Here is a 144,179-nt window from a genome sequence, read left to right as displayed (position 1 = left end):
AGGAGGGCATGGCAACCCACTCCAGTATTCTTGCCTGGAGAATCCCCGTGGACAGAGGAGCCTGGCGGGCTACGGTCAATGTGGTCCCAAAGAGCTGGACACGACCAAGCAGCTAAGCACAGCAGCCCAGCACAAGGCAATTTCTAGCAGAGGTATTTCTGAATCATAAACACGGTTACTGATTTTGATAACATTAATCCCCTCTCTGGAGAGGCTAAACTAACCTGCTCCTCTAGCAGCTGAGTGTGAATGAAGTGAAGTGAAATGAAGTGAAAGTCGCTCAGGCGTGTCTCTTTGCTACCCCATGGACTACACAGTCCACAGAATTCTCCAGGCCAGAATACTGGAGTGGGTAGCCTTTCCCTTCTCCAGAGGATCCCCCCGACCCACGGATCGAAGCCAGGTCTCCCGCATTGCAGGCGGATTCTTTACCAGCTGAGCCACAAGGGTAGCCCCTAAGAGATGCCCATTTCCCTGAAACTGCCGTAACACCAGATGTTAGCATTTTAAAACTATTTTTAATGTGATAGTGAGAAATGGTATCCATGATTTAGTGTCTTTTCCTTGTTTCTAGTGAGTATGAACATGTCTCATAGGCTTCCTGATCATTTTTATGGTTGTAAAAATGTTTCTTTTCCCCTTTCCATCTGTGCTTTCTGGAAGAAGGCGGGACCTGGCGAGGATCTATTCCGCCGCAATTTTAAAAATAAGCAGCAGATGGCGCTGCTGCACCGGCGGATCCTAAAGCCTCGCGGGCTGCGCTGGAGAAAAAGCATTTAAGCAAGAAGGAAATTGAGTGTTTCTCTAGAAAGGAAAAAACAAGAGTCTGAAAAACCGTCGGAAGGGGGTTAAAATAATGCTGAAAAGAAACAGCTTTTCTGGGAAAGCGCTGAGGCTTCGCTGCCTCTTCACCGCTACTTTCCACCTCCCGTGTTGTTTGAAGGGTACCCACTCGGGGTTCAGGACCTCACTTCTCGGTTTCTGCTCCTTCGTCCTCTTCCCCCAGCTCACACACCCAACAGGGCAGGAGGCCTGCTCGCTGCCTCCCCTCCACCTCCTCGGACCAATCAGCAGGAGGCAGTGACACCGCAACTCCGAACAAAACGGGCGGGTGAAAATAAGCAGTGGCGCGCAGGAGCCTCCGGCAACAGGACGGGTCCAGGCGCTGCGCTCCGCGGTCCGACAGCAGTTTGGCCGGCTGGTTTCTGAGGGAGGGCGAGGGGCCTTTCCCCAATATCGGGGGGTGGGGCTGGGAGGGGGAGTGGGCACCCACAAAGCCCTGCCCGGTGGCTTTCCAGGACGGAGGCCTTGGGTGCCACGCCCCTCCCCAGATCCCACCTTGGACCTCTTGAGGACCCAGATGGTACTTGGGGCTTCCCATCCATCTGCCGGCGGAACTGGGGGAGAGAGAAGGGCCACATAACTTGACTTCTTTTCGTCATTAGCTACCTGGACTCCCTCTCGAGACTGTTGGTCAACTGTGAGTTGAACCAGTAAGTAAATGGGAGGGAGAAAGAGGGGGAAAGTGAGAGAACAGAGAGAAGAGAAATCTGCTTTGCTTGTTAGAGGGTGCATTTGCACATCAGGCACCGTCTACTAAAGCTGAATGTGGACAACTCTGTGAGGACCCACAATCCGCTCTTAAGAATATACCCTATAGATAGACAGACACCACCATCAACAAAAGACATGAATTAGAATTTCAGAGCAGGACTACCCCCCCACCCCAGAATATTCCCCATCTAGAAACAACCCACATCTTCATCAGCAGTCAAGCAGATAAGCAAATGGTGGTACCTTCATATGCTGGGATATTATAGAGCCATGAAAACATTAGACACGTACACAATAACATGGATGGATCTCATAAATAGGACTGAGTGGCTGAAGTTAGACACAAAGGAATATAGCCTGTGTGATTCCACTGAATGATGCTCAAGAAGAGGAGGAACTAAATGATAGAGGTGAAGGCACCATGCTGAGATGGCAAAACTACCAAAAGGGAGAAAAAGCAGAGAGGGTTGAGATAGTGGCTATTATTTCTGGGGCACAAAGGGGCGGCTGATAGGAGGCGGCAGTGAGCATCTCTGTGGTATGGGTCGTGTTCTGTTCTTAGTCCTGGGTGATGGTTGCAGGGTATTTGTGCTGTAATAATTTGTTAAGTTATACGATTGCATTTATGCACTTTCTGTTTATGGTGTATTTCATGGTAAAAACATTTTTATAGAAGAATGAATAAATGCAACAATCATGAGTTCAGTATTTATCGTGCACCAGGCAACGCAGCACTCAGGCCTGGGGTTTGAGCCCGAGGCTTCTGCCCCTAGCCTGTGCTGCCTTCCAGCGCTAAACCATTGGGGATGGGCTGGGGTTCGGGGTTCACGTGATCACATGAACTTCAGCCCTCAGACTAGTGAGTGATGCAGGCCGAGAAACTTCGTACTTACGCAGCTAGTGTGGTGCTCGGACTCCAGTCCACACTTTCCTTAAACCCCAGGAACGAATTGTGAAGGTAGACCCTCAGAAATAACACTCTGCTAGTGGGGCAGGGAGATCCTCACAGGTGCTTCATTTAAATCAAGTGGTGAATTGCAGGTATGACCACAGTTCTTTATCCCTCCCGATCACCATGTCATTTGCCCTGTGATCCTACTTCCTCTCTCTACAAAGGCAGGGTCAGTTTCCCTACTCCTTAAGTCCTTGCTTTGGCCAGTATGATGTGGCAGAGGGGACAGTGCACTTGTTCCAAGCTTTCACCTCAAGAGACCTTGTGTGTTTCGCTTGTACTCTTGAGTTTCTGCCGTTGACTTGAGAAGAACATGCCCAAGGTCTCCTATGGGAGGATGAGAGACCCATGGGGCAGGACCAAGGGCAGCTGAGACCCAGTGATAGCCAGCTGACTCCCAGATGCGAGGGCAGACTCAGTCCGGATCAGCCACCTCTCAACCATGTGATTTGTGAACCCAAAGTAATAAATTGTTTTAAGCCCCTGAATTTTGGGGCTGTTTGTTATGCATAAGTAGTTAACTGATACATTGTCTGTAGACAACTGTGGGGTCTGGGAACTTGTTGGAAGAGTTTCCAGAAAGGAGATGCCCAGGCTGGGGGGTGATCAATGCCAGTCTGCCCAACACCCCTGCCTTTGCTGGATTCCCTCTGAGGCCTGGAGGAGCCTCCATGTCAATATTACCAATGAGGCTACTAATGCTATCTACAAAGAATGTAAAGAAAGGAAAGTGAAGTCGCTTAGTCATGTCCGACTCTGCGACCCCATAGACTGTAGCCTACCAGGGTCCTCCATCCATGGGATTTTCCAGGCAAGAGTACTGGAGTGGGTTGCCATTTCCTTCTCCAGGGGATCTTCCCAACCCAGGGATCAAACCCGGGTCTCCTGCATTGCAGACAGACGCTTTACCAAATGTATCTGTTAGCTATTTCTACATAACAAATAGCCCCAAAGCTCAATGGCTTAAAACAAGAATATATTATTTGAGTTCACAAATACGTGGTTGTGTGTAGAAGGAACTCATGCCAGGCTCTTGGTTCAACACCTTACACACCTTTCTCACTTAACCCTTGCACCAGCCCTATGAGGTAGGCACTATTACCATGACCATTTGACACATGAGACAGCAGACAAGAGGTTGGAGAAGCAACTCAATCCCATGGCTTGTAAGAGCTAGAACCAGGATCTGACCTCGGAGCCTGTGCCATCCAGCCTGCCCAGCCCAGCCAGTTCCCCCAGGAGCATCTTCCCCAACTTAGGACGTCAAGCCTCTGGACTCTCCAACGAAGGTCACCCCTTCCTCTGCTTGCCTTCTTCTCTCCCTCAGCGCCACCAAGTCCCCAGCATGAAGATCATGCTAAGCAGAAATCCTATCCTACAGAAGATGGTTCCTGTGGCTAAACAAGAGGCTGGTTTACAGGAAACAATCAGCAGAAAGGATGCTTTGCAACAGCTTCTAAACAGGATGAAGTGTGTTGGAACAGAGTTTGTCATTCTGATGGGGAATCTTGGAATATTTGGGTTAGAGGACTAATCCAGTCCAAGTCTCAGACATTTTTTAAGCCACGGAGTCTTCTTCAAGTGAAACTTGATATAGAAACTGAGTATGTAAGGAATACCAAAGCCAAGCTTTTCAGGCTGTGAGGTCAGGGAGGTCTACCTTGGGCTCATAGAGGGTACCCTTGGGGCTCCATGGAGCACTATTTGAGAACCACTGTGGTGGCCCCGTTGGGTCATTTAGGTGATGGGAAATAGTCTCAGGGTCACAGAGCACTAGAGTAGAAGAACCAAGACTTGAACTCAGATCTCCTGCCTCCCATCCCTAGGTGTTCTCTTCTGTGCCAAGTATTCAAGAATTAAAACACCCATTCCCAAAGGAAGGCATACACCTGAATTTTTTTTTTTTTTTAGCATCCATTTTTCAAAATGGTGCACTTGGCTTCTCACCGTGGTCATTGGACAGAATCGCTCAGTCAGCAAATTTCAGGAAGCCATTCTTTTTTTTTTTTTTTTTTTTCATTGCTTTGTCATATTTAGCTTGGGGTCCACTGGGACCCTGGACCCTTTTTCTCATGATCAGTTCTCTTGCTTATTACTCTCCCCTCACCTCACTGCACAGCTCTATGTAGCCAGTTCCCTAAGGAGCAGCTTTTCCCCAGTATCTTCACAACCTCCTCTACCTTCTGGGATGATGGTCAGATTGCAGGTGTCTGCAGACGTGAGAGGATGCTCCAGAGCATTCCTCGGGTCCTGGAGGAGCTAGGAAGGCCAGGGAAGAAGCTGGGCGTCACACATTAGGTGTCTCTGGGTTTCGTCTGCCTGGCTCCTTCTGGAAACAGCACGTGGGTGTTCTCCATTGGGAGCCACCCCTCTGTGATTCCCATCCGTGTAGTTTCTGGGAGCACTGGCTGCCCATGGGCCATCTCGTCCCTTCCCTGGGCCTCCATTTCTCTGCTGGTAAGTCGTCGTCACTTCCTAGGGATTCTGTGAGAATGACCACAAGCTGGGTACTCAAAACAACAGAAATTGATTGTCTCACAGTTCTGGAGGCCAGAAACCTGAGATCAAGGCATCAGAGGGCCGTGCTTCCTCTGCAGTTCTGGTGAAGAACCTGCACCGTGCATCTCTCCAGGCTTCTGGCAGCTTCTGGCAATCCTTGCCATTCCTGGTTTGTAGACACATCACTCTGATCTCCACCTCCATCTTCACATGGTCCCCTCCGTATGTATCTGCATCCAAATTCCCCTCTTCCCATAAGGACCCAGGGCCTTGGATTAGGGATTGTCCCAATCCAGTGTGGCCTCCTCTTACCTGGATCGCACCCACAAAGACCCTGTCTCCAAATGAGATCACATTTGCAGGAACCAGGGGTCGAGAGATCCAACCTCTCCCCTCCTTTACACACCTGGCCAGTTGGACCCCAAGCACCTTTCCTTGTCTCATTCCTGCCCTCCCCGCTCCACCGCATGGGTCCCTTGATCCTCTGAACCACCAGGGCTTTCCTGTACCCGGCCTTTGGTCCTGCTGGTCCATCAGTTTGGAGCGCTCTTTCTGCCACTCCAGACCCTCCCTGGTGACTCGCTGCTGTTCAACCTCCTCTTCCTTATCTCTTTAAGAGCTCACATCCCCAGGAAAAATCATCCTGGGGTCTGCTTGGGTCCTGTCCCTCTCCCTCTCCAAGTGTTAGTTGCTTTGGGGCACAGCTCACCAGGCACCTGCCCTTGGTACCTAGAAGAGTGTCTGGCAGGACGGGCATCATGGCCATGTGACCTCTGCAGCCACTCGGGGCCCTGTCTATAAGGACCATACACTTGATTTAATGTTCTACTGTCACTGACCTGAAAATCTTAATACTTTCTAAAAATATTTATTTCTGTATTTGGCTGCGTCAGGTCTTCATTGTGGCGTGGAGGATCTTCGTTACATCATGGGGGATCTTTCGCTGCAGGGCACGGACTCTCTAGTTGTGGCACTCAGGCTCTGAGCACTCAGGGCACTGAGGCTTCAGTAGTTACAGCACATGGGCTTAGTTGCTCTGCGGCATGTGGGATCTGAGTTCCCCAGCTGGGGACCAAACCTACGTCCCCTGCATTGCAAGGCAGATCCTTAACCACCGGACCACCAAGGAAGTCCCATCTTAATACTTTTTGGAAAGAGGACCCATATTTTCATTTTGCACTGGCCTCATAAATTATACAGCTCGTTCTGGTGCCTGGCAAACCGAAGACACTTAATCATTATCAAATGCCGCCACAGTGTCCCTTGGGGGAGGCAGACTCTGTACTCTGCCCCTGCCTGCAAATCTCCTTCTGGGATGCTGGGCCAGGATGCCACCCAAGCCTCAGCAGAGATGCAGAAAGAGGAAGATGACCAGGCCAGTGAGGTAGGAAGTTTAGAAGGAGGTGAATCCTCTACCTCCGTCCCAGGGCCTCTGAAAACACCCAGAAACATCAGCAGGAGGGCCCTGGGGCCAGAATGGACTGCAGAGCCAACTAGGGGGATGGGGAGACAGGCTGCAGGAAACTTCCTGCTGTCCCCCAACTCAGGAACCAGCACGATGAACTCACTCACTCTGTCACACCTGGACGGCCAGGTGCACCCCTGGAGACTAGCATTGGGAGGGGCCTCTGCTCATCCAGCCAGTCTCTCCCAGAGTGGAGGTATAGCCATGCCTTAAACCACCTGAACCCCAGAATCAGACATCAATCTCCTTTCTCTTCCTTCAACTGTGGCCAGGAGCAAGCCTCCCTGACACCTCCCCACTCTTGTCAAACTCTGCTTTTAGCAAAGAGGGGGGCACTCTCCTCTTGCTCTTTCCAGTGGACAAGAGCTCAAATTTAATGACCTTGTTTTTCACTGTATTTATTTTTATGGTTATTTTTCTTATTATGGACCAGATGTGCACTGTGTCATCAGCTGTGTCTGACTCTTTGCGACCCCATGGACTGTAGCCCATCAGGCTCCTCTGTCCATGGGATTTTCCAGGCAAGAATATTGGAGTGGGTTGCCATTTCCTCCTCCAGGGGATCTTCCCAACCCAGGGATCTAACCTGCATTTCCTGTGTCTCCTGCATTGCAGGCAGATTCTTTACTGCTTGAGCCATAAGGGAAACCCTTTTATGTAACATGTCAAAACCTAATTCCACCTATTTATTTATATGTTAGAAAATGGGAATCCTATCCAAGTTTTATTACAAACCAAACTGGATTAAACAGAATGACACCCTGCACATAGTAAATGTTAGGTATTTCTCTTCCCTTTACAAAAGATTTTGTCTCCCTATTTTAAATTCTTCCCCCTTCATGTTGGTGACATAAATGTTCCTTATTAAATTAAATGCATTTACGTTAGGAAAAGGGAATTTCATGAATTGTGGCCAGGTGATGGTGGATATGGCAGAAATTGCAGGAGTTCCTGAGAAAAAGAAGGGAATCCTGAATGCTGGTCCGGACCCTGATGCAGAATGGACACGGAGGCTCAGACGGGGGACAGGACATGTCTAGAGTCCCATGCAGGGCTAGTGGTAAGGCCAGTTCTCTGGACTCCCTGCCCCAGTGCTCTTCTCCTGCTGACCAGTCAGCCTCAACAGTCTGTGATTCATGATGCCTCAAAACTGGGCTGCCACTGTCTTCCAGAAATTTCCCTCTACCAAGTCCCGTGGGGACCCCCACCCCCACAAGCTCAGAGCTCCTGGCCCATTTAATAACCCAAGCTGCGGGCGAATCCTCCTTTACAATCCCCAGACAAGCAAAACTGGAAATCATGTTTTTGCTTTGAAAACTGCCACCGACTGCCTCTCCCACCTTCTGCTCAGCAAATCTTCACAGGCCGTGTTTTAAATACTTTTTTCTCCTCTCGCTGTGATCAAAGGACTTGGTTGTTCCCCTGATAGGTGACAAAAGATGTCAGGGAGACTAATGAGAGAATCTGGTGGCCTCCCTCTTCCTTTCTCCCTGGGGAAGAAGGCTCGCAGGGTGTTGTGGGCTGGGTGGACTTTAGGATTTGGGAATAAGCACAGAGAGAAGGGTAGAGGCTACAGGCAGGGATGGAGGAAGGGACTTCTGGCAGGCTGATAATTTGGTTCTAGTGGTTGACATCAGTTGGGTGGATACTCCCAGCATGCATTTCTCCTGGGCAGAGCATCTCAGTTTTGCTTTAGGATAACCACCCTTCTTCCACCCTCATCTGTTTCAGGACGTGTTGGCTCCAGCCTGAGCTATAGGCTGTGTGTCTGACTAAGACCTTGTATTCTCCAGGCCCTGGTGATTGTGTTGGGCATGTCAGCCCATCAGAACCATGGAGAAGCAACCTTTTGGAGTTCCAATTGGATTGACTATTGACAGAGAAGACAGCTCTTCCAGCTGGTGAGATAAGGATGCAAGCCTATAGCTGCCAGGAAGTTTGCACAAAAGGGACTAATGAAATGGAGCCCCCAAATGGAGAAAGAAATGGACAGACACTGAGTCTTGATCATCTTAAATGCCAATCGAACCACATCTGGATACAAAAGCAGTAAACTCCCTTTTGCTTAATCTGTTGAGGTTTTATTTCATCATGACAAAGATGAACATTTCATGATCGTCTTTTATTATCTGAACATGTCTTCAGGCACCTCACTCCCTACAGCGACCTCACCCTATGCCCAAGGATATAAATACAATTTCTTCCATTCTCCACATTTTGGGGCACAATTTCAGCCCCTTCTAGTCTCAACACACATCAACACTGGACTGCTCTCTGTTAGAGGACACAAGCCCGATTGTGGAAACTGAGGCTCACTCATATAGGGTACGACATGGAGAGTGCCAGGGTCACATCTCTGGGAGGGTCTCTGCCCAGGTATCTTCCCACCCAAGAGACAGCGCAGAAGAATAGATCAAACATTCTCCCTAGTCCAGGGACTCCTGCAACTCACACTCCTGGAACATGACCATCCCGTTTTCCAGGTTCAAGACTGAAGCACCTGGGACCAGTAACCCCTGACACTCCTGCTCTCATCTGTTCATCCTGACATGCATTTAGCACTTAACCCTCCACTTTGCAGCTAGGGGAGAGGGAGAATGAGAGCTGAAAACGTTGCCTGTGCTCCTGGATTCAGCCACGCCTGAAGACCCTAGACCTACCTGTTGGATCATTCAAAGACCCATAAGTCCTTTTTTTAGGCTAAGATAGGTTACATTGGCATTCTGTCACTTGCAACCAAAAGAGTCCTGATTATATAGCTGCTTTCAAGTCTTCAAGGGTCTATGTGTCATGGGACAAAGAACAGCTCTATCCAGCCAGCCCCAGAGGTCAGGAAGTAGACCTGTCACAGGAAGCTCACATTTCATGGGCCTCCCTAGTTATCTAAGTGGGAAAGAGCCCCTGGAAGCAGTGGGAGGGAAGGCTGACAGTGTGGGGACGTGATGACTTGGAGTCACAGGTGACCACAAGTACCAGGACAAGGTGCCCCTGAGATAGGGGCTTGTCTTCGAAGAACTGGGGCCGTAGATGCCCCAGACCAATGGTTCTCAAAGTGTGGTCTCTGGATCAGCAGCATCAGCATCACTTGGGACCTTGATAGAAGTACACATTCTCAGGCTCTGCCTCAGACCTACTAAATCAGAAACTGGGTTTGACACCAGCAATCTGTGTTTTAATAAGACTTCCAGGGGGTTCTCATGCTGAACAAAGCTTATGCACTACTGATTTAGACATTTAAATAAATTCAATGTGCTTAGTGGAGAAAGCAAATTATTTATTATTGAGAAGAGATAGGGGAGCCCAGAGCCCAGCTATGGAGATTTCCTGTTCACAAGGAACTCGGGGACCCTCAGTAGATGTACAGGCCAGTACAGTAGCCCTATGCCTCTCCCACAAGCTCAAGCCAAGAAAGGTGGCGAGGCAAGGGATGCCACTGCCTAAGAGCCCCTCCAAGCCCATTTGCCTCAGCCTCTTCTTGAGGACCCTCCTGTACTGAGGAAACTCCAGGAAGCAACTGCCAGGCCCACATACGGAGAGGAAAGCATAGCACTGAGGGTATAAGCACAGGGTTAGGGTTGACCAGATGACCTATAGCTGGGGTTGACCAGATGACCTATAGCCTGATCAGTAGCAGAAGCAGATACTAGCCAGATTCCTGACTGCAGCCTTCTTCTGTCCCCAGATCCATTTCAGTAATTCCACCTCATAATAGTCAGGACAAGGCTGCATTGTCCTAGCAGTAACACACTATCCTGACCTCTCAGTGGCTTTGTACATCACATAATACCTTCTTGCTCTCAAAAAGTCCAGAGCAAGTGTATGACTCTTAAGGATAGCTTTCTTCCTGCAACATCATCTTAGCAAACCAGACTGCTTTCCTCTTGCAGTTCTGCCCTTTCAATACCAGGCTTTAGAGGCAGGGAGAACAGGGAGGGATGGGCACAAGTTCTTAAATCCTTCCACCTGGGTCACTTCCACTTGCAGTCCACCAGCCAGAACTGGCCTGTGGCCCTAGGTAGCTGCAAGGGGGCTGGGACACATGGGGAAACCTGTCAGACACCCCTGGCTGTGGTCTACTCTGCCACCTTCCTGGGATCACTCGTTCCTTCACCAAACACCTATGAGGGATGACTTGGAGCCTTCCCCATGGGAAGTATGGGATCCACTACCCTGAAGGGGATAGACTTGGTCCCAGCCTTAAGGAGTTTATGGGAGTGGGATGGGAAAATCAAGCAGACCCTTATCAGTTTCTCAGGCCGCCATTTCTGTGTCTTCCTTGGTTACAGCATCACCATCCTTCCTGACATACCAACTAAGATTAGTCAGCTTTCATTCCTTGGCTGAGCCTCAGTTTTTTCATCTGTGTAATGGGGATAATGAGGGCAACAGACGTCATCCTATTAAAATGAGATAAGCCAGTCACTTGGGCTCAGATGGTAAAGAATCCACCTACAATGAGGGAGACCTGGGTTCGATCCCTGGGTTGGGAAGATCCCCTGGAGGAGGGCATGGCAACCCACTCCAATATTCTTGCCTGGAGAATACCCATGGACAGAGGAGCCTGGCGGGCTACAGTCCATGGGACTGCAGAGTTGGACGTGACTGAGCGACTAAGCACAGCACAGCACAAGTCAGTCACAGACTGAGGAAGCCTCACAGCCCTGGGCAGTGGAGCCGGGATTCATCAGTCTGATTCCTTGGTTCGAGTCTCTTCAGTGGCTCTGGTCTTTTTAGATCTCCCTGGGTGAGTGGCCTCTGCAGAGTTCCCTGCAACCTTTCAAACTCTACAGTGGGAAGATCTGACAGCCTGGCCTCCTGGCTAAAACCAATGTTTGCTGTGCCTGGCCTTGAGCCAACTTGGTCCCTTGAAGACAATTTAGGGACCTGACCTCTAAGGCATCCCTGGAGCCCACTGCTGGCTCAGGTCATTCCAGAAGGGTCTCCCACCCCACCCTACCCCCGAGGCCATGGACAGAGTCAGCTCTGAGCCCCGAGCCCCCCACCTCTCTTTCTCCAGACTTAGATGTGGTTGAAAAGCTTACCACGGGACCAGCAAGGCCACCACCACCACCATTAGAAACCTGATCCCGAGTTGCTGATTAAAACCAGGAGGGGGTTTTAATCAGCTGGGGCCATATGCTGTTTAACTGAAGATGAAAGGACAAATGATAAGCATCATCTCGGAAAGGATGTCGTTAAAGGAAGAGCAGAACAGCAAGTGGCATCTTTTATCATTACAGCAGCCCCTCGCAAAGCTCTCGTTAGGGGCTTTGAGGACCATCTGGGCCAGTCTTCATTATGCAGCACTGACGGTGTCATTGTGTTTGACGCCGGCTCCCGCGCCCATGCCACGCTAAACTTCTAAATATACAATTAATGCCTATTAATTATAGTTTTCAAACCAGCATAATGATCCTTCATTAACTTAATCGCCTCTTCTATTTTATCAGGAAATTGTATCCTCTCTTTTCATAATCCCCACATCTGAAGCCACCCGTTGGTGGTGGCATGTGCTGCTCGGCTGGCTGTTTATGGGACAGCCTTCCTGCCAGGGCTCCTGGCCATCTCGACCCTGCCCACCCCAGCCTCGCCCCCAGCCTATACATGGGGTGCTACCGCAGGCCTCCAGAGAATTCCTACAGGTTGTCTGAGCAGGTGTGGGGTCCAGAGGATGGAGGTGAGGCTGGGGCAGCTGCCATCCCGGGAACCTGGTCAACCTGGACCCCGGGTTGGATCAAACTGGATTTAAACCAGCATGGAGGTGCAGGGTGAGGTGGAGGCTCAAGAGGGAAGGGATATATATATATGTATATATATACACATTCTTATGGCTGACTTGCATTGTTGTGTGGCAGAAACCAACACAACAGTGTAAAGCAATTATCCTCTAGTTAAAAATTTAAAAAAATATACGAAATGTGAAAAATAAATAAATAAATCATTCTGTAGGGGGCAATATGGAGAGGAAACTGGGGTCATTACCTTCTGACTGTATAGTTCTCATCTTTACTGCTGGAGCCCACCCTCCCAGCCACAGTAGCCAGCCACTTACAGTATTATTAACCCATTGCATGGATGGGAAAATTAAGGCTCACAGAAGAGAAATGATTTCCTCAAACTTGCAGAGCAAGTCGGCCACCAGCCCAGAACTCAGACACAGGTTGTCTCATCCTGTTTGTTCATGTAGCACCAGCACTACTGGACTGAACGTTTCCCGTTCCCTCCGCCCACAGTGTGGGGGCTGCTCTCCTGCCCCTTTGCCTCTGGGCTTGGCCACGTGACCTGCTTTGACCAATAGGATGGGAGCAGATGTGATGCCCGCCACAGCCCCTGCGTCTTGGATGGTCAGGAGATGCTCAGGGAAAGAAGGGAGGCAGGGGGGTGGGGAGGGGGAGGAAAGGGAGAAATGTTACAGAGCATGAGCTTTGCAGCCTGATTGGGCCAAACGCCTTAGAGAATTGTATAACCTACCAGCTTTACCTTCCCCATCTGTAAAATGGGTGGAATAGGAAATGGACCTCACAAAGTGAAGATTAAATGGGCAGTGCTTTGTCTAAAGGTCACTTTGCCGCCAGTGGGATTGGGGCAGCATGGCATCTCAGAGAGCCTAGAGGAAGCGGCTGCGTCCTCACCACCCCCACATGGTTTATGAGCCTGTCCCCATCTCAGTTCAGTTCAGTTCCGTTCAGTCGCTCAGTCGTGTCCAACTCTTTGGGACCCCATGGACTGCAGCACACCAGGCCTCCCTGTCCATCACCAACTTCTGGAGTTTACACATACTCGTGTCCATTGAGTCAATGATGCCATCCAACCATCTCATCCTCTGTCATCCCCTTGTCCTCCCACCTTCAATCTTTTGTTAAAGCCCTATTACAGTTATCTATAAATTAAAAGGGTTTCTACAATGCCCTCTGCTCCAACTTCATTTTCATAGCCTTAAGATCTATTGTTTTATCTCATCTGTGCCTTAAAGTAGTTTACAGACCAACAGCTGTGATACGAGGAGGGGGAGTGCAGTGTGGAAGGCTCAGGAGGGACACATGTCCCAGCCTAGGGGTTCAGGGGCTTGCTAGAGGAGCCAGGTCTCAAAGGAGGAGTGGGGCAGATTCACACAGACCCAAGGCCACCTGTAACTTCAGCTGCGACCGCCAGGGACAGCCCAGCAAACAGATTCACACTGCCCTGGCAGGAGTGCATCCGTGCAAAGTCCTGGGACCTTCTGCAGTCGCCCAGGAACCTGCATGCAAGACACAGCTTGGTAGTAAGGAGGCCTCACCCAAGACATGGGCTGGGACCAGAGAACACGTGCCCCAGCCTTTCGTCCTCCCAGAGGTCCACCGCCTCCAGGGGCAACCTTGGGGACACATCCTAAAGTCATCTTGTCATCTTCTATCTCACTCTGCTGCTCCCCTGATCCTCTTCCCGGCATCACTCTACCCAGATGTGATCTGTTCTTATGTCCTTGTCTCAGGCTCTGCCTTGGGAACCCAGGCTAAGACCAATGGCAAGAATCGGCTTTGCAGAGAGGAGCAGCAGCATCTTCTAGGGGAAGCAGAGGTCTCTCTTGTTCAAGGACCACCAGAAGTTCAGTGCAGCAGGATGGAGCAAAGCAGGAAGCAGGCAGGAATAGCTCACAGACGGCCTGGTCTGCTGGCCTTGTCCTGAGGGCAGCAGGTTGGGTTTGCAGTAGGGAAGTGTCACAGTCAGATTGGTGCTTGAAAAAGCACTTTCTGTCTGCACTGTGAGGACTGACAGAGGGAGCAAGACTGGAAGAGGAGGTGATCAGGCTGGGGACAGCTGACAGGCTTCTGGTGGGCCCAGTACCCAGTGTCATGGCAGCTGGGATGGAGGAGTTGGGGAGAATCTCTGGAGGATGCAGAACCAAAAGTTTTAAGTGACTGGACTAGGGGAGAGGGAGAGGAAGTATGGGAGGACACCCAGACTTCTGGCTTGGGTTACCTGGTGGATTATCTTGCCATTTACTGAGCTTAGAACAAGTTTTGAGGTGGGATGACATGCCTCCTTTGGGGGCATGTAGTTGAAACTCCTTAGCAACAGCCTTGAGGTGGTCATCAAGGCCATGAAAGTGGGTGAGGTCCCAGAAAGTGAGTCCATGGAGAAGACAGGGAAGCCAAAACTGAGACTGAAGCAATGCCACTATTTTAAAAACTTTTTATTTTGAAATACTTACAGATTCTGTAAAGATAGTACAGAGAGGTTCCATGTACCCAGTTTCAATGCTGCGATTTTAAAAGGAGGATTAGGCAAAGCTGACTGCTTAAAGGCAGCTCAGAGAGGCTGGAGAAAATCCAACAGGGCTTGATGTCAGGAAAGCAATTTCACTTAGGATTTAATTGGGCTACAAGGGAGAGTGGTTTAAACAAGTGAGAAGATGATTTCTTCCTCACCTAATAGTCTAAATGTTGGTGTCCAGTTCTGAAATAGAAGCCCTATTTCTCTAAACCCTCAGGGACACAGGCTTCTGCCAGTCACTGCGCCATCTCTGAGGTGTTGCTCTTGTCCTCATGGTCCAAAATGGTGACTAGAACACCAGCCATCACATCTGCTTTCCAGGTAGCAGAATGGAAGAAGGGATGGAGAATAAAAGGGAGAATAGGAATAAGTAAGCAACCTCTTAAGGTGGATTTCCAGGAACTGTCACATAGCACATAATACTCACTACAGTTCAGTCACAAAACTTAGTTGCAAAATAGTCTGAGAACTGTAGTCTTTATTTTTGAACTCAAAAACCAGAGATCCTGTTACCAAGAAGAAAAGGTGAATCGATACAGGGGAGTAACTAGCAGCCTATGCACAGAATCCAATGGTGGTCTGAAAGGAAGGATATAGTCACCATCATGAAATATAGCCAAGAAGTCAAGAGATGTAGCTACTGAAATTCCCATTGGATTTTGGGACCAAAAAAGTGGCAACTTAATGGGGATAATGATCATTGTCGATCCCAAAGCCCTTCCTCCTAGTACTTTACTTTTCCAAAGTTGGCATTTGTCAGGTGGATGGGGCAGAAGGACAGAAGTGATGGAGCTGAGAATGGTAGAAATCCAGATCACCTACTACAGTAGAAAAAGCAGGAAGTGAAGATGAGAGAGTGAAAGGGACCTAATGCATTGGGGAGAACCGCAAGGGACTGTCAGGAAGACAGGAGTGAGGACAGAGGAAGGTAACAGTCCTCGTGGCTTCCAGGGTGGGGCGCTTCTGGGGCCAAAGTAGGATCAGGAGTGGGTGGCTGAAGCCAAGAGGAAAAGGAGGTTGTTTCTGGGAGGCGGTTGGTTTACAAAATTTAGAGATCAGATCCATATGAGTGCTGAAGTCCCCTAAGATGCTGGCTGGACGTCAGGTAAAGGTGGATGCCCAGCTTCCTGGAGAAGACCCGGGCCAACCTCCCCTCCAACTCTTTAAAATTATCATGGTCATCACGACACTGCCCAAACAGTTGTTCTTGAAGAGTTGTTCATGGATTCCTAGGAAAATGTTCAAACCTGTCACCTTTTCCTCTGAGGTTCTTCATGATCACCTGGCATAGATTAAGATGCTGTCAGCAACAGAAACCCCAAGGAACGGACGATGCCAGTGTGTGGCCCTGAGTACCCTGGATGAAGCATTTCTGTGCCTGCACTTCCCAACTCCTAGCGCTTGTGACACGTTATAGAAAGCTCTGCCTGGCCACTGGAGCTTGTCCTGCCTGTGGTGGGAGCAGCCCTCGACTAGTGACTGAAGGAATGGGTGATAAATGCCCAGGCTTCCTGGCTTTGTGGGTGAGTAACTCTGAAGGGCATTCATCTTGGTTCCCAGCAGAATCAAGCTCTAGTTATCTCCCCTTCCCTGTCTCCCTCCTCACACCCCTCCAGCACTTTCCAGATTGCCTCAAAATAAACAGCTTGCCCTCAAATCGTCATCTCAAGATCTTCTCCTGAGAAAAGCCAAACAACCAGAGTACAGATGATAAGTAGCCACTGGGTACCCCACAAGTGGTAGTTCAGTGACTTCCTCCTCTAGGGCCCGGGTTCTCCCCCATGTCTGCTCTGTGATCCTCAAGCTGGTGGCAAGATGGCTACCACCCAGACATCTTACAGCCCCTCAACAGATTTCCCTTCAAGTCTTATTGGCCAGAATAGGGTCATGTGACTTATCCTGAACCAATCACTGGCAAAGGGGATAATGGCTTTACCAAGACTGGCTGAGACCAATACAGTTAATAGAGAAGACCTCCTACTTCTGTGAACTTCTTGAAAAGATGGAGGAGGGGGAAGAGGAAGAGGAGGAATGGGGATGGGGTAGTAGAGGGAGAAGAAAAGAAGATGAAGCAAGAAAAGAAGAAGAGCCCAAAGGTATAATGCTTAAAGAACAACGTTACAAGCTCAAAATTTTTTTGGTTATGTTGTCCATATTAAAACCAAAGCGTATTTAAAAAAATAATAAAATAAAAAAAAGACTGGCTTAGACTAATCACCAAGAGACAGAAAGGATATTGGGGTCAACTATAAGGACCAAAGCACATCCCCTTCTTCCCTTCCAGTCTGAATCTTCCACCATATATGTGAAATACTGAAACGAGGGAGCTGGTTGGCTCTGAATGCCACTCATTCACTGATTGCGTTCACTCAACAAGCATTTATTGTTTTGCCCTTGCCTTCAAAGAGCCCACAGGCTAGCTGCTGGGGGTGGAGGCGAGGGAGACAAGAAAGGCGCCGAGGGCTGAGTGTGGTGGGGGCTGAGCAGCAGAAGCATCATTCAGGGATATCCTGATGCAGCTGTTTTGCCATCTAGAATCTCACTCCGCCTGCCCCCAGAAGGGTTAGGTTTAGGGCCCTACTGAGCCACTCTCTTCCAGGAAGCCTTCCCTGATTTTCAGGCCTCCAGTCTCTACTATGTCCTGAGCACCCCTTGGACTTTGGATGGATCAGGCAGGCCCTGGGCTGACACTGCCTTGGATGGCTCCGAAGTGCCCTTGTGTCTACTTGTCTTATCTTCCCCCTTAAGAATGAGGGCTCCTAGAGGGAGGGGTCGTGTCCCCATGTCTGACCCAGAGCCTAGGCCAACTGGCCTGATCCCATCTCAGCCCCCGTACCTGGCTTGTGGCCTCCTCCCCCTCTCCCTATCTCTCCCATCAATTTCTTAGTTCATAAAAATCAATTTTTGTCCCGTTTTTGCCATATACATAAAAGACTGTGGCATCAATTAGCCTTCGTTCTCTCTCTCTCTGTCTCTTTTTTTCTCTTCCTCGTCTTTTTTGGAAACCTCTTTGTAGGGAAAATCTCATATTTCAGCAATTTGCATTATCCACACACCCAGCTTTGAAGTTCTAAGTTATGGTAAGAAAAGGACCCACTTATCTGCCCATAAAAAATGTTCAAAGCTTATAAATTCCCTGAAACAGATGTACATTATCATTGGATTTGCCTTTCTTTTTGCTAGAGCATGCCTAATAGAGTTTCGGCCGCCCCCTGGTCCCCTTCCCCCGCCCCTGTTAGCATCTAGTCTCCACAGAAGCCCGCTCCCCACTGGGCCAGACTGACTTCAAAGGTCCCAGGCTGTCTGTTAGCAGCAAAGCACAAAGTGGGAACATAGGGGCCTTTTAAATCCCCCACGTTTAAGTCAATATCATGCCTCCCTTCTTTCCCCTCTCCTGGGAGAGGGACATAAGTCAGCCATTCCTTTTCTGCCTTCATGAGCGCCAATTCAGCAATTACCAGAAAGAGGAAAGTGAGACCTCTGTCTCTCTCTGTCTTTGCCCTCTTGTTCTTTCCAACTTTACTTCTGTTCCTTCTCACATTTAAGATGTTGTTCCGCATCAGGGAAGGTGTTGCTGAGCCCGGGTGTAGACAAAGAAATGGATCCCTAGCACTTTCATGAGTGATAATGTCATAAGCCACTTGCATCCAACAGGCCCTTGTCTCCTCTGACAAGCGCTTCCTCTCTAGGCTACTGTTTCTGGTTCCTTCTCCATCAAGTGGACAGATGGTCACATTCTGCAGTCCCCTCCTGTTTGCTGTCTGTGCTCAGCTTCTCACACAGCTCCAATGGCCTGCCCTCTCCCTCACCTCAGGCCCTTTGCTCGAGCTATTTCATCTAGCTTTCACCTGGCTCATTCCTCCTCCTCCTTGAGGTCCCCACCTAATGTGGCTTCCTGCAGAGGTCTTCCTCTCCAAGCCCCATTCGCAATCAGATCCCCTCTGTTATTCCCTCACCTGCCTCCCCAGAAGTTATCACAGTTAATAACAATGTGATTGTTTGGTGTGACAGCTTTCTCCTTACCAGACTGAAAGCTCTCTGAAGGGAGGCAGGGAGGCCTGATTTATTTCCTGCTGAGCGTGGTTCCTGACATATAGCGGTTGACCAGTGAATATTTGAGAGTATTAAATGGATCAAGGAAACTGGAGATGAACTTGAGACAGGTGTGGTCCAGGGAAAAGCTAGCTGGGCCTGAAAAGGACCTCTCTGAGCAGTGAGAACCAGGTTTGGGTCACCCTTTGCTGGGACCAGTTTCGATTTTGGGAGCTCCCTGTCACCAGGGGGTGGTCTGACCCCAGAGACTGACTTGCAGTAACTAAACTGCACAGCGAGACCCAGCGAGGTCCTCAAATGATAGATTCTTTCTCCACCATGAAAGAAGGAGAGAGGGAGGAGGAAGGGGAAAGAGGTCACGTGGACCACATTAGAATATTCTGGTATTCTGGCTAGGAATTTCTGAACAAATCACAATCAGATGCTGCTTTTTGAGAACAGAGCCAGAGGAAATGGAACTGGGTGACCTCTGTTAAGATGGCCAAGCACCTGCCCTATCAGAAGAGGATCTGGCCAGGGGACTGACCCACTCAGAGTCACCCAGGACTCCTGCCCCTGGTCTGTGCTGGGAGCCCATAGGCCAAGCTGCCAGTGGTGCTGCCTCTCTGCTCCCCAGCACCCAGAACATCCCCTGCACATCCCTGGGTTTCAGTCTGTCCAGAGGCTGCTACCCCTTCCTGGAGGCAGAATCAGCATGTCAAGGAGCCTGAGCAGGACCCTGTGAATGAGTGTCCCCCGCCTGGTTGTCTTTATGAATCCAAACTACAGAGATGTGTTGAGTGCCAAGAGCAGGCCTGCGAGGTCTGGCCTGGGGCCGGGTGGGCAGGCCAGGAACGTGCTATGGTTCAGGCGCTCGGCGGATATTTAACAAGCACCTATCTTTGCTGGGCCTTTGGGATTACAAAATAATCTTTGGTGAACAAGATAGTGCTTTAGTGGAAACAGATGTTAACCAAATAATCAGAGGCACAAACAAGCTTCTACAGTCGATCCTGATTATTCACAGATTCTTCCTGAATTCGCCTGCTCACTAAAATTTATTCAGAACCTCAAAATCAATACCCACGGCGCTTTCATGGTCATCCGTGCTCTTGCGCAGAGCAGTGAAAAATCTGAAAAATGAGCCATTAGATGTGCACGTTGTCAGCTGACATCAAACAAGGCAACACTCGGCCTTTCCGTTTCAGCTCTCATATTATAAACATGTTCTTTCCATGGCCTGCTCAGCACTGCACTTTCTGCATTTTCGTGCTTTGTGTTAGCGATGGCTGAAGGGCTGACTAGTGGTCCAATGAGCAAGAAGGTTGCGATGTGCCTTATGGAGAAAACATGTGTGCTACGGACTTTCCAGGTAGGCCAGTGGTTAAGACTTCACCTTCCAGTACAGGAGGTGCGGGTTCCATCTCTAGTCGGGGAGCTAAGATCTCACATGCCTTGCAGCCAAAAAACCAAAATGTAAACAATAGAAGCAGTGGTGTCACAAATTCAATCAAGGCTTTAAAAAAATCCACATCAAAAAAATCTTGAAAATACATGCGCTAGACAAGCTTCATTCAGGCACAGGTTATGGTGGCTCTGGGCCCTGAGTTCAGTGGTAACAAATCAACATGGTAGAATAAACCTGGTGTCTTTAAACAGAAACACATACAAAACAGAGTTGATGGAAATGTGATCAGAGGCTCGCAGGAACCTAACCCGATATTTCTCCAAGATCAGTGGTTCAGTATTGGCTAAATCAGTGTTTGCAATGACTTTACTGAGAGTAAAATGGCGCAAATAACGAGGCTCAGATGCAATTACAAACGTGATCAGTGCTATGAATGAAGGGATGGAAGGGCACCCAGAGAGCATGGGTACCACCCTGCTGCAGCGGAGAGCTCGGGCTAGGCCAGCAGCCCCACCTCCCAGACCTTCCCTTCACTCACATTTCCCTGGAATTGGCTGGGCTGAGGGCAGAGGAATGGGAGGACTGGTCTTTGCTAATTTTTGTTCATGCCCACAGGCTCCTGGCAAGGGAGGGTTGAATAACAAACAGCTTGTTCCCATGGACAGGTGTCACACTATGTTTAATCCTGCCACACACTAACTGTGACCCTGCCAAGTCACTTGGCTGAAATGTAACTTGGTCTCCTCCTTGGCTTCCACACAAGGCTATTCTAAGGACGTCAGCAAACGCAGGTTGAACATACAATGAGCGCTCCATAATTGACTGATATGGCCATTTAGCCTCCTTGTAATCCTAGGGTGCAGAGCCTGGTCCCAGGGGGCTAGACCAGATTCCGGGAGGGACAAGGAGAGACCCAGATGCAGGGCAGCCAAGGACTGTTCTTGGGGCTCCCTCACTCCTCACCAGGGGCAAGAAATTGCTGGGTATGACTTTCAGGCTGCCAGTCCCAACCACTGCCCCATCTTTTTGGGAGGGCAGAGCTGCTACCCCCAGGCCCAGTTTATCAGAGCCATATGGGCAATCCCATGCACATTTGGGATTGCTGGCCCACAGTGGGCTGGGCTTGCCCAAGTTCATACTGCAGGTTGGATCTGGAGGGAATGGAGTGAATTCACTGAAGGTAGAAGGGAAAATTAACTAGGCAGGTGGGAGGTGGCACGCTGCCACCACTGACCAGGGGCTCTGCAGCTGGGGTGGGAGTGGGGCTGTCAGCAGTCAGGACTGCACCTCCTTCCCCACAAGCCCTATGGGGTCAGATTCCCAGAACAGTAGCTGCCATTTCCCAAGGGCCTGCTCTGTGCCCAACTGTGAGCTGAATGCTTCAGGCCCATCAGATCGTTTAATCTGATACTCACCACAGCCCAGTGAGCTGGGTACTCTGATTAGCCCCGTGTTGCAGAGAACGAAGGGCTTCCCTAGTGGTTCAGTCAGTAAAGAATCTGCCTGCAATGCTGGAGACCTGGGTTCAATCTCCGGGTCAGGAAGATCCCCTGGAGGAGGGAATGGCTATTCACTCCAGTATTCTTTCCTGGAAAATCCCATCAACAGAAGAGCCTGGTGGGCTATACAACCCATGGGTTTGCAGAGTTGGGCATGACTAAGCGACAAACACTCTCCCTTTCACAGAGAAGGAAACTGAGGCACAGAGAGGCTGCGCCCTTGTCCAAGGTGGCACAGCTGGGAAGTAGCAGGACCAGGACTCAATTCCGGTCTGCCTGACTCCAATATTCATACCCTCCACCCTGGGCTGTCCTGCCCATCTGAGCTGAGACCCCAAGCCTGCGTTCTGTGGTCTGGCTACTAAACCCAGTCACCTCCTCAACTCCACCCAGCAAGCCAAAGTAGGCCTGGTAGAGGTACGATAGGGCACCTGTATGCTTGGGAACCAAGCCCCGGTCTGCAGCATGGCAAAGCAGCACAGTAGATGGTCACATGGAGCCTCCCCCTCCCCAAGGCTGGCTTTGACCACCTGCACAAGTGCCTCTCCAGGGAGCCAGGGCCTCAAAGCACAGCAGGAAGACTGGGAAGGGCCAACAGGCATCTCCCTAAAGAGCCAAGGGAGGAAGGGGAACACGGGATCCCCACACCTGGGGTTACTGTGGATACACCCTAGTCGGAGCACATGCCTTGACTCCCACCAAATCTGGTTCTTTGGTGCCTGAAGTTTTATGAGGGGGAGAGTGGTAGGTTATTGAAGGCCTGAATGGCAAAGCAGATAGGAAAGGAGCTCAACTCACACCTACGGGAGAGTTATTAAATTCTCCATTTGTGTCCTCTGGCATGGTCATGGCCACATGCTCCAACATCATGAGGCTTTCTGGAGGTTCTGGGTGGGGCAGGTGTGTGGGGCGCTCTTTCTGTCTCCCTTACACCTCAGGGCACACACTCCTTAAGGCTGAGCCACCGGAGTTCCACCCTGCTTGTGCCAAGGCCCTGGGCTCCTCACACTAGTCTGTGGGCCCAGCTGCCACGTCTTGTCCTGAGGTGGGTGCTTGTTAAAAGCACCAATCCTCGCACCCAGCCCCAGGCCCACAGAATCACAGTCTCGGGGGGTGGGCCTGAGTCTCTGCATTAACACGCTCCCTGGGAGATTCTTATGGCCCCTGAAGTTAGGTACGGCTCTCAAAGGAGGTCATCTGGATTCTTAGCCTATCTGTCCAAGAACTCGGAACACCTTGGTACCCAGGCCAAGGAATCTACACCATCAGAGGTGGGGCCCAGGCACCGGAATTTCAAAATCTCCCCAGGTGATTCTGAAGGACTCATAGGATGAGAATTTCTTGTTGTGAGCATTCCATCCCTGCCTGTTCCCAGCCCCCTCCCCCACAGGCTGGTCTAGGCCAAAGTCAAGTCTGGAGGGTCTCCGTCGAGGTAGAGACCCTCTTGTCTCCACCAGGCACGTGAACTGGACGCACCACAATGCTCCTACTTTATGGAGAGAAAATGGAAGGGAGAGGAAAGCTCTGGGGCAGTCAGGGGGGAGATGGGGAGTCTAGGCAGGCCTCTACCATTTCCTCCACCTCTGAGGTCTCCTTCTGCTACAAGGAGATGGACCTCACACCCATTCCCTCTTCTCACACTAAAGCAAGGTGGGGGTGCACAAAGCCCTTGGCAGGGACATACATTAATCAGAATCATTCAAGGGCATGAGCCCCACAGGACGGGGGTCAGGTTCAAAGGTCTGCTGCTTTGCAAGAAGGTGACAGGGCCAAGAATAAGATCAGAACCCCAAACAAGGGACATGACGGTAAGAAGTGATAAAGCTTCAGTGGTTGGAGAAGGGTGCCCTTATACAGCATTCGAGAGTCAATACGCAGCTTTTGAAATAATGTAATGCAATAATGGAATACTTGCTTGTGTGTGTTAGTCGCTCAGTCGTGTCCGACTCTTTGTGACCCCAAGGACTGTAGCCTGCCAGGATCCTCTGTCCATGGAATTCTCCAGGCAAGAATACTGGAGTGGGTTGCCATTCCCTTCTCCAGGAGATCTTCCTGACCCAGAGATCAAACCTGGGTCTCCTGCACTGCAAGCAGATTCTTTACTGTCTGAGCCTACTGGGAAGCTAATACACAGCTCTTAGGAGTCAATAAAGCGTTTGTCTGAACCACCTGTATTGGTTCTGCAAAACACAGCCATGTACACGTGGGGAGAAGGGGTGATACTGGGGCTTGTCCCATGCCTGGGGGAGCAAAGGCAGGAGCTGGGAGGGTGGGTACTGGGGCTGGACTGGACAAGGGCAAGGGGCAATGCTGCCTTGGGGTCCTTGGGGCCTGCAGTCCCTAGTATGTGCTGGTGAATTCCTGTCTTCCGAGAGGAGGGGAGGGCGTGGGGGTGGGGTGCCACAGCCCGCTGGCACGGAGCACAGCTCAGGGGTCCCCTTTCATTCCCAAGAGCGCTGACAGGCCTCACAGAAGCCGGTTATTAGTGCAGGCAGCCTTCCCCTCCTCCTGCGACCTCCAAGGTTGCCTTCCCTCTGGCCCTGTAATGATTTGACATCTGAACGCTGAGGAAAAGGTGGGATGGGAGTGGGGGTGGGGGAGAGTCAAAGCAACTGCTCCTGGCTGTTTCCTTTGCCAGAAACTGTAATTGGCACTGCTGAGTGTGAAGTGCACGGGCCCCTCCACCCCCCGCCCACCCCCTCCCCGACCCCTCGTGCTTCCTGGGTAACTAGAGCCTCAGCTTAGTTGGCTGCCTAAGCCAGACATCCCTGGTGTCAGGGACAGATCAGCAGAACCAGGCATCCTAGCGACCGAGCACCTGGAGTTTTGCGCATATGGGTCTGTAGACCCCAGGGAAGGTCTGGCCCTCAAAGCTCAGGATCTGGGGAGCTAGAGCAGTTCCTCTGCAGTGGGTGTCAGATTTGCCTGCAGGACAAAACTCACCCCTACTAGCCTGCAGGAAAATGCTCACAACCCCACCAAGAAGCATGGTTGACCACGCGTTCATCCTTCCATTCCTTCCTTCTCTTCTCGCCTTCCCTCTGTTTCCTCCCTTTCTCTTCTTCCTTTAGCTGCCAATGACTGGGTACCACTTCTTTTAGAGCTCATTCACAATCGATCAACATCGAATCGCAGGCTCTTGAACTCAGCAGATCAGCATTGGCACTCCAGGTGCCAGGGCTCCAACTGGTGGGCACCAGACAAGCCGGGCAAGCCTCGGTGGGGATGACAGTGCCTCAGAGCAAGAGAGGGCTTGAGCAGCTGTCGGAGAGGACCGGGCAGAGCTCTGTGACACAGGGAGCTCTCCAAATACATTAGGTCAGAGAGGAAAAGGGCCTAAGTATGAATACTATGCTACTCCTTGGGTAAAAATAAAAGGGTGTGGTGGGAAGAGGATTAAGTGGTAACTGCAGTGTTTTCTTTCTTGAAAATAGATCTGAAATAAATATTGCAAAATGTCAGCATTTGTAAAATCTGGGTAGTGAGCCTCACGGTTACTGTTACACAGTTTTCTGTTTCAAAGTTTGTTAGAAGTATTTTTTAAAATAGTAAGATGGGAGGGTAGGGGAGAGATGAATAAGCAGGGCATGGAGCATGTTAAGGGTAGTGAAAATACTCCGTACAATATTATAGTGATGGAAACACATCATTACGTGTGTGCGTGCGTGCCAAGTCGCTTCAGTAGTGTCCGACTCTGCGACCCTTTGGACTGTAGCCCATCAGGCTCCTCTGTCCATGGGATTCTCTAGGCAGGAAACTGGAATGGTTGCCACGGACTCTTCCAGGGGATCTTCCCGACCCGGGGATCGAACATGCATCTCTTAGTCTCTGGCATTGGCAGGCAAGTTCTTTACCACTAGCGCCACCTGGGAAGCTCACAAATCATTATACATGTGTTCAAACCCAGTGAATGCACAACACCAAGAGTGAGCCCCAACATAAAGTGTGGATTATGATGCGTCAAGATATGTTCATCTGTGGCAAAAAAAAGAAAAAAAAAAAAGTACCATCTGTTGAGTGATGTTGACAATAGGGAAGGCGATACACGAAGCAGAGAAAGTGTATATAGGAAGTCTCAGAACCTGCCTCTCAATTCTGTTGTAAATCTAAAACGGCTCTGAAAAAACAGTCTTAAAAAAATAACAGAATTTAAATGGGGAGATATCGCATTTGAGTGTATTTATTTTTATAAAAACTGTCAGTGACACTTTCATAGTGTTCTTGTGGGCCAGGAGCTGTTTAAAATCGATGAATTCTCACAACAAATCTGTGGGGTAGGTCTCTTATGATTCCCCTTCATAAATGGGAAGCTGAGGCTTGAGAAACACACATAACTACAGAGGGAGGGAGTCAGGATTTGAACCCAGGCAGCTAGGAACCAACATCTGTGCTCACACCACCACGGCACACTCAAAAGGCACCAGGAAGCTGGGATCAGGGAAGTCAGAGGGCTGTGTGCTTCTTCGTGTGCACTGTTGTGTACTGTTTGAATATTCTACATGTGCACGTTACAGCTCTTTTTTGTTTTTTAAGTTAGGTAAATTCCAGGTACCAAGAAATAATAGAACCCTGACAGGTGTGGGGCTGGGGGAGACGGCACGGACCTCCTCTCAGAGGCTGAGGAAACACTCTAAAGCCACCAGACCACAGAGAGGCTCCCTGCTGGACCCAGTGCCTGGCTCATTCCCATGGCTGCAGCAGTTCTGGGCCTGGGGCGTGATCCGCTGTCTGCTCAGTATCCCTCTTCTTCCTTCTTCTGGCACAGACCCCACCCCCTCTCCACAGGTTAGACATATGACTCTGGGGGGCCACAGTGATTGGTCCAGGGATGGGTACTGGCTCCAAACCCAGCCAATCAGAGTCCTTCCCTGGGCTTGTCCTAGTGGAAAATCCTTTTGCATTGTGGGTGCCAACAGCACCCGCACCATGGCAAAGCATGTCAGTGGAAGTATACCTCCAGAAACGGAGCAAGAAGAACCAGGGAGTCGCAGCTGCATTCATAGCCTGTCATCTCAAAGCCAGCTCCCTCCCTGCCTTCCCTGGTTTGGTTACATTCCTATCAGTTTCAGTTGGTTCCTGCCTGAGAGCAGCCCACAGCCCCAAACACGAGAAGCCCAGATCCACTGGTTAAGGGGTCCTGAGAAAGACTAGAATCCCACCTCTGCCACTTGCTGTGTGTTCTCAAGAGAGTTACTCAACCTCTCTGAGCCTGTTGTACTCCCTGAGCTTCTCCTGGCCGCCTCAAAACTCACTGGTTGTCACAAGGATTAACTATACTAATCCAGTTCCAGGTATGCCAGTAAGTAATAAAATTAATATGGTGACAACAACTCTGCACACTATCTTCAAAAATTACTCCTTAGCAACCCCAGTAAACCAACATCAGAGGCTCTGGAAAAGGGGGTCCCTGCTGGGAGACCAAGTAGCAGAAAGGCAGGCAGCTGGAGCCACTTTTTCTTCCTGTGTGCTCCCAGATTCACCCTCCACTCTCCTCTTTCCTGAAAGAATGCCCGTGTGACCCCCATCAGTAACTCCCTTGCTCTCTGGTTCCTGGTGGCTTCAGCCGAGGAGGCCTCAGCAGGACACAGGAGGACAAGAGAGAAAGGTCCAGAAGTCGTTTCCCTGGAGGGTCCCCACAGGCTGGCTGCATCCTTCCAGAAAAGGCCATGGCTCCTTCGGGTGCCCCCACCCCTCTGTCTGCCGACGATGACCCCCCCATCCCCACACCCTCCACTCCAGGGGTAGGAGTGGCACCCAGAGTGCCAGCATATGCCCTTTTACTCTTTTAAGAGGCTTGCCCACACTATGTAGATATTCCCTTTGTTAAGCTCACGTACTCATGCTCAGTCGCTTCATTCGTGTCTGACTCTTTGCGACCCTATAGACTATAGCCTGCCAGGCTCCTCTGTCCATGGGATTCTCCAGACAAGAATACTGGAGTGGGTTGCCATGCCCTCCTTCAGATTAAGCTCACTCCATTATCCAATTAGGATGTGTGTGTCACCGGTTTTCACAGGGTCCCTGACTAGTTGACAGGGGTCCTTTTCCTGGCCTCCCCAGGTCTCAGTCAAAATTCTTTTCTACAGAGGACACTGCTCCAGGGTCCCAACTCTGGCCACTGTTCCCATTTCCCTCCACACTTCCATAATCCCACAGTCCTCTCCAAAACCTATCAGATCCTCAACCTTGAGAAAGGACCCCCTGATGAGAGGCAAGGGGCATTTAATGAACAGCAGCCCCACAGGGAGGCAGACACAGGGTCACTTCTGGACTTTGGATGTGTCTTGAGAAGCAAAGCACCAATTTCTGCACACCAGAAAAGGTACCTGAGAGTGTATATTTATAGAAAGATACATAGAAATGGACAGATGGCATCTATCTACAGATACAGGAAGCTCTGTTAGAGAATCGCGTAGGTATGTATATATTTGCCAATGGCAGGACATGAGGTTTCCACATTCACAACCGACAACACACAATTGCCTGATCTTGGAAAACCACACTTGTTTATGTGGTTAGTTCCCTCTCCAGAGGTTTCCAAAGTGAGAAGGCTGGTTTCAGGGGCAGTCTTTAAATATGTGTGTGTATCTTTCTAAAGAAGAGAGGAGGAGGAGGAGAGAAAAAGGAGAAATGTATTTTCACGTTGCGCAAGGCAGGAACGATGGGGCTGGTTTGGGGCAGGGGGCATGATCCCACTGGAAAGGTGTGAAAGGTTAACTCCAGAAAGGACAGCTAAGGTTTCTAGGTTGGGACATCAAAACACAACAGCCGGGAAGGTCGCGCAGTCCGCTGAAATCCCTTGTAGCACATTACAATCAGTTAAGGGCAAAATAAAATCCGAATCATACTAAGAGGTAGCAGCTGTTTATCTTCTCGGAGATTTCGAGGGTCTCTGGAAGCCCGGCCAGGTGAGGGTGTTCTTCTGGAGTCGGGCAGGGCTCTGGCCGAGGGCTCCGGGGGTGGGGCTGGGCGTGGGGGGTTGGGGAAGGGAAGGGTGTGGGATGGCCCAGCGTGGACAATGGCAGCTCCCGAACCCCAGGGAGCCTCTGCCACTGCAGGCCACTTCCAAACCCACAGTCACTTCTTGGGTAAGTTATGCAGTCCCCACAACATATAAATAAAAGTTTAGTTCTGTGTTTCCATATATCTTCTACATGGAGGCTAGCTGAATATTAGTGGAGTAACAATAATTATTAATAAACAATAGTTGTCATAATAACAATAATTAATAGAATAATAATGCCTTGGGGGGCTGGGGGGGGTCCTTCATATGGTGCGGCAGGGCAGGGGACGGGGCTCTACGTCTCTATGTCTGGTAGAAGTGATGGTAATGGTGGTGGTGTTCGTGGTGGTGGTGATGTTCGTGTCTCTGGACTGCCTGGCCGGCCTGGCTCTCGTACACCACCACGGCGGGCAGCTCCCTCAGGTGGTCCCGCCCCACGACGGTGCCACCCACGGCCAGCGGCGCCTGCAGGCCCCGGCACCCTTGCTGGCTCTCCTTGGCGCGGTGCTTGTGCTTCCGGTGCCCGAGGGGCGCCAGGGTGGGGAGGAGGGCAGGGCTGGCGGCCAGGTGGGCCGAGGGGGCCACCGCAGGGACCGCGGGTCCCCCGGGGGGCTTGCTTCGCGCCCCTCTGGCCACGTGGCCCACACCCACGCTCTTGCCCTGGGCCTTGGGGGACCTCACAAAGTGCTTGCTCCCGTCCTGGGTGCCGCCCCGGAGCCGCTGCTGGACCTCCGAGGCCTTGGCGAAGGGGGCGTCAAGAAAGTGGAAGGAGCCGGGGTCCGCGCCCTGGGGCTTGCGGTGTGGGACGTGGATGGCTTCCGGCTCGTGGGAGCGAGATCGAGTAGGGTTGGAGGCGCGAGGGGGCAGTTCTGACTTCTGGGCCACTGACGGGGAGCCTAGGAGTCAACGCAACAGACGTTTAGTGAACACCTACTGTGTGCTGGTGTCGCAGGATGCCCCAGAAATCACCCGCACCCCCAGTTCTCCCATACGGAGAGAGGCAGCTGTTCCTTATCAGAGCTCCCACTCCCCACCCACTGCTGGCTCCTCCCTGTCTTGGAGGAGAGTTTTCTCGAATGGAACTTTGCCATCTGCTAAGTGGGGAAAAAACTGTTTCTTTGTTAGGTCTTTAAAAATAATTAATTCTCCTTCTGAGAGTTTGAAAAGAGAGGAGACAGAGACACTGTTAACTGTCTAAGGCCACCGGGGCACGAAGAAAATCTATGAGCATGTTCCTTTACTTACAGAGGTAACCCAGAGAGGAATTAAACACAGGAGGAGGGGGAGAAGGGCGCCGAGGGGAGTGAAATTAAGTGGGCTGCGTCTTCATTTATCATAGCAAGAGCCAAGATGTCAAGGGCTCATAAAGACAGAGTGGTGTTTTGCTTAACCAAGCCCGGGGTCCTCACTGGAAGAGAGGGGAACTGGGTCGGGGCGGGTTAGAGTGCAGCGCTGAACTGCTGTTTTCACTGAATTAGAAACCCTTGGATAATATTTGATTTTGTTCAACTTCGTACATGTATTACTTTAATCTCTCAAAAGTTTTCAAGATCGTCTCCTCGAAGAAGACTCAAATCACTCTAGTAAAAGCTACGCCTCCCCCCAGCCCAGGGGGCCAGTGAACACCTTCGCCCCGCACCTGCCCGCCCGGCCACGCCCTCCCCTGGCCACCCACTCAAGTGAAGGCGCTCCCTTACCAGGCCCAAACTGGGACGTGTAGTTTTCTATCCCGGCGAGATCTAAGTAGTGGTTTCTCCTCTCAATGTTCTCATCCACGCAATGGTGGTAGCAGCCGGACTGCTCCAGATGGCTGTCACCCTGGAACCTTTCGGGGAAGGCAAGTGAGAGGGTGGGCCCTGGCCTCACAGTGGGAGAGGTCCCACAAAGCTCCTGGGAAGTCACGAGACAAGCATTTCTGGACCCTCTGTTAATTTTGGTCTGGGTCTTGGGAGCGGGGTAGGGAGAGACCACTTTAGTACTCTGGCCCTCCTTTTCCTCCCCTGCCTAGCCTCCCTGGGCCAAAGCAAAGGAGAGAGTAACTGATCAAAAAGATGGTCCAGAGCCAGGCTTCAAACTGTGTGTCCCCAATGTCCGCCTGGCTCCCCAGGGGTTGGGGAGAACAGAGGCCCCCAAGCCACTGGAGTTGAGGTCAGCAAACTCCATCACCTGCTCCAAATCCAGCATGGGCCTTCCCAGTGTGTGTGTGTGTGTGTGTAAGGGGTGTGTGTGTGTGTGTGTGTGTGTGTGTGTGTGTATGTGTGTGTGTGTGTGTGGTGGGCGTGACGTTTTCCCCACTGCAGGATTCTGGGCTCCCTGCCCTCCCCTTCAAGGGTCTCTGTGATCTGCCCATGCTAGCTTGCCTCCTCCCTGCTCCCCTTAGGACAGCCTCCCACATCTGTAGCCAGCTTGGGCACCCCTGATTCCTAGCCCTCTCCTCACACCATGCTGTGTCCCTGCTTGGACCCCACCTTCTCTCTTCCCCCTGTGCTACTATTTCTCAAATCCCAGTCATTTCCTTTCCACATACACAGTAGATATTGATACATCTTCATGCCTCCCACGTTACTGTTACATTATATTACTGTTTACCTCAACACTTTTCTTTACTCAGTCTCTTTTCATCCCTCCCTCCCTTTACTTCCTTCCTTGCAGTTAAAGAAAAACAACAGGTGAAAGCTAATTGCAGTCTTAGAATCCTTTATCCACATTTCTGAAATCCAAAACGCCCCAAAACAAAGATTTTCCATAACTCGTTTGGCAGCCAAGCTTGCTCTAAACAGATGTGAAGGTAGCTATAGTCTTTATCTCACTTAGCGTGAATATATATACATGTCCCTGCAAAAATATTTCTGTGCTAAATCCTGGGTTGCTGCTCAGACCTCAAACAGAAATACGGTGGGAGCACCTTTCTAAAACTCAACAAACGCCAAATTCCAAAACAAATCTGGCCCAAGGCATTTTGGATGAAGCAACGCAGACCTACATTTAGGTATTTTGGAAAACTGAGCTTGATTTGTGAACCTGTCCTCTTAAGTCACACCCCCCCACCCCCACCCCGACTTCCTGCCCCAGGAGGATGCAGACTGCAGCCTCCTGCTTCAAATCCCTTAGAAGCTGGTACACAGCTGGTGCTCAACCCATGCTTGGGACCGCCTTACCTGAGGAGGGCCCGCTGCTTCTTCTCCCAGCTTCGCAGCTCCTCAGCGGGCTTGGTCTCGGCTCTGGGTCTGGCACTCTGCAGGTCTGAGTCCCATCCGAAAAACAGATGGGTGAGCAGCTCGCTCCTGTGCCCACCCACCTCCCAGCCCTTCTCAGGCTGCCTAGCACACAGTTCTTAAAAACTGGCCCACAGAAGCTTCACGACAGCTCTGTGGGGAGGGTTCTCCGAGCCAGGACTAAATAGAGGGGTCTTGCTGCTACGTGCCTGGCTTAACTCCTTCCCCCGACTCACCTCCTCCCAGACCCCTTAGCCACCTTCGAGGCTCGGCGCACTCGACCACCCTCCCCACGCCCAGGCCCACCTCCAGCACTTTGCTCACCCAGGGCCTTCCATCTCTAGAACTCCTTCCGTATCCAAACCCTGGTCCTTCAAGGACCTGCTCAAACTCCACTTGTCCACAGAGCAGCTCACAGGAAAAGCCCTAGGCTCCCCACCCCCCACCCCCCGCACTCCCCCGATGTGGGCTCTGAGCCTCCCTGAGAGCTGGGAGTGGACCAACCCCATGGCTAGCATGGCCTGCCAGCCCTCACCGGGGTGATTGAGGACGATGCTCTTCTTGCTCTGGCTCCCATCGGGGGCCACTGTGAGCTTGACCCGCAGCGTCTTGCTCGACGTTGGGGAGTGGTTGACGGAGGAATCGACCACCTCGTAGATGGTATGCAGCAGGCTGGTGATGTCCTGGATGGGGAGGGAAGCAGAAAACCACGTGCATTTAAAACAGAGTATTCAGAGGGGCGGTGGAGCCTGAAAGGTGGAAACCTCCCCAGTTCCCCCAAAGCCCAGCCTCAGGCAAAATCTAGGATGTCAGAGGCTCACCAGGACCAGAAGCAAGAGTGAGGGAGAGGGCGGGTGAATGACCTGAATGCACAGGAAGGACGGTGGGCAGCGGGGCTCAGTGGCACCTGGGCCCACGGAGGCACTGAATGGAAGTTGCTTCAGAAAGCTCATGCCTCGAGGGTGCAGAGTTGCCCCAGGGATTCTACATCCTCTGGACTTCCAGGATGTCCTGCCAGCGCTAAGCCATCTCCCAGGCAACAGAGAAAGCTCTTCTGCTGGGCACTATTTAACAGGTAAACTGAGAGGAGGGGCTCAGATACTGTGGCCGTGAGCATCAGCAGCATCTGCTTCTGATCTGATGAGCACTTTCTCAATGAAAAATAGAAAAGTGGATGCGTCCCTAAAGATAAACTCTTTTGTGAGAACTTGACCAAAACTCCTCTTCTCTCTAGACCTCAGTTACCCCCTCAATCAGAACAGGGCTCTCCAATCCTTAGGGTTGGGGGATGGAGGGGGGACCAGGTGCCCCCAGTAGGTCCCACCCACCACATCTGCCTAAGGTCCTTGGTCTGAGGGGAGGCTTCATGCTTTAAATGATGTTGGAAACCTCTAGAAAAGGTATTTGCCCTCTATAGGGTAGGCTCACAGACTCTTCTGCCCAGAGACTCTTCATGAATACAGGTGGACTCAGCCCCCTGTTGCCCCCTCACCCATAAGCCTTTAGGCAGAGGTGACACCAAGCACTGCCGTGGCTCTGCAGTAGGTGGACAGATGACCAGAGGTGGTGGGGCCAACTGGGTACATCCCCACCCACGGGAGGTGGCAGCCACCCAACTCAGCTACTTGTGACAATGCTGGCTGACGGTCATTCCAGAGAAGCCAGAAATCCAGAATCTCCTGTTACATTTTCAGAATCTTCGATACCGGCAACTAATTTTTTTTTTTTCCAACTCGATTTCCTCTGCCCCTAGCCCCTGGCAACCCCCATTTTATTTCTGTCTCTATGAATCTGACTACTCTAGATGCCTCATATAAGTGGACTCATGGAGTACTTGTCTTTTTGTGATTGGCTTCTCTCACTTAGCATAATGTCTTTGAGGTTCACCCATGTTGGGTCAGAATTTCCCTCCTTTTTAAGGCTGAATAATATTCTATTGTATGGATATGTCACATTTTGCCTACCCATTCATTATTCATTCATCAATGGACCAGAGAAGGCAATGGCACCCCGCTCTAGTACTCTTGCCTGGAGAATCCCATGGATAGAGGAGCCTGGTAGGCTGCAGTCCATGCGGTCGCTAAGAGTCGGACACGACTAAGCGACTTGACTTTCACTTTTCACTTTCATGCATTGGAGAAGGAAATGGCAACCCACTCCAGTGTTCTTGCCTGGAGAATCCCAGGGACGGGGGAGCCTGGTGGGCTGCCGTCTATGGGGTCACACAGAGTCGGGCACGACTGAAGCGACTTAGCAGCAGCATCAATGGACACTGGAGTTTGTGCCCACCTTTTGGCTATTGTGAATAATGCTGCCATGAACATGGATATGTACAATTATCTCTTAGAGGATCTGCTTTCATGTCTTTGGGGTATATACCCAAAAGTGGAATTTCTGGGTTATATGGTAATTCTATGTTTAATTCTTTTGAGAAAACTCCATACTATTTTCCATAGTGCTGAACCAATTTACAATCCCACCAGCAGTGCACAGGGATTCCCTTTTCTCCACATTCTCACCAACACTTGTTTTTTTTTTTGTCCTTTTGATAACAGCCATTCTGACTGTGAGGTAATATCTCATTGTGGTTTTGACTTGTATTTCCCTCATGATTAGTGATGTTGAATATCCTTTCATGCACTTATCAGCTATTTGTATATCTTGTTTGGAGAAATGTCTAGTTAGTCTCTGCCCTTTTTAATCAAGCTGCTTGTTGTTGCGTTGTAGGAGGTCTTTATATATCCTGGATATTAATTCCTTCTCAGACACTTGATTCGCGGATATTTCCCCTATTCTGTAGGTTGCCTTTCATTCTGCTGATTGTGTCCTTTGATGCACAGAAGCATTTAATTTTGATGTAGTCCAATTCATCTATTTTTGCTTTTGTTACCTGTGCTGGGCTGGAACACCTGGGGGCTACATTGGGGTTGCTGGGGGCTGCCAGTTTGAGACCTGGGCTCCAGCCTCTCACTTGCTGGCTGACTGGGCATCCCAGCAATTCTAGCAAGGCCCACAGAGGACCCCCTCTTTCTTCTCTTTCCCTTAAGCTGCTCTGCACCACCACAATTGCCCACCCTCTCTCATCACCTTAGGAAGCCCATGAAGGTGGCATCATTATCTCTATTTTACAGATGAGGAAAGTGAGGTCCATCAACATAATTGCCTAAAGCATCACACACCAGGCCTGGGGCCCTGGAATGCCATCCCCGAGGGTCCCAGATGATTCAAGGTGCAGGAACAAGGGTGCTTTGGTAGTCCCAGCTGGAAAACCAGCCCTGTTCATTACACAGAGTCCAGCACAGAGGAGTAGATGCCTGTGACTATTTATTGTACAAATGAACACCTGAAGGATGAACAGGTACTTTCTTCTGAGTTGGGAAGCTGGCCCAGATGCCAGCTGTAGACTGGTTGCAGTGAGGTGGGAGTCTGAATGTCCCAGTGCAGGAACGAGCATGCTGACGGCCAGAGAGTGTGGAGGGAAGGGGTATTTATAGCCAGATTTGAGGAGTGGCTTTAGAGCTAAAAATAAATCGGGGGAAACACCAGGCTGGGTCCTCCCCGGACTGGGAGCCAACCTCCTCGCTGCTTGGCAGGAGACAGACACCAGTGAAGGCTCTCCCTGCAACTGGGCTGGGGCACCCTCCTTGGAAATCTTCACATCCTTGCTATGCCTCATGTTAGCAGGGGGTGAAGAATAGCAGAATGAAGAATGAGAAAGCAGTGTCTGCCTGCAAGGTTTCGTAAGGCCTCCGAGGTGGGGGGCAAACCCTTTTATGGTCAACTCCTGAGACTCCCTCAGTCTCTTCTGAACCAGAAAGGAAGAGGGTGGCTACCAGGGGCCACTGCACGTGTTAGGAGAGGTGAAAGGCCACCACACCCCTGAGAAGCCCAGTCTGGCCTTCCCTTGAATTGCCACCTCCATGCATTTCTGTTACCCAGGCTTCAAGCCTGGGATGCATTCTCCTGTGAAGATAATGAGTCCATTCCCAAACAACCTGGGAGTGGGGTGGGTGGGGTAGGGCGCGGAGGGAGGAACAGGAGCTTCTCAATCTGAAAACACAATGACCCCGCACAAACAGCGTGATAGCTGGAGGGGACTTGGTGTGTGTGTGGGGGGGGTAGTCTCACCTAAATCATCTCCCATGTCCCCAGGGTCCCAAACCAGGAAGAGTCTCTGCTGCTTCCAAATACTCAGGTCTCCCTGGGAGCTTTGCCTGCTCAGAATCCATTCCCTTCCCCAAATAACAGACCCTTGATTTTATTTTGTGATCCAAATCCATTCCATTTTTCATTCCATGTGACTCGTGTGTCAACTTTCCCTTGACTCCAGAATGAGCACATGTACTCAGAATCAGCCATTAAACGCATCACAAGCTTATGGCCAAAATGATTCTGCACCAGTCATGTCACTCAATCAAAGCCGGTCACATTCAGCTGTGGAGCTCCACGTGACATTCTGAATTTGGGAGAGCTGCAGACAGGCTGGGGTATAGATTGAAACTATCAGTCATTATCTTGCCAACGGGAGAGACTGTTGATAATGAAGGAACACAGAGGAAAGAACCATGAAGAACAGCTAGTCCTGAAGACACTGAGCCTCTGGATCCAGCCATGCCTGAAGTCAGTGCCCGTGGACTGAATTTTCAGTTACATGAGCCAAAATGGTCCTCTCTCTCTCTCTCCCTTTTTTTTTTTTTTTTTAAACTTACAGTAGTTTGTACTGGGATTCTGTCACTGACACCCAAAGAATCCTGAATGATTGAAATTCACTCACAGCTTTTCCTCCAATCTGTTCTAACATCCCCTAAACCATAGCCTGAGGAAGAGGTGGCCTTTTTTTACCCGGGTCTCTCCTCTGGCAGCTTCTCCTGCACTATTTACAGAGAAGAAAATACTGAGCCCTGAACCGGGACAGGGAGATAAGATAGCAAAGTTTCAATTCTCCCTGGGAGCACCCTGAGGCCCTCTGGTGCTGGGCGAGAGACGGGCGTGGAGCCAGCCATGCTCCTCTCGGGTCTCTGCGGATCTGTTACAGGCCACACACCTGGGCCTCCTGGGGAGGGAGTGGATGTCAGAGAGAAACTGGGCTGAAAAGGCAACAAGGAGGCAGAAAGGAGGATCTCAAGGCCCAGGCAAACAGAGGCAACAATCATCAGTAGTAACTCAGACGAGATCACGCGCCAGCCTAAATAAGCCCTCCCCTGGCTTCCCTTAACACCTGAATAGAAGTCAGGTTGCCAGCTGCGGCCTCCGAGGCCCCACACGACATGTCGTGCTGGCTTCTGGCTGCAGCCCTGTCTTTCCAGATAAGCAGCCATTGCACCAGTCTCCTCTGGGTCCTTAAACACCCTGGTGCTCTCATTCTCCCCAGCCTGGGGCTCTCCCCGAGTTTGGCACCTGCAGGGCTCAGTGCCCATGTCACCTCCTCCAGGAGGCTTCTCTGGTCACTCCAGCCCATCTCATTCACGTGCATGTGCTAAGTCGCTTCAGTTTTATCCAACTCTTTGCAACCCTATGCACTGTAGCCCGCCAGGCTCCTCTTTCCATGGGATTCTCCAGGCAAGAATACTGGAGTGGGTTGCCATGCCCTCCTCCAGGGGATCTTCCCGACTCAGGGATCGAACCCGTGTCTCTTATGTCTCCTGCATTGGCAGGTGGGTTCTTTACCACTAGCGCCACCTGGGAAGCCCTTCTTAGTCACACCACTCCGTTTATTTCTGTCACTGAACAAATCACAGCTTACGATGACCCTACGACGGTTCAGGCTCCGCTTCTCTCAGCGGACTGTGAGAGCTATATGGCTAGGAATTGCATCTGTGCCGTTTCCGCAAAGCACACCCAGTGGACAGGAGGTGCCCGCCATAGATGCGCCGTACATAGACCCAGGTATAGAGGAAGGTGAGAGGAGCCCAGGGAGGAAAGACATGTGGGAGAGGTTTGAGGGGAGAGAGAGACACAGGCCTGCAGCGAGGTGGGGGGTGGCGTGGGGGTGGACAAGCTTGTAACAGAGCCGCTGGCAGCACCCTGGGGGCTGGGCTGCTCATTTTTTAATTAGTAGAGAGAAGCACTGGGGTCCTCTGGGTGCCCAGCCCACCCCAGCTCCTGGGCAGATTGGCCGAGGTGGGAAGTAGCCTGGGGCGATCTTGGAGCTCCAGGACCAGAGAGAAGAGGAGGCCGGACAGACTCTGCTGGGGACCGGGTGCCCCTCTAGGGAGGTCTGGGGCCCTGCGCCTGACTCTTGCCCCTCCCCAGCCTGAATGGTGCTCGCCCCAGAGCAGCCTGGCGGCCCTTCCTCTCTGTCGCCTCCTCCTTCTCACCGGTTTCCATGAAACTCCCAGGGGCCTCACTCCTGCCCTCCCCACCTGACCTGAGGAGAAGGGGAAGGGGCAACAGGGGTGTGTGCCCGACGAAGGGTCCTGCGCCAGGGGTGTGGCCTGGCGGGAGGCCCAGCGGGTTCACTCACCTCTCGAGTGACCTTGCCATTGTTGTCAAAGTCGTACAGGGTGAAGGTCCACTCCTGCCGGCTGTCTTCCTCCACAGACACGTCACACTGCAACTCCTGGATGTAAACAGACAACAGACATACGTGGCCGGTCACTTGGCGGCTGGGACACCCGGAGGCTGGGTCACGGGGCCGCCAGCCTCCCCGCTGCCCTCCCCAGACCCTGTATGAAGGAGAATGTGATGACCAAGACACGCCAGGCCTGGGAGAGAGGCCAAGCTGGGCCAAGGAGCTTGGGCCTGGGGAGAGGGGCCTGCCGGGTACCAGACACTCTAGGGTCTTCAAAGGCCGAGGAAACACAAGGGAGGGCTCTGGGAGGAGGCATGCGGCCTCAGGAAGAATGAACTTGGAGCCGGGGGTAGAAGCTACCAGAAAACACACAGGGTAACTTAGCCATGGGCGGCCACCCAACCTGGAACGCAGGATGGGAGGAGTGTTAAGAGCTGAAGGGTCAGCCCCAGGTGCCAGCCTGGGCTTGGCCCTCTGCAGTGACATGAACTTGGACATGGCCTTTCTCTTCTCGGTACCTCAGTTTCCCCTCATACAGACTACAGAAGATGATGGTCCAGACCTCAGAAAGTTGTTGGGAGCATTAACTGCCCCACGCCACGTCCCCTGAGCCCCCTCCACATTCCCCTGTAGTTGTGGTCGGCTACTCCCCACCTCCCACTTCAAGTGTCCAGCATCCCTGTCTGAGGAGTCAGGGATTGAAGATCCCCAGGAACCAGAACAAGGAAGGGGCCAAGCCGGGGGACACATCTGAGACTTCTAGCATGGCTCTCTGGGGAGCCCTGGCGGACAGAGCCCTGCTGCCCGAGACCTGCTCATCAACCAACCCCCACCACCCCCAGTGACGGGCACCCCTCCTTCCCTGCTCCCTGGGATCACCTCCCAAGTCCTGTCTCAGGGTCTGCTTGGAGAGAACGGGAAACAGATATGTAAGCCACTTGGCTCAGAGAAAAGCCCAATTAATGGAGGTAGCTGCTATTGTCTTTGCTGGAGTGACTAATACAGCAATGACGTCATCACCGTGGCTCCCACAGCCCGAGGTGTCCAACCGCAAGGACTGGGAACAGGGAATCGGGGAGCTCCGTCACCGGCCACCCGCATGCAGGGGCTGGCTGAACCCCAGACAGACAGGTCCAGAAAGGACGGCCGTTTGGGGAAAGAGAATCCACAAACAGCCTTTTAGATCCACAAGTCCTATGAAAACAAGCGAAGACACCCCCATACCATCCAGTTCCATGTCTTGCCTTGGCCCACTTTTTCTTCTGCAGGAGGACAGACTCAGTGCCTCCAGAGAGGGGCGGTGCCTGGCCTCCCAAGGCTGGCGGGAGTGAGCCCCAGCACAGCAGCCCTGCCCCAGGCTTCTGCAGCTCACAGCCAGCTCCCTCTAGCAATTCTCGGGCGGCCCACGCTGAGTTCAAAGTCGGCCTTCCTCAGTTGTGACACGCCTGTCTGATACCTGCCAAGTGCTCGCTCTGCTCTCCAGCACTGCGTCCTGCAGCACTTGCCCTGCACACATGCATGTACACGAGTGTGTGCCTATGGGCACGTGCACACACACGTACATATGAACACACACAGACATACACACACTCACATACATATGTCTACACACTGATACACACATCTGCATACACATTCATATACACATGCACACCTGATTCCCTTTCCCAGCCCCTCCACTTGGCTTCAAAGAAAGCTCGGGTTAGAAGTTCAGAAATATGGGTCAAGTAACTACCCCCACCTCCCATGATCTCTGTCACATGCGTCTTCTTGTCCCCCCATCCCCGGCCTCTGGGGTGAGTCCTCCTCAGGGACCACGGGTAAGTCACAGGCATCAGCCGGCCCCCATTTGCAAGCAGACCCACATGGGCTTCCAGGAAAGACGTCCGAGTCTGGGTCTTTCTTCTGCCCTGGCCTCGGTGTTGGCTTTGCCAAGCACCCCGAGAAAACCTGCAGAGACCCGGGGTGGAGGGCTCAGGAAGAAGTTAGCAACCCCAGGTCCTCAATGAGACACCGCCTGCCCCCTCAGCTCCTCAGTTAGGAGGACGCAGGGCCCTTGATGACCTATCTCACCCCCTCTTCTGCGTCATCTCCCCTTTGCTATTCCCACACAGCCAGCCAGCACTGGCAAGCCTCCAGGCCTTCTGCTTTTCCCTTGGCCGGGAGCGTCCTCCTGATCCCAAAGGCTCCCCCATGCATCACCTCTCCCCAGCTCCTGCCTCTATGCCCAGAGGCTCAGTGCAGACACTTGCCCTCCCCAACCTCTGCTGCAGCCCTGGCTCCCCCCTCAGGGCACTGTGCAGAGTTTGGGATTGCCAAAATGCCCATCACTCTGCACCCTCTAGGCTGACTTAGGAAACCTCCCTGTCCCCTCTCCACACTCCCAGATCCCCATCACAACGCTGACCGTGCAGTTACTGGGCCTGGGTCACTCATCTGTCCCCCTGACCACACTGTGCTCCGTGAGCCAGGAACCATGCCCAGTACACCGCCAGGTTCCCTGGAACTAGCGGGTATCAATCCCCATTGCTTGGAAGGAAAAAGGAAAGTACTTATTCTGCACTGGACACCCTTTTAAGCACCTGCTGCTGCTGCTGCTGCTAAGTCACTTCAGTCGTGTCCAACTCTGTGCGACCCCATAGATGGCAGCCCACCAGGCTCCCCCATCCCTGGGATTCTCCAGGCAAGAACACTGGAGTGGGTTGCCATTTCTTTCTCCAATGCATCAAAGTGAAAAGTGAAAGTGAAGTCGCTCAGTTGTGTCCAAATCTTAGTGACCCATGGACTGCAGCCCACCAGGCTCCTCCATCCATGGGATTTTCCAGGCAAGAGTACCGGAGTAGGGTGCCATCACCTTCTCTGAAGCCCCTGAGATGCCTTAATTCATCATGTTTCCGACATCCCAGTAGATAGATATTGTCAGCAGTCCTCAACCTTTTTGGCACCAGGGACCAGTTGCAAGGAAAAAAATTTTCCACGGACCAGGGGGTAGGGAATGGTTTCAGGATGATTCAAATGCATTACATTTATTATGTACTTTATTTCTATTCTTATTACATCAGCCCCACCTCAGATCATCTGGCATTAGATCCCAGAGGATGGGAACCCCTGGATAAAATGACTATCACCATTTTACAGGGCAGGCAAGTGAGGCAGTGGCAGAGGTGGGAACTGAACCCCCATCTGTGGGCTCCAGGGCTCTGCCCTAGTGATCTTGTAGGGGAGACAGAGCAGGAAGGAGGGAGGGTGAAAGGAGGGTGGGGAGAGGCTGGTAAGCTCCCTGCAGGCAGCCTGGGTCTCCCACTTAGCACCTGGACCTGTGCTTGGTACACACAAGGAGCTTAACATACCATCTAGGGAGGTAGGACAGACAGACCGTGGGCTCTGGGTGGGCATGTCTCTTTTGCTGTTGACCATCTGAGCCCCACCTGGGCTTCCCACGTAGTGCTAGTGGTAAAGAACCCGCCTGCCAATGGCAGGGGATGTAGGAAATGCAGGTTCAATCCCTGAGTTAGGAAGATCCCCTGCAAGAGGGTTTAGCAGCCCACTCCAGTATTCTTGCCTGGAGAATCCCATGGACAGAGGAGCCTGGCGGGCTACAGTCCACAGGGTCGCAAAGAGTCGGACACGACTGAAGGGACTGAGCACACCTGCACCTGAATCCCAGAGTGAGGGACCTGCCCAAGGCCTCCTGGTCACCTACCCTACCTGTGAGTCCCATTTTGGCCCCCTGGACAGCCTTGGGAGGGAGCTGGTAGCAAAGGTTTCCTTCACCCACGAGGAAACGGAGGACCAGAGAGGAAGTGCAGGCAGTCACAGCAGCACCGGGGCCAGAGTGCCATCTCCCCTGTCCACTCTCCTGTCCTTCCCCCAGCCCAGCGGCCACCGCCTCTGGCCACTACCCCATGGTGAGAGGCCAGGGGCCTGAGCTGAGAGGGGAGGGCCGCGGGGAGTCACTAGGGCCTGTGCCGAGCTGGGGTAGCCCCAGATGTGGCAGGAGGAAAGGTTGTTCATGGGGGAGGAGAGGGGCTGTCACATCTGGAGGGGCCTCAGCATCCCTCCCCCCCCATCAAAAACCAGCACCGGGCAGAGAAAACCCTTCCGCCCAGGGCTCAGCACCAGGAAAGGAAATTTACCTCGAATTTCAGCTGTTTCTTGGAGCCCGAGCAGGGTTCGCCTGACTTCTCCATCCTCTTCTCATCTCCGCTGGCCAGTCCGTCTGACTTCTCGGGAGGCAGGGCCACTGCGGGGGGAAGGAATAAGGGAGAAGGCATGAGTTGGAAGGCGCTGAGCCACCCCAGGCCCAGACCCTGTGGCTCTGTCCGGAGGCCGTCCCCACCATAGCACGGCGGGCCCGCTCTGCCCGGCCACTTTGCTAGAGTCAAATCCCTCTGTCCTCCGGCCCCGTTAATGCCCAGGGCTGTCCCAGGGGAGGCCCCCTCCCAGGGTGCCTCTTCGCCAGCCGCTCAGGTTACCCAGTGGGCCTCGCAGGCCTCTGTTTTCTGTGGCCCAGAGAAGCAGCCTGAGGCCACCCAGGGCATCTTTGGGCCAAAGACCAGGTGAATGAGGACAGAGTGGAGCTTCTGGAGACCCCAGAGGGAGCTCTGGACCACGGCTGCTTTCTGCAGTCTCCCTGCCTTCCCTGAGAACACTGCGGTGACCTCAAAGATACCACCCACCTGGGCTCAGCAGGTCGCACACTGGTGGGTGGTCAGGAAGGAGAACAGAAATGGGGAGTGACGGAAATGGAGTTCACTGAGGTAGAGGAAGCACACACACGCGCGTGCACACCTTGGTATCTTCAGGAACCAGCTCACCCTGGGACTTCCATTCTGCCTCTGCTCACCTAGAAGGGCCTCCCTCTGCCAAAAGTGTTGAGTATAGGGCTCTCGAGTCCTTCCATGCCCTCCCAGTAGCAGTGGGAAGATGGGCATGAAAAGCTGGTGGTCTGTGGACATCACTTTCCTGTGAACACCCCCAAGGGGTGCCAGGGGACAGGGCTGGGAGCAGCCATCATCCCTGAGCCCATGGTTCCATCAGATCTTGAATGTCCCATGAGACCCCTCCAGCCTCTTCTGTCTCTGCCTGATAAAGGGGACTCAGGTTTGCTCAAGAACGTGCTTTCTAGAACCTCACAGCTCTTCTCTTTAGATTCCCTCAGCTTCCCTGGGGCAGTGATTCTGTTGCCCTGTTTTACAGGGGAGCAAACAGAGCCTGGCTCTCACTTGAGGAACTTTCCCCCTATGTCCAACTAAGGGTGGCCCAGGAGGGCCTGTGAGCAGCTGAGATCCCTGAGCAGTGGCCCCAACCAGGGCTGGACTTTCTTGGGAAGTCAGGAGCCTGGAGATATATGTCTACCAGGCCAGGAAACCAGGTGGAGGGCCTTGCCTCTCCCCTGACCCTGTCCCCCACCACACTCCCACACCCCAGCTTTGCAGACCGGGACCCAGGAGTGGCTACTGGGTAGTGCCCCAGCTCTCCCACTTGACCCCTGCCCTGTGGGCTCAGCAGTTATTCAAAGCCCTTCCCAGGGAGCCCTCAGAGCTTCGTGGCTGACTACACTGCTCATTGACTCACTCGGTCCTCACAGCAACCCCAGGAGGCAGGTACCAGGATCAGCTCCACTTTCCAGATGGGAAAACTGAGGTACAGAGAGGGGAAGTGCTTTGCTAGTAAATGGCAGGGCTGGGATTTGAACCCAAGTAGCCTTGCTCGTGCTGCTGACCACTCCATGCTGATTTTGGCTCGGTTCAGCAGACTTGGTGCCAGCCCTGGAAGAGGGTACTCTCTGCTTGGGCTCTGATCCTCCCAACACTGTGTGTGGCTCTAGGCAGGTCACATAACTTCTCTGGATGTCTCAGTTTCCCCAACTGTACAGTGGGGATGATAAGAGTCCCTTCCCCAGAGAACCCTTGTGTGGATTCAAGGAGCTGCAACTGAAAGGGCTGAGAGCCCCGGGTCAGCACACGGGGTCCAGCCATCAGTAGTGACAGTCTGGCGAATGATGGCCCTGGGTCTCCCCAGGTGGCTCAGTGGTAAAGATTGCGCCTGCAATGCAGAAGCTGTAGGAGCTTTAGGGTCAATGCCTCCATGGTCGGGAAGATCCCCTGGAGGCTGGCATGGCAACCCATTCCGGTTTTCTTGCCTAAAAAATCCCCCGGGACAGAGGAGCCTGGTGGGCTACAGTCCATGGGGTCACACAGAATCAGACACAACTGAAGCAATAGCACACACACAGGATATCCCTACACATTGTATCTTTTAGGAATCAGGAAATGAGTAGCCAAGTTTTCTAAAAGCTGAGGCTTTTGGATGCAAACAGACACAAAAGTGTCATATCAGCCTGGGTAGGAACCAGGACAGGGAGGGAAGACATAAAGATAAAGATGCTCCAGTCACCAGGCTAGACAGGTGGGGACAGGAAGGCCTCCACGGCCAGTGATGTCCTGGATCCATCACAGCTCCCTTCTTGACTGAGCCTGGGAACTGGGCTCAGTGGGATGCAGGGAGCCCCCAGATCTCCGTGCCCCCACAGCAAGGCAACAACTCCCTAAAGCTGTCAAGGGCTCCAGCTAGAGACCCCGTCTCAGTCACAGACCCCGGCTCCTCCCTGGTGGTTTCATAGAATGAGGCCACTGAGAATAAACCTAAAGATCCAGGTGGGGGCACCTGGCATCCTCATGGCTGGGGTGGTTGACACGAGGAAGGTCAGGATGCTGCCCGCTCCTGGGGTAGGGGATGAAACCAAGTCCAGCGCTCTCTGCTCCTCCAAAGCAAACAGCTCAATGGCCAAGAGGTCTGGTTGTGACACCAGAGAAGTTGGGTGGGAGACTGGCCAGTGACCCAAGGACAGCCAAGCGCACAGCCTGTACCACCCTGACCCCTCCATCTCAAATCTACCGGCACACCGCTGGGCCAGAGCTGCTGCCATCGTGGGAAGAAGAAAAAGAAAGAGAAGAAAGAGAAACAAAGGGCAGCTCCATCTTCAAAGCTGCTGCCTCCCTCTGCCAAGGTCCTGGCTGGAGATGCAAGCCGGCGAGGCTTATCGAAACCAAACTTCAAGTTCAAAGGGAAGTTATCAGAAAACCACCTTCAGGTTCAATGTTGCCTTTCAAGTTCCACTTGATAAAACCCAAAGAAAAGAAACCTCTGTCCCTGCTCTCTCCTACTCTGGGGCACCCCTCCCCCTGACACCCAGACAGCCCATCCTCCCTTAGGCCCTCCCCTGCCTGCCCTCCTCTCTCCTCTCCTGGGGAGGAGGGGAACCTCCCCCTCGATCCCTTATCCCCTTCATATGTCTTCTCCAAAGACCAGGGTTTGTCCTTTCTTCATCAGTGTGTCCCACCCCTCAGCCCATCCTAGCTCAGAAGACCACCTGGACACCCCCCAGGGGCCCCTTCCCAGCATGAGGGGCAGGCACAGGTGGGTAGTATTACTGGGAACCATGTGCCCTGGGGCCTGGGACCAGGAACAAGGACAGTCAGCACCCTGTTGCCCCCACCAAAGAAAGCCTCTCTCCCGTTCACTGTCCCCTGCCCAGGGGCCAGAAGAGGTGGCAGATGATCAATCAGACAGCCGTGAAGACCCCGGTGCCAGACGCCTGGGCTGGGACTCAGGGGCCCTGCTTCTATATACACATGTGAGTGAGCCCCCTGAAACTAAATGACATCAAATCATTGCCCACCCCAGCTACCCCTGTGCAGAACGCACCCCCTTCTCTCCACCCGTCCAACCTCAGGCTCATGGGTAGATGGGAGAAGGGTGACTGGGGCTCACTGCAGGCTTCCCAGGCCCCACCAACCGGAGAACAGTACTTTTGTCAGGATGGGTTTTAGCACCAGAGCCTGAGCCCATTCATTCCTCATCTCCTACCCTATGCCTGTTCAGCCCACTGATTTTTTTTCTCCCCAGAGGTGATCTTTCAGGGGGCACAGTTTCAGGGGGACCCTGGGCACTCTTCAGTTGCAACAGTAACAACACTGCTAGTTGGAAAGCAGTGGAAGGAGGAGGAGAAAAAGGAAGGGAAGGGACAGAGTGAGGAGGAAGGAGACTTTCACTTAGCCTGACACACCCTTGGGTGACCTAGAGCAGGGGCTGGCAGCCCGTGAGCCAAAGCCAGCCCACCACCTATTTTTGTAAATAACGTTTTACTGGGACACAGAGACACTCACATCCATTGTCTATGGCGAAAGAGAGTTGAGTAGCTGCAACAGCCATTCTAATGCCTACAAAGCCTAAAATAGGTACTCTTCCTGGCCCTTTGAGTAAAAGTGGTGGACTGTGCAGTTTTGCACACCCAGGAGAATACAGCCTTGATAGGCAGGGTGCAGGCTGAATTTCACCTGCTGTTCACCTGCTTGACTGGAAATCCTTGTGCAGTCCACAGCCTGCCCAACCATATACAGCAGCCATAGAAGAAAGAAAATTTCAACTCTGCTTTCTTAAAACCAAGTCTCAACTCCAAAGAGTCTGGGGCAGCGTGCAGAGCTCCTTCTCTGTGGAAGCGGTCCCCTGTCCCTCCTCTCACCACGGCCATGGCCATGAGGAGCCAGCCGGCCGGCTGTGTTTACCAGATGATGGCTCTGTCCCACATTAGCTCCCAACCTGGCATCTCTCCACCCCCAGCAACTGCCAGATTAAATGCATTACTTGACCATCTTCACCCGGCTCCCTTTGATGTTCCCTTCTCAAGCTTCAAAATACCTTTTGGAGGGAGATCAGACAGCATTAAACAGAATTACTAATTAATTAAGCAAAGTTAAATTTTAAACACTGTTTGTTGTGTTAGCCAAAAGCCTGAACAGAACAGACTTTTTTCCTCCGCTGAGATCAAAGACAGTCTCTTCCCTCTCCCCTCCCCCAGTTTAAAAAGGGGGTGGGGGTGGGGAGGAAGAGAGGGAGAAAGAAGAGAGTGTTGAGTACCTCTGGGGAGAGTAGGAAATAACCTAAATGAGGCAACTCTGATCATGGGCCCCCCATGAACCACCTAATGGGAGGCATCCAAGGCTCCCTTGGAACCTCACGCTATGAGAGCCACGGTCACTTTCTTGGGACTGTTTAGCAGTGATCCAGGGAACAGGATGGCATAGCCAACCCAGCCAGAGCTGTTGACAGCTGGCGCCGCCCAAGCAGTATGAGAAGAAGAAGGGCTGTGAAATGAAACAGATCCACCCACCCGAGACCCCACCCTCCTGAGTAGGATAAGTGCCCCAGGGCTCCTCCCTTGGGTTTGGGGTCAGGGTCACTTGGGGTCACTGGGACACTGGCTCTGAGAAGCTGACAACTGTGCATGGTACACCTCGGGGGCGCCATTCACATGCCGGACATCTTCGATTGTATATTGTTCATGACAGTTTTTGGACAGATGGCAGAAAGGTATCTTGAGGAGGGGCGCCCTTTTTCCACTTTGCACAAACACATTTCTTGCTAGCAGAGGGCTGTCTAAACTCATTCAGTCTGCAGTCCTCTCTGGGATTTTCTGATAATGATGGGAGCCTACCACGTCCACGTGGCCAGAATGCAAGTTTCTCAAGAGCTGGCCCTGCTGGCTACTGCCCCGCAGCTGCCCACAGTGTACCATACGTGCACAGAGCAAATATTCCATCCCAGAATGACCCACTGCACCAAACCCCCCCAGGTGGATAGAACACAGGCTACGTAACAAACACTATGAATTCTGCTGTGGTTGGGAACTGGAGTGGGAAAGAGGGCAGTTTAAAAGGGGTAGGTCCATTCTGAATCCCAGACATCGGCTAAAATCCAAACCCTGGATGATATCAGCAAATGCCAGCTTATTTTAACACAATCCAGAAGGGCCTGGTAGATATTAAACTTTGGAAGAAGAGACGAATTTGAAACACGGTATGATTAAGTCAGCCCCACCAAAGACCAGAAATGACTAATACCGGAAGGCCTGGCGGACACCTCTCTTAGCCTGGTTACCTGGCAGGTTCTTCTCAGTTGATAGAAAGTAAGATTTAACACAAGCCAGAGCTTCCTGGCTGGAGTTTGGACACTGGCCTTAACATACTCACAGGCCTTTCTCAACTGTCCACGTCCAGATTATCTGCCACAAATATTTTAGGCTCAGGGTGGCTTGCCAGGATGTCTCTGACTCCCCAACCCTTCAAGAGCAGCTGTTAGAGGGAATGCAGATGAATTTTAATATTAGCCTATGCCAAATATAATTAGGAGGGTAAATCTGCTGCCAGTAAAAAGAGAAAGATATCGTATGTGCATTCCAGACCAAATGGTTTCTTGCGTTATCTGCATGAGGCTCTCCTCGGGGCACGAGCGTCCTAGAGACACACAAATGCGTGTGTCCTTGCACACAGCAGTGGCCTGTCTGGGGGTGCTGGTGAAGTTAGTGGGTGCACACGTTATTCCATTATGTCCTCTTAATATCACCATGCAGGGTGTGGTACCGCCTGCATTCTACAAGGTGCAAGAAGCCAACTTGATGGAACCATCTCCCAGCCCCGTCTCTCCACAGAGCCGGTTTTCCCTGCCAAGAACACTCTTTCTGTCTCTCAACACCTGCTCCTCCTTCAGGTCTCCAGGTTAAATGTCCCTATCTTCTGAGAAGGCTGCCCTCCTGTACTCTGGGGTTGGGTTAGGTTTCCCTACCCTGATTACACTGCTATCATCAGGACTGCTGCAGCCCCAGCCTGTCACCCTACATAGGAGTGTATCATCATCGTCATCAAAACGCAACAACCGGCAGCAGCAGCATCAGGATGTGAGCACAGAAGACGTAGAAACAGAACGAAAATCCCTGTTTCCTGCCTCCCCAGCCACTGGTCTGTCCACTCTGTCACAGGACAATGGTTAACACCTGTTCCTGCCTGTCCCGCAACCATGCTCCTCTTTCTCATAATAGCATCTGGGTTTTCTCCAGTGGGCCGCCCCTCCCCCAGCTCAATCCATGTGGTTTATGGGGGCGCTGATCCCACTCCAAGCTTCCTGGAAGCACCCAGACCCGACCAGCTTATTTTATCCTGGTGGCCCTGTGTCCTCGCTCTAATGCCCAAGGACAGTTGTTCATGAAGCTGACGAGGTTAAAGTTGCTGGGCCTCTGACTTGCACGGGCTCCTTCCAAGTTGGAATGTGTGGACGTGGTTGGTTGTTTTTATGATGCTTTCAAAATTAGGTATTTTATCCTCGCTTGGTTAAGAATGCTGTCTCTTCCCATTCTGACTTCCCGCCCGTCCCCTTGTGTCATGTGGTATTGGAGTGAACACAAGCATTTCTGGAATCGAGCTAAGGGGAACTTGAATTGGGGATATATTTATTTAGGTTTAGTGAAAAATAAATGCATACTAAATAGAAATATGTAAATACATATATTTGTATATAAATGGTCCACAGTTATGAAAGAGAATCGTGTATTCTTTCCCTTAAAAAAGACAACCCCCAAACTGGATAAACTTGGGTCCCACAAAAATCTAGACCTGCCCTGGCCAGTAAAGTAAAAATCAAACGTTTGCAAGAAATAATGGACTTGGGTGCTATCTTTCACCTGTGATGGCTCAGCTCATAAGATATGAGGACGCAGAGCTGGGTAGTCATCTTGGCTACCTTACTGGGAGACACTAACAGAGGGAAGACGGAGATGTGACGGAGACAGAGAGAAAATGAATGAATGTGTGTGTGTGTGTGTGTGTGTGTGTGTGTGTGTTAATGACATGGTTTGAGCTCCTGGATCAACCAGCCCTTCTTTGGCAAGATCTATCTCAGGATTTTTCAAATCTATGAGCCAGATTTTTTAAAAAAACATTTATTTATTTATTTGGCGGCACTGGGTCTTAAGCTGTGGCATGTGGGATCTAGTTTCCTGACCAGCAATCGAACCTGGGACCCCCTGCATTGGGAGCCTGGAATCCCAGCCACTGGACCACCAGGGGAGTTCCTATGGACCAGATCTTAAGCAAGTTCAGGTTGAGTATCCAACAGACCCCAAAGAATCCTGACTTAACTCTCCATCACTTGGAGCCCTTGCTTTTCAGGAAAAACAAAACCACCACCAACACATAATTGACCCAATGCAGTACTCTCGAAGCTGGCTTCCAGCAGTTTCTGCCAGTGGGTGTCTACCCCTTCCAGGGTCTTTTTCTCCTCACTCCTGCTTCCCCAGGTTACATTTTTCTGTAAGTAGATTTTATTTAAGGGCCAGTTGTGACTGAGGGAAAAGAAGAAAGGGGGAAAAAAAAAAAAAAACCTTCCCAACAAATAGCATTCTGGCCTTTTTTTCTCATCAGAGCATAAGGTTGATGGCCATTCTGCTTTGAGGTTTGAATAGGATTGAGACGAAACATCTGTTGGGGGAGGGAGGGGAAAACGCCAGGAGAGGGAGAGGGAAAGGGAAAAAAGCCTTCTTTGGGCTAAAAATATCATGTCCCTGCCACTCTCCCCCCATCCCCGCCCAAGTTAAAACATGTGATGAAATTCAACTTTTAAAATCTAACCCCGAGCTACTTGAAGCTATGAAAGCTTCCTCGGTATCTGACACAAGTCAGAATTTCCACTGTTCAAGCTGAGCTTTTATGAAGAACAGACTTGAGAGAAACTGCTGTCACGGCTGCAGCCCGGGCTTCTGGGGGGACTGCAGTGGACTGGAGTCGGGGCGACTGACACTCGCCGGCAGGACAGGCTCTGAACTGAGGGAGAGGAGCCAGCGGGGTGTGGCCCGCCTGCCCCCTCCATCTGGGGGTCCCTGCTGCTCGGCAGTGAACTCCCCTTCCTCCCAGACTGACGGGAACCACTGCTGCCCCATCGATTGAGAGCCTCGCCTGGGACTCCAGGGCTCTGGTGGAGCGGTCCATGGCCTCTTCCTGAGAAGTCCCCTCCCTCTCTCTGTCTTTCTCTCTCTTCCCCAGCTGCTCCCTAAACTCCAGACTTGGTGTCCATCTGTCTGCTCCACAGCCCTACCTGCATGTCACACAGGCATCTTGAGGCCAACACATCCAAAAACAAAAGACATCGTCACCTCAGAAGGGAACGCGTAGTTCCCGAAGCCCAGTCTCTAAGGTGTCCCTGGGACCCCTTTCTTTCCCTCACCCCCCTCCCCGTCTCTCTCCCAGCCCTACCACGCCACCCCCAGGCCCCTCCACGTCGCTCCAGCCCCTCAGCCCCACTAGGCCAAGACCATCACCTCTCCCCTGCACCATCGCAATCGCCTCCTGTTCTCATGCTCCCCCCCACCTCAGAATGACCTGGCCTTCACAGAAGCCACAATTCTCTGGTGCAAAGGGAAGTCAGAATCTGGCACTCACCTACCTCAAACTTGCCAGCAGTCTCTCTTCAAAAGCAGCGTGAAATCCCAGCCCGGGGCCCCACCCTTGCCGGCTGCCCCATCCCCATCCCCCTGGTCTCTGGCTGCCATTTGGGCTTCCCTTCTGTGTTCCCCCAAACCCCACAACCCTCCCACCCTGGGGCTCCCCTCACTCCTCTGACTGCTCAACCCTCACATCCGCCCAAGGCGGCTCCTTCCTGGCACCTGCATCTCAGCTGAAACGTCATCTCCTCAGAGAGGCCTGTCACCCTCCACCTTCCCTGGGTTTTACCTCTTCACAGAACCACCCCTCCCAGAACCTTGTGTGAACCAGGTTATCAATTCACTGCCTGCCTCCCTCGTGCCAACACCCTCACAGAAAGGCCCACCTACCTTGTCCGTGGCTGGAACCCAAGGGCCTAACAGGGCCCCACACCTGCAGTAGGCACTCAGCAAATATTAAAACGTGTTGAGTGAAGAATAGACTGTCCTCAGGTCTGCTGTGTGACCTGAGACAGGTCATGCCTCTCTCTGGGCCTCAGATTTCTTACTACAAATGAAGGGGACGAAAGGCCTCCCAAGGGCTCCTTTGCTCTGTGAAGGGTTGACATTTCCCACCTGGGAGCCTCGATGGGCTGGAGCGGGGCACATGGGGCTTTCCTGGGAGCTGGACTCCAATCACTTCATGGTGTTGGCCTCATTCTTCTAGAGAGCATGGTTGGGCCCTGACTAACAATTTTTTTGACTTGACAACGGTATAAAAGTGATACACAACTGTATGTGGAATCTCAAATCTGGATCTTTTCCCAGGCTGGCGATATGTGGTACAATTCCTCTTGTGATGCTGGACAGAGGGTCCCAGCCCCCAGTCAGCTACGTAATCACGAGGGTCAAGAACCCATACACTTACAACCATCCTGAACTCAGACAGCCAAACTTTTTTTTACTTTCAGCACAGTATTCAATAGATGACATGAGCTATTCAACACTTTATTATAAATAGGCTTTGTGTTAGATGATTTCACCCAAGTGTAGGCTAATGTAAGGTGGGCAAGGCTAAGCTATGATGTTCAGGAGGTTAGATGTGTGAACGCACTTTCAACTAATGATATTTTCAACTTACAATGGGTTTATTGGGACATGACCCCATCCTAGGGCTTCCCAGATACTGCTAGTGGTAAAGAATCCACCTGCCAATGCAGGAGACATAAGAGACACGGGTTTGATCCCTGGGTTGGGAAGATCCCCTGGAGGAGGGCATGGCAACCCACTCCAGTATTATTGTCTGGAGAATCCCATGGACAGAGGAGCCTGGCAGGCTACAGTCCATACGGTCACAGAGAGTTGGACATGACTGAAGCGACTTAGCACGCACGCACGACCCCATCCTAAGTCAAGGAAGATCTGTTTTTATTGAGCTGTATGGCATGCCAGACTATGTCACGCACTGGGAGTGGAAGGAGACATTCAGAGATTCTAATAGGATTAAAGAAGCTTTGAAAATAGGCTGGCTTTGATCTGGACTAGTAAATAATTACAAACACCAGTTGGCTCCTCTTCAAGAAAGAGGAACCCACGAAACAAGAGTCAGGACAGCTCCCAGACACTGGCATACTCTGAACCAGCGCTGCGCTCTGGGCTTATATAAATAAGCTCGCTGTTACAGGCCCTCAGAGGAAGACATGCTATGTCTGCCCCCAACAAGAAACTGAAACACAGAGAAGTTAAGTGACTCTCCTAAGACCAAACAGTGAGCTGCAGTACAGCCAGGCTGGATCTGGGGTCTGACTCCAGAATAAAGGGAGAAGGGTGCCTCTCGTGTACTCCCATGGGGTGGCAGGAAGACCAAGTTTGGGCCATGCCAACAGGGACAGGCCTTGAGCTCACAGTGGGGCTGCTTTGCCCTTGGGTGTCAGTCCCAACGCCACTGCTCTGCTCCACAGGACTCCAGGCACCTCCACTCTGGGGCCAGAGAAGCTGAGACCCCTGCAGACTCTGCCAGATGACACCTGGGCTGGGCCAAAACAAGGCCTGTCTATCAGCAGCCCTGGGGCCTAGACGGGGGGCCCAGGCCCCAGAGGGAGGGGCTGCCCGACTCACTTTTGGTCCTTAATAAATGCACGACCAGCAGGCAGAGTTCTGTGGACTCAAACTTTCTATGGAAGATGCCGAGCTAACCCACTCTGCCCACTTTCACCTCCAAGCAACGAGGTAGAAAGACAAGAAACAGTCATGATGTTGAGGGTTAGTGGTCAGAGGCCAAGGGTGAGAGGTGGGAGTGAGCCAAGATGTTGGGCAGGGATGTGGCCAGCACCAGGTGGGGAGAGAGGGGATGCGGGGAGAGAAGGGGCCTGTGACCATCTTCAGGTCCTTCTCCCCTGACGGGCGCAGAGTCAGAGTTCAGTCGACGCTGGGTCGAGAGGACACCCCCAGACACAGTGCTTCCTGGAGCCCCTGACACCAAGCTCCACCTCAGGCCACAAGCCCAGGCTGCCACCACCTGTCGTCCTGCCCAACTGGCGAGGTGGGGACCTCAGGTGGGCACTGGAGTGAAGGGTGGGGTGAACCCCCCAGTCCTTAGCGCCCTGCTGGGTCAGCAGAAAGTGGGGGGGGGGTCCCTTTCCCCTCCCCCTACAAGCCGCAGGTCCCGCCCGCAATGCCAGGACAGCTCTGGAGCGCGGGACTTTTCATGCTTACTTTGTTCTCTCCACAGTTCAAAAGAGCTCGCAGTCCCAGCTCTCGCTCTGGGCCCAGCCTTAATCTCCCATCCCTCGAGCTCCCAGCTGGCCAGTTAAGGCAGTTAAGACGCTGGATTAGGGCCGGCTTTACATAACAACGCTGGAGCTAAAGCCATGCTCTCCTGGGATGGCTAAAAGACTTCTTTTTATCTTCACGCCTCAGATGGCTTTTTTTCTCCCTTAGCCCTCCAGCCAGCCAAGAGGCAATGAACTTGGCCAACAGGAAGACAAAGAGGAGATTCAGGATTCAGCTTGCTCTCCCTTGGCCCGAGGCTCGGAGGGATGCCCGCAGCCCCAGCTCCAGGCCAGGTGGCTGCTTCGTTGTGGCCAGGACGCGGCAGCACCCACCAGGCCTAGCCATCCACAGCCACGTCCATCATCCTGGGAGTGCTGCCTCGGACCCGGCACCAGCGGTGGCCCAAGAACCACAGGCGGCCGCTGGGGCCAGCATCCCTTCCAAGAAGCCTCAGGGGCCACACAGGCAGGCCCAGAGCAGCCCAGCCCTACTGCCTTATTTACTTACTGTTTTCACTTTTTAATTCTGTTATTAGTCTTTCGCTTCAAAGGAATACATGATCACATTCTTCTTGTAAAAGTTGAAACATTAATTACAGTTAATACTACAATCCTCTGACCATGCTTTCCAATTTTAATCTCCTCCTCCCCTGTTCAGAAGGAACTACTCTTTCTGTCTGTCTAAGCTTCTAGCTACACAATTGTATACATACATATGTGGTCCACATTCATACACACGAGGAAATCCAGAGTGCTGTCTGGTACCTTTTGTTACATAAAAGGTAATTAACATACTATCTATAACACACTGCATCTTTCAGCAACCTGGTCTGTCTTACATTCTGTGCTCTGTATAAGCTTTTGTTTGGAGAAAAGGGGCTGGAAACTCGACCACCAACAACCTAGTCTAATCCCTAGTTGGAAACTGAGTCAGGCTTGTGGCTCCCAACTCCTCCTCCCCGCCCCAAAGGTGGTACTGATATACTCGGACACCATCAATGACTGGCAAGGTGCCCAGTCGAGGCACCTTCGAAGCTGTCCTCGAAGCCTGACCTGCAGTGGTCCTAGTGGGCCACGGGATGGACCAAGTGCCACCAACACCCCCACCCTTTCTCTGACAGGAGCTGGGACTCTTGGGCACCTCCTGTTTATCTCCCCTCCATCAACCAATGTTTATAAGTGCCACCCAGCAGCAGTTTATCCTCTCTACAGGGTGCCCACATTCTCTGCGCATCCGCGGAGCCCACACCCCCCTGCATTGTGTTAGAGAGGGAGGGGCCTGGCCAAAAGCCATAGCGAGTCTCTGTGGGAGCAGCAGGGGAGGGGGACTTGGAGACAAGTCTCTGCGTTCCTCGGCCAAGGGCTCCTGCTACTGCATCCAACAGGGCTCGTACTCTGATCAGAGGTTGAACAAAGCACCCCTCTTCCGAAGAGGATTCCATGGGCATGTCATGTCTGCAGGGAAAGATGCCTCATGTGAAACCAATTACATGATTTCAGGCTGAGCCTCAGTGGCCAGGGAAGTGCCTTATTTGGGGCAGTCACCAGGGACTCAACACATGATGAAAATATAGACAGATGGTGAGATGAGTGAATAACAACTGGAAGATGGTTAAATGGGTTAAGGAATGAGTGATAGATGAGGGAGAGATGGGCGAAGGATGGATTCTGGATGGCTGGGTGGTAGATAAGGACTGGCCGGATGGGTGACAAAAGAGTAGGCAGATGAAGGAACAGGCAGTGATGGAAGGATGGGTGGGTGAAGGATGGAGCAAAAGATGAGTGGATGAGCGTTGGATGGGTGGGTCATGGATCACTGGGTGGATGATGAGTGAGTGATGGGTGGATGAATGGATAGATAAGTGGACAGGTGGGTACTTGTATGGCGAGAGATGGATGGAATAGATGGAAGGATGAATGAATAAGAGGATGAGCTTGCTAAGTTACCAGGTGATTGAGCAAATGAATAGAAAATGGAATGAGTGCTGAAGCCCATGCAATCCTTGTCTGGGGTCACCTTAGCCCCCAGATCCTACATCCTGCAGGCCTTCACCTGACTCCCCTGATCACCTCTAGGCACCAGGTGCTGGCATCTCTCCATGGAGCCAAGGATGACAGCTGAGGCTTGGGGAAGCCCAGGGAACAATGAGAATCAAAGCCACTGAGCCTGAGTGTAGCCATCAGATCCAAATATGCTCAAGAGAAACACCCTAGAGTCCTGACAGAGATGTCTGTCCATGTGCCTCCTCCTCCTTCTATTTGGGACCTGCTTGAATTTGAGCAAAGTCTGAGAGATACTCGGGTCCCAGGCACCCTCCAAATCCTGGGCCACAGAGTGAATCTCTCAAAATAGTGCTTCTCAAAGTACAGCATGCACACAAGTCATCTGAGGAGCCTATTACAGAGCAGACCAGATTCAGCAGCCTGGGTGGAGCTGAGGAGTCTACATTTATCACAGCTCTCAGGCCCGATGTGGCCACAGTCCTTGGGTCTTGCCAAGGCTCCCCTCCAGAACTTCCTGGCATGGTCTACTCTCCTCTCAGGACCCTACAGCCCTTCCAAGACCTATATTTTCCCTCAGAGACCCCTGCCAGCCCCCTGTTCCAGTCCCAGAGAGGGCTTTACTGTACAAAGTGTTAGTCACTCAGTCATGTCTGACTCTTTGTGACCCCATGGACTGTAACCCACCAGGCTCCTCTGTCCATGGAATTCTCCAGGCAAGAATACTGGAGTCGGTTGCCATTCTCTTCTCCAGGAGATCTTCCCCACCCAGGGATCAAACCCAGGTCTCTTGCATTGCAGGTGGATTCTCTCTTGTCTGAGCCTCCAGGAAAGCACATTTATTGCCCAAAGGCTGCATCAGTTCAGCAATTCTCTCCTCTGATTCTGAGTGGAAAAGGGAAATGCTATCCCTTTCAGCAAATGCTTTCATATGCTGTCCAGTCATTGTACCAGCTTAGGGAATTGAATAGGAAGAGGCCCTCATTCCCATTCTACAAGTGTAGAAACAGACTCAAAAAGGGGACGTGGCTTCCTAAAGTCAAATCAGTACACCAGTGGCCCCCAACTCTCTACTTGAGTGTCCTAATTCTTTCTACAACGCACTGCTTCCTTGAAGAAAGCAAGGAGTGAGAACTACAGAGGAAAGTGGTGAGGGGCTGGGGCTCTGTTTGTGTGTGTGCACACCTGTGCTCCAGGTGTGTGATGTGAATGGAGAAACATGAGGGTTGCTTCATACAGTGCATGCTACATGCCTAGCCCTGCTTAAGAAGCCTATGAGTGGCCACTCCCCCGCAGTGGGGAAGGTGAGGTCAAACAACTTGTCCAAGACCCCATGGCTAACACAGAGCAGGATGTGAGCCTGGGTGGCCTGAATCCACTCCCAGTGAGGACCAATGAGGCACTCCACTTCCCTCTTGCTCCTCACCCCATCCACCCCCAGTGCACCCCCACAGAGAGTCCTGTCCTTCTCCTCCTGGTCTGCAGATTTTCTGGAGGGTATGAAAGGCATAAGGTAGACCAGATGGTCCTTCCCCACCTCACTGCCCTTGGGAAGAAAGTAATAGGTTCTAGTACCTTCTAGCCGAAAGTCTTCCTCTTCCTCCTCGCTGAGCGTTTCTCTGAAAACTTCACCCACAAGCTCCTAGAGGAAGACAAAGCAGGAATATTAAAGAAGTACTGGAGTCAGGTAGGAACCTGGCATCCTTACAGTCAAGGTGGCATTGTGAAGGTGTGTGTGGCTGGTCACAAAGAAGCAGGGACCCTGTTCTCAATCTTCTGATTGAAATTTAGGTCAAGTAGGGAGAGCCTATGACACTTGTAAAGTTCATTACTGCACTGCTTTTTAGAAAGTAAGTTTTTCTCAGCCTATAGCCTGCCATGAAATATTACACAGGCTCATACTTCCCACTTGGAAAGGGAGATCCACCCTCCACCCAGGAAAATGACAAAGACAAGCTCAGAAAATGTCCCTCCTCTACCCTTCTGGGCCAACCCAATAGATTTAGGACCAGAGCCACCTCTGTGGGTCCCTAGAGGAGACCTTAGTTTGGATCCTTCCTCTATGAGAGGGTCCCAGGCAGCTGTCTTGATGAGTTTTATAAAAAGGGCCTGGTTTGCTGAAGGGAGCACTCCCTCAGCATAAACCCAGCTGTTAACATATACCCAAACTTGACATAATCCCTTAACATAAACCCAACACAACATCTTCAGCGCAACATCTAGGAACCTGTAGGCTCTGCCTTTAGCTGACCTTCAGTCATGCCTCCCACATCTCCCCCTTCCAGCAGCTGGCCTGATCCTTGCATATGCTTTGCCTTGGTCTGCAGGCATGAGTTTAAAATGTCCAGTAACTCATGCCATGTAGCAGAGCTGCTCCCAATCAGCCTGGTCAGGCTGCCACCCACGTGTTGTGAGGCTGGCAAGGGAAGTTAGTTAGGTCCACAGGCTGGGAAATTTCAGGGATATCAATAAAGGTCCCATCTATCTGATCCCACTCCAGTAGGATGACTCTAGAAACAGAGGAGCCCAGACTAGCGCTTGTCAAACAGCTTCTGTATTTATTGGTATTCTGCCAAGAGGAGTAATGAGATCAAAAGGGATTGTTTTAAACAAGGCCCTTTGGGCTTCCCAGGTGGTTCCCGTGGTAAAGAACCCACCTGCTAATGCAATGTAAGAAACACAGGTTCAATCCCTGGGGGAGGGCTTGGCAACCCACACCAGTACTCTTGCCTGGAGAATCCCATGGACAGAGGAGACTGGTGGGCCACAGTCCATGGGGTTGCAGAGTCGGACACAACTGAAGCAACTTAGCATGCATGCATGCAAACAAGACCCTTTACTGCAAGACTTACTATGGTAACAGACTGCAGATACCTAAGTAGTAGCTTATGCTGCACCCCTCAAACCTATTTAGACCAGGAAGCTTTTTTCAAAAGCATCACATGGGATTTATGTTCCAAGGAGCCCATGCTGGTAAATATGCCTATTTTAGGGGAGAGATGAGGCTTGGGTGTGGGGGGAAGGGTCACACTGCTTTCTCTCTCTTAATGCCCACAGTGATGCCATGGCAGTGCTTCATGAACCACAAAAAGAGGAGCAACAAAAAGCCTCAACTTGGCAGCTCTCGCCAACTTCTCCTTTTGAAAAAAAAAAAAGTATAAAGAAAAAGAAAAAACACACTCTTCAAAAATTAGAAGAAAAAAAAAAATCCTGCACTGGAGATGCTTAAGAGAAAAACCAAGAGCTCGCCTCGATTAACAAAAGAAAAACAATGCTTTGTATAGCTGATCTTATCAATTGGACACAGCTGGAAATAAGTCTCGTGTGTGTGTTTTTTTAAAGATGAACAGCTAACGTTTTATGGATTAGAAGTGGTGTTCTCTGTTCTCTTTCTTCTTTCAAATCATTCTAGGACATTACACACCCTTTCTTAGACATTGTTCAAATGTGGTCATTCAGACTGCTGGTGTCCCATGGACTTCAAAACCAGGCTGCATTATTCTTCAAGTCAGGATGTCTTCTCTCTCTCCTCCTCCGCCAATTATTATAATCACTGAACACTTCCTGGGCTTGTAAACTGGCTGTTTGTGTTAACAGAGCTGGAGCTGACAGGGTAACTGGGAGATGGTGACAGGAAAGGGCTGCACTCGGCTGGCATCATTAGATGGCTGGGACGCCCCGGCAGCCAATTAAAGCCGATCTTTCATGCCGGAGAGAGACGGATGCTGCTTCTCCAGAAAGGCTGGCAGGCAGCGTTTCCTCACAGGAGTGGGTGACCGTCTTCAAGGGAAGCGACAGACCCTCGTGTGCAGAGGCCCAGTGGAGGCTGGGAGCCGGCGCTGACCTCTGAGCAACCCTGACCGCTCCTGGCAAGGCCGACAGGACCTGTGAGATGGAAACTTCTGGGCACTGGCATCTTTTTACTGGCACACTCAGAGGAGTTTAACGACTCCAAACGTCACCAGCAACAAAGCAGCCTTCTGGAAGAAGCCCCATAACGATGCCTCGCACCCACAGTCATCACTCGGATGACGGCTTCAACGCTCCCTGAGAAGAACTGTCTGCTGAGCGGGCCTGGCTCTCTTGACATATTAAAGATACGTCTGTGCATATGAAAGCACAGTTCTGGCAAGTTCTGGGGTCGGTCTCTTCCCACTAAACCTCACTCTGCTCTGTGTAACACATCGACAGCTCCTCAGCTCTGTGGTCTACTGACACCCAGGGCCATGCAGCTGATCAACTATGGCAAACATTCATTTCCTCCACTGACCCAGACAGCCCAGGGCCTGGGGAGTGTGGTGTCTGTGGTCCTCAAGCTTTGAATCACCAGGCCAGAGGCCACATAAAATGTTGAGTCAGACACAGGATCACATCCTGCCTCCGTGGCCTCCCTCGCCCTGGATGTGGGGCCAGTCGCTGCCTTCGGGAAATCTCAAACTACTTATCTGTAAAATGGAAACAGTGATAAACCATTAAAAAGTCAGCTGACACCTACTGTGCATTTCCTATGTGCTAGGCACTTTATATTATCTCCCTTTATCATCAAAACAGCCCTGCTCTTTCCATCTCTTGAGGAACAAATGCTCGTAAAAATAATGTGCAAATTTTAAAGTGAAAGGTATAATTGTTACTGTTTTCCTACAAAGTGCCTCAACCCTCAAGGAATGAGATAGGAAAACAATCCCAATGACAGACACTCACATCCCTGAGCCCTCATGATATATATGAGGTACTGATCAATTGGGATATTCACCAGAACCTCCAGAGAATGGGGTTCCCAACAGTCCTGTGGGTTTAAATGAGGAGGAGCCTCCAAGAGGCGAGGAGACCCTGCGGTGGATCATCAGCAGGGCCAAGACTTGAGCCAGCTGCTTCAGGTGCTGGCCCGACCTTGTACAGTGGAATTGGGGCTCCCATGGGCATGGGGATGGAGGTGGCCAAGAGTCCTGGCACTTGCTGGGGACCAAGAATCATGCTTAAAGAAGTGCAGAAAATCAGCCCAGCCAGCCGCTCCAGTGTGTCAGAGACCAAACACTCCCCTCTGTCCTGCAGGACTCAAAGGCCCCACGGCTCCTCCTCACTAGGTTTGGGACAGGGCCAAGTCTCGGCCATGAGCCTTCCTGCAGACTGGTCCTAAGGGCCTGGCCCCAAACCCTGCATGCAGGGCTCCTGGCCATGAGTCCCAAGGGAGCCCCAGCACAGAGGATGCAGGGCAGGGAACTGGTGCTGCTCAGACCTCGGTTCAAATCCCTGCTCTACGTGGGTGAAGGAGGTTTATCTCCAGTGTTCCTCAGTCTTCCCGTCTCTGCATAGGGATGAGAGCAATCGCTCTGTCTCAAGGCAGGTGTGAAAGTACTTGCATTGCACGGAAAGTACTTAGCATTACATCTGATACCATGACTGGGGCTTGACAGATGGTGGTTACCCTTTATTACTTGCACTCTTACTGTCAAATGGCTACCAGAACATTGCTGGGCAAAGCTGAATGGCTCACCAGACCCGAGGTACCCCCACAGACACAAAGAAACAAGACACAGAGAAACACACTCTTCTTCTGTGTGGTGCATATTTCTGGTGCTTTGTTTAACCCCTGTGGCAGTCCTTTGAGGTAATATGATTATCATCCCCACTTTACAGATGAGAAAACTGAGACACAGAGAGGTTTAGTGACTTGCCCAAGGTCACACAGCTAGTAACTGTCAGAGCCAGGATTAAAGGCAGGTGGCATGGCTCCAGAGCCCATACTCTTCACCACGCTGCCCTGGAAGAAGCCTGAGCGTGGGGTATGGTGTGCAGTGACCTCCCTCACTGCTCTCTTCATCAGCTCAGCCATCACGGCCCCCTCTCTTCTGGTCTCTAGGACAGTCAGACTCAGCCTCTGCTCCAAGTTCTGATCAAAGACCTTCCTGGATCCATATACCTCCGGCCCCACCCAACCTGGTGCCAGGCTGCCTCCTGCCCAGTGCCCAGGCTGAGTGGCCTACAGGGCCCAGACCTGCCTCCCTCCCAAGTCCCAACGCTGCCCCTCCTCTGCCCCACACTGGGCCTCAGGACGAGAGGCCAGCTCCTCCGGGCGCTGAATGTGCAGCCAGCATCAGCCCAGAGCCCAGAATTGCAGGCACAGTGCCTTATAAGGCCTCCAGGGATGGGAACCCACATCAAAGCAGGGCCTTGGGGAGCGGGCTGGAGTTCAGTTAGGGTTTTTTCCTCTTTGTCTTTGAGACTTCATACTCCTGAGCTTAATATCTTTCCCCACCGCCTGCCCCAGCAGTTCTTTGTCAATCTTTCTGTTCTCTAAGAGCTAACAGATGTTGGTGCCACGGGGTTTCAAAGGCAACTCCTGGTGCCCACAGAACACGGCACAACTTACAGATTCCAAGAATGCACGGGGCTGGGACAAGCCAGGGAAAGAGAAGGGTGGGAGGCAGGACCCAGCCACCCTGTAACCCTGAGATCCAAGCAGCCTGCCCTGGAGCTAATCCAGGAAATTCCTGGCGAGCTCCCTCTACACAGCACACTCCACAGAGGCGGCGTTCCTGCATTCGGGGCGTTCCTGGGGAGCCAGCGCCACTGCAGGCAGGCCCCTTGGAGAGTAAGCTCTGGCCATGCAGGGCAGGGATGCTTCACTCCCAGAACCCAGCTGGACATGGGAGTCAGGCGCCTGCAGGCCCCTTGGGAGTTGAGTGATAGCAGATGCCTTACTTAACCCCTCTGGGCCCCTTTTTGCTCCTCTATAAAATGGGGATTTCGTTGTCAAAGAGGAGTCAGTAAGAAAATGCAGACCAGATACCTAGGACAGTGTCTGATGCAAACGGGGGAAGGGAACACAAGCATGAACCTCTCCTTCAGCAGCACCCTATTCCTGCCATGTGCTTGGAACATTCTCACATTTTATCTTCGCAAAACCCTAACACCCAGTGATTCAATGCCTCAATGTCCACCCTGGTGCACAATACTCGTGTGTGTGCACCACGGAGACATGTTCAAGTTCAGTCAGGTGGAAGGCAAGGCTGTTTCTATTAGCCCACAGTCAGAAACACTCTGTACGCCCAGCAAAGGAAAGTGAACTAGATCTATGTGTGGAAAACCACACAGAGGCTCAAAAGAGCCAGGTAGACCTGCACACACTGACACACAGAACCCACGCCACACGCAAGACACACAGGGTACGATTCTACTTGGATACTCAAGAAAACGCCACACACACGTATGTACCATGAGGTCGCCGACAGGAACACAATATTCACGGTTACTCCCAAGGAGGGGAGGGAGACGAGATGCAGGGAAACAGGAGTCACAAACTTCAGCAGAACGGTTCCAGTTTTTAAGGCAAGCATCCTTCTTTGCCACTTGGGTCATTACAACGCTGTTTTAGCAAAATCACACACAAGAACCCGCTTGACAAGAGAGGGGCCTGAGGCTCAGCCAGGAGACTAAGTGGCTGGTTCAAGGTCACTTAAGAAGAGAAAGTGGCAGGCAGGGGCTAGGGCTCCATGGCCCTGGGCTCCTTGTCTGGAAAATGGGGCAGAAGGCCACCATGATGCTCATGGGGCCTCTAGCACAGGCTTTCTGGGGCTCCAGCCCCCCACCCAGCAGCAGAGAGACCCCTTCTCTTGGGCTTCACTCAAGAATCAAGAGTGAGAGGGTCATCCACTTTCTGAGGTTCAATGTCCCCGATTCCAACCTGTGCCTCTAACCTTTGTTATTTCTGCCCTCTGAGAGCGTTCCCTGGCCCCCCAAGTGTGCTCTATGCACACGGGCCGGGGAATAGGCAGAGGGTGCCAGCAGCAGCACTAGAGGGGGCTTCTGGGGGCCCGGACTCCAGCATCAGGGGCTGGGGATCCCCTCCTCCCCAGAGATGAGAGAGAAACAGACACACTCTTTCCAGACCAGATTCCAGCAGAACCCAGCAGACCTCAAGGGGCAGCTTCCCAAAAGAAATGGCACCTCCCCTCAAAGGAGCAAACGGGGGCAGAGCCCTCGGCCTCCCCTAAGGACACTGCAGCCTCGAGGGGCCACAGGTCCACCTGCCCAGCATGTGTCCTCTGGCTGCAGTGAAGCCAAGTGGAGTTGTCCCCTGGGATCTTTCTCACGAGAGCTGGTGGAAAAGACGTCTTCTCTGTTGTTGAGGCTGTGCCTCCTCTCCTCTCCAGCTGCTGGTGAAGGTCCACCCAGGAGAGAACACCCCCCGCCACCACAGGGACAGAGAGAGACCCATGCAGGAGAGGGTGCTTGTCCATGGCCTCAGGTCCAGCCGTCTCTAACAAGGAGGCCCCCGAGGGCAGGGATCTGAGTCCATTTTGCTCTAGGACAGGGCTCGCTGCACAGCAGACACTCAAATACCTGTTGAATGAATTCTGAGTCAGACCCACTCTCATTGGCCTTTCCTGGGGACCAAACAGCCAAATTGTCACAGAAGCCACTAAACTGCCCTCCTGTTCACACAATTCTTACAACTGAAAACTCTGACCTCCAAAGACCCAGCATCAAGCCAAGCTTGGAGGCCAAAGAGAGGAAGCTACCACCGCTGGCTTCACTGCAACACCTCCACGAGTGTCCGCAAGCCCTACCCCACTGCAGGAGCCCAGCGAGCTAGGTTGGGGACAGGAAGGTGGGCCCCGAGGGCTGCAGCCTGCAGCGCCAGCCTGCGTGTTTGGTCTACGAGGACCAGCTCTCCAGGGATGTGTGGCAGTCATTAAAATTCCTCAGATTTCTCCCTGACTGTTTTTAATCTGCTCGAGATGTAATCTCTGGGCCCATGTCGCGGGGATTCCAGCCCGAGCTTGCTTCCTAGACTTGAAGAACTGCTTCTCAGGAAGGTGGACAGTAGGCAAGGGATGGGAGGGGAGGACTTCTGACCCTTGGGGCCTGACTCTTGGGCCACCACATCCCCCTCCTCTGACCTCCAGGTCCTAGACCCTACAGGGTACAAATCACCCCCAAAGACAGGTTTGTCCCATCCTGGAGACACACAACTGGCCACAGACAGCAAGAAGCAAAGCCCACATCCTGGGCTGTCAACCCAGCAAGCTGTGGGCACCCTTAAGCCATCGTCCCAACCTCCCCCGGAACTGGGTCCCACCTGAGCCACCGTGAGTACTTAATACTTTTCTTTAAATTGGCTCTCTCTGTCCTCTTGAAAAAAAAAAAAAAGAACACCTAGAGAAGGAAATGGCAACCCACTGCAGTATTCTTGCCTGGCAAATCCCATGGACAAAGGAACCTGACAGGCTACAGTTCATGGGGTCGCAAGAGCCTTGGACATGACTTAGCAACTAAACAATTGTATAGCACAGGGACGTCTACTCAGTGTTTTCTGGTGACCTAAATGGGAAGGAAATCCAAAAAAACAGGGGATATATGTATGTGCATAGCTGATTCACTTGGCTGTATGGTAGAAACTAAGATAATACCCGAAAGCAACTCTATTCCAATAAAGATTTATTTTAAAAATCCTGGAAGTCTTGCCACAAGGAAGATCAATACAATCATGGGTGTGATGTCCTAGTTGAAGCTGAGGTTTTAAAAAAATATGATGCATGTGAAACCAAGATGAAACTGTTAAAATACAAGATGTCCACCACCGCCCTCAAATCCCGTCCCCCCAGTAGAATGTGGAACGTGCCCTGGAAAGGACAAGGTTTAAGGAGCCCAAAGTTGAAGTCTCTGCCCATCGCCTCCACCCTGAGCCATCAGGCTGGTTCTGACGGGAGGGAAGGAGTTGGGGGAGGAAGCAGGGAGGCAGGGAGCCAGGCAAGTACCTGGTGAGGTCAGATGGAAAAAGGTTCTCCTTTGTCAAAGATAAGGTGTCCATAGGTGCGTGGATTTATCTCTTGGCTTTCTATTTTGTTCCATTGATCTATATTTCTGTCTTTGTGCCAGTACCATACTGTCTTGATGACTGTGGCTTTGTAGTAGAGCCTGAAGTCAGGCAGGTTGATTCCTCCAGTTCCATTCTTCTTTCTCAAGATTGCTTTGGCTATTCAAGGTTTTTTGTATTTCCATACAAATTGTGAAATTATTTGTTCTAGCTCTGTGAAAAATACTGTTGGTAGCTTGATAGGGATTGCATTGAATCTATAGATTGCTTTGGGTAGTATATTCATTTTCACTATATTGATTCTTCCAATCCATCAACATGGCATATTTCTCCATCTATTAGTGTCCTCTTTGATTTCTTTCACCAGTGTTTTATAGTTTTCTATATATAGGTCTTTAGTTTCTTTAGGTAGATATATTCCTAAGTATTTTATTCTTTTCATTGCAATGGTGAATGGAATTGTTTCCTTAATTTCTCTTTCTCTCTTCTCATTATTAGTGTATAGGAATGCAAGGGATTTCTGTGTGTTGATTTTATATCCTGCAACTTTACTATATTCACTGATTAGCTCTAGTAATTTTCTGGTGGAGTCTTTAGGGTTTTCTATGTAGAGGATCATGTCATCTGCAAACAGTGAAAGTTTTACTTCTTCTTTTCCAATTTAGATTCCTTTTATTTCTTTTTCTGCTCTGATTGCTGTGGCCAAAACTTCCAAAACTATGTTCCTTATCTTTGACAAAGGAGGTAAGAATATACAATGGAGAAAAGACAATCTCTTTAACAAGTGGTGCTGGGAAAACTGGTCAAAACCACTTGTAAAAAGAATAAATCTAGAACACTTTCTAACACCATACACAAAAATAAACTCAAAATGGATTAAAGATCTAAATGTAAGACCAGAAACTATAAAACTCTTAGAGGAGAACATAGGCAAAACACTCTCCAACATAAATCACAGCAGGATCCTCTATGACCCACCTCCCAGAATATTGGAAATAAAAGCAAAAATAAACAAGTGGGACCTAATTAAACTTAAAAGCTTCTGCAAAACAAAGGAAACTATAAGCAAGGTGAAAAGACAGCCTTCAGAATGGGAGAAAATAATAGCAAATGAAGCAACTGACAAAGAAGTAATCTCAAAAATATACAAGCAACTCCTGCAGCTCAATTCCAGAAAAATAAACAACACAATAAAAAAATGGGAACTAAACAGACATTTCTCCAAAGACATAGAGATGGCTAACAAACACATGAAAAGATGCTCAACACCACTCATTATCAGAGAAATGCAAATCAAAACCACAATGAGGTACCATTTCACGCCAGTCAGAATGGCTGCGATCCAAAAGTCTACAAGCAATAAATGCTGGAGAGGGTGTGGAGAAAAGGGAACCCTCTTACACTGTTGGTGGGAATGCAAACTAGTACAGCCATTATCAAGAACAGTGTGGAGATTCCTTAAAAAACTGGAAATAGAACTGCCTTATGATCCAGCAATCCCACTGCTGGGCATACACACTGAGGAAACCAGAAGGGAAAGAGACACGTGTACCACAATGTTCATCGCAGCACTGTTTATAATAGCCAGGACATGGAAGCAACCTAGATGTCCATCAGCAGATGAATGGATAAGAAAGCTGTGGTACATATACACAATGGAGTATTACTCAGCCATTAAAAAGAATGCATTTGAATCAGTTCTAATGAGGTGGATGAAACTGGAGCCTATTATACAGAGTGAAGTAAGCCAAAAAGAAAAACACCAATACAGTATACTAACGCATATATATGGAATTTAGAAAGATGGTAACGATAACCTTGTATGTGAGACAGCAAAAGAGACACAGATATATAGAACAGTCTTTTGGACTCTGTGGGAGAGGGAGAGGGTAGGATGATTTGGGAGAATGGCATTGAAACATGTATAATATCATATAAGAAACAAATCAGTCCAGGTTCGATGCAGGATACAGGATGCTTGGGGCTGGTGCACTGGGATGACCCAGAGGGATGGTATGGGGAGGGAGGTAGGAGGGGGGTTCAGGATGGGGAACACGTGTATACCCATGGCAGATTCATGTTGATGTATGGCAAAACCAATACAATGTTGAAAAGCAATTAGCCTCCAATTAAAATAAATAAATTTAAATTTAAAAAAAAAAAAAGGAAGGTTCTCACGGCCTACGGATCCTCCTTTTCCTGTAACCACAGGCCCTCCCTCTAGGGCTCACACTTTTGGAATGTGACTCTGGACATGGAGAACATGGCTGATGCCAACAGAAAATGGCAAAACTTAGCATGACCCAGAATGCGCCCTAACCTCCAACCTCTGGGATTTCAGGCTCTTCTGAGGAGATGACCCAACACAAGGCAGATGGTCCAGGGCCGGGTGGGGTGCGGCGCTTGCTGCTGTGTGACTGGAATTTTCCTACAAGTCAGTGTTCAAAGGAGTGTCTACAGTGGAAACCAGGATCTGATGGGCTTGTTGGGCGTGGGAGTAACTGAGGTCATGCGTATAAAGGATTCAGCGATCGTCGTAACCGGCGTCTCTTTGGTAAGGGCTGGTCTATGCCAGAGCTCTGCTCAGCACATTCGACGCACGGCTAAATGCTCCAAACAGCCCCGTGGGTTGGGCACTGTTGCCACCCCATTTCAGCGGCCAGGAAACAGGCTCAGAGAGGGGAAGTAACCATCTGACTCTGGCTCCTCTGCTTTTGGGGCTTCCCAGGTGGCGCTAGTGGTAAAGAACTTGCCTGCCAATGTAGGAGACATAAGAGACGTGAGTTCGATCCCTGGGTTGGGAAGATCCCCTGGAGAAGGGCATGGCAACCCACTCTAGTATTCTTGCCTAGAAAATCCCACGGACAGAGGAGCCTGGCCGGCTACAGTCCATAGGGTCACACAGAGTCAGACACGACTGAAGTGACTTCACCTGTCTGTGCCTCAGTTTCCTCATCGGAACATGGACATGACGGCCCCCACCGGGTGGGGCGGCTGCAGAGAGGCACTAGGAGGGCAGGTGGAAGCGTGCAGCACACGCCAGGCAGTCGGCACACCATCAACACAGCTGTGCCTGCTCTCTCCCTCTGGGCCCCCTCTTTCACTCTCTGCCCTCCCAGCCTCTCTTCCAGCCCCGCTGTCTTTGGGACATTGTACAGCTGATCAAAGCCGGACCTAGCGAGGCCTCAGCCCACCCCATGAGGCCTTTAGCGGCAGGCCCGGTAGGCTGCCTGCACTCAGCACTTCTTAGCGTCTCTGCCTCTTGCCTGGCCACTGGCCAGTCATGCCACCGCCAGCTGACCCTGCCACACGACCGGTGTGCCACACCCCTGGCCTGCCACGCTGCAGACCAGCCATGCCACCAACATGCCACGATGTTGGCCTGCCACACCCTTCAGCCGGGTGCTGATAACAGGACAGGCCAAAGGGGCCGGGGTGCACCTCTGATCACCGAACAGCTGGGGCTGCCGCTGCCAGCAGCTCCTGGCCTTGGGACAGGCCCCAGGTCGGCTGCCAGGGTCCAGCGCGTGTGCCTGGCTGAGCAGGGTGGCGGTGATCCAGGTTGCTTATGACAGACGCATGGGCGTCCGTGGACCAGAGAACGGGGCCCCCACAGACCACAGGCCACTTCTTTGTGTGGAAAGGATGTGCACCCCTGCCCAGGGCCAGGTCCAGCCCAGTCAGGGCCCCGAGCGGCCAGGGGACCCTGGGAAGTGTGGTGTTTCTCTCAGCCTTGAGAGTAAGAGATTTAGGCTTCTGGCTTCTGGCTAATGTAAATAAACAGATGGAGTACATTCCTCTTGTTTTGAATATCCAAAGACTCCTCATCAGTTTCATGAGAGAACCAAAGAACAATGGTTTGGGCTAGACTCTAAGACCCTTCTGCTATACACACTCAGCCCACCGCATCTGGCCTTGAAGCTCTTGCAGGAGTCATCTTCCTGCCCCTCTGATGCTAGCTGACATTAGGCCTGCCTTCCTCTCTCCTGATCCCCCTCCCCACCGCCCCTAACCCCATAACCCAGCTTTGACACCCTTTCCCCAGCTGGACTGCCTTCCTTGGGGTCTCCAAATCCCACCTGTGCTCTTTTCTCCACTGGGAGAGCCCTCTCCCCTCGATAGCTGGATGAAGTCTTACCCCTGCTCCACTCTAGTGTGACTGCCGACTTCCAACACCCACCCCCTCCACCACCATCAAACTGGAACAGAATCAAGGGTCGCCCCTCTGGGCTCCCAGAGGACGCAGTTCATTCAGGATCTTAGCTAATGCTGTGTCGCCCGATCTGTACCTCAATGTCCACATCTGTAAAATGGGCCTGTGACTCAGGAGTGCCCCGAGAGTCACACATGAGGTGGCCGTGAAAGAACAGAAGAGTTAATGATACTGTCTGGGAGTGAGTGCCGTTAGGTGGGCGGGCAGGTGCGGGACAGCCGATCCCGTTTTGTTTATAGAGTCACATTCTCCGGAATACTTCTGGAAGGACACGCAATAGCTATTCTTGGGGAGTTGAGGTGCTGTCCTTCCCACTGTCCAGGTCTGTAGACTGCCTGGGTTCTCTGTTGTCTCTCTTCTTTCTCTTTTTTAAATCAAGAGCATGTAGTGTTTTTACACTAAAAAAGAAATTAAACTTTGTTCCATGAAGAAGAATGACACAGCTCCCTGCTTACCCAAAGGTTCCATCAAGCCCCTGGGCTGGCGTCTCAGACCACACTGTCCCAGCCCTGCTCCCGATTTCTTTCCTGTGTCCAACTGGGGCAGCTCCCTCCTTCTTGTTGTTCAGGCCAGAAACCCAGGAGTCATCCTGCCACGTGTCTTCAAACCTTCTGCTCAATCCACAGTGCATCCTGATGCCTCTGGCTTCAAAAGGTACCCTGAGACCGCGTCTTCCCTCCCCTGCACGCACCGAGCCCTCCAGGCCAATGCAGCAGGACAATGACCACCCTTTCTATTCTCCGCACCCACCTCCCACCCCATTCTCCAAGGTCCTCCTCACGCCCCACAAAGCCCCACCCAATCTGTTACAACACCTCCCTGCCTTCATCTGTTATTTCTCTGTCACTCTGCCCCAGCTACCCCAGGCCCCTTGCTATTGCTCAAACACGCTTGGCACCACCTCAGGGCCTTTGTCCTATCTGTTTCCTCTGCCTGGGAATTTTTCTTCAAATATCCTCTCCTCCCACTCCTCCAGGTTTTGGTCACCTCATCACCTGGGTGAGATCTTCCAACCCCCCTATTGAAACTTGCAGCACTGCCTGTACCCCCTCACCCTCTTCCCTGCCTAGCTTTTCTCTGGGACACTTCCCACCCTCTGCACACATAGCAGTGCCTGACAAAGGAGGCAGGCCGTGAATACGTGTTGATGACTAAACACGGCTCTACAGTTTTACTGACTCAGAAAGACATACCCCGTGTATTTGTCAAAGGGAAAAGCAGTTGCCAAAGAGCAGAGGGAATCCGATTGCATCTGCTAAAGTCGTCTGCGTGTGTTTCCATGCCGTGTAGTCCGAGAGGCCCACGTGGAAGGACCAGCACCACACCAGAACGTTCCCAGAGGTTTGTCCTGGGCACTGGATTCAAGGTCTGCAGTTGTTTGCCATGAATGTGCAGGAGGATTTCTACAATCCGAAGTAGTAGCCAGGCATTTGGGAGAAAACAAAAACGGGCACCTGAGCTGGTTCTAGAAGGAATGGCTCATGGGAGACTGCCCACGGGGTCCTGGATCCAATGGGTGGTGAGGTTTACAACTCTCCAGTGACATGAGGTGGAGAAGGCAATGGCACCCCACTCCAGTCCTCTTGCCTGGAAAACCCCATGGACGGAGGAGCCTGGAAGGCTGCAGTCCATGGGGTCGCAAGAGTTGGACACGACTGAGCGACTTCACTTTCACTTTTCACTTTCATGCATTGGAGAAGGAAATGGCAACCCACTCCAATGTTCTTGCCTGGAGAATCCCAGGGATGGGGGAGCCTGGTGGGCTGCCGTCTATGGGGTCGCACAGAGTCGGACACAACTGAAGAGACTTAGCAGCAGCAGCAGCAGCAGTAGCAGCAGTGACATGGGGGCTTTTCCAATCCTCACTGGGAGAGAAGGTGGAAGCCCGGGGCTTCTCGGCACCTCAGACCCCACTGCTCCCTCCCACAGCCATGCTGAGCTCGCAGACTGTGAAAAGACCACTGCTGGAAACCCATTGCTTCTCATTGCCTTTGGCTGTGTACACATAGGAAGTCAGGGGCTGGCGAGACCCCTCTTTGTGGTTCATGTAATGCAGACAAGGTTTTGATTCCAGAAATGGCACAAGGCCAGCTGAGCATGTCAAACTGGGCTGTCACTGGGAGTGGGGGAGGGTGGCAGCTGCCCCCTGTTCCCCGAACCCGCTGCACACCAAATTCTGCTGTTTCCATTCATAGGCAAGGAAGGAAGGGAATAAAGAAGGGAGGGAGAGACAAAAAATAGGTTTTGGGGATCAGGAAGGCAGCCCCTATCTGGTCTGGTCAACCACCTACATCTCTGTCATCCCAGAGTGGTCCTCTGGGAAGCCTGTGGCGGTCTGGGAGATGCTGCGTGGTCAGCATCCAAGGTCTGAGGATGTTCTGGGGCCTGGGAGCAAGTCAGCATCCCCGACAGTGACTCCGCCCATCACACCTATACTTTGTTCTATCACAGTCCTTGGGTCTTCCGACTCACCCAACAACCATGGGAGGTCACCAAGGTCAGCTATCATCCCCTTTTACAGATGAAAAGCCCGAGGCTCTGAAAGCGGAGGCAAGAACGTGGCGCAGTGGGAGGGCCAGGGCCTCGTGGGATCAGCCTCTCGGCAGGACAGGACACGTGGTATGTATCCACGTGGCAGTGGAAGGCAGGCGCGTGTTGCACGCACACCCAGCCTCCCAGACCACAGGCGTGGGGCTAGACCGGCACCCTGGTTCAGAACGGCACAAACCCCTCCAAGAGTGTCCCCACAGAAAAATGCCATACAGATAAAACCACACGGTAAGCCTTTTCGCGAACTTGAGGTTAAGGACTCTCGGAGTACAGATGGAGAACCCGAGTCCTCAAAAAGCAACAGGATCGGCTCAGAGTCACACAGCTGAAGAGCAGCAGGGCCATGATCAGAACCCAGAGCATCCACAGCAGGCAACAAAAGATGAGGCCTCACAGGGGTTGAAATAAAAACCAGAGTCTCTCAACTCTACCAGAGGCCACTGTGGGAGCACTCTGACCAGATTCTCCAGGTGCCAGGACCAGTGGTCCATGCAGTCTGGGGAAGATCCAGGGTTCTGCTGCGGGACTTCTCAAGCCTTTATAGACTGTTCTCATTAGGAACCCCTGAGGTGTCCACAACATGAGGGATTTCCCCATCTTCTCTAGATTCTTAGATGTAGACTCACCCCTCTGTCTCATTTACCATTTCCGCATCCCCCCAGCCCCCATTCAGCGTGCAGTCCCTGCCATCAGCCCAAACCAGTGAGGTTTCTTCAGAAGACAATCCCCAGTGCTTTGATGGGAGAGTCAGAGAACCCCAAATCCCGGCCCCCAACCCTCCACCAGGTGGCCCCAGGCCAGTGACTGCCTGGAGCAGGAGAATGAAAGCCCAGCTTCCATGCCTTCTGTGGGGACTGACTCTGAGCCACACTTACAGTCCAGAGCTACCCACAGGTCAGACTAAAACCAAGGCTCTGCCTGAAATTGCACCTTGCCTGCTCCTTCTCCTTCTCTCCTCCGAATCCCCTCCCCACTCCCGCCCCATTGCTGGTCTGTTCTGGGAGAGCATCCTCCAGAAATCACTGACACACAATCCTTGTCTCAGCCTCTGCTTCTGTTTCTGTGAACCTAAGCTATCTCTCCACTGAACAGCCTCCAACAGGTAGTTGGAGGAATCCTGACACATTTGGCGAATTCACAGGGAACAGACAGGCTGATTAGTCTCAGACAAAGGCATCACCCCATGGCCAGGCCAGCGAGGTCAAGGACCAAGGGTCTTCATGCCAGGGCTTGGATCTGAGTGGCAGGCAGGTGGACACTGACATTTTTTTGTAAGATTTTTTTTTTCAATGTGGGCCATTTTTAAAGTCTCTATTGAGCTTGCTACAATATTGTTTCTGTTTTATAGTTTTTGGTTTTTCAGCTGCCAGGCATGTGGGAGATTAGCTCCCTCACCAGGGATTGAGCCCACACCCCTTGCATTGGAAGGCAAAGTCTTAGCCACTAGACTACAAGAGAAGTCTTGAGGATGGACATTTCCTCCCACCTACCACCCACCCTATCCCAACTTTGAGAAAGCCTTCTCTTCTTTGAGGCCTAATTCAAGTACATGAAGGCCTCCCTGAGCACCTCAAACGGCGCCCCCCCACCCCTCCACCAGACTTCCCTCACTACTATCCACAGCTCTCAGACCGCCTTCACAGACTGTGTCTTCAGGGGGTGTCCAAGGCTGGAGCAAAGCCCTTGGCCCCTTTCATCACCTCTGCAGTGGGCACCTGGGACTTGGACAACGTCCCCTCTTCCCTTAGCATCCACTCTTCCGTCTTCTGGCAACCATGTAATTTTCCTTAGAAAGCCACCCCTTCACAGGCTTGCCAGATTTTACAAATAAAAACCACAGGACACTGAGTGAAGTCTGAACCTCAAATTCAATCATTGTTTAGTATAAGCTATGCCATGCAGTACTTGGGATATACTCATATTTTTAAAGAGGGATTCCCAGATGGCCTTACTGGTAAAGAACTTGTCTACCAATGCAGACATAAGAGATGCAGGTTTGATCCCTGGGTTTGGAAGATCCCCTGGAGGAAAGCATTGCAACCCACTCCAGTATTCTTGCCTGGAGAATCCCATGGACAGAGAAGCCTAGCAGGCTACAGTCCGTAGCATTGCATAGATTTTAAAATATATTCTTTATTTGAAATTCAAATTGAACTAGGCACCCTGTATTTTATCTAGAAATCTTCCCCTCCACCATTTCCATCCAAGAGGTGTGGACAGGACTGATTTCTCCCCCTAACTGGACAAGGAAGGACACATGTCCCCAGGTCTGACCAGTGAGAACTCTGTACATTCCTGGTCACAGGGATTGGCCAAGTATGGGCACATGAGCCAAGGTCAAAGAGATGCAATCCCAAGGACATCTGCTCTCTTTCTGGTGACATTAATGAGATGTGAGGGTAGGGATCTGACACTGAGGAAGACATTCTACCTCCTTACAGGGAGAGTCTGTCAAAGGAAAAAAGCCATCACGGAGGGAAAGAGAACCAGGAGGTAAAACCAAAGAAAATATGCCGTGACAACACTGTGCATCTGGACCAAACTGTGCCTGAAGCTAGAGCTTCTCCTAGACTTTTCAGTTATATGAACTGCTAAATCTCCCCTTCTAGCTTAAGCCAGTTTGAGCTTGTTCTCTGTCATGAACAAGTTCGGCTCAATTCAGCCTCCTCTCACCCCACCCACCCCTGGGACAACAGTGGGCACAGAACCCACACTCAGTATTTCAGCTGCATGTGTCCATAACTTTACACCTCGCTGTGCAAGGCCGTGTGGGATTATGGGAAAGCCTGGGCTTTCGAGTCAGGCAGGCTGTTCCCATCCCAGCTCCGTCCCGTCCTTCTTCCAGGACCTTGCATGAATAACTCAACTCTCGCGAGCCTCAGTTTCCTCATAAGTAAAACAAAGATCCTCGTATCTAGACCTGGCCTGCCCATATAATTTTACTGCCCAAACCAGGACCCTTCTGAGAGTGAAAGGGGGCAATTTTAAGAACCAGGCCAAGACAATAGGAGCAGCTGGAACTGTCTTGGGTAAACAGGCCAGGGGTAGCATGGACCTACAACTGACCTTGCCTACCTCCTCCTGAGCCATGGTCAGTGTATACCATCCTGTCCACCCTCCCCTCTGCCCAGAACACTCCCCCCCACTCTCTCCTTCTAGCTACTTCCATCTCGGCTTTAATGTCCCCTCTTGGAGGCACTATCCTGTGGCACTCAGACTCAGTGTGGTCCCCACTCTGTGCCCTGGCCACCTGTGACACCCTTGTTATCCTCAGGGGTCTTTATAACTACTCCTTGTGGATGGCCAGTCTCCCGCATGGCTAACTCATCAAGGACAGGGACTGTACATTTCTTCTTCATTCCTGAAGGCCCTACAGACCTGGCCCAGTGCCTGGAATACAGAAAAGGGCAGCCAAAAAAGTAAACAGCTAACCCTCCTTTTCCTCCTCTCTACAAATCCCGTATTTTCTTCGTGTTGATAAACCCAGCTTGGGTGAGCTGTCAAGCAGGGCCAAATGGGACTAGGATCACAGAGTGGGGAGGGTGTGGGGCAGGGTACGGCCTGCCCCCAGCCGGCCAGGACACGCTAATAATGGTCTCAGAGCCAGCGACTCTGGGGATGGCAGCCCCAGGAGGCCCCGCCCAGCTCAGCAGTCCCTAGGCGGCGGCGGCGGTGCACTGGCCCTACGACAGTTTTCATTGATCTGGGGCCAGCGGAGACTGGACCCAGGCCGGCTGCCTATTCCAGAATCCAGCCCTGGCTCCTGCTCAACACACAGGCCCGGCGTCTCCCCGCGGCCCCAGCCAGCTTTGTCCTCGGCAGCCACAGCCAAGTCACTGCCCAGAATGCAAATTGGGCAGGTGCAAAGGGGCCTCTCCAACCTGAGACCAAGGCCATGACATCCCACACACAGCCCCAACTGTTCCACCCACGAGCAGACGGCGTCCCCTTGGGATGCTCAGCCCCTTCCCACACAGCAATCCTGGTTTGCCCCGGGGAGGGCTCACTGCTTGAGTTCTTGGTCCAGACAGGCTCCCAGCCTGAGATCAGCTACCTGGAGAACTTTGTCAGACCAGCTCCTTGACTCGCACCCCCAACCAGATGGCACAGCACTACTTTATTTCCACAGGCTTCCTCCTCCACTCTGTAGGCCTCAATGGCTCCCTCTTCCTGACCAACTCAAATCCCTCTGTAGTCTTGCCCTTCCTTCCCAGGCCTGCTCATTGGGAGACAAGTGGTTATAGGGGTGGAGGAATATTAGCCTGGGAGCCATACACCCTGCCTCATTTTCACTATTTGTACAAAGTGAGGAGACAGGGCTCCAACAGTCCATGATTCCATGGCTCACAGTAAAGCCAATCCAGCCAAGTTCTGACCTCTTTGTCCTTCTGCTCTTCAGGCTACCCTGAAGGGCTCTTGCCCACTTACAAAGCCACTTACAAAGTCATCTCTCAAGACTGCTGCTCTCAGGAGCAAATGTGCCTTGAGGAGAACGAAGGAGATACGTAGGATCTGAATGCTTCCCTCAATCAGATTCTGGATCAGCCTAGCACATAGCTCCCATGGCCCCAAACTTCCTGCCCCAGGAGTGAGACAGACTGAGAAATGGCAAACACCTAAAGCACTAAAACACCGCAGGCAGGACCCCAGCAGCTCAGCTTACGTGTATCTCAAAAAATAATACCTACCAAGGTTAATTTCATGAAAGGCTGAGTCCTAATGGCTATGAGCTCAGATGATGCTTCAGGGGCCAAGAGAATCACAAAGTGAGGTGGGGCCCAGATTCAGCCCCGGGTTTGGGTCTTGGCTCTGTCACCGACCGTCTGTGAAATGCTGGGCAAGGTGTTAACTTCTCCGTGCCTCAGTTTCCTCCTTTGTATCATGGGGAAATAATAATACCTACCTCGTGGAGTCATTGTGATGCTTAAATTAGATAATGAAGTGCTTAGAACAGTGTCTAGCTCTATATAAATAAGAAGCTCTTTATATATATAGAAGCTTCTTTATATATAAAGAAGCTCTATATAAATATTGATTCAACAAATAAAACTAAAGGTTAATATAAACTACATAAAGAGGTACTCATAGAAAAGAAGAATGATTCCCCTCCCCACCAAAAAGGATGACTGAATACCTTTAGCATTCATTGGCTTTTACATATAGGAAGGTATAAATTTTGCTTTTTCCACTGGAGGTATGCCAGTCTTATATGAGGTTACTGATATGTTCTTGTATTACCCTACAAGCACAGAAGGATCAATATGGGGAGATGACGTTGGGCCAAACAGTCCTGGAAAAGGCTGGGTCTCTTCCAGAAAAAAAGGCTGGACTGGCAAGAGAGGTTACTTACAACGCCAATCTCAAAAGAGGGATTCCACATCGTTTGCCTGCCCATTTCCTTTAGAGGGGAGCAGGAATGGCCCAGACTGGAGCCACCACGCCCCAGGAGATGAATCCTCAAGGTGGCCCCACTAATTAAGGACTCTACGAGCAAGGCACAGCCCTGCCTTCATAGTGCCCCTGTTGCAGCTGATACTTCACAAGGCCAGGGGAGAGGGCTGTGAGCGCTGTCCTCTTGCTGGCTGTTCGGCACACTGGACTACAGAAATGCAAAACCAAGCAAGACCCCACGAGTTCCTCGTAGACAACACAGTCGTTGCTTTTTCCTTTATTTTTAATTGTCTAAATCTATTCAGCCACTCTGTGTCTTTGGACTGGAGACTTGAATCCATTTACACTTAAAGAAACTACGGAAAGGGAAGGATTCACTCCTGCCATTTTGCTCACGCCTTCTGTTAGTCTTAATTCTTTTGCCCTCTTGCTGTCCTCTTTCCTGTTTTATTGGATTTTTACCTGGTATGCTTTGAGTCTTCTCTTTTTTTTCTTTTGTGTAGCTTCTCTGCGTATTTTCTTTGTGGTTACCATGGGGCTTACATAGAATATCTCAGTTATTAGAGTCTATTTTAAGTTGCTGAAAACTTAGGTTCAAAAATTCAAACATAGAAAAAGTCAACACTTACTTCTCCCCCTACCACATTTTACATGGTTGTTGTCACAATTTACATCTATTTATATTGTGCATTTATTAACACATTTTCCAGTTATAGGTATTTTTAATACTTTGTTTTCTAACTTTCGTACTGTAATTAAAAGTGACTTGTGTGCATGCGTGCTAAGTCGCATCAGTTGTGTACGACTCTTTGCGACTCCAGGGACAATAGCCCACCACGCTCCTCTGTCCGTGGGCTTCTTCAGGGAAAATTACTGGAGTGGGTTGACATGCCCTCCTCCAGGGGATCTTTCCGACCCAGGGATTGAAACTGTATGTCCTGCAGCTCCTGCATTGCAGGCAGATCCTTTACCACTGAGCCACCAGCGAAGCCCCTAAAAGTGACTTTCAGTTCAGTTCAGTCACTCAGTCGTGTCTAATTCTTTGTGACCCCATGAATCGCAGCATTCCAGGCCTCCCTGTCCATCACCAACTCCCAGAGTTCACTCAAACTCATGTCCATCGAGTCGGTGATGCCATCCAGCCATCTCATCCTCTGTCGTCCCCTTGTCCTCCTGCCCCCAATCCCTCCCAGCATCAGGGTCTTTTCCAATGAGTCAACTCTTCACATGAGGTGGCCAAAGTATTGGAGCTTCAGCTTTAGCATCATTCCTTCCAAAGAACACCCAGGGCTGATCTCCTTCAGAATGGACTGGTTGGATCTCCTTGCAGTCCAAGGGACTCTCAAGAGTCTTCTCCAATACCACTGTTCAAAAGCATCAATTCTTTGGCACTCAGCTTTCTTCACAGTCCAACTCTCACATCCATACATGACCACAGGAAAAACCATAGCCTTGACTAGACGGACCTTTGTAGGCAAAGTAATGTCTCTGCTTTTCAATATGCTATCTAGGTTGATCATAACTTTCCTTCCAAGGAGTAAGCGTCTTTTAATTTCGTGGCTGCAGTCACCATCTGCGGTGATTTTGGAGCCCAGAAAAATAAAGTCTGACACTGTTTCCACTGTTCCCCCAACTATTTCCCATGAAGTGATGGGACCAGATGCCATGATCTTAGTTTTCTGAATGTTGAGCTTTAAGCCCACTTTTTCACTCTCCTCTTTCACTTTCATCAAGAGGCTCTTTAGTTCCTCTTCACTTTCTGCCATAAGGGTGGTGTTATCTGCGTATCTGAGGTTATTGATATTTCTCCCGGCAATCTTGATTCCAGCTTGTGCTTTTTCTAGCCCAGCATTTCTCATGATGTACTCTGCATATAAGTTAAATAAGCAGGGTGACAATATACAGCCTTGACATACTCCTTTTCCTATTTGGAACCAGTCTGTTGTTTCATGTCCAGTTCTAACTGTTGCTTCCTGACTTGCATATAGCTTTCTCAAGAGGCAGGTCAGGTGGTCTGGTATTCCCATCTCTTTCAGGATTCTCCACAGTTTATTGTGATCCACACAGTCAAAGGCTTTGGCATAGTCAATAAAGCATAAATAGATGTTTTTCTGGAACTCTCTTGCTTTCTCCATGATCCAGCGGGTGTTGGCAATTTGATCTCTGGTTCCTCTGCCTTTTCTAAAACCAGCTTGAACAACTGGAAGTTCACGGTTCATGTATCGCTGAAGTCTGGCTTGGAGAATTTCGAGCATTACTTTACTAAGCGTGTGAGATGAGTGCAATTGTGTGGTAGTTTGAGCATTCTTTGGCATTGCCTTTCTTTGGGATTGGAATGAAAACGGACTTTTCCAGTCCTGTGGTCACTGCTGAGTTTTCCAAATTTGCTGGCATATTGAGTGCAGCACTTTCACAGCATCGTCTTCCAGGATTTGAAATAGCTCAACTGGAATTGCATCACCTCCACTAGCTTTGTTGGTAGTGATGCTTCCTAAGGCCCACTTGACTCCACATTCCAGGATGTCTCCCCACTGTTATCACAGCATGCTGTATTTGTCTGTGCATTTACCTTTACCAATGAGTTTTATACTTTCTTACATATCGTGTCGCTGTTGGACTCTTTAGTGTTTCTAGTAAGGCAGGTCTACTGGCCTCCCTCAGCTATTATTTACCTGGGAATAATTTTATTTCTCTATCATTTCTGAAGGTGTTTTGCCAGGTATAGTATTCTTGGTTGGCAGGTTTTTATTTTTCTTTCTGTACTTTTAAAATATCAAGACTTCAAAAATATATTAGCATTCCCACGTTTGCTACAGGATTATTCACAATAGCCAGGATGAAGAAACAATGTCTCCTTCAGTAGATGACTAGATAAAGAAAATGCAGTATATATATATATATATATATATATATATATAATTGAATATCACTCAGCCTTTAAAAAGAAGGAAATTCTATAATCTGCAAAAACATAGACCAGCTGCATAGATGAATGTTATGCCAAGTGAAATAAATCAGTCACAGAAGGACAAATAATGCATGCTTCCACTTATATGAGGAACTTAAAAGCAGATTCATAGACTCAAAGAGTGGAATGGTGTTGCCAGGGGCTGGGGAAGGGTAGAAATGGAGAGTTGCTAGTCAATGGGCATGAAGTTTCAGTAAAGCAAGATGAATAAGCTCTAGAGAACAGCTGTACAACACCGTACCAATCGTCAAATAAAACATATTCTTGGACTCTTAACAATTTGCTAAGTTAATTTAGTATGTTAAGTTATTCTCATGTTAAATGTTCTTACCACAATAAAATACAAATAAAGTTTTTAAGCATAAATAAGTAGGGACTTCCCTGGTGGTCCACTGGTAAAACTCTGTGCTCGCAGTTCAGGGGGCCTGGATTCAATCCCTGGTTGGGGAACTAGATCTCACCTGCTGCAACTAAGAGTTCACATGCAGCAGTTAAAGACTGCGCATGCATCGATGAAATTAAAGGTCCTGCGTGTCGCAACTAAGACCTGGTGCAATCAAATAAATAAATAAAAATAAATATAGTTTTAAAAAGCATAAGTAAGTGAATGAAGAAGAAAACCCATAAGGACAATACAGGCTTTAAAAGCTGTGTTAAGTCACAAGTAAACTTCACCATTTAAATAAACTTGATTGGTTGGTGGAGCTGAGTTCATGAGGACTCATTTCTATATTCTACTCTTGTGTATGACTGAAATTTGCTATCATGACTACTTTTCAAGGGGTTAGGAGGAAGGGCAGCTTAGCCTGAAAACTAAGAGCAGGACTTTGAATCCTTCTCAGAGAAGCAGTCAGATCCAAGGCTCACCAGGCATCAGCTAGTCAACAACCAAGAAACTGTGATGCTGGGTTCTGAGAAGGTGCTAGATTTCTTTTAGGCCCAGCAAGATCACAGCAACACAGGAGGGGCTAGCTGCTGCACGGCACTGACTGTGAGCTAGCCACCATCCCAAGAGCTTTACGATTATTGACTCATTAAACCATCACAACAACCATGAGGTTCTCATTGCTATTTCCCCATTCTATAGGTGAGAAAACTGAGGCCTGAAGCAGTTAAGAAACTTGACCAAGCGGCTAAGAAGTGTCAGCCGTGGGATTCAAAACCAGGCCATGCTCTAGGCTGTGCTCTAACCACCATACTGAACTGCCATTCCATGTCAGCCCAGAGCAGGTCATGGTCCAGCGGGATCAGATATAAAAACAACAAAACAATGGGTTAAAGCTGTAGCATCACCATAGCTTTGGAATAGATTTCATTACAAGTGCAGTAAAAAGTTGGTAACTACGGTATCCACCACTAGGTTATTTGATTTGTCCTTCTAAATGCATGCTCGCAGTCCCACGTATTTATGGGAATTCAACTTGAAATCAGCATTTAAATCTTTAAGAAAAATTGGCTCCTCAGATAGACATATAAGTTGAATGAACTGAGCAGTAAAAGTACAAATAGGCGCAGGTGCCCCTCTCCATGCTGAAGTCACCTGGACGTCAGGGAATCCCAACAACACCACAGCGCTGACCCATCACCCGCACTGGGCCTGTTTCACTCAGCACCAGCCTGAGTCAGCCACCTTTGCCCTGAGCAATTCTGCTGTACAGGACCCTCTGGGACTCCCTCTACTGATTCAGCTTTGGGCTTAGTCACATGACACATCCCAGGGGCAGACAGATGTCCAGAAGCAAGTCAGGTCTCAGAGATCCTCAGGTTCTTTCAGGTCCATCAAGCTATATGCAAAGTGCAGGACAATTTCCCCATAAATCACTAGTTCAGACCAGTGACTTCAGAGGATTGAAGCTATCTTGATATTCAAGATAATACTTTTCCCTCCTATATAATACAAACGTAGGTTGGATTAACAGAAGAATTGCATCTATATCACTGTAGATGATTCTACTATCACCAGAATAGGACAGACCCCACCTGGAAAATGAGCTTTGTATGTAAACAAGTGGGTACACTCGCCTTGCTGTTGAAAATGTGGCCTGAGGGGCAGCAGTCTCTATATGCAGAGTCTCAGGCCCCACCTCATCTACAAAATCAGTATTTGCATTTTTATATGATTCTTACGTAATTCATATGCACATTCAAGTTCAGGAAGCCCTAGTCTACTGATAACCAGAAAGATGACTGCAGAGTTCAGTTCAGTTCAGTCGCTCAGTAGTGTCTCACTCTTTGTGACCCCATGGACTGCAGCACACCAGGCCTCCCTGTCCAACACCAACTCCTGGAGTTTACCCAAACTCATGTCCATTGACTCGGTGATGCCATCCAACCATCTCATCTTCTGTCGTCCCCTTCTCCTCCTGCCTTCAATCTTTCCCAGCATCAGGGTCTTTCCAAATGAGTCAGCTCTTCGCATCAGGTGGCCAAAGTATTGGAGTTTCAGCTTCAACATCAGTCCTTCCAATGAACACTCAGGACTGATCTCCTTTAGGATGGACTAGTTGGATCTCCTTGCAGTTCAAGAGACTCTCAAGAGTCTTCTCCAACACCACAGTTCAAAAGCATCAATTCTTCGGTGCTCAACTTTCTTTACAGTCCAACTCCCACATCCATACATGACTACTAAAAAAACCATAGCCTTGACTAGATGGACCTTTGTTAACAAAGTAATGTCTCTGACTGCATAGTTAAAGCTGGTATTTATTCACTTAGCAGGTACCGAGCCCTGTTTTAAATACTTAAATTACTCACATAAGCCTTGCAAGATTGAGGTGGGGACTATCACAATCCCCACTTTACAGATAAAGAAACTAAGATTTAGAAAGACTAAGTAAGCTACTGCAGAGCACACAGCTTCAGAGAGGTAGAGCTGACAACAGAACGGTGAAGAGGTGGAAACTCAAGCTGAAGACCCCAGATGATCTGCAGGAGAGGGTGGGAGGCTTTTTCCTTTCTGCAAAGTGAGAAGGTCAATTCTGGGTGCCCCTTGAAGGCAGAGCAGAACTCATAGCAGAAAGGGCTCAAAAACCCTATCCTTGTAGGAGCTGGAGCCATTCAACAACAACAAAAAAGAGGCCACTCAAGGTGGTGAGCTCCCCATCACAGGGAGGTATTCAAGCAAAAGCTGGGTGGCCTTCTATACAAAATGTACTGGAGAGGATACCTACTTCATGAAGGAGTCAAGCTTGATAGCTTGGACTTTCCTCTTTAATCCCAAGGCCAGGAAGATGTTTCCTACATCTGCTGGAAGACTGGAAGGTAAGAATGCCCTCCTTCCCCATCAAGGGCTTCCTGTGGATAATGATGGCCCATGGGAGCCTAGGAACTCTCTGTGGCCTTATGAGTCCAAACAGATGATGGACACTTTTGTTACCCCTCTGGCCCAAGCACCTTCCTCATCCTGAATCCCAGACATGTGGCCCTGGTGGTCCTCAGACAGGAGGTAGAGCTAACTGACCCTTAACTGGCGACAGGAGGGGACTCCCCTCACCTGCTCTGAAGCAAGGCAATACCTCTGTGGCTCAGAGAGTTGCACTTTCACACAGGGAAAGAAGCCCCCATTCACTTCACCCATGGGCTGTGGCTTTCACTTAGCAGATCCCACACACTGGCATCTTCAAGTACCCGCAATTTGGGCTTAGCTCACAGAACACAGTTAAAACATCAAACCCTGATGGGAACTTGTCTTCTAAAATGTCAGCCCATGGAGCTCTTTCAGAGGGACACAGTCCTGGCCTGGAGACAGCTCAACCGAGGCTCAGAACCTGATCGCTGGAGCTGGAATCACAGCTCCCCATGTGAATGGACCGCTCTGTGCCTCAGAATCTTGTCTGGAACATAAGGACAGTAATAGCATCTATCTCACGAAGCACACTTAGAACAGTCCCAGGCACGGAGTAAGCACTGCATTGAAACATAGACAAAAAAAGTGGACCAAAACACCCTCATAAAACAAAGCTGCTGAGTATGTTCACAAACTAGCACACTCAATGAAATAATGAACAAAGCACCTGGTGTGTCGGGCACACAGAAGTCTCTGGATAAGTGGTGGCTGTAGGCACTGGGGATTCTGCTGCTATCATTTTTATTACAATGATCAGATTCTAAGGAGAGAAGAGAAGAAAACTGACACAGACCACAGGGTCCAGCCCAAGGGGCCAGGATACAGAGGGAAAGGGATGGCAGACCCTGATGGCCGAGGCGGGCAGCACAGAGAGGAGGGGAAGGCCCTGCCTGGGTAAGAGCTGGGCAGCTGGATCTTGGAGGCGGCGAGGCCTCCACAGAGCCAGCTCCTTAGGCCTCAGAAGTCAGGCCAGCTTTCAGTTCCCGGCATTCCGGCCCCAAGTCCCCACTCGGGCCAGCTGCCCAGGGCACTCAGATTCTTCCAGGGCCCAGGACGTGCTTCCAAGGCAGCCTCATCGCAGACTTAGGCCCAGAATTCCTTGGCCGGCAAGGACCTCCTCTCCGAGCGGCTGACACGGCCCAGCTGCTGGGGCGCCTTCTCCTGCACTCCCACCAAGGTCCTGCCAGCTCCAAAGTGGATGAACGGGAATTGCCAGTGTCCCCAGATCCCGCTTCAGCCATGTGTTTGGTACAAATGCCAGTGAAGTAAAGGGCCTTGGCCGCCTCTCCTCGTCCTTCGGTGTCTCTCTATAGTGGCCAATACTGCGGGGTCAAAATCGGAATCTAAAGACAGATTTTCCCCACCCTGGAACAAAAAATCCCATGAAAGGCCAAGTTTGAAGGAAAAAGAAACGAAAAAGAACCCTCTCTGTTCTCCAGAGTAGCGCATCCCGAATCTAGCACTGTCCGTGATTCTTCAAGGGAGCCAGGGAAACTGCCATTATCTGGCCTCATCACAGGTCCCTTCATCAGGAGGCTGTGTGCACCCCACCCCATGTCTGGGACCTCAGTCTGGGTGTCTGGGCCTTGTTTCCATCTACAGATGACAGCCTAGAGCCCTCAGGGGCACAGCCACTGAAGGATGTGGGCTACGGTGTCATGAGGCCTCTGCCATCCACAGTCAGGTACAGACAAGCTCAGCAGGGGCCACCCTAGATGGAAGAGACCCCATGCTCACTCACGGAGGCCGAAGATGAGAAGCCAACCAGCTCCAGTCACTATCAGTTAGCATGTACCTATAACCTAGGGTCACTTCTAATTACAATAATCACTGACGTGCACTCTCTGCACCAGATATTATGCCGTATACTTTATACTTTTCTTCTTTCTAAACCCTTGCAACATCCCTTCTGTTATTATCCATTTTATGAATGAGAAAACTGAAACAGGCTGAATAATGACAAAGGTTACACATACATTTAGAAAGTGGCAACTCCAGGGCCTGTGGGCAGGAAAAAACACCCTCAGCCCAGCTGTGGCAAGCTGAGTGCATTAACGGCCTCGATTGGTTCACACCCCCCTGCACGTACCCGCTCCGGCAGTGTTCATCCGCACTGACTATGAGCTTAGCCACGTGACTTGCTCTGGCCAATGGGACTGCAGCAAATGTGATGAAACCAGATACTTGATAAGGCACTTGGGGTTTCCACTTCCTCTCTGGAATGCCAACCACTGTAATGAGAAAGGTTGGGGCTTGCCTGCTGGAGGAAAGTGACACGCACTTGAATGACAGTCAGTGTATGTCAGATAGCTCTTTTCTAGAGCAGGCAGCTGCCAATCTACTGTGCCAACTGTCCTCAGAAGCACAAGTAAGCCCAACCCAGATCAGCCTAGCCCAGCCCAGATCAATAAAACTCCTCCAACCAATCCAAAGAAGCGATAACTAATGGTTGATTTAAGTCACTAAGTCTTAGGGTGATTCGTTACAGAGCAATAGTTTAGTATGTATATACACACACACACACACACAAATACAGATTTTTCTCTTACTGTCTATTCTCTTTTGACATAGGGAACAAACCTCTTGAGATTAACAAAGTGAAGCAATGCTACTGTGAATGAAAACTCCATTTAAATCGAGGGGTTCATGCTAAATGAGGGATCACCAATGAGTTTATTTAGATGAGTCTCTGAAACCTAGAACCCTTGGAAACACCCATGAAGAGATCAGACCACATCTGCAGCTGTGACCCTCATCACTCCGACACACCTGTGCAATGGAAGCATTTATCACCCCCGCCCCACACTCATCAGACAAAGCTCTACCACGTGCCAGGGGATGCCTCAGTTTCCTCCCACGCAAGCTGACATTAAGTTATGACTCTATTTTGGATATCTGTGGTATAAAAAACTGCCCCAAACTTTGTGGCTTACAACGGCCACTTCCTTATCTCTCACAATGCTGAGGGCTGACAGGGCTCAGCTGGGTGACTGTGCTGGTCGTATCTGAGTCTCTCACGTGACTGCCGGCAGATGGAAGTTGCGCTGCCGTCAGCAGGAGCTCACTTGGGCTGGAGCACACAAAACGGTTCACTCCATGTCTGGCCCCTTGGCAGGCGAGGCTGGGGCGCCAGGCTCAGTGTCTCCCAGCTGAGACACGGACGGCTAGGCTTCTCTCTCACTTCATTCTGTCTCTGAGCCTCACTCTCTCCATGTGACCTCTCCATGTGGTTTCTCCACCCAGATCGCTGGACTTCTCCCAGGGCAGCCTGGGGCTCTCAAAAGCACGAGAGCAGAAGCTGCCAGGCCTTCTTGGTGCTTCTTCCACTGCTTTCTGAGGAAAGCAGTTATAGGGCCTGTACAGGTTCAAGGTAGGGGAATAAATCCCACTTCTTAATGGTGTTGGGGGTGCGGTGACAGAAAGCTGCAGCCACTTTAATTCATCACAACCTCCTACCTCCTACACGTGGCCCACTTGGCTGAACAACCCAGGTCAGAACAGCCCACATCCTGAAGTGGAGGGGTCACCCACCATAGACCTTAATCCACACCAAGCAGCAGGCCTGGGATGGATCTACAGCATATACATTGAATAAGCAAATGGGCTTTCCTGCCAGAACCACAGACAGGTCTGGAAAGAATACCAAGGGGAAGGCAGTGGGCTATGGACCCCAGAATCCCTGCCGGGTCACTGGAGACTCCTGAGGTCCCGTTCAGAATAAACATATGAGATGATCCATGAATGGCACCGTTCCCATCCCTGGACACACACAGGGACGTCTGGAAGGTGTGAGGTCACCACGTTCTTTGCAAAGACCTCAGTCTAGAAATGGGCACCGGCACGATCTGGTCTCCCTCGGGCCCTAGGACAGAAAAGAATCTTCTCTTGGCAAGAGCCCTAAGCAGAGGCCTGAGGGACTGCTAGACGGAGGGCAGCCCCGGGAGAGTCCTTAATCGTTTAACTAAAATCACATTTGAGGCATAATTAGCAGACAGCTCCAAATTCATGATCTGAGGCCCATCGGCTCAAATGGACTAATTAATTGAGACATACTTGGGCGGGCAACGCGCTCTGGCCTTCTCTGAAACATCCCAGGGAACTCAGCAGATCAAGGCTGGCATCTGGTCCACGAGTCACCTTCCTATGGCTAGGCAAACAGACCAACGTGTTCCTGGGCAAGAAATATACCTCGCAGCACGCCACAGCTCAGGGAGGTCAACCAGGCAATCTCCCGACCCTCATGATTCACCCTCCCCAGAACCACTCCTCCAGCCCAGCAGGCTCATAGCAACCAAGAGCTGTTTCAAAATTGCCCAACATCATCCTGGATCAGAAAAACAAAGTCACCCACTCTGTGGAAGCCCACAAAGTACCCAGAGCCAGAGACCCACCATAGAGAGCAGGCGCTGGCTATTCAGCCAACTTGCTCAATCCAAGTTGCTTCTGAGCAAGCGGCTGGCACCCCACACAGCAAGGGGGACTCAAAATTTCAGTGGGGAGCTTGGGAAACTGGTCCCCAAATTGAAGGAACACTGAGTTATACTAAAACCCCCATATTGAGATTTACAAGGCACCTGAGCAAAACAAAGCTCTGAAAAGTCCTGCAGGAAAGAAACTGGGTTATTCAGTTGTTGTATCAATTTTTCCCAAACTTCTTTTAGCACAGGATCTTTTATTCCCTAGAAACACTATTAGGATACTATATTTGGGAAATCCTGTCCTACAGGAAGCATAGGACATCAGCAAAGGGAAGACATCATAACTACAATCCTATAGGAACTCAATTATCCAAATAAGTGTAGTGGGCCAGGTTGCATATTTGTATAGTAAACACACAGAAACTTTCATCTCCACGCAGAAATACACTCAATTTTCTTAAAACAAAGAACCATCTTGGCTCACCTTTTCCCCTTTCTCTGAGAGAAAATTTTTTATTTTTTTTTAGAGAAATTGAAACATTTATTGAAAAGAAACATAGGAGAAATACATGCAATGGCAGTGATGAAGGCCAGGAGAGAGAGAAACAGGATTGGTGGGTGCTGAGGGGCTCTGGCGTGTGCCCCCCAGAGCCCTGGCCACACTTAGCTCCAGTTGAACTGATGCCAGTGTTGTATACCACATCGCAATGTTTTATGCCTGTAACTCATGTAATACTGAATTATAATCAACTATACTTCAATCTTTAAAAGGGGAGAAAAATAACAAGAAGTCAGAAATCTGGACTTCTAAGTGAAATTTCCCATATTTTAAGTGTTGGTTCTATTTTTTTTTTAAGATTTTTTTTGATGTGGATTTTTTAAAAGTCTTTATTGAATTTGTTACAATATTGCTTCTGTTTTATGTTTTGGGGATTTTTTTTTTAATGCAAGGCATACGGGATCTTAGTTTCCCAACTAGGAATCAAACCCACACACCCCTGCATTGGACAGTGAAATTTTAACCACTGGAACACCAGGGAAGTCCTTTTTTTCTTTTTTTTTAGTTAAGTCAAATACAACATTTCTTTGGGCCAGATATGGCCCATCAACTTGTAATCTCTGCCAAAAGGACGAGAGTAGGGTGGTCATTGACCTGGCGCTATCTCCTGTTTTCCAAGCTTCTCTGGCCAGCGCACCCTTGGGAAGCAGAGCTGTAGGGTTGAGTATGCTTGCCCTTTGGGGCGCTGTCCCTTGCATTCACCCAGCACATACACGGCATTCCCTATGTGTACCCGCTCTTATGCCAGATGCAGTGACGGCTTCCTAAAGATGTGGGCTTTGCCATTGCAAAGGCTCCTGGATCCTCTCCTCACCTTGGCACATGTGACAAGCGGTGAGCTATGAGCCCTGCACACAATGGGGGCTCAAAGTGGCCGGGCCATCAAGGGGAACCTTCATGGCATCATAATGCTAAGGTTACTTCCAGAAATGGGATCTGTTCTCAAATGAAAAATAAAAACAAAACGGCCACCTGGAAAGGCTTACCAAGGAAGGGGACAGACAGAAAACCTGGGTGCAGCAGGCCAGGCCACAGGAGTATGTGCACAACCACAGGCTCGCTGGGTCCTTGGAATGGCCCCTGTGATAACACAGCCAGGGCTTCCTTTGAATGTTTATTTGTTTTCACAGATGAGGCCCATGGATGTAAACCGACTTTCCTCTAAGGACATAGCAAGTCTTGCATTCCTGACAGGAGGAGATGTCATGAAATCAGTGATGAGACACAGCCTGTGCTGCAGCCAGTCTGGCTCCCAAGTTGCCCAGGAGGACTCAGGCCTCCAGGGCATTTTCTGAACCATGAGGGAAGGTATATCCATCTCCTTGCATGCATCTCAGTCGCTTCAGTCATGTCCAACTCTTTGAGACCCTATTGACTGTAGTCCGCTAGGCTTCTCTGTCCATGGAATTCTCCAGGCAAGAATACTGGTGTGGGTTGCCATGCCCTTCTTCAGGGGATCTTTCCAACCCAAGGACTGAACCCATGTCTCCTTCATGGCAGGCAGATTCTTTACCAGAGTCACTGGGGACGCCCATATTAGTCTCATATATTCCTCAAAAATCAGATGGACAACCACAGAGTTGGCAGAGTGGGCATCCAATTGGAACCTGAGTGTGAACTGCTCAGCAAAGTGCTAGCAGCCCCAAGATGCAACACCATGCACATGGAAAAGAGGCAGACACTTCTGGACCAGGAGCTAGACAGCCAGGTGAGGAAGTCAGCAGAAAAAGAAGCCCAGGCACCAACAGCCCCTGCAAAGGGCACAAGACTCAAGCTGTGGTGGTGACAGAAATGGACACCTGTGCTCACAGGTTCATGCTCCCCCTTCCACAGTTTGGGACTGTCACTGGGAGGTGGCTGCCCCAGACAGGACTACATTTCCCAGCACCCCTTGCATCATGGGACCACATGATGATGTGCCATTTCACAGCCAGGGATCTTCCACTTCTCTTTCCATCACTAGCTGGAAGAAAGGACTCAGAGAAGCACATGAATGAGCCACAAGATGGAAGGAGCCTGGGCCACAAAATCACCACCACAGGGGCGACAGTCAACTTCCAACCAAAGACACCTGTTTTTGACTGGTACATGAGTAATAATGAAAATTCTTGTGTGTTAGGTCACATACATCTTTGCTACAACAACTAGGGTGACCCCATCTAAACCAGGAGAAGAAAGAAAGGAAAATGCCATGGATTGAGAGAGGAGATCCTCACCAAGGTGAGCAGCTCAAGGCCTCCATGATACAAGAAAAACTCACCTTGCTAAGTCAGATCAGCCACTGCCTCCTACATGCAGCCCTCCTGAAAGCCCCTAAACAAGATCAACTTTAAGACCCCTGGGTGATTAATTATGCCTACCACCTTGATCAAGAATACCTTATGAAAAGTTATTTTGAAAAAAAAAAAAAGCTATTTTCCCAGTGTAGTCTGCCCACCCACCCAATAACCTGCTGAAGGGTATTCCTACCGTCTCCATTGACAAGCGAGGACCACGGGGTCCAGAGATGCAGGGACTGTTCCGGGTCAAGCAGCTGGGAGAGGCAGAGCCAGATTTTGACCTAAACTCCTGTCCCTTCCATCAACCCCTCCTGCACTGGGGTATTTCACACCTTTTCCCACAAATCACTTTCTGCACCATTCACCACACTGGGTACCTCCTAAAGAGGCTGCTGAGGCCAGGGTTGGGGGCCAGACTCAACAGTCAGTGCAGAGGGTCTTGTGCCAACCCACAGCTTCTCTCAGGCCAAATTCTGCTGTTTCCTGAGCCTGCCTGGGAGCTGCTGCTACTGCTGCTGTTTAGGCACTAAGTCATGTCCAACTCTTCATAACACTGTGGACTATAGCCTGCCACGTTCCTCTGTCCATGGAATTTCCCTGGTAGGTAGCCTACCTGGGAGGCTCCCATCCAAAACTAGCTCTCTAACCCAGCTCTCCTACAGTCTTACTAGTCACTAGTTATCGATATTTACACCAGGCATTACTATCACTGGGAGTCTGCATTGTCTTTGTAGCCTGGAAGAGGCGAAAGGGGTGAGTGGCCAGATGCCATTATGTGATCTGATGTTGGAGGGTGGAGAAAGCTGCTCCTCCTAGTGGTTCTGGGGCATGCTTAGCAGTACACACATCTGCCAGCCACCAAGCATCCATTTATCTAAGGCCTGGGCAGGGCTCTGAGGGGAGTGAGGGCAAATTACCACACGCTTCCAGCTTTAAACAAAAGGCAAGAATAAGCCAAGAAGCTAGTAACCAATCTCAGGAGCTGAGAATCATCTAGAAGCCAGAGGTGGGTTTGGTGGGAGCAAAACATGGCCCCCTACAGCAAGATGGAGCTATGGAGGCCAGCTCATTCTTTGTGGTGCCGTCCTATGCCTTGTAGAAGGTTTAGCAGCATCCCTGGCCTCCAATACTCTGGCCACCTGATGCAAAGAGCCGACTTGTTGGAAAAGACCCTGATGCTGGGAAAGCCTGAGGGCAGAAGGAGAAGGGGGTGACAGAGGATGAAGATAGGGGGTGACAGAGGATGAAGATAGTTGGATGGCATCATTGACTCAATGGATATGAGTTTGAGCAAACTCCAGGAGATAATGAAGGGCAGGGAAGCCTAGTGTGCTGCAGTCCATGGAGTTGCAAAGAGATGGACACAACTGAGTGACTGAACAACAATAAAAAAAAAAACAACTAGCCTCTACAGATCAGATGCCAGTAGCAACACCCACCCAATTGGTGACAACCAAGAATGTCTCCACACATTGCCAAATGTCCCCTGATCCCGCTGAGAAACCCTGCTCTAAATTAGGGTGCGACCAGTGGCTGGCCATGCCAAAATTTAGGCCTGGTGCTCTCAGATCTTCCATCTTCTCATATCTGGATTTTTTTTGTGTGAAATGCCCCAATTTTTAAATTTTGCCAACCAATTAATTAAAAATAATCTGCTTAGGCAATGTGAACCAAAACATTTGTATGCCAGTTACCAGCTGAGCCTCTGCTACATCCTGAAGGAAGAAGAGAAAGGACATAACCCACCTATCAATGCTGAAGGCCCTGAGCTCCCTACAGACCAAGCTCAGACCCCCAACAGCCTGGAAGAGCCCTCTGCAAGGCTCACACAACAAAGGTGGAGACAGACAAGGAATCTGAGTTATTTCTGGGGGAATATTGTCACCACCTCACAGGCTTTGCAAACACTCTCTCCCAGGAACACAGGCAGACAAACCCACCCCCAGAACAGATTCCTCAGCAGGAAAATTGAATTTCCTCATTCACATCCCTGCCCCTACTTAACCTCCTCTCCCCCAAATACAATTACTCTCCTGCTGATGTTTCTGGAGCCCAGACCCTGTGCGGTTCTGGTCCACCAAGCAGATACTGATGAACCACCCCCTACAACAACACCAGCCTCTGGGCACTGGTGAATCTTTCAGTGCTAACACTGCCTTAGAGGACTGGGCTCTGTATCTTCCAGCCCTTAGTTAGAGAACTTGTTCTAAGCAAGTTTCCTTTACTTCGAGTGAAAATCTGGGTTACTAGGGGGAGGGCAGGAGAGAATCTAATAAATCTTAGAATATACTTTTTGGCTAAAAGAGAGAAGAAAAAAAAAAACCTACTTACTGGTGTCATGAAACAACTTTCCAGCTCTCTCTGAAGAGAGCGGGTTCAGAAGTTACTATTGTATTCAAGCTGTATTAAATCAAGCTGTGAGCAGCACCGGGGTTATGCTTTTAAAGAATGCCCTGAGCCAATTCTGATGTTTAAAGGGAAAAGGAAAAGTTTCCAAGGCTTCCATAAATTCCGATGAGAGGAAGTTTCAAACTTGGGTGTTCACAGTCCGTGGCCCCCACATGGAAACAGCTTGGTTTCATGTATTTGGTTTTCCTGTTCAAACTTGAGGGTCTTTTAACTTTTTATTTTTACAGGGCTCCAAAGAAAAGGGAGAGGGAGCCATTAGTTCCCTGAGTGCCAAAGAAAACCCCGGAGCCTCCCTCGGAGGGCCTCTCTGCCTGAGGCAGCCGCGAGGCAGGGGTGTGGGCAGGGGACCCCTGGGTCCTGGCACACCCCGGCCGGCTCCTCCTGCCCGCTGGAGGCCAGGCCTGTGGGGCCAGCCACTAATTAACTCCGACAAGATCAATGCAGGCCGGAGCATGTGAGTGGAGACCGCGCAGGACAGTCATTTGGCTGTGGCTGAGCTTCAGCGGCCGCCGGCAGCAGGAGGAACAAAATGGAGCCTTTCCAAAAACAAGAGGAGGCCCAGCCAAGAGCCGAGGAATCCTAATTTTAGTCCCTGGGGGGAGACGGCTGTGTCTGCTCAGCCAGAGCACCAGTGAGGACCGCATCCCTCAGAAATGTCAACCAAAGCAAACAGGCCCTCCCAGGACACAGCCCCCAGCTCTGACTTCAAGCAGCTCACCCTCGGTCGGGAGGGCTGACTCACACACATCAGGTTCCAATCCGCAAGCCCCACTCTCCAAGCGCTGCCCGCCTGGGAGGTGGTCAAGGTCGGTGTAGGATACCCATTTGATAGGCAGGAACACTGAGTCCCGAGAGGGGCAACGGTGAGGCAGAATGAACACGGGCAGTCCTGAATCTGGATCCAACAGGGTCACACAACACCTGTGTGACCTGGAAGAAGACACCTTGTTACTCAGAGCCTCAGTTTCACCATCTGCAAAATGGGAGTGAGGATGCGTCCCTCAAAAAGTTGTAATAAGGCACAAATAAAAGCTGGAAAGGTATCTGTATATATTGTATGTATTGTATCTGTATATATTGGGTTGGTATCTGTATACACTGGTTTGAGTTTTGAAAGAACTTTTTGGCCAACCCAATATACACACACGTACGTAGATATACGTTTAAAGGTGACTCTTGAGCTGTGCCGCAGACACAGAGGGTTGACAGCAGTCATCCTATGACCACACACCCCTCCCCCATCTGGGGTAACAGCACCCTGACCCGCCCTGGGCTGCTGCCTTCCCTCAGCCCCTGTGGCTGTGAGCCTGACCAATTTCCAGACACCTACTGAATCAGAATCACCAGGGGCTGAACCCAGAAGTAACTCTTTGTTTAATTTCCCCAGGTGCACAAGAGACGGTCTTAGGAACAGCTGCCAGAAAAATTCGAGAGGACCCAGAGGCTGTGCTCACAGAGGGTGTTAATCCCCCCAGGAAGCTCACATCTGCAGAGGGTCTCAGATTCCAAAGGGCTGTCCAGATGGGACCCTATCCCAGACCTGAAACGAGATGAGAGACCCCGAGGGGCATTCCTGCGGGGCAGAGACCAGGTGGAGTTCTGACCTGACCCTGGAAAGTACTCTCTGGCTTTTTCCGCCATGACCCTCCTTGCCCCCCGCAGAGCAGATCAAGGAGAGAACAGACGCCCAGAGTCTCCACACTGAGCCTGCCCCTGGTTCCTGTAACATTTGACCACAGTCCCAGAGGCCTGAGGGGGAAACCAGGGACATCCACTTGCCACAGGGCAACTGCAGCATCAGGAGGTCTCCATAGCAACACTGCATCTGGAGAAATGGACGAGTTACCTGGTGACCAGATAGGGTACAGGGGGTGCAGTGGCAGGCAGGGGTAGGGTGGTACTCAAGGATGGGGCTGGGGCTTTTCCAGAAAGGAGGGAAATAACAAACATCTGTCCAGAGGGGGAAAAAAGTCTTCCAGCAAGATTTTTCCTTCTTCTATCTCCTCTTCCTCATAAGAAGACATCTTGCAGGGAATAGTTAGTAGTTATAATAGGAGCAGCTTTACCAAGCACCATCTATGCCAGACGACGGGGTTCACGACCTTACTGAATTCATACACCAATCCCAGAAAGGAGGGTCAACCAGTAGTCCCATTTTACAGGTAGGAGGACTAAAGCCCCAGGGAGATGAGGGAGATTGCTTAAGGTAACACAACCAGTAGAGGGTGTGTGTGTGTGTGTGTGTGTGTGTGTGTGTGTGTGTGTGTGTTCAGTAAGCTCAGTCATGTCTGACTCTTTGTGACCCTATGGATGGTAGCCCACCAGGCTCCTCACTCCAGATCCAAATTCATCCGGTTCTAGAGTCACTCTCCTGCTCTCTTCTGACAGGCATGGCAGCAGCCCTTCCATCCTCCACATTCTCTGGGCTCAGCAGAGACTGGCTTTGGATCCAGCTCCACCTGACCCAGAGGCACACTCAAGCCCTGACACCACGCTGCCGCTAAGCTGTTTAAGAGAAACTGAGCACTCACTTTTAGGGATGGGCTCCTTGTCCAGAGAATTTGTTTCCCATGGTCCCCCAGCAGATGCTCTGAGCCCCTGCCCAGCTAGCGCACTAAGAAGGGGGTGGGGCACATGACCTTGGAACACCCAACCTCCAGCCTTTCCCAAATAACATGTGGGGTGGAAGAAAAAGCACTGGTTAATTCCAAAAAAAAGTTCAAGATTGAAGCAACTTAGTAGTAACTGAGTGTAACCTCCCCAACCCTATTTATGGACAGGATAGTTGAAGCCCGGAGAAGGGAAGGAACTTGGGCAAGGCATGCTGCTAAGTCATTTCAGTCGTGTCCGACTCTGTGCAACCCCATAGACGGCAGCCCACCAGGCTCCCCCATCCCTGGGATTCTCCAGGCAAGAACACTGGAGTGGGTTGTCATTTCCTTCTCCAATGCATGAAAGTGAAGTCGCTCAGTCGTGTCTGACTCTCAGCGAACCCCTGGACTGCAGCCCACCAGGCTCCTCTGTCCATGGGATTTTCCAGGCAAGAGTACTGGAGTGGGGTGCCATCGCCTTCTCCATGGCAAGGCATAAGCAAAGCAATTTCTTTCTGCAGGTATTGATGGATGGATCCCTTCTATGTGCCAGGCACCATGCTAGGCATGGAGCTCTGGGGGTTAATAATAAAGACTGTCCCCTGACAGCAGAGTTGATGTTCCTATAGGAGGTGAGCAATAACTCACCCCAAGGAAGTAGAAGGAGTAGGGTGCTACAAGGCAGCAGAGCCCAACATTTTTTGGCACCAGCGACCAGTTTTGTGGAAGATAATTTTTGCACAGACGGCAGGGGGTGGGTTGTGGGGGAGATGGTTTAGGTGGTAATGCAAGCAATAGGGAGTGATGGGGAGTGGCAGATGCAACTTGGCTCATTTGCCAGGCCACCACTCACTTCCTGCTGTGCTGCCCAGGAGGTGCCAAGGACCAGTACTAGTCCGCAGCCTAGGGGTTGGGGACCCCCCCCATAAGGAACAGCAGTGACAAAGGAGCTGGTCCTAAGCGGGGCCTCAGGGAAGGCTGCTCTGAGGCCGTGATGTGGAAGTGGTGTCTTGAAAGGTGGGTAGGGGAAAACCAGGCTAAGAGTGTGGAGAAGAGGAGCCCTAGCAGTGGGACCTGCCTGTGCACAGGCCCTGAGGTAGAAGCATGATGGATGAGTTCCAAAAAGGACCAGAGTAGCGGGGACAGAGGGAGCTCAGGGGAAGGCAGTAGGAGATGAGAGGTGGGAAGGGGGCAAATCATGGGGAGTGTTATAGACTACAGGAAGGATTTTAACATTCACAAATCCCCTGCCTGGGAAGTCACAGCAGGGGATCTATACCGGAGGGTGATTCTGTAAAACCCCATTGTGTTCTGTAAGATCAGCCTGGCTGAAACACAGAGGATAAAATCAGAGGCTGGTGGAATCCTCCTGAAGTGATGTGATGATGGCTTAAACCAAGATGGGGACAGTGAGAAGAGTTGACAAAAGGTGTCCATCTCTTGGCTGTTCAGTTTAGGAAGGGGAGGAAGAGTTGGGAACGACCTCTAGGTTCTGACCTGAACAACAACAGGTGAGCAGAAGGCCCGTCACTGAGCCAGGGCGGCCTGGAGCCCTTGCAGTTCCCTAGGAAGATGAAGAGGGTAGTTTTCAGACAGTTGATGATTGGATGCTTGAGCAACGTGGAGAGACAGCGCCAAGCAGTGGTACCCAGGTCTCCAGTCACCCTGAAACTCCCAAGGCCTCCACACAACCCCCCAGGATGCCATGGACATACACCCTGGGTCTACCCAGCTGTGCAGCCAGCTAGTCATCCTCATCCTAGCTGCTCTGCTGATGGGCCTTTCTCCATATCCTCCTCCCACAGAAGGCAGAGCCTCAGCATCTGTGTCTCTCACATCATGATCTCAGAAGAGGGAATTTGCTTTAGTTATTGGAAGGCTGCCGTCTGCAAGTCCCCAAGCCAGGCCCATGTCACTGACAATTTCCAAGGCCTTGAAAGGGACCTTTAATCCAATTGTCTGTGGCAGGCAGTTAATGGGCAGCCCCTCCTTCCCCCTCCACCTTCCTCCTGGCTTTCCTTTTGAAGGCAGCCCCAGGGAAGAGCTGCCCAGCACAGCCCTGGTCCAGCCCTGACAGCTGCACGCCCACACAGCCAGGAGGGTCTGCCAGGCAGCTGGAGAAGACCACCGGTGCCCAGCCCTTGGTGTCAAACCCCTCTGTGCCTGGCACAGCACTGGCACAGTTGCAGGTGGGGGGCGTATCCCTAGCCATGTTCCTTGCTCAGCATGAAGTTCTGCACAGATATTACAGTGCCCCCAGCAACACATTTTCCAGATGGAAAAACCAAGGCTAACAGACATTATGGTCACCCTATAAATTCTGGAAGTGGATGTCTGACTGCATTCTGCGTCCAGAATGTCACTTATTACATGTCAATATGAGCAATGGTGCTAACTGCCACGTGAACTGCTCTGTGTGTGTCAGGTCCTGAGCTGTGTTTCAAGTCCTCAACCTACACAACAGCTCTGTGGTGTACGTACCATTTCTCCTCCCATTTTACCGGTGAGGAAACAGAGGCACGGAGAGGTTAAGGAACTTGCTCCAGACCACACAGCTAATAAGTGGCAAAGTCAGCATCTGCATCAGGTCTGGCTGTCTCTGGAGCACTTCTTATTCTTTATTATCTGTCCCTACCCATCAAACCAGTCAATCCAAAGGGAAATCAACCCTGAATATTCATTGGAAGGACTGATGCTGAAGCTGAAGCTCCAATACTTTGGCCACCTGGTGGGAAGAGCCGACTCATTGGAAAAGACCCTGATGCTGGGAAAGCTTGAAGGCAGGAGGAGAAGGGGACGACAGAGGATGAGATGGTTGGATGGCATCACTGACTCAATGGACATGAGTTTGAGTAAACTCCAGGAACTGGTGATGGACAGGGAGGCCTGGCGTGCTGCAGTCCATGGTGTCACAAAGAAATGGACATGACTTAGCAACTGAACAACAACAACCCCATACTTAGCCCAGTTGCACTTTTTTCCCTAATCACTTCAACATGAACTATAGGTATACGACAGGTATACTTTTTGTCTATCTGAATGTATGTATACATATGTATGTATGTATATGGGGGCAATGTCATCACCATTAAGAATGGTGTTGAATCTAGACCAGGGCTACGCAGTAGGAACAGAATGGAAGCCATACATGTAATTTTAAATCTTCTATGCATGTGTATCAATGGCACCCCACTCCAGTACTCTTGCCTGGAAAATCCCATGGACGGAGGAGCCTGGAAGGCTGCAGTCCATGGGGTCGCTGAGGGTCGGACACAACTGAGTGACTTCACTTTCACTTTTCACTTTCATGCATTGGAGAAGGAAATGGCAACCCACTCCAGTGTTCTTGCCTGGAGAATCCCAGGGACCGGGGAGCCTGGTAGGCTGCTATCTATGGGGTCGCACAGAGTTGGACACGACTGAAGCAACTTAGCAGCAGCAGCAGCAACGTAATATTGTTTACCTTCCCAAAAGCCTTGAAAGTAATGTTCTGAGAGACTTTTTTTCAATCAAAGAACCCTTTGGAGAGTCACCACCATTCCTAACCAGCAGGTCCCACTTGCGCATTCTGAGGCCTCCTATGGACAAGACACCATGCTAATATGTTCTCAAAGAGATATGAAGACTAAGAACTGTCAAGCAACTAAGGGGGGTGGTTATGAAACAGTTACCAAACCCTACTGCCCTCCAGGCCCTGAGACTCCCCACCTATTATCTTTTCACCCTCCCACTCAGCCTAGAAGGAGGAGGGGTTCGACAGTATCATCCCATTTCACTGATGAGGAAACTGAGACTGAGAAAACATGGATCTTGTCCAGGGCCCACCTATCTGACCTGGCCAACCCAGAGCAGAACTCAGTAGGCATTAGCAAAGCAATGCAAAGTCTTTTAGGAACAAGGAGGGCAGACTGGAGGGAAGGTTTTGGGGGGTTTATAAATGTGTGATGGAGGCTGCATGAGAAGGAAGAAGGAAGCCAGGCTTCTGAGGATGAAGAAGGGGCATTTGCAAGGAATGAACAAGCAATGCATGGCTTTCTGGCAGAAGGCACAGTCAAGGGGACTCTGAAGAGGCAGACAGTGTATCTAGGCACTAGGTGCCTTACAAGTAGCCCATGTGCAGAGCACCGTATGAGGAGAGTCCAAGCTCCATTATCAAGTAAAGCACCCGTTGCCCAACCCACGGGCCATAATGCCAGAGGAATCCACCTTCCCAAAATATTTACCAGAAGGCTCTGGGCACCAGACTCCATTCTGTAAACTTGGGTACCATTCCAAAGCTGAAACGATAGATCTCCTGGAGAGCAAGATAAACTCTCCCTCACATTCTAAATAACGACAGGGAGGTGAGGAAGAGAACGAAATAAATCAACCTTCTCCAACTGCCCAACTTAAAAGGGCTTATGCTCAGAAGCAAGAAGAAGGCAGGGATGCCGTCTCCTTATCAGGCACACGGCTGCTCCAGACACAAACAGAACTCTTGGCAGGCATCCTTCTTCTCCATCGTTGGGGGGAGGGGGGAACGAAGTCTTAATCCGCAAAGGTCAAACTCATCCTCCTTAAGTACAATCAAGCCAATGCTGTTTTTCCCTAATTTCCAGGAAACAACAGTCCCTTCCGTGAGCTGAGGTACAGACTGGGGTTCAAGAAATGAAGCTCGTAAATCTCCAATTTGCTGGCGTGACCCAGATTTCCAATCCTCCACCATGGATTCCAACCAGGAGTCTCATTTGGGACTCGAGAAACATGCCCACTGCACTCCAAGGCAAAGGAAGCTGCAGGATAAGTTGGTTTTGCAATATGTGTAAGGAAGGCCCATCTCCCTGCCTCTGACAATCACCATTGGACATCACGGATTGAGCAAACAAGTACTTAACAGAGATGATCTCGTTTAATACTCCACATGCCCATGAGGTGGATAACTCTGTTATCCCCAACTCTGCTATCCTCAACTTACAAATGGAAATGGAGGCTCAGAGGGGCGAAGACCAGAGCCTGTAAATGGGAGAGCCAGCTGACCCCAGGCTTGCTCTCCAGCTGGGGGCCTTTCCACACTGGTGTGCAAACCTGTTTCTTCCTTTCTCTGCCACCCCACTTCCCTCCTTTATAGCTTAGCCTCCCTTCTGCCCACCTAACAAGCCCCAAATCCCCAGGGAGGGTTAAGAGAAGGTGGGTGCACGCCCAGGAGCCCCCCACCCCCTAGGCTCCTGCGTCATCTCATGTCACCTACTCCCAGCTCCAGAAATGCAGCCCAGCCTCTCAAACGGCCCATCCAAGAAGCGGGCTTCCTAGCATAATATTTTCCTCCCACAGAACGTGAGAATAAAGGGCTCTTTGCTTGTCTCCTGAAATAACTGGCTCTCACCATAAAGCAATCTTCTGCCCAGTAAAAATATTTCTGTAAAACTTGGTAACTCTATCTGCAGTTCCTTTTCTGAAAGTCAAAAATCTTGGACAGTGAAACATGGCAGGGACAGACTTTATGACAAGCTCATGAAGTCATGTCTCCCCAGAAATTTCCTCCTTAACCCTGTGATTAATTTGCTGTTAACCACAGGGGTTTTGTGTCTTAATACTCTCAAAGCAAAGCACTAGTCTGCATTTCTGCAGAACAATACCCACCACCTGAGACCTAGTGTCCAGCCAGGTGGGCAGCAGAACCACTGGCTGAGGCTCAGGGGCCAGAAAGGACTCTGCTGAGACTGGGGACCTCCACCAAGCAGACATCATGCACGGGGGAGCTGTCACCTGTCCATGGCCTGTCCACGGCCACGCAGGAGGCACAGTTTATAAAATAAGTGAGAGGTGTCCGAAGATCAGAATGGAAAACCGCTCACAACTAACTCAAACTCACCCCAAGATGGCTGGATAAGTCACTGAAATCTCATTGGCCTCAGTCTGCCCATCTGGAAACAGAAAAGAATCACTCCAGGGAACTCTTGAGTGAACAAAGATGTTCTCTCTGAACCTCTTCATCCATCAAATAGCAACAAAGCCCCTTCCAAATGCTGCCTTGGGTCCCAGAGAGATGGTGTGGGTTCACTGGGAATCAGCAGCTCCAGAGAGGTCTTATCAGACTATTGAGTATGTTTACTGAGTGCTTATTGCACGCTAAGCCTTAAATCGCAACGTGCATTATTTCATTTAATCCTTGAAATGACTCCAAGAGATGAATACTTTTTCCCTTCATTTTACAGGTAAGGAAATTAAAGCCCAAAGTGAATACAGTTCAGTACAAACCCAGATCGGAAGTCCAGGTCCAAAGCTGTGTGCCCCCCTGGAGTAGAGAAGATCCATATAAGAAAAAAAAAAGTTAAAAGATGAGGTTTTTAAAATATTCATACAAACTGAGGCAGCAGTTCTTTACCTGGGGGCTACAGGTGCCCTGAAATTAGGGGTCAAGGTACAACAGCACTTATTTAAGGGGAAAGACACCATCTGATATAGCAGATTCCCAGAAGGGTCTTATTACCTATCCCCTGAGGATTAAGGATCACCTAACTATGCTCATCACAGAGAGGCTAGGAGCTTGAAAGGAAAGCTATGACTCATGGGGGCTGCATGGAGGAGCCCCACTTCTAGATTTGCATGGCAAATCAGTTATGCTCTTCCAAGATCCAATGGCAAGCAATGGTCCTCCCCAGATAGGTAGCTAATTGTCAGGCTGCCTCATCCCCACCCACGCCTGCCAGCTGCCACCTGGAGCTGCGGTCAGTGCGTTTTACATGCAGCACAGATGATGGTTCCATCCATCCAGTGTGCATTCTGCAATCTTCTTCTCACAGGTGATTTTCCTTTAGGGAACCACCTACCCCCACCATCCCAGCCCTTGAGGTTTGGAGGGGTGGCTCTCATCCCAGCCCCCACTCCAGGGTGGCCATGTGACCCAGAACTGGCAGAAGCAGAGGGTTTGGTTTTGGGCTGGCCATGGGATCAAGTCACTACTACAGGATCCCAGGCTAACTTTGGTCGAAACTATCTTCTAGTTGGAGATGGAAGCCCAGACTGCTAGGAGCCAAATTTCCACAATCTGAGGGAGAGTCAGCCCAAGAAAGAAGCTGACCCAAAAGAAACCAGAGCTGAGAGCAGAAGCTGCCACCCTGGGACAGAGCTGGATGGAGCTCTAGGACCCAGCTTTCCTGAATTCGGGTTTCCCTAGTGGCTCAGATGGTAAAGAATCTGTCTGCAATGTGGGAGACCTGGGTTTGATCCCTGGATCAGGAAGATCCCCTGGAGGAGGGCATGGCAACCCACTCCACTACTCTTGCCTGGAGAATCCCATGGACAGAGGACTTGGATGGGCTACAGTCCATGGGGTCACAAAGAATTGGACACAACTGAGTGAATTCAATTCACCCTCCTGACCTCCCTGTTACACAGGTCAATAAGATGCCTCTGTAGGAAACAGCTGAGATGGGCTTAAAATTCAAAGGGTCCTGACTCATCCACATAGAGAAAGGTCACACCTACTTAGTCACAAACCCCCCTGAAGCTACTGCCCTTGTGAATTTTGAAGACCCTGGCTTTGCTGGGGGTGGGGTGGGGGGGACTCTGGCTTTGCCAGAAAAGAAATAGAGGGCTTGGTGGGGAAGGGACCCCTAAGGGCACTACCCTGAGTCCATCCCAACCCCACATCCCCTTCCAGCTATTGGCATCTCTCTTCATTTCTTCCAGAAAAGCGTATCCCTAGAGCTGTCTACATGTGCTATTTTCTCATTTCTCCTAAATGTATTGGCTCTTTGAAAAATACAAAGTGGTGCTTCCTCACTGGAGAAAAAAGTCAAACAATGTAAAAACGTACAATGTGAAAATTGAATTCCTTCTCTCCTCACCATCTCCCACCACTGCACGCCTCGGGGAAACAGAGTTTGACAGTGTATTATTCCAGATCTTTCCATGTGCTTCAGCAAATATATAGAGACACAGGCCTGAACAGACTTTTGTATACTGCAAAAAACAGGACCACCTTATACTGATGTTTTGTTCTTGCTTTGCTCATTCAACAGCATCTCAGGGCCTCCTTCCTATCAGCGTGTAGCCCTCACTCAACCTGGTTTTACCTAATGAAAAGGCTACACCACTGTTTACTGGCCTATCTTCTGGTGATGGATATTTGAGTTAGTACAAGTTTTCCTTCTTTCAAACAACGTAGCCATGGATGTTCACACATGTAGGTGCTTCTGCTCCCGTGCAAGTGTTCCTCAGTCCCTTCAGGATCCATGCCAGTCTCACCTGAGCTATCATTCCACCAAGACAGCTCCTGCCAAACCAGACTGGGCCCACCAGGACCCAAAGTCCAATGGACACCTTTTCTTAGGCTGTCAGCAGTTTCTCTCCAGGAGACCATATCTTCCCTCCTGGTAAAATACTTTGATGGCCCCCCAATCTATCACAGCTGGAGCTTCCCTGGTGGCTCAGATGTTAAGAATCTTCCTGCAATGCTGGAGACCCAGGTATGAACCTTGGGTCAGGGAGATTCCCCTGTAGAAGGAAATAGTGACCCACTGCAGTATTCTTGCCTGGAGAATCCCATGGACAGAGGAGCCCAGCGGGCTACAGTCCATGGGGTCGCAAAGAGTCGGACACGACTGAGTGACTACGCTTTCACTTGTACTTTTCCTTCATTCTATCACATCTCCCAGTATTTGTGTCCCTTCCCCTGAACCTGGGCTGAACCTGTGACTAGTTTTAACAAAGAGAATGTGACGCTGCCAATTCTAGGTCTAAATCCTTAAAAGTTCTGGCAGTTTCCACTTTTGCACTTGTAGGAAGTCGGCCATCATATAAGAAGTCTGATTACTCCGAGACTGCCATACTATGAGGAAGCCCAAGCTAACCCTGCGGTGAGGCCACCTGAAAGAGAACTGAAGCCCCAGACGATGAGCCAAGTGGACCTGTGGCAGCTGGCCCCTCGCTGTTGGAGCCAACCCAACTAGGCCACATGGAGCTAGAGATAAGGTGTCCCTGCCAAGCCCTGCTCAAACTCCATAATCTTAAGCAGATCACAAAATGATTAAGTCACTAAGTTTTGGACTAATATGTTACACAACAAAACATAACCTACACATCCATCTTTTCTTCACTACATTCTGAGAGGAGGAAGCAAAGGCCAGGAGAGGTCACAGCAGACACCTAATGGCTAAGCTTGGCTCAGGATTCCCCAAAAAGTGTTCTGTCCAGAAGGACTGAGTTTGCAGGATGCAGCTGCTGCTTGTCATGCTCAGAGGCTGGTTTCTAAGGTGAGAGGACATGAGACCCCCAAGGGCCCTCTTCATGCCCTAAGCAAAGGGAGTGGGTGAGCAAGACAGTAATCCTGGGGAATTTGTTCTGACCAAACTGTCAACAACCCAAAAAGCCCTGACGTCAAGAAAGAAAACTTAGGCTCAGAGAGGGAACTTGCTCGAGGTCACACAGCCAGTGAGAAGCAGGGCTAGGTCCTGAAACCAGGCATTCAAACTCAGAGTCTAGACCAGTGACCAAACACCAGTGTTTTCTAACACTTATAGTGACCCACAATAAGAATTATGCTTTATAATGGGCCTCAGTATACATGGGTTTGGGTACAGATATGCATTTAGATATAGACATACCTGGCTTCCCTGGTGGCTCAGATGGTAAAGCGTTTGCCTGCAATGCAGGAGACCCGGGTTCAATCCCTGGGTTGGGAAGATCCCCTGGAGAAGGAAATAGCAACCCATTCCACCACTCTTGCCTGGAAAATTCCATGGACAGAGGAGCCTGGTAGGCTACAGTCCATGGGGTCGCAAAGAGTCGGACATGACTGAATGACTTCACTTTCTTTCTTTTTATAGACATATCTAGATCTATTTATCTATTTATTGGTATGGACATCCATGTCTATATATCCATATATATCTATCATCTATAGACATGCCTGTCCATGACTATCAACTAAACAGAAAGTAACACAAAGCAACATTTACTATTACTACACAGGATGTTCTCTCTTATTTTTGTTTTTGTCTATTTCATTTTTTTTAATACTGGTCACTACATAGATTTCAAGAGCCATGAATGAGCTTATAAGATACAGTTTAAGAAAAAAAAAAAAAAACTCACCTATAATGAGTTAGGACAGCTCTAAAATCAGACTGCTCTGAATTTGAATCTTGCTAGAGCAAGATTCCACTTCCAAGTCAAATGACTTTAGGCAAGAAGGCAGATTTCCTTAAAATCTCAGTTTCCCCAGCAGTAAAATGGGATAATGACAGTACCTGCCTCATAGTGGGGCTGAGAGAACTCAGTAGTAGGGACAGCTCTTGGCCCAGGGCCTGGCATACAGCAGATGCTCAATGCTGTACCCAGGGTTCAGCACAGGGCTCAGCATACAGCAGGCACTTAACAACCACACTGAAGCTGCAGCCACAGAACCCCAAGTAAGGAGGCAAGTACCCAAGACCGACTGGGGCAGTGGGTTCCTTGAGATTCCAGGACAGGGGAGCAAGGAAAGTGCTCCCAGCACCCACTTGGAAGGCAACTTCCTTCCTGGTTTGTATTAGTTCTCTGACATCATCATTTTGCTTTTGAAGTCTATCTAGATCCCTGGGGGAAAGAAGGCTAAAACAAGGTCAGGGTCAAAAGCTGCCCTGTAACAAGGTACCCCAAAGTAGCACCCTCAAACCTACTCAGGTGGAGCTGCCATGAGTCAAAGCCTGCGTGAGAGCCCTCCCACCCCCAGCCTGTGCAGACAGCTGGAGTAAGAGACACATTTGGGAGGCTCGGGTCTTCCCCAGCCTCAGTTGTGGCCTGAGGGTGGCCAGGCCCATCCTGCTGACAGGCACCTTTTAGGCTCTGCCCCACCCTCTCCAGAGCCCCAGCTCTGTCTTCAAGCTTGAGGCTGCGGGCTTGGGCAGCACATGGCAAACCAGCCAATCAGCTCCAGGCTTTCATGGGACCTGAGATTCTCCCCCATCTCCCACTCAGCCAGAAGGAAGAGAATCTGGAGGGATCAGACATCATTAAAAAAATAAATAAAACTGTGGAAGATTTGCAGCAGATGGACAAGGGCTCAAAACAAGTTGCAACATATAGCATCCTGCCCCACAACCCCCAAGCGCTACCCACCCCTGAGCTGGACCCTGCATTTCTACTTGAACATCTCAGGGACTGGATTGTCCTAAGCCGGACACCAGAAGTGGGTTAAAGACTCCCCACTCAGCAATCATGCCTTGTGGCCTTTGCATTTCCCAAACCCTTTGTCTGAGCTGTTTTTACCAAATGTTTCATCACCGGGCTATTTATCCTTTTGGGACTCAACAACTTAGTTCCCTAAACCAAAGGAGAACCCCTCCTCATTCTCTCTTACCACGCCCTGTTCTTTCCCTTCATCACATGCAGTGCACATTTGGGTGAGCAGCCACTAACCACACCAGACAGCTGCAAGAGGAGGGGCAATGTCTGCTTTGTTCTCCTTGATTTGCCAGTGAACGCATTTCACTCTGAATGACTCCACAAGGTAGGAAATTATGACCGCCCATTCCACAGATGTGAAAGCTGAGGATCTGCAGTAAGCTATCAGGTAACCCAGGGCCACCCGGCTGGGAGAGTTGGGAAGTCTGATTCTGAAAGCTCTAAACACACTCCTGACACCTACTATGGGCACACTCTGGACGCTGGTATAAAAGGGGCCACAAACCACATCTATACTGTACTTACCCTACCTGTCCTCCCATCCTTCTCTCTACCAACTGAAACATACTATCCATGACTCCCCAGCGCCCAGCCTTGGCTTGGGCTGTACCTTCCACCTTGGAGGCAGCCTGAATCCACCCTCCCTGGCTGGGCTCAGGAGTTTAACTTGCTGAGCCTGTCTTCTCAGCTGTACACGGGGGAATAATACATGTAAAGAATGCATGTACAATATTAGGCACTTTAATATTCACTTGTATGTGCTATTATCCCTCACACAGTCATACCCCACCAAAATCTTGTAGGTTTAAATCAACAGTCACAAGCCAGCCCATATCCAGCTGTCTGGGTCCACCCAAAAGAGTGTTTTTGAAAATTTTTATGTAGTTGATGATAATTTTTTAAATTAGAAAAATTTCACATAAAAATCCAGACGGCTGGATTCTCTTAACAATCAAAAGATGTGGCAACACCAGGCCACATTCCCACATGACAACAGCTGGCTGGGGCTGAGGGGCGCTGCTCCCTGGACACGGCACATGTGCTCCCCAGGGCATCCGAGTCCTCCCCACCCCCTGGGTGTCTCCCAGCCAGCCTGATGCATTGGTGAATATGACTTCTCTGGTCCCTGCAGGTCCTTTAGATTCTGACCCTTGGTCTCAGTCTTACCATCCTTAGAGCTGTATTGACATGCCATGTGTTTCAAAAACACCTCCTCCAATCTCTATAACCCTGTGTCTCTTCCTGGTTTTGTAACTGTAAGAGCGAACTTACACAGTTACGATCCGTCCCATACTACAACCATTTTACAGTTTGAGCCCTCACAGCTGCCCTGTGAGGTAGACACTATTATCATCCTCACTCTACAGATGAGGAAACACAAGCACACCCATACTACAACCATTTTACAGTTTGAGTCCTCACAGCTGCCCTGTGAAGTAGACACTATTATCATCCTCACTCTACAGATGAGGAAACACAAGCACAGAGTTGATTAGTCTATTTCATCCCCACCCTCATCCATTACCTGCCCTCCCCTCCCCCCCACCCCCAGTCCTGTGTTGCTCTGTGCCCTCAGGAAGATAACCTTGTGGACCCATTCACCAGGGCTTCCCAGTCTCTGGCTTCTGAATTCAGCTGCCAATGGGAGGCCCCCGTAAGAAACTGGAGGATGCCAGGAGATGGGGGTGGTGTGTTTCTTCTGCACCTCCTCACTACTTCTGTACTGTATCTCTGACTGCAGTTAATCCTCCATCTTTATAGCTTCGGCCTGGTCTCCACCTGTCCTCAGCTGTGATTCCTACATGGATCCAATCCAAAATATCCAACACATCCTCTCTGGCCCTTTTTTGCCCTTGCGGGGTGGTAACAGCTTCCTCCTATTGCCAGGGACCCACCAGATACTGGGTACCTCAAGACCCCATGAAGGCTCCCTAAATGCTGCCCATAGCTCCGGAAGCTAATTTCACTTAGACTCTCCGGAGTGGCTCTGTTTCCCACTAGATCCCTGGCTGACAGAGGTTCGACACTGTGTCCAAGCTCCCACAGGCAGAAAACGGCGCAGCAGGATCTGAACCCAGGACACTGGGCCGCAGAGTCCTCGCTCTGTAACCACCCCCTGACACTGCCTGGTGTTCTATTCTACTTCTCCCGGTCCTTCACCCGCCTGTGGCCCCCTCAAGAGTCCCCCGGGTGGCCCTTGTGAACTAAGCACTGTGCCTGGATCAAGGCAGACCTTCCAGAATCTCTCCCTCAGCCCATAGAATCAGTCACTTGATTCCTCTTTATCCTCTGAAGTATTTTTACAAGGGAGAGCCCATCCTTCCCCACATTCCTTCTTCCCCTAGATCAAAGGGCTTACCTCTGTCCTGCTGGCCCCTCACACAGGGCCCCTCACACACTTGTCTCTGCTCTGCACAAAGACCAAGCTCCATGGCATGGCTGAGAAGGCCCCCAGGCCCAGGCCGTGACCCCTCTTCAGCCAACTGAACTTCGATCAGTATCTCAAACAAACTGCCCTCTTCATCACAGGGCTTTCTCACATGTGGTGGGTCAGTCCAACAGACACTCATGTGGCTGTTAGGTGTTCTCTCCCCTTGCCTCGCTCATCACTACTCCTCTCCCTATGCAACTCTGGGCTTAAATCACAGCTCCTCTGAGACCACCTGTGACCCTGGACCAGTTCACACTCTCTGCTCCAGACTTTCAGAGTGTCTAGAGAAAGTCTTTCAGACTTTCAGAGAATGCCCAGAACATTCTCTAACATTCCCTAAATATTGTCATTATTCAGGAGATAACTTTTCAAACATGGGCCAATCAAACATGAATATCAATGCAAAGTAAAGTATTAGCAAATCAAATATGTGCTAAGTTGCTTCAGTTGTGTCTGACTCCTTGTGATCCTCTGGACTGCCAGGCTCCTCTGTCCATGGGATTCTCCAGGCAAGAATACTGGAGTGGGTTGCCATGCCCTCCTCCAGGGGATCTTCCTGACCCAGGGATCGAACCCACATCTCTTATGTCTCCTGCATTGGCAGGTGGGTTCTTTACCAATAGCGCCACCTGGAAAGCCTAGCAAATCAAATATAGTAATATTTTAAAGCATCAGTCTAGCACGGCAAAGAAAGATTTAGTTTAGGAATGCAAAGAAACTTAAACTCTAGGAAATCTGGCAATGTAAATCATTCATATAAATCACACATTATATTAGCAAAGAATCATCAGCTCCATCAATACTCCAATAGCATTTGATAAAATTCAATAATTATTCCTGGTTTAAAAAATCTTAGCAAGTCAGGAGATACAGAAAGCTTTCTTAATTAGTTAAACAATGAACATCATACTTAATAGTTATGAACCAGTCAAGGATATTCTAACCAATGCAATAAGATAAGAAAAATAGATGAGAGGCAAAGGTGAAAGTTCAGCTTCACGAAACTCTAAGTTCTATTCCTCATAACTTCCACAACATCCTAACCACACTCAAAAATCTGTGGAATGAACAGCCACCCAGATTAGATCTGATTCCCATTAAGTGTTCTCAAAGTACCCAGAACCTCTCCTTTGAGGCATAAATCACGACTTAGATTGTGTAATTTGTTTTTACAAACCCTTATCTTCTCCGACTAGAATGTAAGGTCCATGAAAACAAGGACCACGCTCTACTGACAGAGCAGATGTATACCTGGCATAAAGTCAGTCCTGAATTTCTATTGCAAGGGTGCATAAATGATTTGAATAGAATGCATTCAATACATAGTTTCTAAATTCCAATAAACGTAATAAATTTTATCCTACTTCTCAGCTAGAAGATTTGAGGCCCAGGGAAGGGAAGGATCCTTCAGCTAATGCCACACACCACTGTGAAGCCCACCCATTACCCTGGGTTCCTCTGAAAGGTGTCAGCCACACATAGGCCACAGCCCACATGGCTCAATAAGTAAGGAAAGTGAAGCCCAGAGCAATTCTCAGAGCCCTTGAAACAAACACACATCCAGGACACACCCCGGTGGCCAGAGTCACCTGGTAAGACCTGCCTTTCTGGACGTGCTGCCTTTCTGGGGCGAAGGATGACTTCAGCGGAGGGACCTGAGGCTTCCCTCTCAAAGCCCTGTGACAGGTACCGCGTGGATAAACAGCCCCCTCTGCTTTCCTGGGCAGTTATCAAAGAATTAGTTATGTCTCTGCAAATGCTTGTTTGGAAAAGGTTCTCCACCCCACCTGGGCTTGGCAGGAACAGCAGCATCACCAAGCCTGCCCTTTGGGGAGTGATCAGCCTTTTCCTCCAGCTCCTGAAGGAACTCGGCCATTCTTCATGTGCAGAGTCTGAAGTGAGCCATAAAGAAGCAGGCAGCTTCCCAGGATAAACGGAGCACGGTGACATCAAAGACTGCCTTCCAGATTAAACAACTGAGGCCTTCAGCTCTCTCTGGCGTTTCTTCCAGGATATTCTGGGCTCCTGCCTCAGTTCTCCCTTGGATGGAATGGCAGATATTTTGTTTGTGAGAGTCTGAATTTTTTCCTTCCTCGGGGAGTGGGGGAGGGAGGAGGCGAGGGGAAAGGAGGGGGAAAGAGAGTGAGAGGAAGAGAAAGAATGTCTGTGAGAGACAAGAGCCACAAAAAGAACATGTGTGAGTAGAAAAGAGAGCGGGAAGTCAGGGAGGCAGCCTGAAGTGCCTGCTTTGGAATCCAACAAGTGACCTAAAAATTCTAAAGTTGTGAACCTTCAGTTACAGTGAGTGAGGTTGCAAGAACCCTCGAGCAAAGAGGATTGTGTATGTGTGTGTGCTAAGTCGCTTCAGTCGTATCTGACTCTTTGTGACCCCATGGACTGTAGCCCGCCAGGCTCCTCTGTCCATGGGATTGATTCTCCAGGCAAGAATACTGGAGTGGGTTGTCATGCCCTCCTCCAGGGGATCTTCCCGACCCAGGGATCAAACCTGTGTCTTTTATATCTCCTGCATTGGCAGGCGGGTGTTCTTTACCACCAGTGCCACCTAGGAAGCCCATAAGGAGGATTGAGGGGTTCCTGACTTCCTGGGGCCCACAGATCTCCTTGTGGGCCCCTGACCCTTGCCCAGAGGGTCACAATGCACTCCTCTTCCTCAGACACATCTGGTAAACTGAGGCAGGAGACCCTCCAGCACAGGCCCACAGCAATTCTGGGGTAGGACAGGCTCTCCCTGGGATTGGCATGTCACTACACCCCCTGGCCCTTGGGGTGCCTCCCTCTGCCAATCCCATGGCTCAGGCGCCACATCCTACCCACAGCTGGGCTTCTGACCTTCCTCCCACACAGGGCAGCAGGGGCCACCCCTCACTCAAACAGCTGGGGCAATGCCCCCCAGTCCCTGGGCATGACACTGCATGCTAATCCACTCTACAGAGCATGCTGGTATCTGGACCAACAGACTGGCTGCCAGGCCAGCTCCACCCCACCCACCTGTCCAGAGGGACAGGGAGCTCACATGTGCCAAGAACCACTAAACTGTGGGGGGGATTTGTAAAATCTAAAATTTGTAGCAAGAATGAGCACCAGAGAGTTCCAGACCCCACAGGACGCACAGCCACTTGGAGCCCACAGTCCCTTCTCGAGGGCTCAACCCAACCATGGACACTAATGTGCCGGGGCCTCCCCCAGCTCCTGCTGCACAAACCCATCCCCTCTTTCCACACTTCCTTGCTCACTGGCCCAGCCTCTCATGAATGCCACTGTCTGCCAATGCACCTGTGCACATGCTTATTCTTCATCTCCTTTATTAGACTGGAAGCCACAGGAGGACAGGCACCACCGCTCTGTGATCTGCCACTGTAGCCTCAATGCCTGTCTTGGCTAGGGAGTTCATAATTAATAACAATTCATTATTGATCATAGTGAATGAACAGCTGAGAGTCTGGAAGAAAAGGCCAAATTATAGTCTGTCATTTATTCCTGCTTTCAGCTTTACCTGGACGGAGTAGGAAGAGGCAGTGATGGTGACCTAAACCATCTTCATTCATTCTTCATTCATTCACTGAGCAAATTTATCATGAGAGCCCACCGCATGCCCTGGGACTGCCACAAGGAAGACGGATTCCTCAGGAGGTGATTCTTCCTTTGCTGACCGTTCAGCCTTGTTGCTTTAAGGCCTCAGAGGAACAGTCTGGCCCCTGAGCCCAGTGCCCAAGCTTCCTGGTATGAGGAGGAATACGCTCTCTCCAGTCATCACCCGCATTATCGCCTCACTCTGACCCCCCCACAGGGCGAGGGGATTAAACATTCCCCAAGTCTAGAAGTTTGTGGGACATACTGCGGTTGTCTCCTGGTTTAGCTTCCCACTGCGTTTACGACAGACTGCACAAGGTGTGAATGTAGAGTGTCTATTCCTGAGCTTGAGGGAAAGCACACACATAACAGCCTGACTCGGGGAACCAGAGTCCTTCTCAAAAACAAAAAGGTTTGTAGGGAGGATAAGACACTCCTCGAAGCCTCTACAAGAGACCCCGTCACAGAGATGCATTAATGTATCCAGAATGACACCCTTGCCCACTTTCCACCATTCTGAGGGACCCAGACCTACCGGAAACCAGAAGCTCCCCCCAGCACTCTGCCTAGCTCCAGCTTGCCCCTGCTCTCCTCCCCACCCCCCACGGGTCCAGAAAGCTGCCAGGTGCGGCTATGAAGCTGGCCTGGGTGCCACAGGCAGAGGGCACCCTCCATGGAGAACTCAAAGAAGTCAGTGAGTGGAAGCCCAAACGCCTCCTCTAGCCTCAAAGCAAATCATCTTTTAATTGTGAAACACCAAATATTTAATTTATGCTCTACCTCAAATGTCAAGTCCACCTCCCGGCACATAGCTTTGAAACCACGTAAGGAGGCCTAACACTTTCCATATGGTGAAGACATGGGGCCTTTTAATTGTGCCAACTGGTATCATTCAAGGGTAATTCCCCTGGAATCCAGCACTCAGGCAGCAGCTGGGCCGGCCTCCAATCTCATCACCCAGCCCCATACGTCCCCGCAGGCTCCCACCATGCCTGCGCCCTCCCAATCTCCCCCAAATATCAAAATGCACGAGGTGCCCCTAATCAAATTACCAAAGCGCCTGGCAGCCACCTTTGATCCAGAGGCAGGCTTGCCTGCACCAAAGTGCTCAGCCTGTTTTCTTCAGGCGACTTTGCCATAAAAGAACAAAAGGACCCAACTGTGGGTTGGGGGAGGGGATGGTCTTAAATCCAGAGGTCAGCGTGCATATATGCACACGCATGTGCACGCTACAGGAGGGTTCACAGACACGCAGATTCTGCTTCTCCAAGTGTTCTCCTATCAATGTCTCCTATCAATATCTGTGTCCATTTACTCCATCTACTAAGCTTGTTAATTTTACCCATTATATCTTCCAGATCTAACATTTCCAATTGCTTTTCTTTTGTTAATGCCTGTTGCTGCTTCATGCTTCTAACATCATCCTTTATCTCTGAGATTATTATGCTTACTTTAATGTCTAATTATCTAGCACACAGTTGCCTGGCATACAAATTGTTCGTGTATCATTCATCTTCTGTAGAACTCATACAGCTTGCATGTCTCCTTATTTTTCTCCTCAGAGCTCATATTCCCTTGAAGCTCATCATGTACCACTAAAAGGGCAGATGTCTTAACCTGTGTCCCTCCTCTGGTTTCATAATCTGGGCCCCCATCTCCACCTTCCCAGGGCCTCAGGAACCTGCCAGGCTTTCCCCAGGTTCTACACTTTATGAAAAGTTACCTGCCAAAACTCTGCCAGAGATGAGCAGGTTATTACACCCGTTTTGCAGATGAGCTCATTAAGGTACACAAAGGTAAAATGGTTTATACAAGGTGACAAGCTATTGTGGCTGAGACTGACCTCATTTATTCATTTATTTTTTGGAAGGGTAGGCATGGGTTAATTGCCGATGAGGTCACCCTCTCACATCCCAAGATCTTGCATGAAACTAAGACCCACCTTAAACGTTTACTAAGCTACTCAGACCCCCTCAGGGAGGAAGAGGGCAAGCAGGGGCCCCTAACGCTTCTGCCTGCCTCACCCCAAAGTGCTCGGCAGCTGGCCAGCATGCCACCTCTTAGGAATGACTAAGTGGGACCCCCTCCAGGCGGATGCTCTGGTGCGGGAAAGTACTAGTAAGTACTCCAGAAAGGGAGAAAACCAGAGTCCACACCAGCTGGCTGGCAATTTTACAGGGTTATGAGGAGGATTAAGACAATGTAAGCAAAATGCTTGACACACATGGGTGCTTAATAAATAGTAGTTATCTTTGCAATAATAATACTGCTGGTTGGATGAGCCAGGAATGTGTCCCCAGCTGCCTTGGTGAAAGGCTGGGTGATGGAGTAGAGACAGAAGCCATTCCCAGGACAGGGACAGGTCTGGGGTGGGGGGTGGGGGTGAAGCTCTGCCAGCGCTTGGAACGAAGCACACTTCAGAGCCCACACCCTCCTACATCCTGATGAGATAATGGAAGAACCCAGAGCCACCCTTTCCGTGCCCCTAGAACTCACGGAAACTAAACAGACCGGGGGTTGCCTACTGCGATCCCGTTTAATATCTCAAAGTTAAACTGGGGGTATTCTTTCTCATTCACAATTTTGACCAGTTGTACTTAACATTTTTCTCAGAATCGACTTCAGACTATCTGTTTCAATTTAGCTTCATCCTAAGCAATAATATCCATGAAATCAAGGGTTTGATGTCCCAGCTATTTTATTTTTTTCTGGTAAAAAGAAAAAAAATGTAACTGTTAAGATAAAAACTATTCCTCTATACTACTTGAAATCACCTCGCAGGCACCCACAGGACAGCCCCACACCTTGGGCTCACCCTGGCTTCTCCCGAGGCCAACTCCACCTCTGCAGGCTCAGGAATGAGGCCAGCAGTGGGGGGAAGCCAGGCGTCCGGGTCCCAGTCACCAAGCACGACTCCCAAGGAGGCAGAGTTTCTCTCTTCTGAATATCCTGGATGGCAGGGCCCACCCTCCACCACCCAACATATGTCACACTGATGGCTCTCGGGCTCACATCTTCAAAAGTGCTTTGAACAAACACTAATGACCCCTCAGCATTTCTCTGCGAGAGGGGGCTGGGAAAGGAGGGGGCAGGCCCCATCCCATACTGTCCTCAGCTGGGGGAAGAAACCAGGCAACAAAATTCCCGTGACTTCACCAAAGCCACAGACTTAAGCTGGGGCCCCCTCTCCCCCCTCCCCCATTTTCCCCAATGGCAACTTTTACTGGCTCACATCCCTCTTGCTGGGAACACTACTATTTAATTAAAAACGACAGACTTTTGTTTTCCTCTCCTTCCTTCCTCCTCCCTCCCATCCTCCAGGATTGGATGCCAAGGAGACCCACCAAAAACATGCGGGTAACATTTGTTATGGCTTTGAAGATAAAAGTCAATTGAAGTAAGCCCTCGCTGTATTTCAAGTTTCCCCTAAAGCATGGAGCAAGCTGCCTGGCAGTTTAGGAAAGAAAAAAAAAAAAAAGGACTGCAAATAAATGTCATTCTGCAGGAATACTTTGTAAAAATAAACAGGCTGAAAAAACCCAAAACTTGATTAATGGAAATCCACTCAGTTGGCCTCTGTCTTGAGCTGCAAAATGCATTTGTTCATATGGCTAAATCGGATCATTTTCATTGGGCTTTAAATAAATAAGGAGATCAAAAACTAGAAATGGTGGGGGGAAGAAAGGGAAGTTTGTACTTCTGTTTTTAAAGGGCCCTAACTGCAGCGCCCCCTCCCCCCACCCAGCGCTGGCCTTTCCTAGGGGACAGTAGCTTCAATTCTAACCTAACCAACAGATGAAAAGAAATGCGGAGGAGAAAGCCCCCTGCTCAGCAGTGACAGTGTAGGAGGGGATGGGGGAGCTTCCTCTAGATGCAGGGGTTATATCATACATGCACAAGTCAACTATCCACAGGCTCACCTCCTGCAACTGACTACACTCAGTCCAGGTTCCACGACCCTAACACACAGACATACACACACACACACTCACACACATCTGAAAACTCCACTGGCCCCTCCCCAGCCTATGAACAAGACCAAAGGACTAACCAGACCTGAAACTGAGTCTGTTCCCCTCTAAGTTTAAGAAAAAAAATTAAATGTCACATCAAAAAGTTGATTCATCCTTTGATCCTTGGCTTGCTCGAGTTCCACGCAGACCATCTGAAAGCCCTGTGCAGAGTTCCAGAGCCCATAGGACATCTGTGAACACCAGTCCCAGGCCAGGAGCTGCGGCTGGACTCACTCACTCCCCTGTCACATCTATTGCTCCCCTAGGAACAAATCCAGCCACAGGGACTCACTGGGTTAAGGCTGGGGTGGGCCAGACTAGAGCACAATGAGGCCCTCTCTCTCCTTGTGCACCAAGCCAAGGGGTCTCCCAGATCTCAGTACCCCCCAAGTTCTGCCCCCACCCAGATCACTGCCTGCTCTACTGGGACTCCAAGGCAGTTGGCACTGATGAATGCCACAGACACTTGGAACACATTCGGAGGGCAGCACAGTCCTGCCTTTCACCCAGACACCCCCAACCGCCTTCCCTCTTCCCTAGCCCAACTCCAAATCCACCTTTGAATGCTGGCCACAGAAACAAGGAAGAAATCAGAGCAAGTCCCCGAATCCCTCCAGCACAGACAAGTTCCCCATCAACTGGCCCACCTCACCTAGGACCTTTCCCCCCAGGAAGCCCTCTGCTCCCCAACTGGCCCCTCCATATGTGTCACCAGGAAGGTTCCCCGAGGCAGGGGGTGTGTAGGGTGATGTTGGTGGGGCAGGGGCACCTAAGGGATTTCTGGGCTTATAAGTTGTGCCAAGAGATGCTAAAAGTTGGCTGGGGGGTGTATGGAGACCCATCTCTGAGGTTGAAAGGGAGATAAGTGGGGATCGTACCCGAGCTCCTCTGCCAACAGTGCCCGCTGCCCGCAGCTGTCGGGGTCCCGAGCTGCCACCCGGGCAGCGCTGCCTCCCGATCCACTCCTCGATGCCTTTCCGAGCCCAGGCGGCGCTCACAGCGAAGCTGTCACCTGGAGCGGGGACGACATGAAGCCCCTGAGTCTGGCCCCTAAGCTCAAAGTTACCCGAGAGAAGAGAGAAAGAGTGGGCGAGGCAGAGGCAGCAAGGGACCAGGATGGTGCTGAGAGCTGCGCACGATCCTGAGAGAGGGACGCAGGTAATCAGGAGAAGGGGGTTCTCCAAGCGAAGCCCCGAGAGCAGGGACCTCGAGGCGAGCCAAGAGGGACACGTCTGGGGATCAGGAGAGCGAGCGCCAGAGGCCAGGACTGCGGAGAGGAGGGACAGACACGGGGTGAGGAGAAGAGGGGAACTGAGGGTCAGGAGAAGGGACGCAGGAGCCAAGATCTCGGAGGGAGGCTGACGACCAAAAAGAGAGGAGGCAGGCTCTTGGTGAAGGGGCGGCAGTGAGCGCGGAATCGGGGTACCGTAGGGGAGGGGTTGAAGGTCAGAAGAGAAAGTACTGGATAGCGGGGAGCGGGTAGGTGGGGCAGAGAGGGGGACACAAAGTGTGCTCCAAGGAGAGGGTTTGTGGGACTGGTGGCTGGAGTAACGGGTGCGGGTGGCCCTGGTAATCAGATCCGCGGGTTAGGCCATTCCGCTGCCGTCCGCGGTGCTTCCCCGTCTAGCCCCCACCCTCCTCCCCGGTCCGTGCCCCGCACGCCCCTACCTTCCGGGCTCTCCCTGCGCTTGCACACGGCGGCTGCAGGCACAACGCGCGCGGCGGCGGCGGCGGCGGCGGGAGCCGGAAAGAAAGGAGAGGCAGAGAGTTAGCAATCGCGGGGACGAGGGCGGCGGGGGCCAGGGGGCCGGCGCGCGGGCGGGGACACTGACCCGGCTTGGAGTGAAGTTTCCCCATGCTGGGGGAGCGGCTGGAGGGGGCGTCCCTAAGCCATGCGCCCGGCCGGCGGGCCCTGAAGGCTCGCCGCGCCTTGTCTCGCTCTCCTCCTCCTGAAGCAGCCCCGGAGCTGAGCGGAGCCCGAGGAAGCGCCGGGACTCGCTCCTGCCGCTGTTGCCGCGGCCGGACTGACGCCCGGGCGAGCCGAGCCCCCAGCCCGCCGCCGCGGCCCGCGCCTCCCCGCGCGCCCATTGGCCGGGCGCGGCGCATCAAAGGCGAGGCGGACCGCCGAGGGGGCGGGCTGGGGGCGGGGCCGGAGCACTGGGGGCGGGGCGTGGAGAAGGGCTTAGGGCTGGACACAGCGCCCCCCTCCAGGCTTCGGTCTTTGACCCGGGCCGGCGGCTGGGGACCCGGGACTGGGGACTAGAGGTGGGGTTGGGTGGTGGAGGGAGGCGGAGGAGCTCTGGTCAGTAGGAATATTGGGACAGACACCCTCTTGGGTTCTGCCCGCTGTAGAACAACTGCTCCTCTCACAACGCTGCTCACGGCGCTGTGTGTTCCCTGCGCTCGATTTTTCCTGGAAGCGGACTGAATTCTGCGGCTCCACTTTACAGGTGATGAAACTGAGATCGGAGACGAGATGCTGCTCGGAGCGCCCGCGAGCGCTTTGCCCTTTCCCAAGTCTTGCACGGTCGGACTTCGGCAGAAAATGTTCGCTATTCCCCGCCCAAAGCCCGCCCCGCTTCTCCTCCGAACCTCTCTCTAGGCTTCGATTTGGTTGTGCAGGAGAAGCCCCCATTGCGCCTCCGGCCAACTGTGGACCCAGCCAGCTCGCGGCGGCTACAAGTGTCCGAAAGCCGCAGGTTGCCAGCCAATCGCTCTGTCCTCTCCTCCCGGGCCCGTGGGTGCCCGCCGGGGGGTCGGGGCGCGCTGCCAGCTGTGCGGCCCGGAAGGGGGTAACCGCTGGGTCTTTGATCTTCCTGGGTTTCCGCTCCCCGCTGCAGTTCGCCAGACCCAAGGGCTTGTTTGTTTTGTCTGGGGAGGTCTCTGCGGAGGGGAGGGCGACATCAAGGGGTTCCACTCCACCTTTGTGGTTCTCAGAGAGCACGCCTGCTCTGCTGGGGACACTTGGGGCCTGTTAAGTTCGGCCTGGTACTGGGCAGTCTGGGCGTGGGAAAAGAAAACCCTGTGCAAGGAGAGAAGAAAAGCGCTGCCCCTTGGACTGAGTTCTCTGTGTGAGCCTCCGTTTTACAGACTGTAAAACGGAGGCTCAATTCTGTCCTTTTTGCCAACTCCTTAGAGGGACACTGCCCAACAGAAAGATAATGTGAGCAACATAGGTAACTTAAAATTTTCTAGTAGCCACATTTTTTTTTAAGTAAAAAGCAACATTAACTAATTTTAATGTATTTTATTTAACCCAATAGATCAAAAATATTTCAATTTCAACATATAATGAGATGTACATTCTCTGTTTTGCATTGTTTAAAATCTGGTATATTTTACACTCAGAGCATAACTCAACCCAGATGAGCCATACTGCAAGGGATCGATGGCCACAGGTGTTTGGGCATCACAACTCTGCAGCATCTACATGTCTCCGAAGGATATTGGGGACTGCGTGGCCCTCTAGAGTCATAAATCCCTTCATCCAACAGTATCTTACTTCCATCCTTCAAATTTGCTTTTTACATCCCCTTTTGCAGAGAAATGAAGGCTACTCTTATAAGCAGGTACACAGCAAGCTGTGTTCCATTTGAGGAGTGCTGGGACCACCACCACCACCCCAAAAAATAGTTATTATTGTTCATTTTATATTGCATTTCTCTATACAGTACCTGGCACTTCCCAGGTGGCACCAGTGGTAAAGAACCCACTTGCCAATGAAGGAGTCATAAGAGACACGGGTTCAATCCCTGGGTCAGGAAGATCTCCTGGAGGAGGGCACAGCAATCCACTCCAGTACTCTTGCCTGGAGAATCCCGTGGACAGAGGAGCCTGGCGGGCTACAGTCCATGGTGTCGGAAAGACTCGGAAATGACTGAAATGACTAAGCATGCATGAATACAGTATCTACTGTATGTCAGCCATTGTCTTAAGTCATGTATAACTCTTACAACCACTGTCTGATGCAGGTTCATACTTGTTCTATAAAAGAGGAAACCTACTAGGCTCAGAGTGGTGAAGTCACTTGCCCAAGGTCACACAGCTAGTCAGTGACCTGGTTAGGAACTGAGCCCAATCCTGTTGATTCCATTGCCCATGTTGTTTTTACATTGCCCATGTTGTCCCAACACTGTCCAAACTTAACATTCCAGCTGTGTGACAAGCACTGTTTCAGGCACTTAAGATACATCAGTGAAAAAAACAAAAAATCCCCACTCTCACGGAACTTGCACTCTACTGGAAGGAAGACTGAGAATAAACATAAAGAACAGGCAAATAGTACTCTAAGTTCACAGGCATCACCAGCTAGAGCAGTGGTTCTCAACTGAGGGCAGTTTTGCACTTTGGGGGGCATTTGGGATTGTTTGAAGGCATCTGGTAAGTAGACGCTAGGATTGCTGCTAAACATCCTAGAATGCACAGGACAGCCACCTGAAAGACTGATCCAGCCCCGAGTGTCAATAGTGCCATAGTGAGAACCTCTGGGCAGCAGTGAGAATGAATGAGCAAAGCAGGGTGCCAGGGATCAGAAGTGAGAGGGAGGTGGGGGCTCTGCATGTCTGAATTCCAGTAGGAGCTTTCCTGCAGACCCCTCCGAAGGAAATGGAATTTGGTTGAGGGAGGAGGGATGCTGGATGTCTCTCTCACCCCCACCCCCCACTGGTGCCAGGGTGCACCTAAATCAAAGCAAAACTCGGAGCGGTCTTTCTCACAGTGCTCTGAAAGTTGGTTACTTCCTTAAACCGGTCATGGCTTTCTTCCTGCATGAGAAAAAAGTATCCCCTCATCCCCTTGGGAATTTCTTTTTACAGTTCAAAAAGAGATAAAAGCAAGAACTAAAACTCTGCAGTTACCAGCTTTGAGTCTTAAAGGAAGTAAATCCCAAATGTCCAGCCCAGACACAAAGCTCCCCCTCCACCTTCAGCCTGGCCCTTCCCAGCCCGGCAGGCGCCTGGGGCTTCACTGCTATGGGAACCATGACATCCCCACCCCCACCAACCTGGTCCTAGGGGGAGACACAAGAGAGGTGGGCCTGATGCTGAAACCTTAGGCTGTCCAGAGCTCTGAGGAGGGGTGCTCCAGAGGTCACCAGCCCACCATCCACCTGGGATGGCTATTCGCCCTTTGCTAGCTTCTGGCCCCATGACTTGCTGTCCTTTTATGTGTTTTAATAATTTATCTGGCCCACTTCTTGGGCTGTATACTTACAGTGACACATCTTTTTCTTTGAAGATTTCCCATCCTTTGAGGGAGGAGAATGGGGAAGGAAGGCAAGGAAGAGATAAGAGAGAGAGATTATAACAGAAACGGGTTTCATGGGGCTTGAGATTTAGCAAGGCTGGTTTAGGTGAAATCTGTTAGACATGGAGCTGGGAGGTTTAAACACACACACACACACACTCATCACCCTGGTTGGCTGTCCCATGCTTGTCCCCAAGTTAAGCCATCTGCTCTGGTCCCCTTCAAATGCCACTTCCTAGAAGAAGCCCTTCTTGGCCTTCCTGCCCGAAGAACTCTGACCACTCTGAAGAGTCAAGTTCCCCTCCCCACCTCTCTCCACTTAACACTCCTTTATTTTTTAAGGATGGAGCTAAATTTCCCTTCTGGAGTTAGGGCTCCTTGAGTTCTTGCCTGACTTGCATGTCTAGATGCAGTACCCAGCATTGCCCATAGGAGGTGCTCTATATGAAACTAGAGGACCCCACCCGGTCCCATCTCTACCTTGTGACATGTTGTGGTCAATAAGAGGGTGGGAGGGCTTCCAAGAATATGAGCTGGGATATATTAAAGAAAAAAAGAATGTCCAAATTTGGCTGGCTCCCCCTAGATCCCTGGAGTTGCTTCATGCCACAGCTGCCTGGTAAGTTTCAGCACTGTGTGTGTGTTAGTCATTCAGTCGTGTCCAACTCTTTTGCAACCCCGTGGACTATAGCCTACCAGGTTCCTCTTGTCCATGGATTCTCCAGGAAAGACTGGAGTGGGTTGCCATTTCCTTCTCCAAGGTATCTTCCCAACCCAGGGATCGAACCCAGGTCTCCTGCGTTGGCAGGCAGATTCTTTACTGTCTGAGCCACCAAGAAAGCCTGGTTTGGGTGAGAATAGGAAAGTTAAACTGTGCTGTATGGGGCATCCCTGGTGGCTCAGTGGTAAAGAATTCGCCTGTCAGGGCAGAAGACACAAGTTCAATCCCTGATCCAGGAAGATCCTACATGCTACAGGGCAGCTAAGCCCATGTGCCACAACTACCAAGCCTGTGCCCTAGAGCCCAGGAGCCACCGCTGCTGAGCCCGCATGCTGAAGCCCCGAGCCCTAGAGCCCGTGCTTCATAACAAGAGAAGCCACTGCATTGAGAAGCCTGCACACCGCAATGAAGAGTAGCCCCCGCTCACACAGCTAGGAAAAGCCCACGCAGCAGCGAAGACCCAGCACAGCCAAAAATAAGTAAATAAATAAAATTTTTTAAAAAACTGTCCTACGTGAAAAAGTCACAGGAATTTTCAATATGGCAACCAGGAAAGAGAAGGAAAGAGTGACAAAGGAAACAGCATGAGGAGAAAGTGACAAATAAAAGGGCCCACGAAGGGGCAATCCAGTGAGCTAGGGACAGTCGATCCATTTTCAGGACAGTGAAGACTAAAACGTGATTGGCAGTTGTCACTTGCTGTGCTCGGTGCTGGAATTGCCCTTCATCCCTCCAAACCTCAGCAAAACCCTAACCACATCTCCAGGGTAATGGCGCAGGACAGAAGGAAGGAAGCAGAAAGATGGCCCAAACGTAGATCATCCATCCATAGGTCAACAGGCCACAGTCTTCAGAGTGGAGATGTTCATCAGGAGGGAAAGATGGGAGCAAGAGGGAGCCAGGAGGAACGCCAGCCCCAGCATCAGTCCTTGGAGGTGAGCGGAGGGCGTCTGGACCAGGGGTACTGTCCTCAAGCCACTCTATCCAGGTGTTAGAGGAGAGACCCCAAGGACAGATGCTGGCACCTAAATGTTGATAAAACTGAATTGAATTTTTGTGCTGCTGACACCTCCTGGGTCAAGAGTGTTTCAGCAAGTTCAGAATGCAGGCATGCTAGGTGACCTTGGAGGAGGGAGAGAGACAGCCCAGCCTCAGCATGGCCTGCTCTCCTCCACTCCCTGCCTCTCTGCTCCTCTCCAGGCCCCTCTGAGAAGTCCTTCCAGCCTTAATACCACTCTGTCTACTTCCAGACTTCTTTCACAAAAGGGAGAAAGAAACTCCCATCTTATGAAGACTTTGTTTTTCAGTAACAATCTGGGCCTACTCCCCATACTCAGTCTGCTCATCCAGAAGACAGAAAGAAGGGCCCAAGAGATCAGTCTTTCCCAAAAGGATGTCCATCGAACACCAGAATTATGAGATGCTCTTACTACATGAAAGAAAGAGCTCTGTGGGCCCTGCCTAGCAAAGGGAGACAAGTTCCTCTTCTGCAGAACTTGTCAGAACCTTCAGGGAGTGCCCCAGCTGTGTGAGTTTCTGAAAGGAGGGCATCCTAAGCAGTTTTTTTCAAACTCACTGGACTGGGGAACCCTTTCTGGGAGACACAAGTGAAAATGAACATTCATGGGACAGCCTTTGGAAAATGCTAGACTTGGTGTCTTCTAAGGTTCCTTCCAATCAGAAATTCCAAGTGCTAAATCCAGGGTCCTAGCCTAGAAGGGTGGCAGTAAGGAAAGTTCAGTGGGGATAGAGCCAGTGTGGGGAGGTTCCCTGAAAGAGTAGTCATGTGTGTTTAATGGTGTGCATTTAATGTATTTCAGAACATATGCATCCACCTCCACGCCTCTGAACAGTCAGATACCTACAACCCGTGAGAATTCATGTGGGGCTTCTTAAGGCCAAAGCTCGAGGCAAGACGGAAAAGCATTACTGTTCCAAAGCTTGCAGTGTTTGCCTCCCTCACCTACCTTCCCTTCTAGTTTAGCCTCGCCCCCCTCTCCTGTTCCTCCACCACCATCACCTTCTTTTCCTTCCATTTCACAGAGCACAGTTTCAGGGCGGCCCTGTTGCCATGTTGGTACACATGACCTCTTTACTCCTTGGCCACAGCTGATTGGATGCCTAACCCACGAGCTTGGCCAATTAGGATCTCTTTGCAGAATTTGACTAGCAAGGCCCAGGGTCTGGGGTCTGCTTGCTGGTGATCTCTGAAGCTGAAGGGCTCTGTAGTTTCCGTAGCTCCAGGGACTGGAGCAGCTGCTTAGGCATCCATGTGGGCTGATGAACAAGCAGAAAGAAGCAGGGGTAGGAGCTGTCAGAAAGAGAGATAGTAAGCCAGGTGAAGAAAGATGTGCAGAGAGACAGACAGAACGTCTTGGTCCCTGATGCTGCCTGTACGCAACTCCTAATCTTGTTAGTTCTGCCTATGTATTCTATGCAGAACTGAGAGACCCTTGGTTCCCCCGTCTTGGGCTGGTGTCAAAGAGCCTAGATGAGAGTTCCCTGGAATTTAATGTGCATATGAATCCCCTGGAATCATGTTAAAATGCAGTCTGGTATGGGACCTGAGAATCTGCTTTCTAACAAGCTCCAGGATGAGACTGATGCTGTTGGTTTATAAACTGCATTCAAGACTCTAGAAAGTGAAGTCTTCTCAACAGCCACTAGTGTTACAGAACTTGCCTCTTCATTGAGTAAGTTGCAGTACTGGGCAGAAGAAGGAGGAAAAGACATCAGGATAAAGGGACCTGAGAAATAAAGATACTCTCTTTCACCACATTGTTCAACAAAGATTTTTGAGGGTCTAATTTATACCAGGCTTTTATGTTGACAAAACAGACAAACATAAGTCAGTGCAATATTTGGTGTGTCTGTGGGGAAAATCAAGGAGGAAAGAGGGAGACGAAATACTGGGAGAGGGGTTGCAATTTTAGATAAAGGGGCCAGAGGGTAGTCTTTATGCAAAGATGTGAAAATTAGGAAGGGAGCCATAAGGATGCCAGGGGAAAGGAGGTTCAGGCAGCGGGAACAGCAGGTGCAAAGGTCCCGAGGCAGGGACATGCCAGGAATGTTTTGCAAACAAGGAAGCCAGTGGCTGTGAAGCAGAGAAAGTAGAGAGGAGGGGAAGATGAGGTGGGAAGGTGACAAGGCTAGTCTGTGGGAACCTTGTGGGCGTTGGCAAGGATGTCAGCTTTACTAGAGAGAGATGGCTGCTGTTAGGGGATTGTGAACCAGAGTGACAAGGCTGCTGAGTTGAGAGCAGAGTGGGAAGACAGGGGTGGTGGAGGAGATCAGGCAGGGGCAAGGAGACCCACCAAGAGGAGATGGCAGCAGCCTCGGCAAGACACGAGAGTGGTTGAGACCAGGATGATGGCAGTGGAGGAGGTGAGAGGTCGTGGGCCGAATGTGCTTGGAAGTCAGAGGCGACAAGACTAGCTAATAAACTGGATGTTGGGTGGAAGAGAAAGAACCGAGTTAAGGAAGATGATAAAATGGCCTGAGCAGCTGGGACGAGGAAGCTGCCACTAACCGAGATGATGAAGCCTACAGTGGGCGCTGTCTACAGAGCAGAGAAGCTGAGGACTCAGACTGAACATGTTCTTTGGAGAGGCCTGTTGGGTATCTGAGCAGTCAGATCAAGTAGGCAGTTGGATCCGTTCACCTAGGGTTCAGAAGTTGCGGGCTGAAAGCTACACCTGGGTGTCATAAACCTCGAGAGGGAATTTAAAGCCCGACATTGGATGAGCTCCCCTGGGGATTGAGTGCAGCCAGAGAACAGAAGAGGGCCAAGGACAGAGCAAGTCTGGAGGATGGCGAGTATCTGCCCATCTCCTGGAAATCTCCGCAGCTCCGCGACCCCTTGACCTCCATCCCATCTACGCAGCTCCCCTCCTAGAGAAGCCCTGCTCAGTAAATCCTTCTCTTACCTGCTCACCCCACCCCTGCCACCCGCCCCCACTCCACAGCAGGCAGGATTCCTGGCTCAGCATCTGAAGTCTCAAAGCAGTTCTTTGTTCAAACCAGCCCTGGAGATAAACGAGACAATGTGTGCGAAGTGCTCTGGGCTGCCGGCTGGGGACCCATGGAGGCCAGCTGTCTCTCTGACAAAGTGGATACGGCAGAGCTCCGCACCCTCCCCAAGTCAGCCGTGTCTGGGACTGTGTCACAGCACCCGGTGCCTGGCACACAGTAGGGGCTTTAGACATGTTTGTTGTGGACAGGAATGACAGCAAAGGGGCCCATCTGAGAAGAGGTGATGCTATCTCTCCTTGGACATCTCCCAGAGTTCTCTAAATCCCCCTCCCACGTCATTTGTGTTTCTTCTGACTCTGTGCCCAAGAGAGGTCACTGCCACCCTATGGCTCTCAGCAGCTTTTGGCCATATCACACCTACCCCTAGCCAGAGTGGGAAGGCAGATGGAGGTGTTCATACACCCAGCTACTACTGTGGTCCCTTCCCTCTGAAACCACAGGGCCAAGTGTTTTCTCCTCCATAGAACAGAGAATTCTTCATTTGCATCTTCCAGCAGAGAGCTGGGGTGCATCCTCCACCTGGAGCCACTTTTGACATCCTCGTCTGCGGACCTCTCTGGGTGACAAGTATCTTTGTACTCAGCCCCCTTCCCCAACCCCTCCCTCCCTCCCTGGGTTCTGACTCTTTCTCACAGGCTTCCGTCTGCACAAAGGGACCATTGAGAGGCAGGCCGTGGGACGCCGCCTTTGATCTGGGGTTCTAATAACGTGTGTATGTTTGCGTTCCAAAACAATGCAGCCGCCTCGCTGGATAGATGGAGGCGGGGGAGGACCAGAAAGTCGGCAGGACGCTTACAGTGGAGGCTGGGCAGTGAGCATCAGCTTGCTGGTTGGCACCTTTGGAGAGCACCTTGGCTGAGTCTGGCTGGTGAGGTTACACAGACCAAGACCCTGGCACGGCCGTGCTTTGCCAGATGCCCCTGAGCTCCACAGAGCCGGTGATCATGGGTTCACCAGGGGAATGGAGGAAAAGACAAAGGAGGGGTTTGGACAGGTAGAAGAAAGAAGTGAAAGTGTCAGTCACTCAGTCATGTCTGACTCTTTGCGATCCCATGGACTGTAGCCCACCAGGCTCCTCTGTCCATGGGATTCTCCAGCCCAGAATTCTGAAGTGGGTTGCCATTTCCATCTCCAGGGGATCTTCCCTACTGAGGGATCAAACCTGCATCCCCTGTATTAAATGCAGATTCTTTACCATCTGAGCCACAGCGTTGGTGGCATCTTCCCAGTCTAAAGGGGCAGCTGCAGCTCAGTGCCAGTTTCCACTCAAGGACCCTGAGTTACTAGATCTTTCCATTTTTCAGGAGTAGCTGCAAATCCATGTTTCTAGGTGAAATCTCCAAATTTTCAAATATTGGCAGTTAGTTCAAAAAAACATATAAATTATGATGTAGGCCAAATGAAACATGCACTCCTGCTGGGATCCTGCCCCTGGGCACCTGCTTCACCCTCTGCTTAGGTAAACGCATCCAGAGAAAATGTACACTGGAGACAGGCGAGGCGGGGGAAAGGAAATGATTCAGACCAGACCCAGGCTCTCTTCAAAAGGGAAAAACAGGATGATGATGGCAGACTCATGCCCCCTGCCCCAGTGTCCCCCAAACGCCCTCCCTGCCATCGCATTACCCCTCCAATCTCTCAGCAAATGGGTACTAAGTCCCTCCAGTGGGCCAGGACTAGGCTGGAAGCAGGAGATGCAGGAATGAATCAGAAAGGACTCCCTCAAGTCCAGGCAACCAGACAGAAATGTGGCGAGCTAGGCTGTGCTGGGGGCTCACTATTGCCAGGCTCTGTGTGAAGGCTTGTATGCATTTTATTACCTCACAGGGATTCTCAAGGAGAATAACGGAATTTACCAACACAGTGGCAGAGGCTAGATTCCCCACTGCCTGCTAGCCGAGCTCCTGCATGCGGTCACTACTCTTCACTGTTTCATGGGCTGCAAGATAGGTCTCCCAGGTTTGTGCCACGTAACACTTGGTATTGTGCAGTATATAACTTGTGTAACTATACGTGCCAACCCTGTGGTAGGACAAATTACAACAAATTAAGTGTTCATCAGTTCAGTTCAGTCACTCAGTTGTGTCCGACTCTTTGTGACCCCATGAATTGCAGCACGCCAGGCCTCCCTGTCCATCACCAACTCCCAGAGTTCACCCAGACGCACATCTATCGAGTCAGTGATGCCATCCAGCCATCTCATCCACTGTCGTCCCCTTGTCCTCCTGCCCCCAATCCCTCCCAGTATCAGAGTCTTTTCCAATGAGTCAACTCTTCACATGAGGTGGCCAAAGTACTGGAGTTTCAGCTTTAGCATCAGTCCTTCCAAAGAAATCCCAGGGCTGATCTCCTTCAGAATGGACTGGTTGGATCTCCTTGCAGTCCAAGGGACTCTCAAGAGTCTTCTCCAACACCACAGTTCAAAGGCATCAATTCTTCGGCGCTCAGCTTTCTTCACAATCCAACTCTCACATCCATACATGACCACTGGAAAAACCATAGCCTTGTCTAGATGGACCTTTGTTGACAAAGTAATGTCTCTGCTTTTCAATATGCTATCTAGGTTGGTCATAACATTCCTTCCAAGGAGTAAGCGTCTTTTAATTTCATGGCTGCAGTCACCATCTGCAGTGATTTTGGAGCCCCCAAAAAATAAAGTCTGACACTGTTTCCACTGTTTCCCCATCTATTTCCCATGAAGTGATGGGACCTGATGCCATGATCTTCGTTTTCTGAATGTTGAGTTTTAAGCCAACTTTTTCACTCTCCTCTTTCACATTCATCAAGAGACTTTTTAGTTCCTCTTCACTTTCTGCCATAAGGGTGGTATCATCTGCATATCTGAGGTTATTGATATTTCTCCCGGCAATCTTGATTCCAGCTTGTGCTTCTTCCAGCTCAGCATTTCTCATGATGTATTCTGCATAGAAGTTAAATAAGCAGGGTGACAATATACAGCCTTGACGTACTCCTTTTCCTATTTGGAACCAGTCTGTTGTTCCATGTCCAGTTCTAACTGTTGCTTCCTGACTTGCATACAAATTTCTCAAAAGGCAGGTCAGGTGGTCTGATATTCCCATCTCTTTCAGAATTTTCCACAGTTTACTGTGATCCACACAATCAAAGGCTTTGGCATAGTCAATAAAGCAGAAATAGATGTTTTTCTGGAATTCTCTTGCTTAGGTACATATAAAGTCCAAGAATGTTGTGGCCAGGGCCTCTCCTGAGAGCCTTCTTCCCAGCATAAATCTTGCATCTGGAGAATAAAAAAATTCCTCCTTTGCCCAGACCATCTGCCTCCCATGGGTACATGAGAGAGGCAGAGTTGAACATAGCACTTCCTGGCTCCAATATTTGCCCTCAGTTTTCTTGTCTATAAATGGGGATTGTAGTTAAGATGTAATTCTAACATCCCTGAAACAAGTGAAGCGGGATTCTAGGCTCAAAAAGGTAGCTCTGCCTTCCTCACCTGCCAGGAGAGTAAAGTTGAGCCCCTATTTATCCTCACTTCCTCCACCTATCAGCTGATAAAGAATCCGCCTGCAATGCAGGAGACCCCGGTTTGATTCCTGGGTCAGGAAGATCCACTGGAGAAGAGATAGGCTACCCACTCCAGTTTTCTCAGGCTTCCCTTGTGGCTCAGCTCGTAAAGAATCTGCCTGCAATGCAGGAAACCTGGGTTCAATCCCTGGGTTGGGAAGACCCCCTGGAGAAGGGAAAGGTTACCCACTCCAGAATTCTGACCTGGAGAATTCCATGGACTGTATAGTCATGGGGTTGCAAAGAGTCGGACACGACTGAGCAACTTTCACTTTCACCTCCATCTATAAACAGTAGACAGCTCCCAGCTCGGCCTGGGCTCTTGGTAAGCTTCAGCAGTCATTAATGTTGCCTCTCGTCATCATCATCATCTCCATAACCTTCCATGGTTGGAACTATGCTGCAGAGGGCCGTGCCCTCCTCCTGCATAAAGCCTCCCGTGGTTCCCGCTGCCATCAGGCATCAGGCCAACCCTTTCCAAGAACTCACTGGGCTGCGCAGGCCAGCTGACCTTTCGTGTTTGCAACATAAGAGCAACGGGATGAAGCTCCCAGACAGTGTGAAGTGGAATGGGGCCCGCCCAGCCTGCCGCCTTCCATCTGGGCTGCTCTTCTCCCCGAGCAGGGGGGCCAGGGCTCCTCTATCCATTGCCCTGGATCACTTCAGGGAGGGCACTGGGGAGGAGGGCTGGTCACAACTCATTATCCAAGGTTGGCAAGTCAGGCCTTAAGAGAATGGCGCTGGCCTCAGAAAGAAAAGGGTAGAGGAGGGACGAGCTGACAGGTCTGGGAGCCCCACTGCTCTGCTCCCAGCTCCTCCCCTAGACCCTTAACCGCCTTCTTTGTAGGAGGATACTCTTGGGGGCCCAAGTGGTTCAAGGGAAAATACAGAGGGCTAGTAATAACCTTTACAAAGCTCCTCGGCCTCACTAAAATCCCAGAGAATGGGAAGTAAACAGCAATAAGACACCTTTAAAGGGCTTTAATCAGAGGAGAGCTGTAATCACTCTCAAGCCAATGTCCCCTTCATACAAGGCAATGTTTTAATGCACATGTAACATTCTAGATACTCTTACTTCAGAATGCAACCCACTCCAGTACTCTTCCCTGGAGAATCCCATGGACAGAGGAGCCTGGCAGACTGCAGTCCGTGGGGTCTTGGGGAGTTGGACACGACTGAGCAACTTCACTTATTTACTTACTTACTTTAGATGCTGCTGCTGCTAAGTCACTTTAGTCGTGTCTGACTCTGTGCGACCCCATAGATGGCAGCCTACCAGGCTCCCTCATCCCTGGGATTCTCCAGGCAAGAACACTGGAGTGGGTTGCCATTTCCTTCTCCAATGCATGAAAGTGAAAAGTGAAAGTGAAGTCGCTCAGTTGTGTCCGACCCTCAGCGACCCCATGGACTGCAGCCTTCCAGGCTCCTCCGTCCATGGGATTTTCCAGGCAAGAGTACCGGAGTGGGGTGCCATTGCCTTCTCTGTACTTTAGATGAAGATCATTCAAATTTCAAAAAGACTTAAATGCCAATCAAACTGCTAATTCTTCTGTTCTTAAAGACAACAATGTGTGGGGTGGTCCAGTGGTTAGGAATCCATATTCCGCTGTAGGGGCATGGGTTAGATTCCCTGGTTGGGCAGCCAAGATCCCTCTAGCTATGTGATGCAGCCACACACACAAAAATAGGAATAGGTGCCAGCATTTCAAAAGGCAGTGTTGGGGAGCCCTCTTATCTCATATCCTGTTCCTCCTTGAGCTCCAGCATCTGGCCAGTTCCTCAGACACCCAAGGGGCCTCCTGAGTCTGTCCTCTTGCTTCGGCTCCACTCCCTGCCCTCCCCAGTCCAGCCTCCTGCTCATCCTTCAGCCCTGGCATGGGTGTCACTTCTTCCTCCACAAGCCAGCTGTTCTCTTCCTGTTTTAGCCCCCAGCTGGAATCCTGGAGAGCTCTGACCTTCAACCCAAGTGGCTTAGTAACATGGTCCTTCATCTCCCCACTCTCACAATCATCAGATGGAATTCTGGACCAGCTGTTAACATACAGAGCCAAGGCTGTTGTTTGCAGGATGAGCAGGAATAGGGATCCATCCCACTTCTGTGCAGCTTCCCTCTGAAAATCAGTCCCCAGCCAATCTCCGGCCAGAGGACCACCTCCATGCAGCTTGTGGAACCCGCGTGGTGACAGGCTGTCAACACTGACCACCCCATCCACCCCACACTGGATGCTAAGTTCAAGGTGATTCGTTGAGGGGCTGTCTTCAGGCTTCCCCCGACCCAGTGTGGGACAGTCACCAAACTGGGTCTGCTGGTCAGTGCTGAGACAAATCCAACTGTGGGAGATGAGCACATAACAGCATTGATGAAGGTGAGTCATGAGCTAAGGTATGGAAAGGCTTTACACAGAGCCTGGCTAATAGCAGACATACAGTAAAAGGGAGCTTGTCATTATTATTAAAAGAGCACCCCAAAATAATGTTTTCTTTAGGACTTTCTGGCTGTAAGTGACAGTGACAAAAACCTAATAAAACGAATCCAAGCAAAAAGGAAGGTTATGGGCTCACATAACCCAGATGCTGGGAGGACAGATCATGGGCAGCTTCAATTTATAACCTGAAAACTTTGTGTTGAGAGTGAAAAAGATAATTATTTACCTCCCCCAGCCCAGATGAGAAAAATCCTGGGGAAGGACTCTGATTGGTCTAGCTTGTGTCATGTACACATTCCTGGACTAGAGGAATTTGGTGGGTCCAGCTTGAGTCAGATGCCCAACCTCATGGCCAGATAGAGTTGATTGGCAGCCCCATCTCAATGACAATAGTTGATGAGAAGGAGCGAGTCCCCTAAAGTAAGGGGGAAAAGGAAACAGTTTCTTACCTAAGGAAGGCAGAATGTCCTCATAACTCTACCCTTCTGATACATGAACTCAAGGCCTGCCAAAGAGGTATTTACCTTCACTTTATGGATGGGGAGTCTCAAATCTACGCAATGACTTGCTCAAGGTCACATGATCTATAAGTGGGGGCCCTAGAACTCAGTCTCGGAGCATCTGCCTCCATAATTTTCCTCACATCTAATCCCTTTCTTTCTTCAGAAAGAAGAGAAGGGTTGACTGAACACAGGCACTCACATTTCCCAACTCAGCTACCTTCTTGGGTTAGTCCAGCTCATCCAGAGCCAAGCTGGATCTTTGGAAATGTCTTTGAATGGGTGAACTCGACCTCTTGAAATTGACCCCTGGGAAAGCAAAAGGGAAGACAGTAGAGACATAGGAATGAGAGACTGAACAATTTGAGAAGCAGGTTAACAGTCGTCCTTGACCTTGAAACACAGGTGACCTGGAGACAAGAAAGGAAAGCTGGTCTAAAAAGGAAAGAAAAGCTGGCTTGGTGAGGGAACCAGAGGGGGGAAAAATACTTTAGTTGAAAACAGAATAGAAAAATATATATCATACCTGGCCCAGGGCTACCCTCTGAAGCCTGGTCTCGATGTTGAGAAAAATGATTCTAAGATTCTCTCCTGTTGACTAGAACCATAATACCTCCCTCTCCAGATGGTTGTGGGCCTCCAGGGATGAAAGGAAACCATGAAGGGGGTGTCAGCATCAAGACGGATCCCCGGGTCAACTGACACTCCTGGAAGGGGGCCAGGTGCCACCCTTGAGAGCAAATAATTCATTCTCTGACGAGATGGCAAGAAATTTACTTTTCAGAATACTCAGAGGCCAGTCTCTCTCCTTCTTCCTGACCTGCCCACAGTACATCCTAGTCTGGCTTCTGCAACCCCCTTCTTCCAAGAACATCCAATGATTTTCCTTTCCTACCTCCTTACTATCCGAATCTACCTGTCCTGTGGCCTCTTCATTCACTGCTGTACAAGAAGCCCAGCTAATCTGCCTGATGTCACTGGAGTGACTGTAGGTGTCTTGGGTGAAGGTGCCAGTCATCTTTCCTTCCCAAAGAACACACTTAACACATGACAGAGGGCTTGTCCCCTAGGCTGACCTTAGGGTTTGAATAGGGCATGCCAACAACTCATCTCCAGGCTTTCGGGGCATCCCAATACATCCTTTCACAGCCAATAAGGTGCCAGGTCCCATCCATTCTTCTGAAATCTCCCTTTGATCTGCATTCTCTCCCTCCACACTGCCACTGTCCAGGTGTGATTGGCTAAATATGGCCACACATGGTTTGTCACTCTCCCTATGGAGCAGAGGCATTTATTTTCCCCCTTGATTTCGGGTTGGCCCTGTGACTGCTGAACCAGTGGAGTGAAGGAGAAGCGAGCCTGTGCAAGTGCTGGGCCTAGCCTTTAAGAGGATGGGCAGCTTTGTTTTCTCCCACTTGGAATGCTCTCTTCTGGAACACTCACTCCCAGAACCCAGCTGAAATGCTGGAAGACCAAGCCCCATGAAGAGGTCATACCTCTATGTCAGTCAACAGCACCAGCTCAGTTTCCAGCAGCCAGCCACAACCACCAGCCTTTGGAGTGCGCCATCTTGGATGTCTAGCATGAAAGAGTCCCCAGTTGACAGAAATCCCAGTCGCCATCACACGGAGCAGAAGAGCTACCCCACCGGACCCATTTAACCCTCAAAATCACAATAGATAATAAAATGGTCAAGTCACTGAGTTTTCTGGTGGTTTGTTTCATAGCGATAAATACCTGAACTCCAGAATCAAACTTCCATCTCCCCTGTTGCAACCATTTGCTAACTATCTCCAAGCCGGCACACTCGTCTATTCTCGAGGGTTCTTTTCCAAGCCCAGAACTTAGTGTGTCATTCTTCTGAAGACTTCAACAGCTTCTCATGGGACATGGTAATAGTACTTAGCCCATGGATTACCAGGGCAGCTTTATTAAGTACAGATGTGCCATTAAAAGTCTTTGAATCAGGCTATCAGATGGAGAAAAAACATGGCTGGTGTGGCAGATTAAATTATTTGTCCATTATTCTTCCTTGTCTGCCTTTACCATGAGCCCTGATGAGCAGAGGGAAGTCTCTCACACCAGTGGGCTTGGCTGTGTAATTCATTTCACCCAGTTGAATATCGGCAAAAGCAACACTGTGCCAGTTCCAAGACAAGACCTTGAGAGGCGTCGCATATTTCTGCTCCTCCCTCTTGCACTGTTACCGTTCACTGTGAAAGAGTGTGCCCAAGATGACCACCAGCCTTTCAGCCTGGGTCCCAAGATGAGAGATATGAACCCAACCCCCAGCCTGGACCTGACTAACTTACAGAACTGTAGTGAGAAAAATTTGTTATTCTATCCCTTAGGGGTCACCGGTGACACAGCATCATTGCAGTAAGACCCTATGGACTGCAGCCCACCAGGCTCCTCTGTCCATGGGATTTTCCAGGCAAGAATACTGGAGTGAGTTTCCATGCCCTTCTCCAGGGGATCTTCCTGACCCAGGAATCAAACCCCAGTCTCCTGCATTGCAGGCAGATTCTTTATCATCTGAGCTACCACATCTCAACTAATATATCCGTGATTCCAAAGCATATCTCTGATAGAGAGCCATTGGCCCAAAGGATAAAGTCACAGATGCTTAGACTGGCATTCAAGATCTTCTTCAGTCTGACTCCCAGTTATCTTTCTGGCCTCAACTCCCAGCTTTCTCTTCTGTTTTTTTTTTTTTTTTTTTTTGTTTTTTCCTTTTGTTTCTGTTTTTTTTTTTTTTTTTTTTTTTTAAGCTTTCTTTTCTGAACCAGTCAGGAGTCTGGGTGCTAAAACAGAATCCAACCCTGATGAACCCTAACATAAAAGGTACCCAGAGGTAGCTGTAAAATCAGACGGAGAAAATGGACAGAAAACAAGAAAAGTCAGGCAGGTGAGACCAGGGTCAGAAGAGACACAGTCAGAAAAAGAGAGCACTGTTCGTCACCTGGACTCTGGACACTGGATATTTAAGCCACTGCTTGCAGAGAGGGGATCTTGGGTTCTCCAGCTCCTTTGGAGAGGGAAGCACCCCCACTGGCACAGTCACATGCTAACCACCACTAGGGAAAGACCAGGTGGGACTCCTAAAGAGGACAGGGTCAGACTCCAGGCAGCCAGAATCCCCACAAACCTCCCCTGAACCTCCGTACTCCCTATGAAGAAGAAATGAGTTCACGTTTGTAAAACTGTTGACTGTTTCCAGCAAATAGAAAGTGCCATAGGAAAAGTGTTAGTCCTCAGTCATGTCCGATTCCTTGCGACCCCATGGACTGTAGCCCTCCAGGCTCCTCTGTCCATGGGAGTCTCCAGGCAAGAATACTGGAGTAGGTAGCCATTCCCTTCTCCAAGGGATCTTCTGACCCAGGAATTGAACCCAGGTCTCCTGCATTGCTGGCAGATTCTTCACCATCTGAGCCACCAGGGAAGCCATAGGAATACTTCTCAAATAAATATTGCAATACATAACTTCTAGGCCATGGGCTAAATAAGGACTTTTTAAATTTTTTTTGCTGTTAATATTTATTTATTTGGTTGCTCCAGGTCTTAGTTGCAGCGTGTGGAATCTAGTTCCCTGACCAGGGTTTGAACCCGTGCACCCTGCATTGGGAACTTGGAGTCTTAGCCTCTGGACCACAAGAGAGGTCCCAGTCTTTTTTATTTTAATTTCCCTTCCTCTCCATTCTCTTAGGTTGGGTTCCCAGAAGCAGATTTCAAAAGAAGAAAATGTGTAGCGGGTTGGGTAGGGGGACCAGAAAGAGAAGGTATCAGTTAGGGCACAGATACCCAAGGGAGGATGTATTATCAAACAAGGATGCGTTATCAAGCAAAGTCCTCCAGACAGTAGCTTGGGGTCACTCCCACAGAGGAGCTCTGCAGTCACATGAGCTGCGTGAGCTGGGGTAGTGATACTCCCACACTGACAGACGTTGGTTGTTGATGTCTCTGGTTGCCTCTGGGTCAGAGCTTGCCCACTCTGGTTCCAAGACTCTCCTCTTGGAGCTGTCAAGTGACAAAGCACTTCCAAATAGGAGACTCCATGTGCCCAGCTGGAGTACTGGTTTGACATCCAGTCTAAGGAATTAGGGATTTTGACCCAGACATCTATTGCTCCGTGGCATTTCACCAGCAAGCCCTGGGCTGGGCCGGGCTGCACATAAATATTAGCCCAAGCTCAAGTGGTGTTTCCACTACTCATATTTTGAGGGTTCAGATGCAGGCTGGGCTTTCACAATTGGCAAAATACTCCCTTGCTCAGGCAATCTCCCAGCACTTCCTCAGCACCCTACAGGCACCAGGCACTGGCCTCAGTGTCTGGGAAGACCTCAGGCCTCGCACATTCACAGATGACTCCAGGTTCTGCCCAGCATCAGAAGAGAAGGACAGATCAAGTGGGTCAGGGTGCTGAGGAAAGAGATGCCACTTCCCACCTGAAGCTTAGGGACCGGCCTCAGGGAAGGGTCGCTTTTGAGCTGGCCTTGAAAGGATCTGAATGGACTGAACTGGGAAATTATCCTCTGGAGGACTTTCTTTGAACGCTCTCTCTACTTCAAGATCTTCTCATGAATTACCTCTTTTAACTACCTCAACTGCCCTGCAAGGAATATTTATCCCCATTTTCAAGATGAAGAAATTGGAACTTCCCTGGTAGTTCCATGGCTAAGACTCTGCACTCCCAATGCAGGGGGCCTGGATTTGATCCCTGGTCTCCAAGCAGTCCATCCTAAAGGAGATCAGTCCTAAGTGTTCATTGGAAGGACTGATGCTGAAGCTGAAACTCCAGTACTTTGGCCACCTGATGCAAAGAGCTGACTCATTGGAAAAGACCCTGATGCTGGGAAAGATTGAGGGCAGGAGGAGAAGGGGATGACAGAGGATGAGAAGGTTGGATGGCATCACCAACTCAAGGGACATGAGTTTGGGTAAACTCCGGGAGTTGGTGATGGACAGGGAGGCCTGGCGTTCTGTGGATCATGGGGTCGCAAAAAGTCGGACATGACTGAACTGAACTGGAAACTAAATCCCACGTGCCACAAAAAAAGATGCTGCATGCCATGGCTGAAAAAGATCTCATGTGTTGCAATTAAGACATAGAGCAGTCAAAAAAATAAATTTTTTGTAAATAAAAATGAAGATGAAGAAATTGAGACCCAGAGAAGTTAAGTAACTTGCCCAAGGTTATACAGTTAATAAATGTTTAGAGCAAGGTTTTCTAACTGCTATATGTACTTGCTATCTTCCATTAGAAAGATGCCAGTAGAGTTTAGACACATGTCTATAAGTTAAACTTGAGACAAAAGCCATAACCAATCCATGAAATAAACATGGATGACAGAGCACATCCACGGGAGATGGAAAGTGTGGTAGGGATTGCTTTTGTCTGTCAGACATAGCTCCCTCTCTTCACCCCATCTTTTTCTGATATAAGGTAGGGGTAGGCATGTGCGTGCATGTGTGCCTGCTAAGTCGCTTCAATCATGTCTGACTCTTTGTGACTCCATGGACTGTAGCCACCAGGCTCCTCTGCCTGTGGGATTCTCCTGGCAAGAACACTGGAGTGGGTTGCTATGCCCTCCTCCAGGGGATCTTCCTGACCCAGGGATCGAACCTGTGTCTCTTATGTCTCCTGCACTGACAGGTGGGTTCTTTTCCACTAGAGCCACCTGGGAAGCTCCAGGTGGGTGTACCAACAAAATTCCTTTCCCCAGATCTAGGCCTTGAGCTCATGGGTGGAAGGTGACTGCCACAAACACATCAGGTAGCAGACCCCCTGTCTCTGACATCCTCTGAAATATAACTTCCAGATCCAGCTGTTCAGCTCCAGCTTCAATCCTCCGTACTACCCCAGGGTTATTCCAATAAAAGCCCACAAAAGGCTCAGGTTAGTCAGAACTTGTTGCTCCAGTTTGTCAGTAAGACGTCTCAGGTGACATAGTAGTTGATAACAGGAGTGGGGTGTGGAAAGTGACCTACCCTAAAATATGGAATTGGTGAGTATATATTGTCTCATTGTGTAAGCAAGTGTGTGTGGAATGTTTGCACGTGCAGCCAAACAGATCCTGAGTGATGTATGAAACAGGTTGGGAAAGCCCCTTTCTTGGATGATCTTCCTTAAGCTACATCTCTCTGCTTGTTCTTCTTTTTGACTGTGGGTTTCAGGTTTGCTTCACTCTTTTCCTATTTTAACTAAGTCAGTGCTTTGCAAGGTGACAAAGGATGAGGAATCAGGTGGCCAGCTCAGGTAGGGAGTCCCCTGATGAGTCCAGGAGGGAGCAGAGAGAGCTGAGTGGCTCAGCAAGGAAGGCAGTGGGCTGGGGGAGGACAGTTGGTTCTAGTGACACCTTCGACTTGCTGTGTGTCATTGTGAGTCTTCCCTTTCTGGGGTTCAGCCTCGCCTTTGATAGAATGAGGTCTCCTCTAAACCTAACAAGTTTGGGGTAAACATGAAGGCATCTGTCCTAGATCACATGAAGAGCCTGACAAGGTGAAGTCAGGTAGTAATCCTGGGGAGCCATGTCTATGTAGACCTCTCTGGGCTCTCACCTGAGAGTCTCTGCACCTGAAACCTACACATGCCAGCTTATTACTCTTCCCACATCTTCCTCTCCTAATTCCTCTCCTCTCCACACCACTCCCATTGTAGCAGAAAGAGTTATCTTTCCCCCACTATCCACTCTGCCTTCCTGGCTTTAGTAAGAGAATGGCCTCACAGCTACAGGCTCCATTTTCCCACCTCCCCTGCAGCTAAGCAGGGCCCTGTTTGAGCAGCACATGAGCAGAGGGGATGTCTGTATGCCCTGCACCTTATTCTTCCCTCATTTTGCAGGTTGGCACATTGACACAGGGTAGAGATCCAGCTTTAACCACGGGGATGGGCAGAAGACAAGATGGAAGTAGCTTGGACCCCTTACCCAACTGCCCTCCACTCCCAGACCACCTCCCAACTTGAGCTTCACCTGAGAGGAAAAAAAAAACCCGCCTAGTTCAAGTTGCCATACCCAGGGGGACTATTCTTTCTTTAATATTTATTTATATATTTGTTTATTTGAGTCTTAGTTGCTGCAAGTGGGATCCAGTTCCCTGACCAGGGATAGAACCCAGGCCCCCTGCACTGGGATCACAGAGTCTTAGCCACTGGACCAGCAGGGAAGTCTTGAAAGGACTGTTCTTAAAGCCGCTTACCGTGTGCCCTAGCAGATATCTCCTCCCCCGGTTCACACCCAATCCTCAAAGACTTTGCCAGCTGGGGCGAGAATCTGATATCCACCAAGAAGGGAGGAAAGATGGAGAGAACTGAGAGCAGGAGAGAGGGAAGAATAGCTTTTTCAGACACCCACTCTGGTCCAGACATCCATTATCTTGAAAGCTTGAATTGTATCATTGGCAAATACGGTCCATTTTTTCTCCTGAAGTGATAGGAACGCTTCACTCCTTTTGGGGCAAAGGTCTCAAGTCTGAATAACCATAATTTCTCTCTCAGCCTTTTTTTCCCAAGTGAAAATGATGCTCAGTTAGGTCAGCTCACAACTCAGACAATTGCCCAAGTACTTCTCTTTAAGACAACTACTGTTCTTCAGTGTGCAGGATGAATGCTTTATGTGTTGGCCACGTAGAACATGAAAACCGCTTGTACTCAAAGGTGAGGAAATTAACAAATTAATCCATTTTTCCTGCTTCAAGGACATTCTTAAGTGATAACCATCTCTTTTTCTGTTTTTTGTTTTACCACGAGTGTATCACAGCCTGATTCACGTGCCAGCACAATCAGACTTACCCAATATTGCTCTCGCACCATCAATGCAAACCAGTCCACACAGTGAAAAGGACAAATAACATTTCAGTGTTATTATGAAAATAGTTCTGACCTTGTAGGCCCCCTGACAGCGACCCAGGCATTCTCAGACCACACTTTGATATGCCCTGCCTTTCACTATTTTGTCTTTTTCTATAAGCATACAAGCATGCATGTGCATGCTCCCACACACACACACACACACACAACACACACACACAGCTTCTATCATTTGATTTTGAAAAGGGCATTTGAATATCAAAAAGATGAAGGACGTCATTTCAGAAGAAAGCACAGCCCAGTAAACTGCATGCGTTTAGATTTATGAACAACCCACTGCATTGTCCTTACTTTTCTGGTTTTGCCAAGGCTGGAGGGGGGCAGATGTTGGCATAGAAGTCTGGTGTTTGGAAACCGCCTCTAGGATGGCACACCCCTTCTTGAACAGATGAGAGAAATGAAGCCCTGAAAGGCTGAGTGCTAGCTGGGGCACAGCTAAGCATGGTCGGACATGGCTGGAGCCTGGGTTCACCTCCAGACAGGCACCCCTCGCAGGAGGGCCCCAGGTAAGCTTTTACACACAGCCTACCCTTTCCAGAAGATCTGGGAGTAGACCAGCCCCCGGGAAGCCCCCAGTGAGGCATGTGTGGAAATGGGTGAAGAGCTCACATCCATCACGAGCACGCTGGAGAAATAGTCTGAGCTATTAACCGGCTGACACTGCTTGGCCTCTGCCCCACTTCCTCCCCCGCACCCGCACCCCCATTCCCCCATCCAGTATCCACTGTCTTGGGTCACTTCGTAGGAGCCACACAGATTCACATACCTACTCAGGTGCACAGCGCATATATATCTGCCAGCTACCCCCCAGCTCACACTCACACCTTACCTGCCCCGCCTCCATCCCCAGTTGCATTCTTTACATCCTCTCTCCCCATCAGGCCCACAGCCCTCTACTCACTGCCCACCCCTCCCACCGTCCCCTGGGCACACACAAGAAGACCCAGGCCTGAGGGTCAGGGCAGCCAACAGGCAAGTCGCTTCCCCATCCCAGGCCTCAGCTGCCCGGCTATAAGGAAGGAAAGGAGGACTGGAGGAGAAGGTCCATCTCTAGAGACCCTGGCCAGTTTCAACACCCCACGGGTCTATGATGGTAGAAAAGCATGTGGAAGTCCACCCCAGCTGCCCAGGGGGATAGGGAGAGAGGGGACTTGGGAGGCAGGAGGGAAGAGGGTGTCAGCAGGAGGTGTTGGCATCTGAGAGCACCCAGGACTGAGGCTCCAGGGTTGGATGTGAGGGTAAGGGGGACCGGTTGCAGGTGGTGGGTCTGAGGAGTTAGGTGGGGAGTGTCACAATAGGGGACTTCGGGGTGCAGTTTAGGGGCTTCCAAGGGCTCCTCAGTGGATGGTGAAATTGACCCTCCAGAGTCTCCACAGTGGTGTACAGAGTGGTTTATGCCTTTCTCTGCACAAAACTTTCCCCCTAGCAACGCCAAGCAGCAAGCACAGAGACAGATATCCATCCCTTTATTCAAATAGTCAGCTTCTGTGGGAGGTGGTGATGGTGAATTGTATGTGTCCACTTGACTGGGCTCCACGGTGTGCAGTGAAAGTGTTAGGATCTCAGTCCTGTCAGACTCTTTGCGACCCCATGGACTGTAGCCCACCAGGCTCCTCTTTCCATGGGATTTCCTAGGCAAGAATACTGGAACGGGTTATCCTTTCCTCCTCCAGGGGATCTTTCTGACCCAGGGATTGAACCCAGGTC

At 50.5% G+C, this 144,179-nt stretch overlaps 1 protein-coding gene across 1 annotated transcript; it reads right to left on the bottom strand.

The window, feature by feature from the left end:
• Positions 1-28,276: 28,276 nt before the first annotated feature.
• NKD1 (NKD inhibitor of WNT signaling pathway 1) lies at positions 28,277-120,168 on the bottom strand. The gene is given in 10 exon segments (NM_001105453.2): positions 28,277-29,561; positions 30,363-30,490; positions 31,824-31,908; positions 32,416-32,563; positions 38,344-38,439; positions 42,528-42,634; positions 57,991-58,057; positions 119,021-119,154; positions 119,811-119,843; positions 119,975-120,168. Coding segments are annotated over 10 exon segments (1,416 nt in total). The 5' UTR covers positions 120,000-120,168; the 3' UTR covers positions 28,277-28,968.
• Positions 120,169-144,179: the final 24,011 nt, after the last annotated feature.

The sequence above is a fragment of the Bos taurus genome, chromosome 18 (assembly GCF_002263795.3).
Source record: "Bos taurus isolate L1 Dominette 01449 registration number 42190680 breed Hereford chromosome 18, ARS-UCD2.0, whole genome shotgun sequence".
NCBI lineage: Eukaryota > Metazoa > Chordata > Mammalia > Artiodactyla > Bovidae > Bos > Bos taurus.
The sequence above is the reverse complement of the archived record's forward strand: the minus strand, read 5'-3'. Positions and strand labels throughout refer to the sequence as shown.